Source organism: Mus caroli, unplaced genomic scaffold (assembly GCF_978045245.1).
Source record: "Mus caroli unplaced genomic scaffold, Mus_caroli_1 scaffold_16, whole genome shotgun sequence".
In the NCBI taxonomy this organism is placed as follows: domain Eukaryota; kingdom Metazoa; phylum Chordata; class Mammalia; order Rodentia; family Muridae; genus Mus; species Mus caroli.
In genome coordinates, this window is record NW_028227271.1 from 4377065 (window position 1) to 4506892 (window position 129828).

The following is a 129828-nucleotide window of genomic DNA, read 5'->3' on the forward strand; positions in this document are numbered from 1 at the left end:
TGTCATCAGGGTGGAGGCAAACACTTTCACCCACTGAGCCATCTCGCTGACACTTGACATCTTCTCTACATTTATGTCATGTTACATAGTCTTTACATTTTCATTACATCCTTTATAGAAACATGGACATGTATGTTTTTTTCAAAAGAGATACTGAAAGCCTATATCTTTTATTTTTTGAGATGGCCATCCTGATAATGGCCAACTGGTGTTAGAACCATGAATACTACTTCCTGCTGCTTCTAGTAGACAGCTCTACTTGCTCTACTTTTTTTTTTTTTCCTTTGAAACAGGGTTGTACTGTAAAGTCAGGCTGGCCTAGAACTCTCAGAGGTACCATCATACCTGGCAAGTGTCACTATTTAGACAAGCTATACCTTGGTCCAAGATATCCTAATATAGTTACACTCTTAACTGGTTTTGCCTGCTTCTCTCTGATGGGTTGCGCACTGCAACGTATAGACCCATGAGCCAGACATCTTCTTTTAAAACGAAGAAAAAGTTGGGCTGGAGAGATGGCTCCTTGGTTAAGAGCACTGGCTGCTCTTCCAGAGGTCCTGAGTTCAATTCCCAGCAACTACATGGTGGCTCACAGCCTTCTATAATGGGATCTGATGCCCTCTGCTGGCATGTGGGTGCATATGCAGACAGAGCACTCATACATCAAATAAATCTTTTTTTAAAAGTTGTACTTTTTTTTTTTTTTATTTATACTTTTTGTTTTTAGGGACAGGGTTGCTGTGTAGCCCTGGCTGTCCTGGAACTCACTCTGTAGACCAGGCTGGCCTCGAACTCAGAAATCCACCTGCCTCTGCCTCCTGAGTACTAGGATTAAGGGTGCGTGCTACCACTGCCCAGCTAATTAAAAATTTTTTAAAGATTTATGTGTACGGGTGTTTTTCCTGCACGTGTATCTGCATCATGTGCATGCAGTGCCCATGGCAGCCACAAGAGGGAGTCAGATCTTTTAGGACTGGATTACTGATGGTTCGTTATTGCCAGTGGGTGCTGGGGAATGAAGCTGGGTCCTCTGCCAGAGCTCTCACGTCCTCCTTTGTATTCTTAGGTGTGGTTCTGTAATATAGAGACTCATAAAAATATATGGCAGGCACAAAAATGCAACTGCAATCTCCACACCTGAGGAGCAGAGGCAGAAGGGTCACTGCAAGGTGCATCTCAGTAGTAGAGGACATGTTTATTTATATATGACCTGCACAAAGCTCTGTGGTCTTTGACCGAAAAATTTAGGCAAATGCACAAATGCTGGGGCAGATTTTCTCCATGATCCTACACCCTGATACTACTGCTAAAACTGGATGTCTACATTCATGGGGTGACGAAAACTAAGGTCCAGAAACCCAAATGTGGTGGTTTGCATAAGAATGGTCCCCCTAGGATCTGGAGAGATGGCTCAGTGGGTAAGAGCACTGACTGCTCTTCCAGAGGTCCTGAGTTCAAATCCCACATGGTGGCTCACAACCATCCGTCATGAGACCTGATGCCTTGCCCTCTTCTGGGGTGTCTGAAGACAGCTACAGTGTACTTACCTGTAATAAATAACTAAATCTTTTTTTAAAAAAAAAGGAACAGCCCCCATATGGTCATAAATTTGATATTTGGTCCCCAACTGGTAGAGCTGTTTGGGAAAAAGTGGGAGTGTGACCTTGCCAGGGGAGGTGTGTCACCAGGGGGGTGGTTTTGAGGTTTTAAAAACCAGCCATTTCCAGTTAGCTCTTTGCCTTGTGCCTGTGGATCAGATGTAAGCTCTCCGCTTCTTCTCTAGGGCCATGGCTGCTGGCCTGCTGCCACGCTCCCCACCACGGTGGTGGTCATGGACCCCTCTGAGGCGATATGCCCCAAATAAACACTTCCATAAGGTAACTTTTTATGGTGTCTTCACAGCAGTAGGAAAGATACTGCCAGGCGTGATGGTGCAGGCCTTTAATCCCAACACTTGGGAGGCAGAGGCAAGAGGATCTGATCTCTCTTAGTTCAAGCTAGCCTAGTCTTTTATAGAGTCCCAGGACAGCTAGGGCTACATAGACTCTGTCTTGAACAAACAAAACAGGAAAGAAAAAGAGAGACCAAGCTTTGAGAGAGCTCAAGGCCACACCTCTACGATCCATATACTCTTTGGGTACACAGAACCACTAAAACACAAACAAAGCAAAATATTTAATCTCTGTAATAAACCTCACCCTCACATTCCCATTTACTTGATGGCCTCCATAAACTGTCAGAACGGCACAAGCTAGTAGCACTACAGAAACCGAGGCATTTTAGCCCAGCAGGTTTGAAAGGCATCGAGGCCTAGTTCTTGCCAGGGTTGACGTGCAGGAAAATCTTTTCCGTTTCGGGCCGCAGGCCTCAGGCCTCGCTGCTCTACAGGACTCCTGAGGTCTTCTGCTCTTCTGCAGCCTGGCGCCTGGCACTGCGCAGCTGGAGGTAACGGTAGGCTCGTACACTGCAGAGGTAACCCCCATACACAGTGAGGAGCAACATCGAGGCAGAGAAGGTCTTGTAGCCGATATCGGCTAGCTGCTTGGCAGATGGCATGTCTTCCCCTACAAAGACAGATTAGAGTTGGTCTGCAGGACAGGCCTCTCCTCCTTCCTTATTTTCATCTTCATGGATGCATCCTATGTTGGTGACTCCTGTGTGGCTGCTCTTAAAAGGGTTAAGCACGGCAGTTTCATAGCTCTGACTCAAAATGTCTACACCCGAGGTACAGAAGGCCGGAAACAGGTGTATATGATGCGATGCCATCAGAGGTAACACAGGCTCTCCTTATTTGTGCTTAAAAAGTGACCAGCCCACCCAGACTGTACTAGGAATCAAACCTGGGTCCTCTGGAAGAACATTAAGGCTCTTAACTGCTGAGCCACCTCTCCAGCCTCAGAACCATATTTTAATCAGGCTACTTATTGTGGTAGTCAAATTCTGCTCCCACGAGAGGACCTGACTTTTGGATGTGTGTGTCTGGGAATCCTCCCTGTAGAGTGCCAGAGTCACTTCGCCCTGGTGAAACGCTAATTTCACCTTGTTCACTGATAGAGAAGATTTGAGTATGATTTGAAGTGGGATGTAACTCAGTGTAGCAGGCACAAAGCCAGAGGTTCAGTCCCCAGAACTGCATTAAACAGAGCATGTGGTATATGCTGGAAATCCCAGCACTCTGGATGTGGAGGCAGGAGGATCCTAGATTCAAAATCATCCTTAGCTATTTAATGAATCCCAAGCCAGTATGAACTACATGAGACCCTGTTTAAAAAAAGGGGGGGGGGGCAAAAAGAAGCAAATTCGAGATAACCTCAAAAACAAACAAACAAACAACAATAAAACCCTGAAATTAGAAACCCAGATACAAGGATTAACTTTGGAAATAAAAGAAACTCTTGAGATTGGCAGAAGGTTTTCATCTGATGGGCATCCTTTACAAAACAAATAAGGATCACAGCCCTAAAACCACCCGAGCTTAGCTTCTGTCATTTAGCCCTCTTAGGAGAGGCTTGGTTCTGACTAACGGAGCCCATAAAGGTAAGCTATGAACCTCATATTCTGTAGGATCAGAGAAGGTGGCGAGGACCTCAGAGAAATAAGTGGCTTTGCGGGACCGTGAGGGGCTGTGGGGTTGAGGCGAGCAGTTTCAGAAGGGAGGACAGCCAGGCCGCAGTCACACCAGGAAGGCGGTCGGACTATGACAGCCGGGGAGCCTGCAGGAGCTAGCACAGCGCAAGGACTAGGAGCCGCGCGCTCTCAAGGGCACAGGCCGAGGACGCGCGGTGCGGGGCACAGGGGACAGCAGGGACTCGGAGCGGGGAGCAGCGGAACTGCGTGCAAAGCGGCGACCCGCGGAGCAGGGGGCGCGGTGCGCCGAGCAGGAGAGCGTGGGGGGAAGGCGAGGGCGCTTGGCCGTCCGGCCCGCGGCCTACCTGGAGGCTGCAACTCGGCCGCGTCAGAGCGATGCCTGCTCAGTCTGCCACTCGCAGAGTCGCGCGGCCGCCGCAGGGTAGAGAGAGGCAGTCACCAACGCGCAGCTCCTCAGCCACTGGTGCTCAGCCCCGCTGAGGACCCGACACCCCCTGCGAAAACTCGCCCACTGAAGCGAGAGCCAGCCTTGAACTTCCGGCTTCCACTTCTCTCTTACGCACGCTCAGTCTAGTCTTCCTCTCGGAAAGGCCCATTGAATTCTGGGGGTTGTGGTTCTGCTCCATCAAGAGCGCTCCTTGGAAAACCGGAAAAATTTTAGCTCAGCATTAGCCAATCCGCAGTCTAAGCTCAGTGACGTAAGCTGTAGCTAGGTAGATCCTCGAAATTCTCCAGCGGTGGGCCTAGCGCCCCCTAGCGCCCGGAGCGGCCCTTTACAGGGTGATCCGGAGGATCCGACCTCAGCTGGACCAGCACTACTGAGGCCACAGAAGGGGTGTAGGGGGTGAGTCGGGGGATGGGAGGGTGACTCGCTAATATTTCTGCCTTGTGCGCGACATCCTCGCAGTCAGGCGACGTGACAGACCCTCTAAGAAGCGCGGGAAGACTGGCTGACAGCTTGGGTGGAGGAGGGGATACGAAGCACAAAAGGGGACGGGGGTGGAGGTGGAGGCTTTGAGCAGAGTGGACGCCAATGCCGATTGATGCCCGAGTGTGGCTGCTATTAAACAGGGATGATTTTTTCCACTTCTTGTCTTACATTGAGTAAAACATGCACGCAGTGATACATGACCCCACACACTGCCACATAAACTCCCCCAACTCTTCCAGTTTCTGGAAAAACCACACTTTATTGGGTAGACAAGTGGCCTGACAGAAGGCCTCAGATTCACAGTTGACTGACGGAGCAAACATAGGTTAAGGTGTTGGAATCTGTCTGCATCCCGCCCCAGTCTCCCAAGGAACAGCTCTGAATTGAGTCATGCGTGGGAGGGTTCCAGCCCAGTCGGGATCGATGACAGCCCCCCCCCCCCTTCACCTTACCCGATAGCTCTGACCTTCACTGCTAAGACGAAATTCTTAAAGGCTAGGAGCAGAGAGGGGCCTGGCACCTTAGTATGTTAGTTTAATATCAAGCTGGCCAGAGCCACGGTGTGCCAGTTGCTGCCACACGCGAAATGGAGACCCCTGGTGGAGAGAGAAACCTCCAGCTCCCGGGGCTATTTTTAGCTAGCGCTCCAGGCTGCTGATCTGTGACATTCTCCTGCTGCCACCCAACTTTGGAACAGGGCCAGTGCAAAGCAGACTCCCATCCCCCTCTGATCTCCCTCACCCCAGGGCAGGCAGTTTTCAATTGTCCTTCCCTCGAGTTCCCCAGCTCCTGAGGTGTGTGGGTCCGATCTCATGAGGACCTCGTTCTGTTTCGAGGACAGCTGGCCTTGGACTAGGACCCACCAACCCTTGTGGAAACCTACTGAACCTTTGAGCTGCTCCTTGGTTCTAAGCCTACAAATGTGGTGGCCTTCCAGGCTGGGTGAGAACGACTTCGGCAAGAGGAAAGGGCAGAGTCAAGAATATGGGCTGACAGCCCTGAGGACGATAAGCTATAAATCCTACATTCTGTTAGACGTGAAGTTGGTGGTGACTGCAGAGAGAAGTGGCCTTGTGGGGAGGACCCTGAGAAGAAAGGTCAGCAGTAGGAGGGGCTGGCTGATACTTCGGAGCTCCTAACTGGGGAGGTGGACAAATAGGAAGGTCAGGGGAGCCTGAGCCATCTGAGCCTGCTGTGAAAAGAGTGTAGCTCTCTCTGTCAGCAGATTAGATTCCTGCTCCCCAAAGAGGGTGCTGGCAGCTGGGTGCGGGCAAGGGAAAGCTGGGAAAGGTCACACAGGGTGGGGAGGCCCTGACAAAGCTCCAGGAACCAGGAAGTCTCTGGGAAGAATGGAGAGCCCCAGGGCCAGAGATGCCTGTGGAGAGCAACTCTTGTGCCAGCGTAGCCTGGGGGAGGGGGAAGTAGAGGCTTCTGAGGAAGCAGGAGTTGCTAGGAGAAGTTAAAACGGGTTGTTTGAGAGCTTTGTATTTTGTTAGCAAACAGTGAGATCGTTGATGTTGCGTGGGGCCTGGCAGAGGTCGGCCAAAGGGTCTCTGGGGTCTGTGTCAGCTCAGGCATCCAGACCCTTCCCTTGGCAGCCTTTGCCCCATCTTTCCTGTGGCTGAAGTGCTTCTTCAGTCACTTAATGGGACTTGGGACTGGTTCCCAGTGTGTGTGAGGCAGCAACCGGCAGCCCTTGACTTGGCGCCTTCCCTTCCCCCAACCCCACCCCTGGAGCAGGCAGCACCGGGGCTTAGTTCTACACTTCCCAGAGGACAGCAAGGAAGTGTGGATTCTGTGGCGAGCACCTCCAGGTGTGTAGCTGAGCCCCGCAGCCTCCTGTCCTCAGGGTCCTTCAGGGAGGACTCTGCTAGATGGGGAGTCCTGGAGACAGTGCTGATGACGGGTGTCACGCGCTTCCTTCCACTTGTCTCCGTTGGGGCAAAGGGGCTGCCTGTCCTGGGCCCTGGCCCCATTCACATGTGTTCCGGGTGGTTCTGCAGACAGCGGATGAATTCGCCCACTGGCTGGCCCTCATAGCACACTTTGTACACCGCAGTGAACAAGGGGAACCTAGAGAGAAAGAGCCTAAGCTTCACTCCCTACACACAGTCCACCCTCAACATGCATGCCCACCCAGGTCCAGACTCAGTGCTAGCTCACCACTTCCCTAGCCTCCTGGAGTTCAGCCCCCAGTTGCTACCTGCCAGGAATCTGAATTCCTGGCCCTGGGATTTGGGGTCAGGTCGCCATCCACTCTGATCCTTAGCATCCTGCACTTGCTTGACTGAGTCGCATGCGGGCTTTAAATATTGTTTGGGCCGGGCGTGGTGGCGCACGCCTTTAATCCCAGCACTCGGGAGGCAGAGGCAGGCGGATTTCTGAGTTCGAGGCCAGCCTGGTCTACAAAGTGAGTGCCAGGACAGCCAGGGCTACACAGAGAAACCCTGTCTCGAAAAACCAAAAAAAAAAAAAAAAAAAAAAAAAAAAATATTGTTTGGTTTTTAACAAGTAAACCATTCAATTCTCTGGACCTCAGTGTCACCGGTTGTAAAATGGGTCCAGTATGATAAAGTAGCAAAGATGTAGTTTATGTTCTATATGCTGGTGTACTAAGCCAGTTGTTTCTTATCATCCCCGCTTGGCTATTCCCTATATCGAAAGCCATGAGCCAAGAAAGGGGAGACCACGCAGAAGGGGCCAAGCAGCTAGTGGAAAGATCATAGATAGAGGGTGGACTGGCTGAAGATACTCGGCACCCCAGACACTCCAAGCTCTCTCTGTCCATTGCACAGGTTGTGTGGGGGTTCAAGAAGATGGGGAAAGGGGCGGCAACCAACCTGTGACTCCTCCCCCAAGGGCGCTGGCAAACACTCACTTGTCCACAAGGCCCTTGTGTTGGAGAATGCTGTGCAGCTCCCGGGCTGTCTGGGGCCCCTGTAGCTTCTGCCCATTCAGCATCTCCTTCTCCAGCTGCTCAATGGACTGTGAAGAGGATGCCATGAGAAGGGAAGTGGGAGAGGGTGCTGTGTGAGCAGGAAAGTCGGGTGGAAAGTGGGATCTTGAGGGGGCGGAGGAGTAATGGCCCCTGTTCCAAACAATTTCTCCATTCCCGTGGTTGAACGCAGGGCCTCATGCGGACTCTGCATAGGTAAGTGCTCTGCCACTGAGCCACATTCCAGTCAGTCACTATCCAATCTGAGACAGGGTCTGGCTGCGGGAACACCTGCCCCGCACATCATCACCCCTCCCCGACCTTGACATCTCCCTGCCTACCTTTCCAGTGCGAGCGAAGGCCTCTGCCACCTTGCGGTTCCGCCCCCCATAGCAGGTCGTGATGAGGTCTGCGACCCCGCAGCTCTCCAGGAAGGTGGCCGAGGACACAGTGCCACTGCAGAAGAGCTTGGCGAAGGCGATCATCTCCATGAGCCCCAACCGGATCACCGCCGCCTTGGTGTTGTCACCGAAGCCAAGCCCATCACAGAAGCCAGCCCCAACGGCCACTATATTCTTTGAGGAGTAGAGACACGGGTGAGAAATTTGCCTCTCCAGAGGCTCCACTTGGAGCCTTCTGCACCTCCCCGTGCTGCCTGTATCAGCCTTGGCAAACCCATCAATGAACCACGGTGTGGCCTCCTCTTTTTTTTTTTTTTTTTTTTTTTTTTTTTGTGTGTGGCCTCCTCTTTTTTTTTTTTTTTTTTTTTTTTTTTTTTTTTTTTTGGTTTTTCGAGACAGGGTTTCTCTGTGTAGCCCTGGATGTCCTGGCACTCACTTTGTAGACCAGGCTGGCCTCGAACTCAGAAATGTGGCCTCCTCTTAAACCAAGATCTCTGCTTCCTGGTTTCCCATGTGGCGTGTGGGCGTGTGCGTTTGTGTGGATGTGTAGATATATCTGTGAGCTTATATGTGTGGAAGTGATTGTCATGGTTTACCTCTCCAGTGTTGTTAATAATAATAATTAATTTGCCAGACAGGGTTTCACCATATAACTTTAGCTGGCCTAGAAATCTCTGTGTAGACCAGGCTAGGCTCAAACTCACAGAGAACCACCTGCCTCTACCTCCTACGTGATGGGATTAAAAGCGTACCTCACGATGCCCAGAAAACCTTGGTTTTGAGATAGCATCTCTCGGTGAACCTGGAGCTCACTGGTTGAGCTTGACTGTCTGTCCAGCAGGCTGCAGGAACCTCACCCCTCTGCTTCCTCACTGTTGGAGTTACCACTGAGCCTAGCTTTTCAGCATGGGTTCTGGGGGAATCAAGTCCTCATCAGGCTTGTGTGACAAGCTCTTTACCAACAGAATCATCTCCCTAGGCCTACTCAGAGATCTGCCTACCTCTGCATTCTTTTTTTTTTTTTTTTTTTCGAGGCAGGGTTTCTCTGTGTAGCCCTGGCTGTCCTGGAACTCACTTTGTAGACCAGGCTGGCCTCAAACTCAGAAATCCACCTGCCTCTGCCTCCCAAGTGCTGGGATTAAAGGCGTGCGCCACCACGCCCGGCCTACCTCTGCATTCTAAGCGCTGGGATTAAAAGAGTGCACACCACCATCAGCTGGCACCTTTTCTTAATTTCTATCTCATATATTTATTCTTTTTTTTTTTTTTGGTTTTCGAGACAGGGTTTCTCTGTGTAGCCCTGGCTGTCCTGGAACTCACTTTGTAGACCAGGCTGGCCTCAAACTCAGAAATCCACCTGCCTCTGCCTCCCGAGTGCTGGGATTAAAGACGTGCACCACCACGCCCGGCTCATATTTATTCTTGACATTCCCTGTGAGAGTCACTCTTCCCCTGCCCCCTTTTTCTTTTCAAACAGTGCCTCACTATGTAGTCCCTGACCGGCCACTAACTCATAGAGATCTGCCTTCCCCTCCCGAGTCCCCCGAGTGCTGGGATTAAAGGCACGTGCCACCATAGTTCTGGCCATCTGTTCCCTGTTGTTGTGTGACAAGCTCTTTACCCTGAACGTCTTCTCTTTCATTAACCCTGACATCTCTTCACACTGGACCATCACACAGGCTGCGTCCATCTCAGAGGAGGTCTAAGTGGAGTGGAGGAAGAGGACCCACTGCTGACTGGTTAAGGTTAAGAGTCAGCAAGCCTGGATGCCCTGCTGTGAATGGGGCAGTGGGGATGCTGCCCAAATGCCAGAGTTGGTTCCAGCAATCTGAAAGAGCTCAGCTGGGCCCACTGGCGGGCTTCTCCTCACTCCAAAGCCATCTCCGTATCCTCTCACCTTCAAGGCCCCACAGATCTCCACTGTGTCCACCTCTTGTACCACAGTGATGCGAAAGTTGGGTGTCTGCATCAGGTCCTTCAGGAGCTGTCCCTGGGCCGGGTCCTTGCAGCCTAAAGTAGAGAAGGGGTGAAGCTTGGAGGGACAACCTCTTATTTTGATCCTTAAGATGGTCTGTTGGGCTCTTGCTGTGTTGCCTAGGCTGGCCCAGAACTCCTGGGCTTCAGTCTCCTGAGAAGCTGGGACAACAGGTGCATGGTACAAAGTAACAATTCAACTGTCCCTCACACAAACAAGACTCATAGCCCCATCCCTGATGTCCCACCCTCTGCCCCCTCCCCTCCCCTCCCCTCCCCTCTGAGACTTTCTTCTTTCCCTGCTGTGGAGGGACCAATAGCCAAGGGCTTGGGCAGCAGCTGGGGCTGCGTGGTGTGTACAGGAATCTCACCGATGGTCGTCTCACAGAACTTCTCCTCAGCCACCTCGCTGGCAATGTTGGCCCCCATCAGCACGCTCATGGGAATGCCAAGGCGCTCCCCAATCACTTCAGAAATGAGCTTCAGCCCGTTGGGGCCCTCATCTATCCCCTGGGCAGAGGGTGGAGCTCAGGTAAGCTGTCCTTCAGGCCCATCTGTGCCCCTTTCCAGAGGTTCTGCCCCAATCCTACCCAGCCCAGACTTGCTGTGAGCATAGCAGACAGCAGTGACCAATCCATCTCAGCAAACTCCCACCCACACACAGCTTATCCAGCCTACCTCTTAGAAGCATCCTACTCCTTATACCCACAAGGAACCCCCTAGACACCCCAATCCACTTCTTTTCTAAGACATCTGCCTCCAAAGCTGTCTTGTCTTTGTTAAGTAGCCCAGCAGCTGATACCCTCCCCCCTTGTCCCCTCTCCCTCTCCTTCTCTCTTTCTGTCTTTCTTTCTGCCTCCCTCCTCCCTCCCCTTTCTGGGGAGATTGCTAGGGATTGAACTCAGGACCTCATGCATGCTAGGCAAACTCTCTGCCACTAAGCTATACTTCAGCCCCAACTGCTTGCTTGCTTTTTTCTTTTTCTTTTTCTTTTTTTTTTTTTTTTTTTGGTTTTTTGAGACAGGGCTTCTCTGTGTAGCCCTGGCTGTCCTGGAACTCACTCTGTAGACCAGGCTGGCCTCAAACTCAGAAATCCGCCTGCCTCTGCCTCTCGAGTGCTAGGATTGAAGGTGTGCGCCCCACACCCGGCCCCTTTACTCTCTCCAAAGCCAATCCCTCCCATCTCTGTCCGGGTTCTTCATCTCCATCCGGGTTCTCAGTCTCGTTCTGTATATTCTTTTCTACGCTCCTCTATCTACCCCCACATCCCACAAAAGTTAGCTGCACCTCATCCCCAAACACGCAAAGCATCTCTGGTACCTTAATAAGAGATATGCCAATAGTATTGGCTTTCAAGTGGCCCTTGAGCTGGTCACAGATCTTGCCAATGAACTGATGGGGTACCACAAAAACCAGGATGTCAGCGCCTGTTGCAGCTTGGACCACGTCTGGGACGGCCACCTGTGAAGGAGAGCAGAAGCTCTCGTGTGCCTGGTAGACCTCTCCTAGTCCCCTGGGGACCCCCTTACAGAAGATCTCCAAGCCAGTGTTAGGGGAGGGATTTTTGAGACTTTAACAGGAACTATCAGAACTTCTGTGTTCCCTGTCCCCAGCTCTCCTGGGACACTGAAGCTTCCTAGAACACGCCTGCCTCCACATGCCACACGTTTAGCCCTTGGCTATGGGTCAGTGAAGACTGCCAAAGGCAGCCTAGGCCTGGCAGGGGGAAGAAACCAACTAAGATTTCATCACTGCTGCGTCTTAGGGGCCCGAACTTGGCAGTGGGAGCTCCGGTCTCCCTGTGGACTCTCTGTCCCCCCTTTCTAGGTGAGGAGAGCGCCATATGGATTTGACCAAAGACCAAAAGTCCAATGATCAGCCTTCAGATCTGCTAATAACCAGTGAATGAGTAACAGGATTAGAGTTCAGGGCAGGCAGGAGGAGTTGGACCCCGAGTCCGGGAGCCTGAGAACCAGTCTTCGGTTGCCATGGAGACCCCTCTTTTTCTACCTAGCACCTCTAAGGGGTGGTACATTCAGATTCCAGAAAGAATCCAAAAGAGTAATATAGGGGCTTAATGGGAAGTACTCCAGGCCTAGAGCACCCTGCCTGCTGCTCCACCAGGCCAGCGGGCGCCTCTGGGAAGGAGGCACCTCCTCGAAGTCACTTTTGCGTCCTTTCCTTGCCTCTCTCTCTCTTCTCACATCGAGTTGGAGCTCACCACATTGGGGGGCAGCTTGTGCCCTGGCAGGTATTTAACATTCTCGTGCTGAGTGTTGATGATCTCAGTTAGCTTTCTGCCCCCGATGTCTTCCTCAAACACCCACATGGTCACCCGTGGGTCAAAGTGTGCCAGCCGGCCTGCATTGCTACCCACGATCTTGGCAATGGCTGAGCCCCTGGCGGGAGAGGAAACACAGGAAAGTAGACTAGGGTGACAGGGAGGAGGGGGAGGAACTCAAAAAGCTTGTTGGATTTTTTTTTTTTATCTCCCGCCTCTCACGTCACTCCACCTCCCTACCCCCACCCTGGTCCCCTATGATGAATGTGTTTCCCACGACTGGCAATAGAAGATTCAGTCTATCCAGTCTTTGCTGCTGGGGAGGTGGGCTAGCCTTCCCTACACCGCGCAGGCAGCTTCTCAGGCACGGAAGGCAATAGCACTCTGCTCACCTTCCTGTGGTGAACAGGTGCAGCGCCTAGGCGGGCACAGCCGGGAGGCTGGGCACAGACTGTCCTGTGCACCGTAAGCACTGGAAATGGCAGCAGGAGTCCAGCCGGCTCCTGAGGGCATTTCCTACCCTCTGCCCGTTTCCTGCTCACCCAGCCTCCCTCCTCGGAGCCCCTCAGCCCTCAGAGAACCCTTCCCTCCCCCCATGCCCTTCACAGAACCACTCACCAGTTGCCGGAGCCGACAATGCAGACTTTCTTGCCAGCCATGGTGCTGCTTGCTGTTTCTCTGTCCCGGCGGGTGTGGGCTCTGAGTATTTAACTCCACCACACGTGGGTGCAGCCAAGCTCCGCCCCTGAGGTGGCCCAGAGGCTGGCACCCAGGGACTAGGAGTCTGGCCTGCAGAAAGGGTAGTAAAGGGGACAGACAGGTGGAGAACAGGACTGAGGCTGAGGCCAGGCCAGCTTTTCCTCTCGGGTTCCCAGCTGACAGTGCTGGCCAGCTTCTTCCCTCGTTTGGCCTCGGCTTAGTTCCCCACCTACGCATTGGTATTGAGTCTGGTCAAGAAACAGTCCCCCCTGCCCCCCCATGCCTTTCAGTCTCCAGCACTGAAATAAACTGCAACTAGCAGGGCTCGCATGTTGGTGCGTGTCTTTAATCCCAGTGCTGGGGAAGCAGAGGCAAGAGGGTCTCGATGAGTTTGAGGCTAGTCTGGTCTACACAGTGAGACTCTGTTTCAGAGAGAAAAAAAAAAAAAAACCACTAGCATCAGTGACGAGCGATGTTTTCAAAGGCAAACGCCTCATCACTCTTGCTAGCTAGCATGTGCCTCCCCCAGATCCTCAGCTGTTCCAGTGTCATTCCCATGATGGTAGCTCCACCACAGGCTCTGGGTGAGGGGCTCAAGGGATGTGAAAACCTTCTAGGGAATAATACTACAATACCACATACACAGTAAGGGGCTGCTTTGGTGTACGCCCTCCCCCCCGACCAAGGATTAAAATATCCGGGGAGAAAATGGACATGGTGGTGTACACCTTTAATCCCGGCGTTCAGGAGGCAGAGGTAGGTGGATCTCTGTGTGTTTGAGGCCAGCCTGGTCTACAGAGCGAGTTCCCAGATAGTGGATTACATAGAGAAACCCTGTCTTGGAAAACTAAAAATAACAAGGTCATCTTGGTTACTCACAGGTCAGGGACCCACAGGTTGCCCCTTCACCTCAGATAATCTCCGTTTGAAGGTCTCTAAAGGGAAGGAAGGAAGGTCAAAGGCCACTGGTGACACGTGGCCCACACTCCTTCCAGGCTTCAGGAAGGGCAGAAAGTGGGGGCCAACACATGCTCCTGGATAAGCCTGATCTCCCTTCAATTTCTTCTCTCAGGCTCTGCCTATCCCACAGGGACTCTTAAGTTAAACAGCCGGTTTACAGACTCTAGACAGGGCATGAGAAGCCAGAGTTACAGCACCAGCTTCTAAAACTCAAGGGTAGCCATGTCTCCGGAGCTCCGTGGTCTCTGATGCCGGTGTGTAGCTTTGGGAGATGGGGAGAAAGGCAGGCCCATATCCAGCAGTGTGGGCTCCATGGCACCCACAGACATCTGTTTGACTAAAAGGAGGAGCTCGGGTTTCCAAGCCACTCTGGAAAGCGCAGCGCAGGCTCCTCGCCCTCCAGTGCTGCACCTTGACCCACAGGGCAGGCGCCACTGTAAGCTCATGTGCAGACCTCCTGGCTTGGCACACCACTAATGGAGTGTTGCCACCCACCCCCCCCAGGCTACCCCTGGCCAGGGACAGTAATCAGCACTAGGTTAGAGGGGAGTGTCACCAATGCCACCAGCGGCGAGGAGAAGTGGGTAGGAGGTCAGGACTGGAAGCTTGTCTTTTTCTCAGATCGGGGATTACACAGAGGCAGCCTGTCATGGTCTCGGGGCCAGGCAGTCTCTCATGATGGGGAGAGTCACTGAAATCAATCAGTAGCTAGCTGTTTTTCTTCTATCAGATTCTGCCTGATGTAGAGCTAGCCTCCCACAGACCACTCTTTTATCACACTGGCACGGAGATGAAGGCTCCGGTGCCAGGCCGCCAGCTGGGAGCGCTGATTACGAGGGGTGGAAGAGAAAGGATGTTCCTGTCCCTGGCACATATGATAGGAACCCTAAAGAATGGGCATTTATGCCTGAAACGGATGCCTTGTTTTTGCCTAAATACTCCCGCCTCTCTTTGCCCCACATCCTATTAGGCTGTGTAGAGAGACAAAGCACGTGGCCATTCACGCAGGAAGAAAGGGAATGCTCGTTAACAGGAAGTTGTCTGTGCCACCAAAGCCTCTCCAAGAGCAGGCTGTGCCATATCTGCTTGGAATTGATGATTCATCGGCCACTCATTACACGTGCAATTAGCCTGGGTAAAAACAGATGCCAGCTCAGTCACCCGCTCTATCTAAACCCAGTGATTACACCTCTTTTTTTTTTTTTTTTTAACCCTCTCAACTCAGAGAAGCCAGGATGTTCTAGATTGGCAGCAGACAGACAACACTACTCAGCAGACACCCAGCTACTCAGTGGGTAAGATTTTATTCACTTTTTTGTGAATAGGGTCTTTGTAATCCTGGCTGGCCTGGAACTCAGAGACCCTCCCGCCTCTGCCTCCCTAGTGTGGAGATTAAAGGCGTGTGTCAACGTACCAATGAGTAAGATTTTTCAGCTGTGACTACAGGATGTGGCAGTGGCTAATCCAATGTTCCACACCTTCCTGGGCAGGAGTGCAGTAGGAGGTTGTGAGCCCCCCGGTGGAAACAGGTAGAACTGCAGGCATTGCCTGCTTTTCCCAAGGAGCATCTCAGATGTCTGAGCAGCCAGCTAGGCAGCCCTATCTATCTACTCAACACAGAACTAAAGCGGCCATCCACACTGGGTTTAAGAACAGAATTCTTAGCTGGGTGTGGTGGCGCACGCCTTTAATCCCAGCAATTGGGAGGCAGAGGCAGGCGGATTTCTGAGTTTGAGGCCAGCCTGGTCTACAGAGTGAGTTCCAGGACAGCCAGGGCTATACAGAGAAACCCTGTCTCGAAAAACCAAAAAAACAAACAAAAAAATAGACTTCTTACACTGGGCGCTGTAATGGCACACATCTGTAATCTCCACTTGGGGAGAAGGAGGCAGTGGCATAGTAAGTTTACGGTCAGCCTTGGTTACATACACAGGAATACAACACAAAGAGAACCCTGCTATCTTGGGGCCGTCTGTGGAACCTGAAAAGAATGAGGTTGATGCGTTTGGTGGTTTGTATGGGAAACAGAGATACCTGCTGTCACCGGGGCCTTGGCAACAGCTGGATGGGCACCCTAGGGAGAACAGAGCCCAGTTTCATCAAGCTCAAGGGGCCCGCGGATGCCAAGGACAGCTTGTTCCAGCCAGCAAGTGACCTGGAGATTTCAAGGACGAGGGAGACACCAGCAGTGCCACTGCCTTGTCTGATCATGATGGAGGTGGTGGAAGCGACTATCCCAAGGGCACTGCCGAGGTCACAAGCCTCTGATACGACCTAGAGTCCCCAGGGAAAAGACTCATTTCTCCAGACCCCCAGAGCCCAGTACAACTGGCAATCACCAGTGTTCAAGAAACATCTCTCAAGTAAGAGAGCACTGGGCAGCCTAACCCTGATGGCACTACAGTAGTGACTCCCTGGACAGCGGGGACCCATAGCAACCCCTCCAGACAGCAGGGACCCACAGTGGCCTCTCCAGACAGCAGGGACCCACAGTGACCCCTCCAGACAGCAGGGACCCGCTCTTCAAAAGTCTTTTATTAAAACTGGGTGACATCAGTAAGGAGACAGTACAAAAAAAATTTTGGTCCATGAAAACAAAACAAAACAAAACAAAACACAATCAGTTAATAAGAACAGTTACCACCAGGGACACTGTGGAGTGCTAAGTCTCCTCATCGCGCTTCCAGCCAGAAGCCAGGCTGGGGCTCAACTGCCCCAGGGCTGTCCAGTGTCACTGTGGGGAGAACCTTCCAAGGGGAGGGGTGGATATAGGACATGGGGAGGACAGGGAGAAGACGGCTGTCCCCAGTACAGAACAGGCTGGGAAGGGTGCAGGAGCACTGCTCGCAGGAGCCTGAGGTGGGGGTGGGGAAGCAGGGGCTTTGTCAGTTCTGTGGGTTCAGAGCCCATGCTCAACGGAATCCCCCTGTGCCCAGCTGTCTCCCACCCTGCAGTGTTGTCTGCGAGCCTGGGACATGCTAACTCTGGGTGACAAACCTGGAAGAATCGGAGGCTTCCCTGGAAGATGCAAAGCATCCGTCCCAAGGGGCCTCGATCCCACGTCCTGCTGCTCCCTGAGGGGCCTGAAGCTTTGAGGGCAGGGCAGGGGGTGGGGAGTCACAAACCCATTTCAGACCTATTCTCCAGCCCTAGGCGCTTTTACTCCTCAGTGCCCGGGAAGCCACCAGTGGGTTTCAACTGGGCAGACATGGGACAGGAAGACAGGGATGGCCTAGGGCTTTACCCGTTTGATTTCAGGCCTGTTTCTCCATTTACAGGAGGGGGCAGGGTGGAGTGAATGAACAAGCCACTCCTCTAACAGCAGGAAGGAACAGTCTCTGCTGGGAATGACAAGGAAAGGCAAGATCCCCAACCCAAAAGAGTGGGTTAGGGCAGGTGTGGGGAAGTCCTAAACTGGGCGGCTATGGGAGTGTGTGGGAGGGAGCAACAGTTCAAAACACACTCCAATACTGACATGGACCCCACTAAGGGGTCAGACAACACTGAGACAGCAGGTTAAGTCCAGAGGGCAGGGACCAACCCGGGGCTCAGTGAAGCCCGAGAGCCCAGGCTCCTTTACTGCCAGAGGGCAAGAAAGAGGTAAAGGAACCTCTGCCCCAACCTTCGGAGGGGAGGGAAGAAGTCAGGCTACCAGGAGGGCCAAGGGCAGCTAGCTTACACACTGCCGGTAGGCCTGAGGCTCAGACTGGGACAGCTCCCAAGGCCTAGGTCTCCTGGCAAGGGCAGGATCAGTGTAGTTGGTCTCCCTCAAGACCACCTTGACCTCAGGAGGGTCCCCACTCTGTGGTTCTCTAACACTATCTAGAGGTCCTATGTAGGATAGGGAGGTAGAGGCACACAGGAGCCTGATGGGGAGGAGCTGAGGCGGGGGGGGGGGGGGCCTGGGGTACATGACGGGATAACAGGTGACTGTGAGACAGAAATGTGACACCCTCTTCATTGTGACACTGTCCTGGAGCCAAGTCCCCTGGAATGCCTCAAGCAAGACCAAGACAGGTACACTGAGGCAGGCAGCACAGGGCCCAAGGAATCGGTGCAGCCAGGCTAGGGCCACAGAGGCCCTATGTGTTTCGGATTCCCAGGGCTTGCTCTAACTCTTGCCGCCTCTGCTGCACCTGCAGAGAAAATGGAGATGCAAGCTGGAGATACCAAAGGCTGGCAGTCAGCTGACACCACTGGTCCTGCCTTGTGTCACCTCCCTTGGGCGCCCCAGAGACAGCACCAACCTTGGAGTAGAAGTATCGGCACACAGCCTCCTGAGCCCAGGGCTGGAAGTAGAACTCAGCACGACGCTCCTCTTCCGGGTTACCCACCACATCAGTCATCGTCTGGGGGTGGGGGGAGTGGGAGGACAGGACAACATGGTTCCTGCTCTCACAGCTGCTCTCAGTTGGACTGTACCCCTTGCCTGCCCCCAGCCCCCACCAAAGATGCTCAAGGTCTAATTCCCCAGCACCTGTGAATGTGACCTGATATGGAAATAGGGTCTCTGCAGATAGTCAAGTTAAGGTGAGCTCATTGGGATTGGCCCCAATCCAGTATAACTGGTGTCCTTACGAAGGAGGGAAATGTAGACAAAGACAGATACACAGACACAATGTGAAGACACACGAAGACAGCAAGCTTGACCCGAGGGACACCCAGGGTCACCAGAAGCTAGCAGAGAGCATAGCAGAGACCAACCCTGTCACTTTCACTCTGGATTTCCAGTCTCCACCACTGGGAGACGATCCCCATTGCTCAAGCTACCCAGTTTGGGTCAGGTTTCTTCAAAAGACCCAGCAGGCCAAAAAAAAAAACCAAGATGACACCCAAGTCACGTGACCCAAGCACCCATTAAGTCACTGCCAGGTGCCCTTTCTGCTGTGCTGGCCACAGCAGTCACAGCACACCAAGCACCTGAGCTGTGACACCCAGGTGCGTGTTCCCGTCTAGGCTTACGACGCTCTTCTCCTGGGAAGCATCTCCAACGTTTTAGTCACACTAGCCTGTGTTTTCCCGATGGAATACATCTGGGGGAGAGCAGAGCCCAGATCCTCAGTTCTAGTCCCAACAGCTGGGAGTCCAGAGACAACACTGGGAAGCACTGACAATATTCCTCATGTCCTGCATCTACTCCCTTTATCAACTATAGCATGGACCCTGAGATGTACTAAAACAAACAAAAAACAAAAACGGTGGTCCCTCACTTGTTCCCCCAGCCTCTGCACAGGAGTAAAGTGACCACACGCTGCACTCCCTAAGTCCCTCTGGGTCTTTCTCAGGCTCTTACCTTGAGGTCCCTGCACTGGGACTGAAGCCAATCATTGATGAAACCCTGAGGGTCTCGGGCAAAGCTCAACATGAACTCTCGCTGGGTCTTCAGCTGGTTGATGGTCTCTATCGTCTCATGGATCTGAAAGGAAGAAGCGTGCTCCATGTTCAAGGCAGGGAAGCTATGAGGTAAAGGCAGATGCAGGCTGGCACTGCTGGGCTTGCTGCCCAGAGTCCCCTGGGTCTAAGAGCTCCTGCAGCCCTCTGGCCCCCTTCAGAAAGCAGCATGCTTGCTTCTATCCAGGTAAGGGAAGTTGTGCTTTCAGTGTCTTCAACACGCACCACCATCTGATCACCCGCCACCTTCCAACAGACCCACGTGCTCTCTCCACATCTCAAGACACCTGGGCTGAAATCTCCCAAACTAAAGTGGTTCCCCTTTCTCTAACATCTCCTCCCACTCCTCCTCTTCTCAATCTTACTGCAGACAACTCTCCACCCCAGGCCGACCTCCTCTCAGCCCCATCCAACAGGGGCCCCATTCCTTTACTGTGACTGTCAAAACAGAACTCTAGAACCTTGACGTATCTCACACAGATTATGAGTCTGGTCTCTGAAGTGGACTTGCTCCAGATCTCCCCCATCAGCTCTCTCCTCCTACCCTGCTAGTGCAAAGAGCATTAGAGCCTCCATGAAGAAGGCTTGCACGTGCTTTCCCCAGATCAAAGCTTACAGCCAGGCTCCTACAGCCCTAGTGGCACCCTGGCACCTTGTGTCACATTCAGCCAGAGAGCTCTATACTTCTTATGCTGGTTTTGAGGTCATCTGGCCAGGAACTCTTTATGTACACAAGACTGGCCCTGAACTTGTGGTGTGCCTGCAGCCTCTGCTGCCAAGTGCTGGGGTTACAGGAGGGAAGCACCATGCCTGCTTCCCAAGGCTGATGAAAGGGAGCTTTAGCTTTCTGCATATCTCTCTCTCTCTCTCTCTCTCTCTCTCCCTCTCTCCCTCCCTCCCTCCCTCTCTCTCTCCCTCCCCCTCCCCCCACAGCACTGCTGTGCTCCTTCCCCAGCTGTTCGTGTCATTACCCTTTGGAATTTAGGTGAGGCACCTACTCTCCCAGGACAGCTCAGACATAAGTTATCTCTGGTGGTCACAAGGCACTTTGGCTTTGCCTACAGCAACTCTGCCTATAGTGTTAACAGTACCAATGGTGGCAGCAGGAAGAGCGGGAAGAGCAGGAAATGCAGGAAGAGAGTCCACTACTGCCTTACTGGGCTAGGTACAGGCCTGGGTCTTTAAAAACATGGGTCTCATTTCATGCACAGAGCCACCATGGCTTCTCTGCTGAACACGATGTAGGAGAATCATCGTGTGTTTAAGGCCAGCCTAGTCTACAAGGGAGAGATGGACTAGAAATGCTGAAAACAAAAACAAAATGTAGCCAGGCAGTGGTGGCGCATGCCTTTAATCCCAACACTTGGGAGGCAGAGGCAGGCGGATTTCTGAGTTCGAGGTCAGCCTGGTCTACAGGATGAGTTCTAGGACAGCCAGGGCTACACCGAAAAACCCTGTCTCGAAAAACCAAATACCAAAACCAAAACCTAGAAGGTAACAGGCAGCTCTAGGTGCATGCGTGCGAGCCTATCTCCACTTATCACCCAACACTGCCAACAGCCTGGCATGTGCTGGTTCTGGATATCAATATGTTTTTAGTTAAAACCAAAAATCAAAAGGCAGCGAGGAGCTATGATGGAGGGGAGGGACAGAGACCCCTACCTTGTTGTCTAAAGTGGCGATCTCCTGCTGGCTGGCAGTGGACAACAGGAAAGAGTTCATCTGGGTCTTCAGTGTGTCATCCACCTCCACGTCAATGTCATAGCACGCGGTCTTTTTCTGGTCATTTGGGTCCACACTGGGGAGGAAAGCAACAGGGTTCAGTAAATGGCTGTCCCTGAGACCTACTTGCCAACGTCAGAAAGATGGTCCAGGGATGAGGGGGAAACGAAGCGACTGCAAAGGTCAAAGGGCACAGAGGAGACACTCTACATCTTCCTTCTGAGACCTGTATGGAGCTGTATCTCCAGATGTCTGTACTCTAAATAGATATAACGTATGATATAGCCTGTCTCTGAGTAACAAACTGTAACTCACTAAATTTGGTTTTCATTGCATTTACTTAGTGTGTGTGTGTGTGTGTGTGTGTGTGTGTGTGCGCGCGCACACACACTCTACAGGTGAGAGGACCATTTGTGGGACCAGTTCTCTCCATCTATCACATGGGTGCTGGGTTGATGTCAGGTTGTCAGGCCAGACAGCTAGAGCCTTTAACCTGCTGAACCATCTTGCTGGTCTGAGCTTGGTTTTATGAAAGTCATAAAATTCAAGTAGCACCAAAGATATTTTGTGAAAAGTTTTAAGAGCAGGAGTCCAAGCTGGCAGTGGTGGCGCACGTCTTTAATCCCAGCACTCAAGAGGCAGAGGCAGGCTGATTTCTGGAGTTTGAGGACAGCCTGGTCTGCAGAGTGAGTTCCAGGACAGCCAAGGCTACACAGAAACCCTGATGAAAAAAACCAGCAACAAAAAGGAGTCCAGCTTCTGTACAAGCTATAGAGCGACTACAGGGTGAGGGGCTTAGGGACTAAGGAAACACGGGCCTCTGGGTTGTAACATGGAACAAAGAAGGCTGGTATGTGACAGGCACACGGCTCTTTATCTTCCAAATTATGAGAAAACAAAGCATGAGTTGGAGTCTGACTGGGTCTTTCTTAAAAAGGTGGTTGCTGCCAGGCATGGTGGCGCACACCTTTAATCCCAGCAGAGGCAGGTGGATTTCTGAGTTAGAAGCCAGCCTGGTCTACAAAGTGAGTTCCAGGACAGCCAGGGCTACACAGAGAAACCCTGTCTTGAGGAAAAAAAAAAGGTGGTGGTTGCTGATCCACCACAGTGGGAGCTGTAACTAGTTTCCAAGGGGAAGTGAGGCCCTGCTATGACAGTGCTGGCCCACGTCCAGCCAGTAACACTCTAGCATGGGCCAGAGAGAAGAGCATGCCACCACACCAGTCACCTTCAGGGCACAAACCCCCGCACAGGTGAGCAGAGTTAACAGGAAGCACGAGTTGGTGTCACCATCAGTTTTAGTACAGCAAGGAGCTCATGTCATTTAAACAGACACAGACCAGGCGCATCCAACAAGACCTCTGCAGCCGCAGCCTGACAATGACAATGACAATGGGTGCAAGCTGCTCTGCAGGCAAGCAGGCGGGCGCGAGCACACACTCACTGGTCTGCAGGTGGGTGGGCTCCAGCACACACTCACTGGTCTGCGGGCGGGCGGGCTCCAGCACACACTCACCTGATGACATGATTGATGATGATGGGCTCTGGTGGCATAAGCAAGGCGTGGAGCCGCTGAGGGATCTCTGAGAACTTCATCCGCTGAGATTCAAAGATCTGAGGGGAACAAGTGGGGAGGCTACAAATCGGTACATTCAGTGTGATAAGACTCCCAAAATAGAAGGTGTCCTTCACATACCTGCTGGAGGTACTTGTCACAGAGAACAAACTCTCGCTCGTGAGGGTCCTGGAGCTTGTGTGTTTTAATATACTGCCACAGTGCTTGGATGATCACTGGACGTGTCTGGGTATGGATGCCCAAGAGCCGAGCCAGGCGAGGGTCTAATTTAAACTGGGGGGGCTGCGGGGAACCAAGAGTACAGAAGAAGCTAACGAGCTGGCTCCATGTGTCTTTTGTACAGCAACACATTCAATCTAACAAACATTGGCAAATCTGGATGGCGAAGCTAGAGGACAGAGAGACTCACTTGCTGTTGCTATAGACTTCGACCCTTCCAAGTAAGAACTCATGCACTATGGCCGTGAAAGCTGGACTGCTTCACACCTTCAAAGCATACCTGGTAGTCCAGCATCAGCAGGACAGTACACCGTACATTCACATCTCCTGGCCGCTTCACCTGGAAGCCATCGGTCTCCTGGGTAGTGGCAGTCCTGTGCCACTGCAGAGAGGAAGGTGTCAGGGTGTACTCTCCCAGAGGAAGAGCTGGGGTGGGAGGGACGCGCGTTGGTAATAACTCAACATTTAACTTTGATTACTGAGGCTACTGGGGAAGAGCAACAGCTTAAGGCATCTCTAAAAATACATATGGCTTTGGAATTATTGTCTATGTAGGCAGAACCTTCTAATCCTGTTTGAAATGGCTGCGCTTAAAAAGGCTTAAATTCCCAGTCATAGTCTCACAAAGTGACTTTTATACATGGAACAGCAACCCAAGCTTCAATGTACTGAGGGCTAGCTGTCTATGAGTCTACGACACACTACAGTCAGTATGTTACAGAGCTACAACTTGAGCTGACTCTAGGCCACAGGTCTAGCTACTCTACGCTACTGCTATCAAATCAAGCACTTTACAGATTTCTACCGACTCTGTGACTTACTTCCCATGTCTCTTAGTGGCTGGAGATAAGGGGCTGCAGCTACAGTGGTAAAGAAAGGGGCAGGTTAAGTTCCCAGGGAGCAGTAGGCCACTCTAGTTTATGTCCCCACAACACTTGCTGCTAACACAGTCTTTGAAACACTGTACAACCAGGTGTTAAGTGTTCCTGGCTATCTGAAGGATAAACCTAAAGGGTCAGGGGCCACAAGGAAGATACAGGTCAGTAACCCGACAAGCCGGAGCTCCATGAGTCTACTAGTCACCCGTTAGCTACAGAAACTGCTATCAAGAAATAAAACATGCCAGTAACCACAGCCCGCCAACACTTAAAGGAAGACGCAGAGATCGTTCACAGTGTAAGGACTCCCCACTCTACCAAGATCTCTTTGGGAGCAGCAGTCAGGACAGCAACAAGTGAGTCAAATCAGTTACCAAGAGCACAGCTAGCACCGCCTAGAGGCCAATGTGCAAACCTGGGCTAATCATCCCCTGAAAAACGTTAAGGCCTGGAAGGCAGAACTACTCACTTCTACCAGATGGTTGTCTGGGCCATACAGGTCTTTGTCCAGTTCGATCACCAAGGACTTAAAAAATGAAGAGAACTTTCTCTTTTGCTTGGTGGCGTCATATTTGGACAAGGCCGCCTAGAAAAGAGATGGGGAGTGGGTGGAGTGTGTGGTTACACAAGGCCAGAAAGGAGTCCCCAGGATGGAGTTCCTTAAGAAGCAATTTCTAACTCCACTGGGGAAATATCTTCTAGTTACGGCTAGGCAGCCACTGAGTCAGCCCTGGCCACAGCAGTGCACTAACAATGACAGGGTCTCTGACTTCCCACTGTGAAGGAAGGCAAGTTAAGCCTGACCATTAACACAACAAAGCACACTGGAACAGAGAAGAGCCTGGCAGCAGAGGGCAAATGAATCACAGGCAAAAGGCAGTGGAACAGAATCTGCCTTTATCTGGACAGAGCACATGACCAGCAAGCAGCCCGGACTGCCCACAGGAGGCTCTGGTTCTCCAGCACAGCTAACAATAATGCCAGAGCGCAGCACTGGGTGAGCATGAGCTGCTGGGAGGAGAGTTACACGGGGGTGCTCATTAGTCTGATGATCATCCCCTTGGAGCAACACAGAGCCAAGCCTTGGGGGGACTCTCACACTTAAACTGTGGGACCACCAAGGAAAGCTGGGAACACAGAAATAACCTCAAGGATTCAAGCGAGGAAACACGGCCTCAAAGGCTCAGCACAGATGGGTGGCGGGCGGGGATGCGGACCACTGAGACCATCCACTGACGCTGCTAAATCCAAAAGGGCAGCATCGCCAGGGCCAAGTCAACAGCAACCCAGACCCCAGGACAAAACCAGCAGAGGGAGCAGACACAAAGGACCATTGTCTTTGTATGCAGGGAACACAGCCCCCCAGCCCCCTCCCGGAAGCTCCCAGCAGGAGTGGTGAACTGCAGTCAGGTTTCCTGCTGAGCACACAGCACCAAGCACCCGGCACAGTGCCACCCCTGCAGCTCCCTCCCTGAGCACCAACCACAGTGGACCTTGAACTCACGTCCTCCAGGAGCCGGCCTTCTACCCGGAGCTCCCAGGAAGCCACCGTCCCTTCCCCATCCTCCGCGTCCGACTTAGCCGGATTGAACGTGTTAGAAATGAAAATTCGCAGCTTCCGTTTTTGCTGAGGAAGGCAGAAACAGGACTGACGGCGGAGCTTCGGTAGTCAAGGTTCCCTAAAACTCCCAAGTGACTCCTCACTGGCTGGCTCACTACAGGGGGACAAAGACTCCACTCGGAAGTGTACAGGCCCCGACCTGAGCCTGAGTGTAAGTGAATGCACCAGGGGACTAGGGAGACAAAATCGTGCAAAGTGGCAGGTTCCCAAGGTAGCAAGTGGTTACAGCAAAAAGCGCGGACGGGCCTATTTCTGGCTAGAGCCCTGGAAAGCTCCCCCGCCCCTTTCCCTGCCAGCTGTTAAGACTCCTGTGCTCCTAATGTAATTCCTGGCTTGTAGGCGGAAGGGAAAGATGCAATTTAAATGCCACAGAGAGCTGTGCCTTTGATTTTTCCATCCTGAGCTGGAGAAAGACCTGGGCCCCTCCCTTGACCCTCGGCCTGGTACTGTCCTGTTACCTTGATGGGACGTTTCAAGGCCTCCTGGATATCTAGCCGCTTCCTCATAATAGTCTGGTCCAGTTTCCTTTCAAAAGCCAGGAGATCCATGTAGGCCTGCGATTCTGGTACCAGTTCCCGAATCTTAGAAACAGAAAGACAGAGATAGGATGGGGCAGCCCTCGCTCTGACCACTTCTATTCTCAAAGTCACTACCCCTTCAAGGAGACCTCTGCAGCTGCACTCACCCTTTGAGGTAGGATTTTGTCAGCCATCTTCTTTTTCTTTGCACTGTTCAGAATAAATACTGTGATCAGGTTGGGATAGGAACTAGTCAGAATGTGATCAGTGTTGTGAGCACCTTCGTTTATGGTTACAGCCAAGGCCTACGAAATGACTCTCCATTTAAAGACGCTACCTCTCCCATGACCAACAAAACTCCACTGCATCATGAGGCCTTCAAGAGGGTTAGTCCCTGCAGCACCATTTGGTGCCACAGCGCTGACTTCCTGGTTCTGAATGCCCACCACCAGCATCCTCACAGGCCTCCCCACCCCCCATACCCTTCTTTCCTTCACCCCAGGGGTCATCTTACTTGTGATTTCGATTTTGGACCGCCTGCTGCTGGACCTGCTGGATCTGTTGAGGCGCAGGTCTCTTGCGGGACTGGTCCATCCCTGACTGGGCCAGACCAGGTCGGACTGAAGGGTTCCCCCCATAGCCAGGAGGTCCCATGGAAGGTCCCTGAGGTGTCATTCGGCTACCTGGCAGCATACCTGGTCTCTACAGAAGGGAGAGGACCCAGAGATGTCACACTTTTCCTTGCTAGCCCCACCAAGAAAGGAAAAATGGTGGCAGCCTGGATTTCAGGGGTGGGTTAGGGCTGGGGGGGGGGGCAACAAGACAATCCTTTGCTTCTTTGAAATACGGTCACTGGACCTTCTTCAGTGATTTCATAGAATATAGTCTAAAAACTAGATTATACTAAATTTTTCTGGTCTATGCCGGATCTGACTCACTAGACTTGTCTAGTCAGTCCTACATTTCTTTTTTACTAGCTACTGTCTCCTCTAAAGCTGACCTCCATTTGCAGCTATAACAGCCTGGGTATTCCTGGGGACACGGGGGCTGCCCACTCCCCTCTGCATTCCATGACCATCCCAGGGCCCACTTCGCCCAACCTGGTTCCACACTCACTCCTCACACGGAAACAATGCCGCCGGGAGCAGGTAAGGATGCTAACCTCCCCCCCCCCCCTCCACCCCCGGCCCGAGCCCCTCCCCAGGGAGTCCCTCCCACTTCTCCCTCACCCCTGTCAGTCCTCCGCCCTCGCTCGGCCCCGCCCCCGGCCCGCGCGCCCCTCCTCCTGTCCCACTCACCGGATAGGCCGCCCCGGGCATCGGAGAGCGGTACAGCCCTTGACCCGGCGCCGGGCCCATTCGCACGGGAGGCCCGGGAGTTCCGCCCGGGCCCAGAGCAGCCGCCACGCCCGCTCCTCCTGAGGCTCCCGCGCCGCCGCTCGGAGCCACAGACTGGAAACCCGCCCGGGCCGCCATCTTCCCGGAGCCGCCGCTGCAGCTGCACAAAGAACCGGAACCGGAACTCCCCCCGCCCCCCGCGCGCCCCCCGAGCGCCTGTGCTGTTTGTGGGCCCGGCCCGCCGGCGGGCACAGGCGGCTCGGGGCAGCGAGACTACGGGCTAGAGGGGGCGACTAGCGGGAAAGGCGTGCTGACCACTCCCTCCCGCCTTCACGGGCCAGGAGGGAGCACCATAGAGAAGCGGTGTGCGGATAAAGAAGTGCCGGGAGCGAGCGCCCCCACGCGGTTGGAGGACGGTAAAAAGCCATCAGAGAGCCCAGCCCATCCATCCCGCTGGCGGCTGGAGTGATGCTTCACCTCGGCCCAGTGCATTTACCTCTCCAAAGCATTCTGGTTGCTTGGCTTTTCGTTCTCCTACTGCTCAGACTCCGGGTACTAAAGAGGAAAACGTGCTGTTCGTTCGTTCGGGAAAAGCTGAACTCGAAGGAGATCAATGTCGTGGCAAAGACAAATCAGCAAGTTAAGAGAAAACCCATGCCGGGCGGTGGTGGCGCACGCCTTTAATCCCAGCACTTGGGAGGCAGAGGCAGGCGGATTTCTGAGTTCGAGGCCAGCCTGGTCTACAGAGTGAGTTCCAGGACAGCCAGGGCTACACAGAGAAACCCTGTCTCAAAAAACCAAAAAAAAAAAAAAAAAGCCATCCTGGATTCGGGTCTCCTGGCTTGTAGCCAGGGCCTCATTTCACAATTATTGGCTCGGTAGCTTCCCCCGGCCTGGGACCCTTCACCTCAGACTTTTAACTTAAGATTTTGATGCGTTTTTTTCCCGTGAGTTTTCTCCAAAAAGTCCTGGATATTTGTTGCCATAGATAACTGCTGGTCCCCTGCCCAGTGATCAGACGATTCCTCCTGAGCCTGTCTTTTCCCAGGAGGATCAGTGTTTACCTGATCAAGTAGGTAGGGTCTGGTGTAGCCCAAACTAGGGTTAAACTCACTGTGTAATGGAAGATAGCTGTTCTGTCTCCTACCTGCTGGAATTACAGGTATAACCACCACACCGGGCTACCATTCAAATTCCCTTACTCTAGTTGTGTGGCTCTCAAGGCAGGCTCCATTCTAAAGGTAACACCCACAGAGTTTGCAACTAAAAACAGCACTGGGCAGGCTTTTAATCCCAGCATTTGGGAGGCAGGAGGATCTCTGTGACAGTTCGAGGCCAGCCTGGACTACAGAGCCGTTCCAGGACAGCCAGGGCTACACAGAGAAACCTTGTCTCAAAACAAACCATACAACAAACAGAAAACCAACACTGAAGAGATGGTTGAAACCCAGTTTATTAGACCAGAGGCATGCGTCACCCAGAGCCCCTCCTGCTGCCCCCCCCCCAAGCCAGTGCACATTTCTCAGCTTTGCCCTGTTTCTTTCTGGGGAGTTCTGATCTCTAAACAACTCTTGAAAACCAAGAGGTCTCAAAGATGCCAAAGCCTTGCTCTCTGGCTCCAGGCCAACGCACACAGGCGATCTGCCCATAAGTCCTGTTTTGGGATTAGAGACCAAGAGACAGTGGGGACAGAGAAGGCCAGGAATGAGATTGGAGATCTGGCCTGGGAAGGGCATCTGGTGGGGGTGAGGAGGCCCTCTACCTCACCTTGTGGCCCCCTTAGGGTAGGGACACACAACAGCACGTCTTTCAACTTCTGCTCTAGGCCTATCTCTTTCCTCATGTGACCACGCCCTGACTCACCAGAAAATGCAAGCAGTGGGCCTGGGCATCTAGGTGAGGACTGCGCCCTGGGCACCCGGAGGAAAGAAAGGCCACTGAGTCAGGGCTCCGGCTTCTGGCTGTGGGTACCCACCGCCCAGCTGCAAGAGGGAGTCACCAATCCCCAGCCTCCCTCCCCACCTCCTGTCTGTAATTCTCTCCGCTTAGTGTCCTCCATTCCTGGGTAGGAGCTACCTCTCCAGCAGTCCCTTCCCTCAGGGAGGCCACAGTCAGCCAGGCAAAGGGCACTGGGATAGGTGGAGCAAGGTGGGGAGGGCAGAGAGTGCCCCGGTCGTGGGGGCAAAGGGCGAGGCCAGAAAGAGGCAGAGCTTGTAATTCACAGCTTCCTTTATGTCGCCACCGAGACAGTGCGAAGGTTACAATGCGCGTGTCATCTCCTTGTGCTTCTCAGAGGGATGTGTGTACACAGTACAGTACAGACACCAGTGGGGAATCCAACTCTTTATACAGGCAAAGGCATTCAGAGACAGGAGGATGGGGGGAGAGACAGGAGGGAGAACTAGGGGCCGGAGGACGGTTCTTGGAGACAAGAGGGAATGGAGGGGGAGACAAACAGGGCCGGAGGGGAGTATATACAAGGTTATAGTAATATAGAGTCTGTATCATATAGAAATAGAAAATGCAGATGAGGTTGCCGAGAGAAGCGGATGAAGTCGGGGAAGAGGACTTGGGATTGTTCCATAAGAAAATTTATGGAAGTGGCCTTCTGCAAAGGCCTCTGAGAGAGAAGCCAGTGAGGTCAGGCCGGCCGCGCCCCTCTCCCTGAGCCGGGCGGGCGCTAACCAGCCAGGTCTTCTGGGGGATGTCACAGAGGGCTGCCTCTTGGGATCTCTCTCCAGCAGCTTTGGGGTGGAGGCGACTTACAGATATTGGGATGTGGCCTACAGCACCAGGGCCACACGGAGTCCCAATCGCTACTTCTTCAGGAAATCCTCTGCCCCGTAAAGATTCCGTATGCGTGAGGGAGCAGGAACTGGGCACGGAGTCCTTACCTGGAGACTTGGGCTCGTGGGGAATCACCCGGCTGAGAGCATCTCTTAAGGCTAGGGAAGCCCCCTCACCAGCCCTCTCCTTTAAGGTACATTCTCTGGTTTTGGGCCAAATTTCAGACCCTAGAGATCCCCTCCACCCCTCACTAGGAGGGGGCTTTGGTGACTGGAGGCAGCAGAATGTAGGTGGACACTCAGATGACATATAGCCAGACAGACAGAATTCAGGCTTGGAGCTGGGGGCGGCAGCGTGGAGCAGAGGGGCAGCCTGAGGTCGCGGGCTGATCTCTCTCTCTCTCTCTCTCTCTCTCTCTCTCTCTATTAGTTTAATTTCGTTAAAATAAAAAGATGAGATAGAGGCTGGGAGAGGACTCTATGGTCAAGACTCCTTTCTCACCACAGACAAGAGGGAACCACTGCCCAGGAATGCAGTTTAAGTCCCCAGGGTAGCTGGGGGCAGTTAGAGACCCCTTGCTCCCCCAGCCCTCCCCACCTAGGCCTTTGGTACAGCGGCTGGCGAGGGCTTAGCAGGTAAAGTCCTCAAACGTGCCTCGAGCGGGATGGTGAGGTAGGATGTTGGCAGCGTACGTCATCCCGGCAGGATGTCCTCGGAGGCTCTCGCAGGGATTCTAAGAGAAGGACATAAGACAGGGACGAGTTACAGAAAGGGATACAGGTAAGACAGGTGGCGTGGAGATGGAGTTGGTGTGAGGCTGTGGGGGAAGGGCACGCCGGAGGTCGCCTCCCTGCCTTGCTCCCTCACGTGTCTTTTGACGTCATCCAGGCTGAGCGCCACGCCCTTATCTGCGCTGCTCCTCTTAGCCTCCTTCTGGCACTTCCCACGTCTACACAGGCGGTGCTTAATGACCTGGGAGAAGTTCAGGGCAGGGTGGGTGGGCCGGAATCCCCAATCGGGGTGGCCCCGCCCAGCCCTGCCCCCTTACCTCCTTACCTCGTAGGCATAGTCAAAGAGTTCCAGCACTGTGAGGATGCTGGCCCCGATGAACAATCCCATCTGGCCCCCGATGTCACCTGTGGGGTCATGTCAGAGAGGTTAGTGGACTCAGGACCAAGGGGCTTTGGGGCACAATAGGACTGGGGCAGGCCAGCCATGTTTGCCGAGATTGGTGCCCCCGATACAGAAGGGTCAGACCACCAGACTCTGGCAGGATTTTTATTCTCTATTCTTTTTTGTATTTTCCTTCCCCAAAATGAATGTTTCTTATTCAAGAAAAAATAAATTCTTTACAAAACACACTACTTTTTTAGTGTCTGGACCACTTTCCAAGGACATATGGAGCAGGTTCTTCTGCCTCTATCCCTCAACCCCTCCTCTGATGCCTGACTGGTCCACGTTGTCCTAAGAGAAGGCCTGGTCCATTTTCTCCACTTCATGCCATACCAGAGGGCTCAGGGAAGGGCCCCTGGGGATGGGACAGGCTGAGGGCACCTAGTTTGGGGTGGGAGGGAGCCGTATCCTATCCTAGGCATAGGAGAAGGTTGATCCCTCCCAAGCTCACCCAAAAGCCCTGCGATCTCATAGGCCTTCTTCTGCTCGATGGTCTCATAGTTGAGGACTTCAAAGAAAATGTCCAGCACCAGAATATTCTCCCTGCACAGAGGGGAGAGGGGGAAAAAAAGAAAGCTAGCTTCAAGTCCTACCTCTGCCCCTTTCTAGACCTCAGCGTGAGCCCCTCTGAGGCGGTGTTCCTTGTTCCTGCGATGCTAATGAAGAGCCCTGCCTTCTAGGGGTGCTGTGAGGATTCAATTAAATGGCATGCGTGAAGAGACACTTTGCATGCTGGCAAGTGGAGGCGATCCCAGTTACATCGATGGAGATGGAGTTAGAAGATAAAAGAAGGAGAGAGGAGGAGAGTGCCTGAATTACTTATTCCAGCTTGATTCCCACCCCACACACACACACAACCCACACGCTTCAGGTGCCTCTTGGACCTTCTGTGACTTATCTCCACTTCCCTGTGCCCCCAGAGACTCTTGTTAAAGTCCACCCATACCCTCTGCAGTCCTTGTACAAGGGCCCTGCCCTGAGCCTTACCCTATGTACTGTTCAGATTTGTTGAACTTCTTGGCCAGGTACTTGGCCGAGGCTTTGCTGGGGATCTTGACCATGGACAGCTCCTTGCCGTAGCGGGTCAGGTTGCAGGGCATCTCACACACACAGTATTCCTGGTCTTTTTCCACTAGGAAGTCTGTACCCATGTGAAAAGAACAGGTTGAGTGGTGTCCTCCTGCCAGTGCCTTCCCAATATGGACATACCGATCCTACCCCAGAGATCCCTAGGACCCTCTCTCAATCACCTCAGCCCTGCATCTATCCTCAGCTCATCCTCACCCAGCCTTCCTGCCCCTGTATTTAACCGGGATTCTAAAGGACCAACCATCTGAGGCTGAAAGAGGGTGAAGGCTCTCCCAAGAGACTCTTATTAATTCGTCACAGAGACCTTCGAAGGTGCAGTTCTCGGCTTTTAGAGGCAGATGCAGACATTGGAAGCATACAGACATTGTCCAATCAAATTTAACCTTGATCTCAGTGGCCTGTGCATGGGACAGACAGCATTTTCTTCCCTCCCCCTAACTGTCCCAGGTCAAAGATGCTCACCCAGAGCAGGGTCTGCACACTCCTTGTACTGCTCCGGAGTACAGTATGGGGCATCCCCTGCAAAGGAAAGGAGAAGGACAGGTAGAGATTAAAGGGGTCTCGTGATCCTGTGGTACTATGTAAGGAGGAAGCTGGAAGCTGGGACAGAAGCCAACCCTGGTGCCCTGGAAGGGACCTACTCTCCAGCCCACCCTTTAAAAACCCTCCCCCTACTCCCTGCAGACATAGGCAGGGACCAAGAGACAAGAGCCAGAAACAAAAGAAATGAAGTGATCAGGGACCAGGGTTAGGAAAGACAATACAGACGGAGCACGGGTGAGGGGCAGCGTAGCCTGAGATAGCCCAGGGCTGTGCTCGGAATCTTGAGCCCGACCTGGCATGTGCACCATACGGCAGTTGCAGTTTTCCACCAGGTAACGCGTTTCACAATCAATCCGGCAGGCCGTGATGCTGTAGGAGTCGAAGAAATCCGAGTCCATGGTAACAGCATTGCAGGTGCCCCAGGGTGAGGGCAGGTAGATGAGCTGCTGGGAGAGCCGGGGAGCTGGGGAAGTGTGGGGGCTTCTCCCCAACTCCCCGTAATGGACTTCTCTGCCAAGATATGGAGCTTGGGAGTCTTACCCCTGGAGCGCTAAGGTCTTAGAGTTTACAGAGTGTTCCTCCCATTCTTGATCACCCACCACTGTGAGTGTGTGTGTGCATGTGTGTGTCATGTGTGTGTATTTGTGTGTCATGTGTATGTGTCAAGTGTGTGTCAAGTGTGTGTGTGTGCATGAGTGTGTATTTGTGTATCATGTGTTTGTGTCAAGTGTGTGTGCATGTATGTGTCAAGTATGTGTGCATGTGTGTGTGTCAAGTGTGTGTATGTGTGTGTCATGTGTGTGTGTCAAGTGTATGTGTATGTATGTGTATATATGTGTCGTGTATGTGTCAAGTGTGTGTGTGCATGTGTGTGTATGTCATGTGTATGTGTCAAGTGTGTGTGTGCATGTGTGTGTATGTCATGTGTATGTGTCAAGTGTGTGTGTGCATGTGTGTGTGTTTGTGCCCCCATGCATAGTCTAGAAGTAGACGTAGATGTCGGATATGTTCCTCTATTTCTCTCTACTTATTGTTTTTGAAGGAGGAGCTCTTGTTGAATCTGGGGCAGCTCATTGGCCAGCTTCAAGGATCCACCTGTCTCTGTAGCCCCCCCAGGTAGAGCTGGGGTTACAATTGTGCACCACTCTGGTTTCCATGGGTGTTGGGGTCTCATTTGAGATCCTCTTGATTGCATAATAAACTCTTTACCCACTGAGCCATCTCCCCAGTCCCCAGAATTCCATCTCAATTCCCCAACACCTGCTGCAGCCCCTCACCCTCTGCTCCTGGCAAGACACAAATGTCTGGAAGCCTGGGGCCACGCCGAAGCCCAGCTGGTCGATGAAAGGAGGCTCGTCCTGACTGTGGATCTGCACTTTGATGCCTGCTTCGAACGATGTCTCGTCTGTGAAGATGAAGGCATGAGAACCGGGAGGATTTCTGAGTCCTTAATCATCTCCGGAACATGGGGCATCACACCTCCCTCCCTGGTAATAAGCAGCTCCCACTGGGACTTAGTAAGGAGGCAGTGGGGTCCAAGCACATCTCCATCCTCCTATGTTAGCAACTCCACCACACTCCAGTGACCTCAGGATCCTACACACCTCTCTTACCTGGCGTCGGCAATGCATCTTGCTGTTTCAGATTATTTCTCCTGGACTGTCACTGTCTCGGCCCCTCTCCATCTCTCCTCATCCCCTTCTCTTTTCTCCCCATCTCTCTGCCCCCAAGTCCCCTGAGACCAGACAGCCAGGCAGTCCAAGAAGAAAGGGAGTTATTTATAGAGTGAGTGGCGGCCACTGATGGAAGAGGATGCCTGGTTACCTTGGAGAGTAACTAAACCAGGAAGGAGGAGCCAGGGAATCAAGAGTGTGGAAGTCACATAAGGGCAAAGGCAAACATGGTGAGATCTTGGGAGAAAGGGGATGAATCTGAATTTGGTGTTAGAGCCACACAGTAGAGCCCTACTTGAGTCTAGGGCCAGAGGGACTCAGAGAAACCCAGGGAGGGTGTTCCTAAGCAGGCTAACATACCAGTCTCTCCCCACACAGGCAAGTATTCATCTTGCTGAATGTCCAGCATGATCTCCAGGCCGTTACCAGTCCCACCTTTCATGGTCTTCAGCCGTGGCCGCCCATCTTGGCCCGAGTTGAATGTGTAGCACTTCCCATACCTTGTGAAGACCTGGTGGAGGGCAGAGTAGAGAATATGAAAGTCCTGCCAGCCAGACGAGCTTCTGGTCCTGTTTAACCAGTGAGAACTACAAGGGATTGGACACAGGCAGACAGAGAGAGTGGAGTGCTGATCCCCTCTCTGCGTCTCTAAAACAGCAGTGGCTTAGCCCCTCATCATTGTAACATTGTAACTATTGCCAGGAGGACTCCAGTTGTGCTCCTTCAGCCTAGGAGTGATACAATTCCCCACTAAGGCTGACTCCATCGCCCTCCCTTACTGGTTTCCTTAATCCTGCTCAGGGCTTGCAAATAGCCCCTTTGTTAAAGTCTTTTCAACCGAACTATCAAGAGACAATCTTGCTGGGACCCTAACGTGTGCAGCTGTCACCATGATCCTATAACTGCTAAACCTCTGAGGCCTTCTGAAGCAGATCTTTAGATGTTTGCTTTGGGATTTCACCCCTGAGTTAGAAATCCTTCCAAGGCCTTCCTCCACACCTAAGCCCCTCAAAGCTAAGCCTTTCAGTCTCTTCCCTCTCTCAGCCTCTCTCGTGCCCACCATTGTCCCATTGTCAGTAGAACCCAAGAGCAGCCCCAGTTGCCACACCAAGATCCAAACTTACTCCAGCATATCACCTCTTCTCCCAGGAATCAGGACTGAATACCACAGCATGGCACACTTAGATGCTTGGGTGAGGCACACAGAGGGCCTCAAGGGAGACGTTTTGCTTTTTAGAAGATGCTGTGGCCTCTGCTCTTACTGAGGCCCAGTGGCCCAAAACACCGAGTTACAATCGCTTCAGGGACTGGAATGACACCCATGCACTCCTACATGGTAGGGCATAGAGGGATGGGTATGGAAGGGAAGGCCAGGCATCTGAAATCTACACGGGCTAGAGGGGCATCAGGTTAGACCAGACTATGAGCTAATCTAGGGAGATCGTGGGACGACAGCTGGTTCCATATCTAGAAAGTCCCTTTACCTCTGAATGTGAAGGTGCTAAGAGCAAGGGCTTTGATTTAGAGGTTTCTCAACTTCACCAACAGATGGACCACACACACACACACACACACACACACACACACACCTAGAGAGAGCGAGTGAGAGAGAGAAAGAGAGAGAGAGAGCACTGGTAGGGGCTGGACTCCCATAGGAAAGAGCACAGAAGACAAAGTAAGGATGCAATGAAGTTCCTGTTGTGAATCTGTTGACAAGGTGTTGGGGGTAAAGGGAGGCCTGCCCTCTCCATCTATGACTCCATTCTGCACTTCTAGATAAACGGTGACTCCTCCCCACAACTATCACTCCAGGGTGATAGTCAACAACTGGCCAGTCACAGGCAGCCCCCAGCAGGTCAAAGGTTGACCTCATAGCTAGAACAAGGTTTGGGGCCATGGAGAGGTCTGGAAAAGAGCAGATGAGACTAAAGGCTACTCCAGGCATCAGAACAGCAGCTAATTACTGGTGGCGACATATCTCAAGACACAACTAGGAAAAGCTATGCACCTGGGGGCCCCTTAATCTAGCTGCAGACGCTGGGATCCTAGGTGAGTTCTAGCCCAGGTTAGGTAGGGTTCAGCAGTTACCAGCCCCAGCCTCAGGAGCCGACCTGATGGCCAGAGAGAGCCATGGCATATACTCTTGGGGTGTTGTGGTAAGCATGGGTCCCACTCACCACTGAGAAGTTGTGGGGACCACAGGGGCCCCCACAGTAGGAGCAATAGAGCAGCATGTCCTCCAGGCGGTGGCAAGAGCGGTTGTAGAAACGATGGAGATTAAAGGGCTCGCCCGAGAAAGCCTCTGGCCCAGGTGGAGCGAGGGGCACCCCAGGATCGTCGCTCTCATCCAGCCCGAGCATGGGAGCCAGGTAGAGCAAGTCAGGGTAGCTGAGCTGGGACAACCGCACGGCATTGGTGTTACAGAAGGTGACAGCTGGGAAAACCAGCTCTGTGGTGGCCACTTCATCTAGCAAAGTCACGTGCGGGTAGCTGAGGTAATAAGCAACTCGGTCCCCTACCTGGCACAGGAAGGCACCCAGTGCTATGACAAAGGCCACCGCCCATAGGGCCTGCCGTGGCCCTGGGCCCCCTTCCACAAAGACATGGCTGGCACCGTGGAGGGTACAACTGTTGGCAAAGGCCACCAAGTCCCTAGGTGAGTCACCCTCATCCAGCTCCGTCCCTGACTCCTTTTCCTTCTCTTCTTCTTCTTCCGATTCTGAGCTGTCCTGCTGCTGCCGGTGGTGGTGGTGGGGACCCCAGATATCTCCCATGGATCCTGGGGCCTCCTCTCCAGAGGAGAATGACACAGAGCAAAAGATCTGGATGGGCATCTTCTCCAGGAGACAGGAAGAAGGTGCCGGAGGGGACGGAGATTGGACTTCAGGTGTGGTCCAGCAGGGCCAGCTACCTAACCCTTTGGCCAGGCCTCCGCTGGCCGGGCTGTTTGTCCTTCCTCACCAGAGCCTCTGTGGCAGTGTGGCTGAGCTGGGGCAGGGCATGAGGAGGAGGACCAGTCTGCTCTGCTAGAGAGGGCGTGGCCTGTGCCGATGATGAATAATTGATGCTGAGCTGCTGAGAAGGGGGGGCCTTGCCAGGGATGGGGAGAGCTGAAGACCTTTGTCTGACACTGGCTTCGTCTGGGTGAGGGTTTTGGGCTCTTGGTACCCTCTCCTCAGGTGAGATGAAGCCTGCTCCTCTCACTGCCAGGATGACCTCAGTTGCTGCCCTCTTCCAGGACACACACAATACTCTCGTCCTCCACGGCTCCCCCACACGCCCCTCGGCGTCCCCACCCCAGTTCTGTGGGCTCCTTTTATTCTCATTTCATCTAGCTCTGGTTCTGAGCTCTCCAAGCCTCCCGTCCTCTGCAGGCATTCTCTCTAACTCCTCTCCACCCATAGCCACTCATTGACACCCCCTCCCCATCTCCCAGCCTCTGTTCACTATTATTTCTTTGATACTTAGTTACCTTCCCATCACCCACCCGGATTTACCTTGTTACTCCCTGAATCTCCACTACCCTTGCCATTCCCGACCCAACACTAGTCTCTTAACTCCCACTCTCCCCTAACCTACAGCTCTATTTTAGGTCCGCATCCCTCCGCCAAGCCAAGCGCAGCACACTTAGGTCTCATTCCCTCCCCCCACCCCCATTTTTTGTGGCTTGTGGGGCAGCCCGGGTTCCATTAGCAGATATTTCTCACTGACCACAGACTCATTTCTGACCAGTTCCCAGCACTGGGGGAGGGACTCTTGAAGCTGAAAGCTTGCTGACAGAACACTACCATGCCCTCCACGGTCCCCAGCTTGCCCTCCCCCCTAAAAAACAAAACAAAACAAAGCAAAACAACAAAACCATTTTAGAAGGGGAATGTGAGAGGCTTTTCCTCCAGAGGGTGGAAGGAACTGTGACCAGTGTGGAGACAGAAAGTCCTGGAGCAGCTGAACAGAGCTTGGAACCAACCTGAGAGCTGCCCTCAAGCTCTGGTGCCTCTCACCTGCCTCTCAGCTCTGGTATTGAGGCTGCCTCTGCCCTCCTTGGACCAAGCCCTACCCCCATGCCCCTGGCCCTTCTGTGTGCTCTGGTCACCCAGGGCCACTGGATGAGGAACTTGGAACTTGAGCCAGCAGCCAAGTCTCTAGGGCCAAGAAGGTGACCTAAGAGAGGGAAGGGAGGGAGGGAGGAAGAGAGAGAGAGAGAGAGAGAGAGAGAGAGAGAGAGAGAGAGAGAGAGAGAGAGAGAGAGAGAGGGGAGCAAAGCAGATTAACCCTTTCTCAGCAGGGCCAGGAGTAGGTCTAGGCTGAAGAAGTCTAGCAGGGCCTTCTGTTCCTTTTGCATTGCAAGGGAGAGAGCCTGGGGTGTGTTGGGATGAGGGGCAGGTGCTGGTTCTAGAAGAGCCGACAGCAGCTTTCAGCCTCACTCAGCTCTACCTCTAGAGACAGGGAGCCTCAGAAGAGGAGAAAGCCACGAGGTCTGACCCCTCTCCAGCCCTCCACTCCCCTTAGACGCATCTCAATTTTTTTTATCCCCTCTGAATGACTCCCCAGGTCTGTGCCTTCAGTTCAGTTATGCCATCCTGCCCATTTCTCCGCTTAAAACTCCTCAGTGTATCATGGTCAAGCTCACTCTTGGCACCCTCATTGCTGACACTGCCGCACCCCCCCCCACCCCCACCCCAGCCCAGCACCCAGCCACCAGAACATTTCCAGGCTCACCAGGCTCACAGCCTAGGACTTCTTGCTCATTTTTTTCTTTATCTCATCTCTTTTATTTTATTTATCATCACCATGCATGTGAGTTGGTGGTCAGAAAACATCTTTCAGAAATTGGTTTTCTTTTCCATGATGGGCTCTCAGAACCAAATTCAAGCCTGGAGCTGGGTGGGCATAGTGGCGTGGGTCCCTGATTTTGCCTGCTGAGTCAACTTGCTGGCCCCTCTGATGCTGATGTTGTTGTTGTTGTTATCATGGTCTCATTCTATAGCCCAGGCTGGCCTGGCATTTATCATGTCAATCAGGCTAGCCTGGAGCTAACAGAGATACAGCTGTCTCTGCCTCCCACATGCTAAGATTAAAGGCACACCACCATGTCTGGTCCTTCTGATCACTTTTAAAAATTTATTATTGCTGGGCAGTGGTGGCGCACACCTTTAATCCCAGCACTTGGGAGGCAGAGGCAGGCGGATTTCTGAGTTCGAGGCCAGCTTGGTCTACAGAGTGAGTTCCAGGACGGCCAGGGCTATACAGAGAAACCCTGTTTTGAAAAAAAAAAAAAAAAAAAAAAAAAAAAAAAAGGGCTGGTGAGATGGCTCAGTGGGTAAGAGCACCCGACTGCTCTTCCGAGGGTCCAGAGTTCAAATCCCAGCAACCACATGGTGGCTCACAACCATCCGTAATGAGATCTGGCGCCCTCTTCTGGAGTGTCTGAAGACAGCTACAGTGTACTTACATATAATAAATAAATAAATCTTTAAAAAAAAAAAAACAAAAAATTTTTTATTATTTTATTTTATGCCTGTGGGTGTTTTTTTTCTGTATGTGTGACTATGTGCCACAGTGTGTGTCAAAATAAGAAGGTCAGAAGAGGGTGTCAGATCCCTTGGAACCGGAGTCCCAAATCACTGGAAGCTGGTTGAGAGCTGCTACATGGGTGCTGGGAAAGGGGCCAGGCAGTCCCTGGAAGAGCAGCAGTGCTCTTCAGTGCTGAGCCATCTCTTCGGTCCCAGCCCCTCTGACCCTTCTAAGAGACAGGGTCTTACTGTGTTGCTGTCTCTAACCCCTGGGCTCCAGTCATCTTTCTGTCTCACCTCCCAAGCAGCTGGGTCTGCAGGCGCACATCACTGTGCCCAGCTCCCTGGATCGTTTTCAATACCCTATTCATATCTTCTCTGATGATTCCACAGGGCACAGTGCCTGCCTCAGGGTCAGTCACTTACTCAAAACGTTTCAGATGTGAGGCAATCCACTCCTCTCGAGCGCAGAGCCTTTGAGAGGGAGTGGTCGAGATGGAGAGGCTACATCGAGGAAAAAGAAGTAAGATAAAACTAAATTAAAGGTGAATGGGCAAGATGGCCGCAGTAAAGGTAGGAGCTTGCCGACAAAGCCTGAGCACCAAGGTTTGACCCCCCAGAACTCACGTGGCCGGAGGAGAGGACTGACTTCCACACGTTGTCCTCTAACCTCCCAAGTGCACACCTCCTACACAAACTACATAGAGAGATGTGGTATAAAAGAAAAGCCCACAAGAGAGGCTGGGTCTGAGGAGAGATCAGCCACCTTCAACTGTTGTTATTGTACGAACGCATAGATGCCCTTTCTGTCTGCTGCCCCATGGACAGCTTTCTCCTGTCTGCCAGGCCTTAGTTCTCAGGGGGCAGGGCCTGCTGTGCTGCCCTTCCTCAGGACAGTTTCAGAGGCCTTGGCTTAAGCGGTGCTGGCTGGGGTTGACCGTAGCTGCCCATCTGCCTCTTGCCCACTAGAGGGCACTGTCTCTCTCCTTCAGACGACCTGGATTCACAAGCAGAAACTAAGGCAGAGGGAGCTTCAAGGTGGATTGAGGAGGCTGTGAAGAGGGACAGGAGCTTCCGAGGACACTGAGCTGATATAACTCCCCTCACACCTACACCAAGACAACCTTGCACTCCTATACAGCGACACACAGGCACGGACACACATACAGGCACACACATACACTGATGTGGATGTACGTGCATACAGGTACATGCATGTGCACGTACTCATATCATATGCATGCACACACAGATTGTGCACACGCTGACTGTGCACACACACACACATACACCCTGTGGGCACACACACACACACACTGTGGACACACACACACAGACTGTAGACACACACTGTGGGCACACACACACACTGTGGATACACACAGAGACTATGGACACACACAGTGGCCCCTGAGGAGATGACCAGGTGCACATGAACACAGACCCTTGCACCTTTAATCCCAACACTTGGGGGGCGGAGAGGCGGGGCTTGCAGATCTGTGAGTATGAGGCTAGCCTGGTCTACAAAACAAATTCTAGGCTCACCAGGGCTCTACAGTCGTATATATGTGCATATGTATATGCACTCTTGTCCATGTGTCCTTGTATGGACGCCAGAGGTTGGGTGACCTCGTCTATGAACATCCACCTTACATTTTTTTTTTTAAAGATTTATTTATTTGTTATATGTCAGTACACTGTAGCTGTCTTCAGACACTCCAGAAGAGGGCGCCAGATCTCGTTACGGATGGTTGTGAGCCACCATGTGGTTGCTGGGATTTGAACTCTGGACCTTCGGAAAAGCAGTCGGGTGCTCTTACCCACTGAGCCATCTCACCAGCCCCCTCCACCTTACATTAAAGTAAAAATAAGTCAGTGAATAACGAGTCAGGGCTTTCCAGCCAAGGACGACTGTCTTCCCCACGTCCTTCCCCACCAGCTGTGTGTGGCACCTGGGTGGCTCCTTTCTCTGCATCCCTTCTGAATTTCACCTCCTTCCACATCTGGGCAAGGTTTGGTGGTTTTCAACTAACTCATGGGCTCTTTACACGGCCCAGGCAAAGAGGGACCTCATCATCATTTGACAAGCAAGAACTGAACCCCGGGCTCAGGAGACGGCTCAATCAGTGACATGCTTGGAGCATGAGGATCTCAGTTCTAGTACCCACGCAGAAAGTGGATAGCTGTCTGTAATCCCAGCACTGGAGAGGTGGAGACAGGTGGATTCTTTGGAGCTCAGTGACTAGCTGGGTCCCAGCTAATTCGTGAGCTCCAGGTTCAGTGAGAGAGTCTGTTCCCAAAAAGATAAATGAAGGGACTCAGTGAGCAAGAGCCCTGGATGCTCTTCTAGAAGACCTGGGCTCAATTCCTAGCACCCATTCACAACTGCTGGGGATCTTGTATCCCCTTCCATGGTGCACAGACATACATGTAAAATACAAATACATTTAGTAAAATAGAATAATTTTTCCTTCTTCCCTCTCCCTCTTGCTCCAGGCCTCGCTCTGTCTGGCCCCAAAATAGAATAATTTATTCTAGCCCTTTCTAGAGGTAGGAGAAGACACCCAGCACTACACAGGCACACATGAGCGAGTGTGCTTACCCACATTCATGCATAACACACACACACACACACACACACACACACAGGGCTGAGCCACAAAAACCAGTTCCAGTCTCCTAATGAGCAAGTACTAAGATTAGAGTCAGATGTGATAGTACACTTTAAAAGGCAGAGGCAGGCGGATCTCTGTGAGTTCAAGGCCAGCCTGGTCTACAGAGTAAGTTCTAGGACAGCCAGAGCAAATAGTTCAAGGAATAGCTCAAAAGCAAGCCAGCAAACAAGCCAACAGATGACTGTCAATTAAAAGGAGGTCATCTGGCTCTAAACTCCTTCTTTCTACCTCACTCATTAACATGGGGGGGAGCAGAGAGTGGGCTGGATCCTGCCCTTGGGGAGCAGTCTTGTGATTTAAAACATTTACGAATCAAACTATGAGGAATGTTATGAGAATACTCCTGGGGCAGAGGACGGGGAGCCTCACTCAAACTGGGGAATCGGTAAGGTTTCCCGAGGAAGCGAGGTTTGAATTGCAGTAGAAATAATCTCTCTGCTTCTGCCTCTCTGTGTGCTGCTCCCGATTTCTCCGTCTGTCTGTCATTCCCCTGGCCCTGGCCCATGTATGTTTTAAACAGGAGACTGAGGGACTAAACAGAGTCAGATGTGGCTAGAAAGGAAGAAAGGGAAACCAAGTCACCTGGCCTTGTAAGACTCCTGGTCCAATAGTAATGTATGCTTCCTGTTGAAGGATCAGAAAAAAAAATCAAAGCTAGGTTTTGGCTGGGTGTGGTATATATACCTATAATTCAGTACTTGGGAGGGTGAGGCAGGAGGATCAGTTCAAAGCCATCCTTGGCTCCACAGTGAGTTTCAGGCTAACCTGGGCTACACGAGACCCCACCTCAAAAAAACAACAAGCAAAACAGAAAGAGAGGGAGAGATAAGGAGAAGTTGCAGATGAAGCTGCAGCTCTCACCAGGCCTTGGAAGGGTCTATCAAGGCAGGTGAGCGAGATGGGGTGTCAGAGAGGGCCTGTGTAACTGCTGGGGTGCTCCCAGAGCAGACACTCAGGAAGAGGACTTGTTTGAGAAGTAAGATGATATGAGGGTGGTTCTGCACCTGATGGCTTTTAGGAGCTTCAAGGCCACCTGAGTAAAGGCGCTAATGGAAAATTGGTCATTGGAGTTGAAGTCATGAGAAGAGAGCCAGCCTGAGACCTGGAGCAGGCAGGCAGCGTGTAGATGGTATTCAAAGTCAAGAGCGAAGGTGTGATTGCCCAAGAATAGAATACGAAGGAAAAAAAGAAAGAAAGAATGAAAAAGAGGCCTGACTTGGCGTTATCCACTGAAGCTAAATAGAATCCTACTTATGACTTAACCACCGCTTCTCCCTCCATACCCAAGAGGAATGAGTACAGGTGTCAACCAAAAAACCAGGAAGAAGAATGTTCACAGTCACTCTATTTATAACAGCCCCAAACTGGTGACAACCCAAATGTCTAGCAATAGTAGAACATCTAAATAAGTTGCATTCTATGAATATAATGAGATAGCACACAGCATTGAAAAAGAAACAAGGATGGCAACATGACTGACTCTCCCAGGTGATCACCAGCAAAAGTAGGTCACCCTGAGACGTGGGGGTGGGGTGGGGGAGCACAACTGTGGGATGTTTAAGAGAAGTGAAACTTACCCTTACTGCTAGAACTAGGGCAGACCTCCCCCTGTGGGGTGGCACTCACCTGAAGGAACCACCTAGTGCCAGAAATGTTTTGTGTCCATGAAAATATATAACAATGTAGTTCGTACTATTGCAGTGTAAGGTAGTCCAGGGCAAAATTCTTCGAGCTGTGCCTTTAAATTATATCCTTATGACTTGAAGAATAAAACGCCAGTTTGGGCCCTTGAGTGTGGACAGTACACACTAGCCAAGTAGAGAGACTGAACTGGTAAAGTAACAGAAGTGGCTGGACATCCTGGCTAAGCCGTGATGCTACAGTCAGGAAAGCTAATGGTTTAGAAAATGATGAAAACAATTTGTTGCTGTTTGTTGCAGCTCTGGGTGGATCAAAGCCAGAGCCTTCTGCTTGGAGACAAGCTCTTTAGCATGGAGCTTTGCCCCAGCCCCTTAGCCGTTGGTTTGTTTCTTTATCTTGTTTCCTTTTGTGTTTCAGTTTTTAAAGACAGCGCCTTCTGGAGCTCAGACTAGTCTCGAACTTGCCAAGTAGTTGAGGATAGCATTGATCTCCTGATTCTCTTGAGGATGTCCTTGAACTCTTGATCTTCCTGCTTCCATCTCCCAGGAGCTGGGATTATGAGAATGTGCCCGCATTCCCACCTTTCCACCCCCACCCTTTGAGTCAGGGTGTCGCTTGTATCCCAGCTGGCTCTGAACTAATTATGTAGGGAAGATGAGCTTGGACTACTGATATTGAGGCCTCCACATCCAAAACACTGGGATTATAGAACAAGCCGCCATACCCTGCTGTGCAGGGATGGTGATAGGACCCTGGTCTTCATGCAAACACAAGGCTACCTGCCCTCCTTCCCTGTGGTTTGAATTAGAAAGCTCCCCGCCCCTGCCCCCAACCCCCGCCCCCAACCCCCGCCCCACTGTAGGCTCATGTATTCAAATATTTGGTCTCCAGTTGGTGGAACTTTTGGGGAGGGATTAGGAGGTGTGCCACTTGTCACAGGCTTTGAAGTTTCAAAAGTCCCCCAATTAGCTGCCATTGCCTCCTGTTTGTGGATCAAGATGTGAGCTCTTAGCTCCTTCTCCAGTGCCGTGTCTGCTTGCCTGCTGCCATGTTCCCCATTTTGATGGTCATGAACTCTAACCCTCTGGAATCATAAGCCCTAAATTAAATGCTTTCTTCGATAAGCTGCCTGGTCAAGTTGTCTTATTTTGGTAATAAAAAAGAAACCAATCATGTCAGTTGAACACAGCAACCACTTTGGACTCATCGGTGACACATATGCACATCAGAGGGCAGGAAATAAATCCAACCAAAATTCAAGGACCTTCTACCTCCGTGAAATTCCTAGGAATCCAGTGGTATGGGGTATGTAGCGATTTTCTTTCTAAGGTGAAGGGCAAGTTACTGCGCCTGGCCTCTCCCACCACCACTAAAGAAGCTCAACGCTTAAGGGGCTGATTTGGAGTCAGGACACAGGACGTTCCTCCCTTGGGTGTGTTACTCCAATCCATACACCAAGTAACTCAGAAAGCTGCTAACTTTGAGTGGGGCCTAGAACACCAGAAGGCTCTTCATCAGGCCCAGGCTGCTGTACAGGCTGCTCTACCACTTGGACCATATGATCCAGCAGACCCAGTGGTACTTGAGGTGCCAGTAGTAGATAAGACTGGTGTTTGGAGCCTTTAGCAGGCCCCCTATAGTAAATCACAGAGGAGACACTGTTTCTGGTGCCAACTTCTGTCTCAGTTATTTTTCTAGTGCTGTGATAAGACAACATGACCAAGGCAACTTATAAAAGAAAGCGTTTAATATGGGACTCATAGTTGTAGAAGGTTAGAGTCCATGACCATCATGGCAGCAGCAGCAGCAGGCAGGCAGGCAGGCAGTCCCAGCACTGGAGAAAGAGCTGAGTGTTCATGTCTTGATCTACAAGATACAGACAGGAGGCAGAGAGAGTACACTGGGAATAGTGTGGGCTTTGAAACCTCAGAGCCTGCCCCCAGTGGCACCTCTTCTAAGAAGCCTTCCTACTCCTTCTCAAACAGTCCTAACAACTGGGGACCAAGTATTCAAATATCGAGCTTATAGAGGCCATTGTCAAACTCCCCTTTGCTTTTTTCCTTTTTTTCTTTTCTTTTTTTCTTTCTTTTTTTTTTTTTTGGTTTTTCGTTTTGTTTTTTTTTTTTTTGGTTTTTCGAGACAGGGTTTCTCTGTATCGCCCTGGCTGTCCTGGAACTCCCTCTGTAGACCAGGCTGGCCTCGAACTCAGAAATCCGCCTGCCTCTGCCTCCCAAGTGCTGGGATTAAAGGCGTGCGCCACCACGCCCGGCTCACTTTTTTCCTTTTTAAATAAATCTTTTTTCTTTTTAAAGATTAATTTCGGGCTGGTGAGATGGCTCAGTGGGTAAGAGCACCCGACTGCTCTTCCGAAGGTCCAGAGTTCAAATCCCAGCAACCACATGGTGACTCACAACCATCCACAACGAGATCTGGCGCCCTCTTCTGGAGTGTCTGAAGACAGCTACAGTGTACTTATATATAATAAATAAATCTTTAAAAAAAAAAAAGATTAATTTCATGTATGTGAGTACTTCAGACACACCAGAAGAGGGCACTGGATCCCCATTACAGATGGTTGTGAGCCACCATGTGGTTGCTGGGAATTGAACTGGTGACCTCTGGAAGAGCAGTCAGTGCTCTTAACTGCTGAGCCATCTCTGCAGCCCCCTCCCCTTGGCTTTTTAAGGCATGATCTCATTGGGTAGCCTAGGCTGGCCTGGACCTTGGGATTCTCTTGCCTCAGTTTCTTTAGTAGCTTGGTCTGAATGCCTGGGCCACCACACATGGCTTGGCTCACCAGTTTTGAAAGCTATTTGAAGATCAAGAATAAAACATGTTTACTGGATTTGACAACATGAGGGTCACCACTGGTCTTTGATTAAAGCCATTCAGATCAGGGACAAGGCAAGCTTGGGTAAGATGGAGTTGAGGAAATGCGTATTGAGAACCATACACATCGCTGTTAATAACATCGCAGAGGGAATCCCCATAATGTGGAGGGGGCTGGAGAGATGGCTCAGTGGGTAAGCAGCGCTCTTCCAGACCACATACATGGCTGTTAACCACCATCAGTAACTTCAGTTCCAGGGAATATAATGCCCTCTTCTGGCCTCCTCGGGTACTGCATGCACATGGAGGCAGCAAAACACCCATACAGATAAAATACAAATAAATCAGCCGGGCGCGGTGGCACACACCTTTAATCCCAGCACTCGGGAGGCAGAGGCAGGCGGATTTCTGAGTTCGAGGCCAGCCTGGTCTACAGAGTGAGTTCAAGGACAGCCAGGGCTATACAGAGAAACCCTGTCTCAACAAAACAACCCCCTCCAAAACAAAACCAAATAAATCCAAAAAAGAAAAAAATTTAAAATGAAAAGAAAAAACATGGGGTACTGTGGAGGTGAAAGGTGTACGTCTTGTTTTGTTTTTTATTGTAGCCCAAAGTATGATACAAAGGAAGCACTCAGTGAATGTGTTTTTATTTGACTCTGGTCACATGTTTATTTATTTGGGATCTTACTGTGATATCCAGGCTGGTTCCCAACTCCAAGGCTGAAGTACTCATCTTGGCCTCAGCCTCCTAAGTAGATGGTTACCACAGATGGACCACAGAGCCTGGCTCAGGCGAGTGTGTTTTAAGTGTGGAGCATCCTGAATGTTTCAGTGACAGCAGGACAGCTCCACTCGAGGAGTAGAGAGACAACCCCAGATTACAACTCCTAACGCAGGTAGAGGGGGTCTGAGTGCGCTGAGACTATTCTAGATAAAGTGAATGTTCCCTTCCAGGTGTTGGTACAGGGGTGGGGGGTTAGGATCTTGGGAGGAGCAAGGTCATCTGTTGGGAGGAGGGGTGAATAGAGCTAGGAAAGGCAGAGGCAGGAAGCTTGCAGGAACCACAGAGGAGGTGGATCAGTTGGCCAGGATGACGAGGGTGATTCCCACGTAGCACTGCAGGCCAACTTAAGGATGTTGATCATGAATGCAATGGGGGGGGGCAGGCTGTCGAGATGGCTCAGTGGGTAAGAATATGGATTGCTCTTCTGAAGGTCCTGAGTTCAAATCCCATAACCACATGGTGGCTCACAACCATCTGTAATGGGATCTGACACCCTCTTCTGGTATGCCTGAAGACAGCTACAGTGTCTTATTAAATAATACATAAATATACAGTGTTATTATTAAATAATAAATAAACTTTAAAAAATAAATGCAGGGTTGGATCTTGGGTTCAGTCCTCAGCTCTGGGGGGAAAAAAAAAGAATGCAATGGGGATGGACTTGATGCCACACTGCTCTGGGGTGTGACTTTCTCTGGTACAGTGAGAATGCCTGGGACTACTTCCTGCAGTGGGGGAGGGGAGTCAGGGGACCAGTTGTAGGGATTGAAAAGATGGTGAAATTTTAAAAAGCAGGGGTGAGGGCTGGTGAGATGGCTCAGTGGGTAAGAGCACCCAACTGCTCTTCCGAAGGTCAGGAGTTCAGGTCCCAGCAACCACATGGTGGTTCACAACCATCCGTAACAAGATCTGACTCCCTCTTCTGGAGTGTCTGAAGACAGCTACAGTGTACTTACATATAATAAATAAATAAATCTTTAAAAAAATAAATAAATAAAAAGCAGGGGTGAGCTGGGCAGTGGTGGTGCATGCCTTTAATCCCAGCACTTGGGAGGCAGAGGCAGGCAGGTTTCTGAGTTTGAGGCCAGCCTGGTCTACAGAGTGAGTTCTAGGACAGCCAGGGCTATACAGAGAAACCCTGTCTCCAACCCCCCCCCCCAAAAAAAAAAGCAGAGGTGTTGTTGGGTGTGAATAGCATATGCCTTTGGTCTCAATATTTGGGAGGCAGAAGCAGGTGGATCTCTGTGAGTTCTAGGCCAGTCTGGTCTACATAGTTTCCATAGAATAAAACAACAAAATAAAGCTGTGGGGTAGTGGCACACACCTTTAATCCCAACGCTTAAGTAGCACAGGCAGGTGGATCTCTGGGAATTCAAGGCCAGCCTGGTCTACAGAGCAAGTTCCAGCCAGTTAGAGCTACTCGAGAAAACCCTCTTAGCTCTTCCCATAACAACAGTAAGAAATAGAATAACTAAAAACCAGACATCTAGAGATTGAGCTCACTCCAGAGGGATGGGATTCCTGGGGTCACTTCTGTACCCTTTCCTTCCCTCCCTACCTCGCCACATCGCTTCTCCTCAGAACACATGCAGTCCTGGAGCCCAGAGCAGCTTGGTCTGCCACACACAGCCCTGTGCCCAAAGCCTGAAGAGGCTGGGTGTGGAAGATCCAAAGTCAAAGCCTTAGACCGTCATGATCTCAGGCAAACCAGGTAACATCCCGACCCTCGGTGTCCTGGTCTTCCCAGTGGTGATATCAAGCTTCCTTCAGACACATAATTGAAGCTAGAATGAGCACAGATAAGGGGGATTTTATAATCTCAAAGCAAGACTGAAATTCACTGCCATGGACTCCTTCCTCAGGCAACAACACGTGTGTCCACACAGAAGCTCCTCTCACAGCACACACACACACACACACAGCTGTGTGCACCCTGTGCACAACCACACATGTCCATTCCACACACTACATCCGAATTCTCCTCCAGACACGGGATGGAGGGGCACACATGCGGTGGGTTTACCACGAGAAGTCTGGGTTGGCTACGGCCCAGGCCACTGCAGTCAAATCTCCTTTAGGGATGTTCTTTGCCTGGCATGCTGAGGGGGCACACCAATTAGAGAGACACAACACTGAACAGCAAAGTCTAACCCCCCGGTCCCCTGAGACAGTCAGTTGATGGATGGTGGGGGTGGGAAAAATTTTCTTTCTTAGAACTCATAGGATCTTAAAAGGTCTTAACTGGGGCTGGAGGGACTGCTCAGCGGTTAAGAGCACTGACTGCTCTTCCAGAGGTCCTGAGTTCAATTCCCAGCAACCACATGGTGGCTCACAGCCATCTCTAATGGGATCTTCTCTCTCTCTCCCCTCTTCCCTTCCTCCCCCCCCCCCCCCCATCTCCCAGGGCTCTGTTAATGACAAGCAAGCACACCACTCAGTTGCATCTCCAGCCAGCAGCCCTAGTTCTTACAACTTCTTAAGGGAATTCAATAGTTTCACTATCACTTAAAAGTATCCCTCGGGGCTAGGCATGGCAGCCTAGTCCTCAAATCCCAGCACTGAGGAGAGGCAGGCAGTTACCTGAGTTTGAGGCCAGCCTGGTCTACAGCACAAGTTCCAGAACAACCAGGGCTACACAGAGAAACCCTGTGTACTGGCTAGTTTTGTGTGTCAACTTGACACAGGCTGGAGTTATCACAGAGAAAGGAGCTTCAGTTGAGGAAATGCGCCCATGAGATCCAGCTGTAAGGCATTTTCTCAATTAATGATCAAGGGAGGGGGTTCCCTTGTGGGTGGGACCATCTCTGGGCTGGTAATCTTGGGTTCTATAAGAGAGCAGGCTGAGCAAGCCAGGGGAAGCAAGCCAGTAAAGAACATCCCTCTATGGCCTCTGCATCAGCTCCTGCTTCTTGACCTGCTTGAGTTCCAGTCCTGACTTCCTTTGGTGATGGACAGCAATGTGGAAGTATAAGCCGAATATACCCTTTCCTCCCCAACTTGCTTCTTGGTCATGATGTTTGTGCAGGAATAGAAACCCTGACTAAGACACACTATCTTAAAAAAAAAAAACAAAACAAAAAAACAAAACAAAAAAACCACCAAAAACAAAACAAAGGATGTCCATGTCTCACACGCGTTAAATACAGACCTACCCTTGGCTGAAGTATCTCAGCGGCTTTTTATCCCAGGAGCAGGGGATAAAGTTGCCCCTTGACAACACTTCAGCACCACCCATCTCCTCACAGGAAACTGGGCTTAGAAACGGGGAGTCTGGTGGAAATCTGCCTCACACCTAGCCCTCCAGCCCAGCTGGGTACACCTTGCTGTGGCCTTCCCTGCCCTGCTGTGGCCTCCCCTGCCCTGCCTTTCAGATTGTCCACCCAAGAGGATATGGTCTCAACCAGAAGGTAGCAGCCTTGGCTGTCACAGCTCAGAGCAAAACCCATCGTCAGTTTGGCTGGCTAATGGCTAAAGGCTCCAGAGAACTGTCATCTGTGCCTGGGGGCAATGGGAGCAAGCATACTGTAACCCTGGGGGGTTTGAAGTAGCCAGCTGAGGAGGTGGGTGGGAGGATTCTACCCGGATCTCGCTAGGTCCCCTAAGGGTAGGAGTGAAGTCTAGATTCAGCTGCCACACCTCAGCCACAGGGCAGGAGCTGGCATTTGGAAGTGACTGTCAGAGGGGAGTGAATGGCGGAAATTGTCATCCTCTTCCTCTGATTTCTCACTCCCAATCTCCAGTTGTCCACCAGACAAGTGAGGAATCCCCTCCCCTCCATAATCACAATTGCTCTCTACAAAGTTGAAGCCACGCAGGAGTGACCTGTACCTATAGCAGAATGTCCCCAACCAGTCTGTTAGCATTCTGCCTCCAGGACACAGTGGGGTGTAGCACCCATCACCCAGCGAGCTGTCCACCGGCTGCAGCTGGGCATTAGATAGACATCCACTCCTCAGAGCCCTTACTTCCGACTCTGCCCCCAGAGGCACTTAGTTACTTACATCAATTCCCTATTACTTTAGGCAAGAGCAGAGAGATCAATTAGCTTAGAGTAGCCTCTTAGCTGATAGCAGTCTGGGAGGACTAGCCAGGGTGGGGGAGGGGTGAGAGAGGGAGAGAGCTAAGTTACCCAAAGATAGTAGTCTATGCAGGGAAAAGAGGGGGAAGGCACAGCAAGAGACCCGTCCCCAGGGTCTCTGGGTTCCTGATTGGCTCTGCCTAGCTTCTCCCCTACCCTGCATCTTGGCTCAGGTACTTGCCAGGGAAGAGAGCAGGATGGGGCGTGTCTGGATTCCTTGAGTGAGTGGAGACTCTTCTAAAGTGTGCTTGTCTGTCCTGCCCACACTCCTTTGGGTGGGGTCATCAGGACCTCTCTCTCTCTCTCTCTCTCTCTCTCCTTCTCCTCACCACTACCACCCTAGTTGAAGGGAATAAATCTACTAGGGGACTGGAGAGTTGGCTCAGCAGTACCGGTTGCTCTTACAGAAGTCCTGAGTTCAATTCCAAGCATCCACATGGTAGCCCACAACCATCTGTAATGAGATCTGGCGCCCTCTTCTGGTGTGTCTGAAGATAGCGACAGCATACTCACATGTTAGAGAGAGAGAGAGAGAGAGAGAACCGCTTGGATCATGTCCCCTAAGGACATTTCTGAGCTTCTGTGGGGTGCAGTGAGAATGAGGAGTGTCCGAGGACCAAGAATTGGCGTCCCCGGGCTCTGATTACTTGTTTTGTTTTATTTTATTTTTTAAAGATTTATTTATTATTATATCTAAGTACACTGTAGCTGTCTTCACACACACCAGAAGAGGGCGTCAGATCTCATTACAGATGGTTGTGAGCCACCATGTAGTTGCTGGGAATTGAACTCAGAACCTTCGGAAGAGCAGTCAGTGCTCTGAGCCATCTCTCCAGCCCCCTGTTTTAAAATTTTTACTTATTAAATCGTGATTTACTTATTTTTAAAATGTATGCTTTTTGTCGCTGGACCTAGTACCTCCCTCTTGCCAACCAAGTGTTCTATCATTCTGCTATGCCACCATTAGGCCTCTGGTGGCTTTGGATGACCTCTTTGTCCCCAGTCTGAGCCCTGGGATCTCACCTCCTCTTAGATTAGCACCTCCCTCCCCTCGGTGTTCCAGAATATTCTTGTCTCCCTTCAGAACCCTGAGGAGGGCCTGTCCCCTTCTAGGCCTGCCTCCTTCACTCCTCCCCTTTATTAGAGGGTTGTCCCTGCTTCAGGATCTAGAGTGATCTTGTGGGCACTCCACAGATTCCTGCCCTGTGTGTCTAGCCCTATTTAAGATTACCGCTCCTCCTGCACCCCTACCTCTGCTCCTACCTCACCCCTACCTCTAGGACACCCACTGTCTGTTTCTTCTTTCTCTCCCAAGGCCGAGACATGAATCCCTGCTTCTTTCTCCCTAGGCAAAGGCTCTGGGTCTCAGCTGGAGGGGCTGGCATTGGGCGGATTGGGCAACCATCTGCAGGCCCCCTCCCTCCTCCCGTCGGTGCCGCTCGCTCAGCATTCCAGCCACATCCTGCTCCCACTGCCAGGGATGGATAAGGTGCAGCTGGAGGCTGCCACCAGCTGTGACTGTGCTCACTCCCCAGCCCCCGCCCAGGGACTAGCAGCAGCTGAGTCCCCCAGGCCCCCACCCCCATGGAACCCCTGCCCTGCCTTGGCCTGGCTGCCCTTAAGGTGGGGAAGGAGATGGGAGCTTCAGACTTTGTTGCTCTGGCAACCGAGCACCCCACTGGGAAGGAAGGGAGCCGGCCAGGAAAGAAGATGGCCTTGTCTTGGGCCTTCCTTGCTTTCTTGGCTGCTCAGAAGGGAGCTACTGATATCTACCCAACTGGATTGCCTAGGGATAGCCCCTACTGCTTCCTGACTTTCTCAATCCCAAATGATTTTCAAAATAATTTCTCCCAACTTGGTTCAGGCCCTACTCTGCCCCTATCCTCCCAGGCCTCACATGGTAACCAGCAATCTACTCCCTGTGCTTATGGGGGAGCTGGGCTCTTTGGGCACAAGAGTAGCCTTGCGCTGTGTGCCTTCCTGAACAGTCCTCATGAACAGAGCATTTGCTGTTCATGTGAAGCCTGCCTTTGGAAAACACACAAAGAGGTCCACATATGCCCATGCATACAGTATCCACAAACACAGAGCAAAGGCTTGGCCCTCCATTAAGACTTCCTGCTCCGCAGACTGCGGAGACACACACACTTATGATCCTAGCACTGGGGGGGGGGGGCGGCGGGGGGGGGGGAGGGGGGAGGCTAAGGGAGGATTTGAGGCCAGCCTGGTCTACAAAGTAAGACAATCATCTCATAAATAAATAAATAAATAAATAAATAAATAAATAAATGCACCTTGGTATTGAGGGATACCAGGATAGTCTCCTCTTGGCCCTGACCCTGAGGGCAATTGTTTTGTGTTAGTGCTACATTGGCTCAGGGTCTAGATCCACATCCCTGACATGTACTCCAGGCACAGCAGAGAATCATAAGGCCGGGAGACAGATGTTAATTATGAGACCAAGAAGAGGAGAGGAACCGAATGTGAGCCCCCTTAGAACTGGAGAGCCAAAGGAGAACGGCAGCCAGGCCCTTCTGTCCCCACGGGCTGTCACTCTAAGACCCCTACAGGCATATATGGTGCTGCTCAGGATGAAGAAGGAGCCTGACTTCGAGGCCAACCTGCCGGCAGTGGGCAAAGGCCAAAGAATTTGGATCCAGCTGGATTCGGGGTCAGGCATTAGACATTACAAACAGAACATTTAGCCTTTCCTGACACTATAGAACCAAGAAGTGCCACCGTTGGGTCTCCAGAATGCTGGCCTGTGTGTCTGTCCTCTGAGCGAGAACTCACATTGGGGCTGGAGAAATGGCTCAGTGGTTAAGAGCATTTGCTGCTCTTTCAGAGGAGCCAACACTCACATCAGATGCCCACCACCGTCTGTCATTCCAGATCCTGAGGACCCAGCGCCCTTCCCCTAGCCTCTGAGGGTGCTCACATATTCATGTTCATGCACACATGTGAAAACACACACACACATTAAAATAACAAACACATGTGAAAACACACATGCACATTAAAATAACAAAATGCTCTTTTAAAAAGGACCCAGATGGCGCCAGACCTCTGCAAACCTAACGCATCTCCATCTGATAGCTTAGAATTCTCCCTCAAACAGTACAGGCCAATCACATTTCATTACGTGTGTGTGTGTGTGTGTGTGTGTGTGTGTGTATGTGCGTGCACAAGCACCACAGCACTCACGCAGAGGTCAGGAGACAATTGTGGGAGGCACTTCTCTTCCACCATGTGGATCTCAGGAGTTGGACTCAGGTCGTCATCGGGCTTGGCAGAAAGCACCTCTAACCACTGAGCAATCTCACCAGCACCCAACTAAACTTCCATGGGCTTCATAAATGCATATTTTATACCTTAGCACCTCCCTGTTTTGAGCCATGCTCTTCCCTGCTACATTCAACACTACAAACCAGCTATGCCAAGCCAGCAGTCTTCTCCTCGCTCGGAATTACTCCCTTCTGCTTGTATATTCAATATGCTCAGACAGGGGCAGCTTCTCTCTCTCTCTCTCCCTCTCTCTCTCTCTCTCTCTCTCTCTCTCTCTCTCTCTCTCTCTCACACACACACACACACACACACACACCCCTCACCTACAGTTCTATTCCTCTCGAAAACACAGTTTGTGAGCCAGGGAGCCCTCTGGGCTCAAGGTCTGGGGAATCCAGGACTTTCCTGCTGTGCACTGGGGTGATGGTGAGGCTCAGCAAGGAGCGTTGGTCCTGTAACCTTTGCCGAAGCATTGACAATGGCCGAAAAATGGGTGTGCGAGGCAGAGCTTAAAGAGATTGGGAATTCTCCTGTAACCTTGGCAGGAAATGTTAAACATCCCCAGGGCTCTCACCTCTCTACACAAACAAGTGGGTTCCTGCTGCCTAAGGTGAAGAAGAAGCAAGCAAGTTGAAGAGAAAGTGGTCAGGGGGGCAAGAGAGGTACTGAGAGCGGAGAGTTAGGAAGGAGGTTCTGGGGAGCAATCCCAACAATGGAAATGACATGGGGAATTCAGGGTCAGCAATACTGGTGATAAGAACACACTACATCGGTACCTAAGGAGACGTGGGTTCTAATCCCGGATCTGTCATTCATCAGCCAGCTAGCCAGTGAGCGAAGGCAGGCTATTCCGCTGCTTCCTGTCTCTGGCGGTGCGTTTGTAAAATAATGTGGTTACTTAGCCAAGGGATTGAGAGAGTCTAGACTCCAGATACTTAGGGTTTTTCTTGCCTCTGTGTGTGTGTGTGTGTGTGTGTGTGTGTGTGTTTCTTCTTTGAATTGTGAGATAGGTCCTCCCTATAGCCCAAGCTGTGTGCCTTGAACTCAAAATCCTCTTGCCTCAGTTTCACGGAGTGCTAGGATTAGAGACAGGCCTGTGCGTTTGTGTCCAGGATTTTGTTTGTTTGTTTAATTTTGGAAAGAATCTTATTTTGTTGCCTAGGCTAGTCTCAAACCCCCCAGGCTCGACTGCTCATCCTACCTCAGACTCCTAGCTGAGCCAATGTGTCAACACAATGTGTCTAGGTACAGTTTTGGTTTGTTTGAGATGGGGTCTAGCTATTTGATTCAAAAGTCCCAATCAGGCTCAGCATTCCAAGGGATGGAATTGCAGTTGTGTACCCCACAGCCAGCTATGTGTGTATCTCATACCCAGCTATATGTGTACCCCACAGCAAGCTATGTGTGTGCACCCTACAGCCAGCTATGTGTGTGTAGCTGAGAGCCAGCTATGTGTATATACCCCACATGTAGCTTTGAGTGATTTTTAGCCCTGAGGAATCTCTGATTTTTCCCAAGAACACCTAGGATATCAGTCTCCAAAGTCAGTTCCCCAGAGCCTGTGGTGTGAGCCGGAGGGCGCTATATTGATAGGGTGTTATATGAATGGCAGGGAAGGCATCTCCATCTTCAGAAGCAAAGGGAGCCTCCAGTTCAGCTGCAATTGTGTTGCATCTTGAGCCTCCGGCTCTAGATGTGGGACTACAGCAAGGCGGAACCTATCCTGCCCTGTGAGCATGAGTGTGTGTGTGCACGCGTGCATGCGTGCACACATGCATGTAAGCCTGCCTGTCTTCTGTGGTGAGGGTGGCTGTTCCTGAGGAAGCTTCCTGACTCCCTGTGCTACACAAGCTCTTAGAATGCAGCTATATTGCCCTAGAATCTTATCTGACGCAGATTCAGCTTCGATCGGGTTAGGAATGTGGGGTGGCAGTCATTTCTCCCAAGCTCCCAGATGACAGTTTGCAGGCCTACTTTTGGGTAGCAGGGCTGTAGCGTACCTACCACTGCTGACTCTGACCTCTGTGGCCCAGAATGTAAGCTTGGAGGGATTAGGGCCACCCCCGGGTAAAGTGTGTCCACGTGTATGTGAACATCTGCCTGGGTGGTTTGTATAGTCTATACCACGACCTTTCTTGCCTGCTATCACGGATGCAAAGGCCCAACCACGTGCTGAGGAAAGTCCCCGTCGGCCAGAAGCAAACAACACCGGCTTCCCCTCCCAGAAGAGCAAACATAGACCATGTTCCTCATCTCCCCCACCCCTCTAGAGACCAGGGTGATGGGGGGCTCCATACCGGGGCCTCACTCACCACTTTGAAGTCTTCGGCGCTACAGGCCTCCCCTCGGAAGTGGCACGAGAGCAGCATGTCTCGAATGTCATGCCCTGCTCTGTCGTAGAACTCACGCATGTTGAAGGGCTTGGGCTTGAAGCTACGGAAGTTGGCCTTGTCCTGCAATATCTCCAGCTGCTTTTCATCAGCCATCTGTGTGTCCGGTATCTCATACCTGGAGCCCAGGGGTGAGTGGCACATGGGTCAGCATGATCACTAGTACCCATGTCCTACTTGGGGTGGGGTGGGGGCAGCACTCAGAGCTCCTGGAGGATCAGATCTGGGCATAGATAGGCAGAGATGGAAAGCTGGGTATGCCAGGAGAGCCTGACACATGGAATACAAGAAGACAAAGGCTCTGTAGGGCAGGAGCCTTGGATGGTACAGTCCGTCCTAGCCGGGCGTGGTGGCACACGCCTTTAATCCCAGCACTCGGGAGGCAGAGGCAGGCGGATTTCTGAGTTCAAGGCCAGCCTGGTCTACAAAGTGAGTTCCAGGACAGCCAGGACTATACAGAGAAACCCTGTCTCAGAAAAAAAAAAAAAAAAAAAAAAAAAAAAAAGTGGTCCGTCCCATTCCCTGAGTCGAGGAGGATAGTACCAGGAGGTAGGTGATGCTCTCTGGGGAAAGAGCTAACATCTCCTAGCTCAGGCTGGGTGGGGACAGAGCTGTTTTGACCTAAGTTGGAATCAGAGATTGTGTGTAGGTAACTGGTACTGGCATGATCTCAGTCCCTCCGCCGTGAGCGGCAGGTTTAAGGGGATGCTAGAGGGCAGAGCTGGTTGACTTTTGGTGGGCTAAGGACCGTGTTACTCCACAAGCCATGCAGAGGGGTGGATGGGAGCTGCCCACCTGTTGTTGAGCAGGGCCAGCAGTTCCCCAGCATGGTACAGGTCATTCTTGGAGACTTGGCTAAAGCGAAACTCATTGAGGTTGCAGAGAGTGACGGCAGGGAAGGTGAGCTGGGAGGCAGCCACTTCGTCGAGCTTGGTGACGTGGTGGTAGCAGAAGTAGTACTGCACACGCTCAGTGCACACACACAGCAGGACGGCCAGCGAACCCAGGAAACACAGGGCCCATAGTGCCCGCTTCAGTGACAGCCGCTCATAGGAGAAGATGTGGGCAAGACCGTGCAGCGTGGAGCTGCTGGCAAAAGCCTGGATGCTCACCGGCTGGACACCACCCACCTCCTCCTCCTCGGTCTTCAGTTCCATGCTTGCCAAGGGGATCCTGGAGGGAGGAAAGAGGAGACAAGACTCTGTCATTGTCCTGAGATGAAGGCGCATGTAGGGGCCCTCCAATTATGTCCATCCAAAATCCTTAACCGGAGGTCACTGCTTGTCCAAGGGAAGACTTCCCTGACATGCAGGCTCCAAAGGTGGCTCGAACGAGGGACCATCCAAGATGACAGTCATTCAAACATAGAGGCTGGGGGGGGGGTCAGCTCGGGTCGAGAGCATGGTCTGCAAGCTTCCCAGACTATGGGGGACCCCAGATACAGCCACTAGAGTGAAGGAGAGAAGTCCCCGATGCACCCACAGGCAGGCATGGGAGTTCCCTCCAGATGTGAGGTCACTCTGGGACAGGAATATCTACCCCAGCCAAGATCAAACTCCCCATAATGGGCTGAACCAGGGGTCAGGGGCTCTTCTCTTGATCAAGGGTATCCCCAGGAACAGGTTGTCACCTCAGGAGCTAAACCAGGGCCACCTCTCCGGAGGTGGGCACATCTGGGGAGGGGCCCTGCCTGAATCCTCACCTTCTGTGTCTCCAGTTCTCAAACAAGCACAGGCATAGGCGCAGGCTGTGTGTGTGTGTGTGTGTGTGTGTGTGTGTGTGTGTGTGTGTGTGTGTTTGGGAGAGGATGGTAGGCTGCCTGAGGTGGATGTAGGAATGGGGGGGGGGCGCGGTTCCCTATGACAGCCAGTTGTCCCCGCCCCGAACGCACCCCCTCCAGTCCAGCTTCTCGTCGCAGTCATATTCCCGGCTCGGCCCCCCGCCCCCTCCCCATCCGCCGAGCCTCCCCAGAAGCTGGAGAAAGCTACAGGGGAGGAGAGTCTCGGCTTTGGGGCACCGGGAAACCCGGGGCCCAAGGCAGCGGGGTCGGAAACCCACCTGAGGGGGCTGGGGAAAGCCGGCCGCCGCTGCAGGTCCTGGGGCGCGAGGCCGTCCGTGGGCTCAGCGCCGCGCGGCGGAGGGGCTCATGGCCCGGAGCCCTTGCCGCCGGCTGCCGCGGCACCCGCGTAGAGCCCTGCAGGGAGCGGCCCGCTCGGCCAGCTCGGCTCAGCTCGGTCCGCCGCCCGCGCGCGCTTGCTCGCTCGGCTTGGTCCGCCCGGGGCTCGGCGCGCTGGCGCTGCGCGGTGCTCTCAGCCCCGGGATCTGCAGGGATCCATCGTCCGGCCGGGAGGCGGCGGGAGGGGAGGAGGAGGGGAAAGGGTGCGCGTGCGCGCCTACGAGTGTCTGCGAGGGTGTCTCTGGGCCGGTGTGCGCGGGGGGCCCCCGGCCCGGGAGCGGAACCGAGGGCTCCCCCCGCTGGCTCGCCTCCTCCCGCCGCTCTCAGCAGAGCTGCCTCGCTCGGATCCCGGAGCCGGCTCCGCTCCCTGCTTGCGAGGCCCTGTGGCTTGTGTGTGTGTGTGTGTGTGTGTGTGACTATGGTGTGTGTGTGCACGCGCACGTGTGCGCGCAGGAAGGAGGGTGTCTGTCCCCAACGTCCCCCTCCCCACGTTGTCTCCTTCGGATCGAAGCTCCTGCCTCTTGCTGCTGCTGCTGCTTCCTCTGATGGCACATGCACACGTGTACACACACACACACACACACTCCGAGTCACAGTCACACTTGACTGATTCAAGCATTTGCCTGTGTGGAGATACAGGCAAATTCAGACTGGAGTCTTACCTTGCCACTCAGCCATCCACACATCACATACACCTACACATCCCTGAAGCCTGACCCTCACACGAGCACTTACCTGTTTGTACACATTCACTCACCTGCTCTTATTCCTGCTTCCCACCTTCATGTGACACACACACACACACACACACACACACACACACACGCACATATATAAATACCCTTGGCCACCCAGACCCCATTTGTATACCAGTGGATTTCTTAAGCAGCCCGTGTGCAAGTGTCTCGTTGGCAGATCTATAAAGCAGACAGGAACAGAGAGAAGAAAAGAGACATGGCCAGAAGTGAGGGCAGATGGGTCAGAAGTCGGGAAAAAGAAAAAGATACAAAATGAAGGCTGCAAGGAGGAGTGTGTTCTGGGATGGACCAGAAATCTGAGTCCTGAAACCTGGGGGCTGCTCATGTAGCTGTCACCTCTCTCCTTCCCTCCCTCTTTCTTTCTCTGAGGCCTTGGGGGGGGGGGGCCCTCCCTATCCAATTAGCAGAGAAGGAGCAATCAAGGGGAAGTTGTTAATTTGCTGATGCTCATTAGGAGCTCTTAACACAGAGGCTGTTGAGGTCTGATGGTGTCAGATGATGGTGTGTGTGTGTGTGTGTGTGTGTGTGATGCAAGACCAGAATTCTATCCGTAGCCGCTCCTTTGCTCCCCTTACAGGCTGCTGAAGCTCTGAGAGAAGGTGAGAAGCAGGTCTCAGGGACATGGTTCTGGGTTTGAGTTTGAGGAACGAACCTGATGTGGAGGGAAGAAGCTGATGAGAATTTGTGAGGGGTTGGGACTAAGAGGTACCCTAGAAACCAGTGAAGATGTCTGGAGATTCCCTATCTCCAGGGATAGGGGTTTAGGTCTGGTGAGAGATTGAGGTCCATTCAGCAGGACCCAGAGCGCCAAGCTGCCAAAATAAAGATAGTATCTCGCCTTCCGGCTGGGGAGCTGTCCAACGGCACAAGCGCTGCTGGTGGGCTGCCATGCCCCTGGGCAGCCACCAGGTGACAGCACTCTCTCAGATACTTAAACTCCACTTAAAGGGCAATGGGGGAGGCGGCCTGTGAAACTAGGAATTACTCTAGGAGGGTCGCAAACGGGGTTTGAGTGATGATTCTAGCCCTGGGTCTAGTCTGGTTCCAGGCTCTCCAATGTCCTCGAGGGAGGGGAGGACCATCTTGGAACATCTGTAACATCTTTGCAACCCCCACAAGCTGAGCGACACGTGGAGCCTCTTCTAATGGCTGCAAATTGCTTCAATCACCTGGGATGTTACCGAGGGAGCAGGGAGCAGCGGGGGTGGAGGGAAGGTGATGAGGTGAGGTGGCGGCAGGCGAGGACTGATTGAGGCCAATGAACAGCCGCAGGAGTAGTCCGGGGAAAGAGAAAGGTATGAATCAGGTATCCAGGCTCAAGAACAGGACCTGACCCCACCACTCAATACCACTGGCAGGACCCTTGGCCGGTCCGAGCTTCAGTTTCCTCATCCATATGATGAAGGTTGTATTTATTTCACCTTGTTTTTCAAGGATTATGTGAATCACTGATGGAAAATGCATAGTTCATTGATCTGTGTTTGTAAATCCCCAGTAACAAATATTACTGGCATTTTGATTTAGATCTGGAAGAAAAAAAATAGCCATATCAGCCATATCAGGACAGACTTCGAGATGGTAGCTCCTAATTCAGGGAGTTGGGTAAGTTTTTCTTTTTCTTTTTTTGTTTTTGTTTTTGTTTTTTTTTTTTTTTTTTTTTTTTTTTTTTGGTTTTTCAAGACAGGGTTTCTCTGTGTAGCCCTGGCTGTCCTGGAACTCACTTTGTAGACCAGGCTGACCTCGAACTCAGAAATCCGCCTGTCTCTGTGCCTCCCAAGTGCTGGGATCAAAGGAGTGCGCCACCACCGCCCAGCTCTGGGTAAGTTTTTCAAATGGACTCAAGTGGTTTTAATTTAGATCAAGTAAACCTCAAACTCAGTGGGTGGAGTTCAGATCTCCAAACTTTTTTGTTTTGTTTTGAGATAGTCTTACTGTGGCACCCTGGCTGGTCTAGAACTTACTGGGTAGACCACGCAGGCCTCAAATTCAAAGAGATCTGCTTGCCTCTGCCTCCGGAGTGCTGGGTTAAAAGGTATAAGCCATCATGCCTGCCTGGGTGGCCAAACTTTTTTTTCTTTTTAAGTTATTATTTCTTTTATGTATATGGTTGTTTTGCTTGCGTGTATGTCTGTGTATCACATGAATGCCTGGTTCCTTGTAGAAACCAGAAGAGGGCACTAGATCTCCTGAACTGGAGTTGTGTATAGTTGTAATATGTTAATATGTGGGTGCTGAAAATTGAACCTGAATCTTCTGGCAAAGCAGCCAAGGCTTTTTAGCTATGGGGCCCTTCTACAGCTCCACCGTAAGTTCTTAAAACTCCTAAGTCTCGTCAGAACCAGTCTGTCTGGATTCATTACACCAATCCCTAGCCTCTGGAGCTTGTTTCTTACACCTAACCTAAATTCCTCGCTCTGTTGTCTGAGGGGAGATACAGCCCTGCATGGGTGCCACTCTCTCCCAGCCCTCTATGCTGTAGCAAACATCTCCTACAGCTTTCCCTGTGCCCCTGTGAGGGCAGTCCTTGCCTCAAGACCTCTCAGCATCAAAGCAGAGTTTGTTGATGAATGATTCTAGAACAAAGGTCAGTTGTGAAAGGCATGGTGGTGGTGGTGGTGGTGGGGAGTGCTGCAGAGAGGCAGTTAGTTATCCTAATAGGGTTTTGTATAGCAAGGAAGTCAGTGGTGCCAAGGCCTTGGTTAGAAGATGTTGGGGGAAGGGAGGGGGGTGGAGAGGTGGCTCAGCAGTTAAGAGCACTGACTGCTCTTCCAGAGGTCCTGAGTTCAAATCCCAGCAACCACATGATGGCTCAACCATCTGTGATGAAATCTGATGCCCTCCTCTGGAGTGTCTAAAGACAGCTACCGTGTATGTACATATAATAAATAAATCTGAAGCAGCAGCAGCGGCGGCAGCTTGAGGATTTGAGGATTCCAGGGGCTGAGATTAAGGTCCTTTGGCTTCCTTCTGCTTCCCTGGGCCTATCCACCCAGGGTTTGGATGTCTTGCTGACCTGATCCTCAGTCCTACTGCGTGGTGGTCCTGGACAGGAAATGTAGTCTACCTGGGTCCCGCTTTTCTCCATAAACTATACAGTACAACTAATGCCTAGGCTGATAAGACAGCATGTGCTTGGCAAACAGTAGGCACTCGCTCCATCAGCAATGCCGAACATCCTTGAAAGGCTGATGGGGGCAGATTCCCCATGGACACTCTCCTTGCATATGGCCCCATCTGCTGTATGTATAGAAGCACCCTCCAGCCTCTCAGAGATGGGTGGGGAAGAGGGGAGGGCACAGTGGGGGACGAGGCCCCCTCTGGGACTCTGAGGCAGCTCTTCTTGCTCCCCCGTGCATGAAATCACGCACACCCCAATCTGTCTACATCCACTTCCTTTGCCAGCTCAGCAAATGCAGAGGCGATTAAGAAGTTAATTAGCAGGCAGCAGGGAAGGGGCTGGGGGACCCATCCCTGCACTCCTTCACCCCTCTGTGCCCCACCCATGACCATCCCTTCTCCCCCTGCTGGCTCAGTCTTCTGATTCAGATGCTCCTATTCCCATTTCTGAGGCCTCCCTGCCACCTTCACCCTTTCTAACTCACCCTCTGCTCACTTCTGACCCCATTCTTCTCCTCTGCTCATTCAAGTCACCATGGCCTTCTTTGTTGTCGAGGCTCACTCTTCCTCCTCCCGTCTCCTCTCCTTCCTCTCCCACCTTACCAGTTCCTGTCCTGCTTGACTTTGGATCTGATGAGTGGGCTCCACATCTGCCTCAGGAGCCAGCAGCTTCATGGTCGCCTGTCAGGTCCCAGTGTCTGCCCCTGCAGTCCTGGAGCATCCTCCTCTGGCCTTCGTTTCTAACTCCTGGTTCTCTGGTCTGCTCAAGGGCTCTTATTTGTGCCAGGTTATGGAGCGGGAGGGCGTAGATATGGGGCAGGAGGTGGTGGCAATCCCCCCCCCCCTGCTGTTGCCCCTGTCCTGTGCAGCCACAGCTAAGCTTGAACCTGTCCTTTTCCCTTCCTCCGTCCAAACTGGGGTAGGGGCTGAAAGATGGCCACCTCTTCCCTGCCTCACATTCTGACTTACATATCAACATGTCATTTTCCGACATCCCAGTTTTTCAAGGGAGAGATCATTAAGGAGAAGGGGGCAAGGTAGAGATTAAAAGATGCATGGAGAGAAACTGGTAAGGAGAGCTGGAGACATTGAGACGGGGCAGCAATCCCTGTGTCCTTTCCCTGACTGGAAAGTCTGGGTCTTTGAGCAATGAGAGCCAGAGGGAAACAGAAGGTCCTTGGTGCCAGGGGCTTTTCTTACCCACAGAAACTTCCCTGATATATTTTTCACCTGAGTCCCGGGGTCCTCCCTGTACTCCTGTCTGGCACTTCTCTCCATCCTTTTGAACCTGTTTCACAAGGCGTGTTGCAGAATAAGCAGGGGTTGCCTTGATTTCCAGAGGAGAGTACTCTGGATAAGGTGAGCCTAGGCATGCATGCCCAAGTCTTTCACTTGCTGGCCTGCAGTGGGGGCATATATCCAGGGCATCCCCTGGGGGAGGGGCTGCGTTTCTGACTGTGGGATGCAGAGACCTGGAGTGAACCTGGTCGCTGCAGCTGGAGAAATAGCATTTAAGGAATTGCATAAATGAAGAGCATTCTCCAGGAGTCCTGGCTGGGTTAGGCAGGGTGTGTGTGTATGCGTGTGTGCTCACGCGCGTGCGTGTGTGTATGTGTACGCGCGCGCGCGTGTGCGTGTCGTGTGCGCGTTTTCCTTTTCTTCCATCAGTTAGTCCTTAGGGCGCTGGGGTCTCGGAGCTGTTCTAGCCAAGCACAATCCTCCACCACCTAGCAGGACTTCTCCAGCTCGCTGCCCTTCCCAGCCGGCCCCCTCCCACCCTAACCGGCGCCTGTGGAAGGCGCAATCTCAGCGCCCAGGGCGGCCAGCGAGCCGGAGGAGGCAGAGGCGGTGAATAATTCATAGGACTGGGAGGCCCTTATCTCCCCGGCCGGCCCCACCCGGGGGCCCCTGTGCTGGGCTGGCGTCCCTCGGCTCTCTGCTTTATCTCAACGCCCAGCTTGTAATGCAGCCCTCCATATCACAGGCAGAAGGGGAGATTAATTTTCTGGTTTTGCATGGGCGGGGAGGGGGAGAGGGCGAGGGGAGGTGCTGGGGAGCAGAAGCTGGGATCTTTCCGATTTCAGACTCCAGCGGCTTAATCCTCTCCCAGGCCTGCAGGAACCGGAGGAAGAGGGTGTTGCAAGCCAAATTTCATCATCGGCGGCAGCCCCAACAGAGGGAGGAGGAGGCGAGGGGCAAACAGACGGCAGAGGCAGCAGCGCTGGCGCAGAAAGGGGAGCTGTTTGGAAACAGGGTGTAGGGTGGCCCTATCAGCCTCGTCACGCATAAGGCTGCCTGTGGAGAGCTGGAACTCTCTGCCCACGTGGAACACGCGTGGGCACACGTGTGTGACACCTAGAGCTTGGGGGCACACGGGCACACACTTCTTTAGAAGCTGACAGCATCCTGATCCTTGCTTAACATCGGTCTCGAAAAGAGTCCCCCCCCCAAAAAAAAAACAAAAAAAAAAAACCAAAAACCAACGTTGACTGACTGGGGAATGTTGATGGTCTAAGCAGACACAGCGCCACATGCTCTTAGAATCTGGTTCTGCCAGCTCGTTGCCATCTGCCCCGTGGGCCCTGGCACGTGCCCACTTCTGGCTCCTTTCATTTTGGGGGTTTCCATGGTCTGCATAGGACAATGAGAGTTTCTGCTACATCTGTTTATGAGACATGGTTACCCAGAGCTAGAGGAACCCACCACCTGTTAGCTGAGTACTCATTCCATGTAGGGGCGTGGGCAGGCAGCTCTGCGCTTCCCACAATCAGAAGTGAGTCCTGCCTTCACGGAGCTAACCACCTAGGAGGGAAGACTGACACCGGGGTAGCTGATTCGTTGAAAGAAAAAATGTGATGTTAAGAAAAACTACCAGGGAGGAGGGGGGAGGAAAGAAGCGGGGGGGGGGGGGGAGAATTGGTGAGAACCAGAAAAGCATTCTAGAATGTAGTGTTTGAGATGCGATTTTATTATTAATCTGAATTGGTAATAATGACGTGAGATCGAGGTAAGGCATTTTAGTCTGAAAAAGAAAAAGATGACGGGGGATGTCAGGGTGAAGACACGGTAGTTTTATCTGTTTAGTGGGTCAAGGGCTGGGGTTAAGTGGATGATCTTAGATCAGCCTTGGGGTGCAGGGTGGCCATTGAGGGGTTGTGAGCAGGAAGTGGCATAGTCAACAATGTGTGATGGGCATTTACTAAATGTTATGGAAGAGATTGTCTCATTAAACCCTAGATATTTTACACTAGACCTTAGTCAAAAGGCAAAGAGGTTATCTCACTGTAAATAGATGAGAAAGCCATGGAGGTGCTGGCGATAGAATTCGAATCAATGGAAGATACAGAGATGGAGGCATAAATTATTTAATGACTCCTGCACTTTCAGGCATTGGGGGAAAAAAGATATTTTTGTATTTTGATGTTCAATACATTTGTCGTTATCGATGATTAGCATTAGCATTAAATAGTCTCATGCTACTTACACAACCAATAAACTGAAAAGTTCTGCAATTAGCAAATTCCTTTTCTCCAAATATTTAAACATTGATTGCAAATGAAATTAAGCACTTTGTAAACCCATCAGTTTTTCTTGAAAGCCTTAAACATCATTAAAAGCAGACAAAACATCCACTGCAAAACCAGCGTCGAGCACTTAAATGTCTTAGTGTGGTATTTCTGCCACTACTCTCTTTGTTCCTACTGTTTTGTTTTGCTTTTTCCCAGACATAGGAATTTCCCACCTTGAGCTAGAGAGGGAAGTTTTGCCTTTTCCCACAGGCTGACTACTGCAGGAGATTAGGTGGGAGGGAGAGTCTGGTGTGGGCACAAACCCCAGGGGTGGGGGACCTCTGAGGAATTCTTCTGGGATTCATTATGCAACCCTTCCCTACCTCATCAGGAACTGTTCTCTTTCCAGTCAGGCCAATCACAGGCTTTCATATTTTAGTGTATGACCCTAATCTTTCTCCCCCCCCCCCAAATGCTTCTGGTCCTGAGGCCTTATCTTTACAGCGCAGCCCACCGGATAGCGCTGTTCTGAACGGGGCCTGGTCTGGTTAAGCTGAAAGTCCTTGGTCAATTGGTTAACTGGGACTTCAGCCTTTCCTTCTCATCAGCTGCTAAGACCTCCAGCATTGTCAGCCAGGGCACCGAAGCAAGTTTTAAGATGAGGTATTAAGGGCTTAAATTAGGGCAGTGGCGGTGGAAATAAAAAAGGAGAGGACAGGTTGTTTTTTTTTTTTTTTTTTTTCAGACAGTTTTTAGAAAGTCTACGAAGGCGAAATTGACTTTTGGCAACTGGAGAATAATATTTGCCTCACGGAACCAACGAAGTACACGTGAGGCCTTTTGTGCCTTACAAACACCACTAAATCCTTTTCTTTCCCCCCTCTCTCTCCTTTTTGTTATCAAGTTATAATTATGAAATGGCTGAGAACAAAACCACACAGGGTTTTTTACAAATGTGGTGAAAGAAGGCAGGTGAGGCAAGGGGGCCTGAAGGACAAGAGGCACTGGGAAAGAAAGGCTGGCTGCAGGGATGAAGAAGAGCCAGGGTCATAGAGACCAAGGGGGTGGGGACAAGAAATGGTGCTGTGTGCTATGAAGGCCAGGAGAAATGGTCCAGTCTGAACAAGGTGGGGGCAGTATGGATACATCAAGAGACAGGGAAGTAAAAGAGGTATAGGGTCCATAGGACATGCTGATGTGGACCATAGAGGAGTTGGGGACTAAAGCCATGCACTTTGGGACCCGAAAAGATGCAGGACAGGAAAGTGAGGATGGCTTTTGGTTCCTAGGATGCACAGGACTAAGGATCCTTCTGTGACCAGGTTGACTCTTCTCGGTGAACAGAAACTGTGCCATATGGTCCTAGTCTTCTGGCACAGCCTCCGCCTGCCTCCCGCTCAATCTCCAGCCTTTCCTGAGATTCTGAGAAGTGGTATTGCAGGAGCTTAGGACCAGCAGGAACTTACCCAGGCATGGTGCCGAATGCTTGCGATACCAGGATTTGGGATGTGGAAGCGGGAAGATCACATGTTTAAGGTTACCCTAGGATATGAAGCGAATTCAAAACCCGCCTGGGTTAAGCGGCAATGCGCTGTCTCAAAGAACCAAGTGCTGGAGCCATCGCTCCTCAGTGATAAGACCGCTTGCTTGCATGTCTAACATGTCAGGTTTAACCCCCCAGCACTGGAAAAACCAAGCCAAGCCAGACTTGTACTGAGGATGGAGAGCAGAAGTCACATGTTTAGAGCCACAGGCTCCTCCCCCAATCTGCCATCTCTTACCTGTCACTGGATGTGGAGATCCTAGTGCATGAGGACTCCGGTTACCCAGCTGTCTATGTGTCCTATGTGAGGAGGGGTTTTGTTTGTTTGTCAGGCTTTAAAATGCTGGGATTGGGGAGTCATGGATGGATTTAGTGGTGAAGCTTTGGCAAAGATGAGTCCACTCATGGCCTTATCCAGGAACAGGGTGGTATTGGGGAGTTTAAAGTAATAGGAGATAGAAGTAGGAAGGGATTGGAGGCCCAGCCTATGGCTCCCCTGAGCTCAGCTTTAAAGCCTGTGGGAAGATAGAGGAAGGGAATACGATGATGGGGTTGGGTACGTCTACAGGGATATGACAGCCGGAGACCAAGGGTATGAGGGTTCCGTGTAGGGTAGGGAGGTAATCATAGAACTGGAGGGAGCCACAAACAGGCCTTAAGTGCAGCATCACTCCTAGTCTGCCCTGGGACTCTGGCCATGTTACCCTCCTCCCTGTCTGCTGGTGGTAATTGCTCTCCATTTGGTCGTTACTTAGCTCATTAATTGCCCGAAGGAGACGAGAAGCCTCGAGTAGGGGCCGTTGGCAAGAGGAGTAATGGATTAGATGGGACTCTTGGGGAATGGCAGGGACTGGAGTCTGACATGGGCTAGAGGACAGTAGAGCCCACTCAGATCCAGTTTGGAGGACACATTTCTCAACTGTAATATGGACACCAGCACTTTCACTACCAGATACCCTGCCATCCTGTTACAATCAATACCATCAGCTTCATTTTCCTCTGGGTCATAGTCACCACGATTATCAATGTGGTAGGCATCCTCTAACATGGCTCCCAGTGACCACTGCAATCAAATTCCTTTGGGTATGAGTGGTGATTAACAGCTCATTTCTACTTAAAGTATTTTTACATTTGTTTGTTTGTTTGTTTATTGTGCATGTGTACGTGTGTACACGTGTATGTGTGCATGTGTAGTCAGAGAACACCTCTCAGAAATCAGTACCCCCATTCTTCTATACATTCTGGGATCCAACTCAGGTTGTCAGGCTTGCTTTCAAGCCCTTCGCCCACCTACCCAACGTTTCTATCAGACACAATCCAGTGATGTGACTTTAAGATTAAACTAGGTTGGGGCTGGAGAGATAGCCCGGCGGTTAAGAGCGCTGGCTGCTCTTCCAGAGGTCCTGAGTTCAATTCCCAGCAACCACGTGGGCTCACAACCATCTGTAATTGGATCTAATGCCCTCTTTGGGTGTGTCTGAAGATGGCGATGGTGACGGTGTACTTGTATATACATAAAATAAATAAATAAGCCGGGCGTGGTGGCGCACGCCTTTAATCCCAGCACTCGGGAGGCAGAGGCAGGCGGATTTCTGAGTTCGAGGCCAGCCTGGTCTACAGAGTGAGTTCCAGGACAGCCAGGGCTAAACAGAGAAACCCTGTCTCAAAAAAACCAATAAATAAATAAATAAAACCTTTAAAAAAAGATTAAACCATATTGAGTGTGGTAGTGAATTCTTGTAATAGCATTAATGGAAGTTCAGGAGTTCAAAGCCAGCTCTAGACAACCAACCAGTGAAGGCAATAACAGATGAAACCGGTAGCCCCTGTTGTCACCTTCAAAGCTGACTTGTGAGAGACAGGAGCCAGATTCGTCATCAACTTAGGCCATCCAAACACCTGGCCTGCAGAAACTGAGACAACAATGAATGTGTATTGTCTTTTTAAAAAATATTTATTTATTTATTTATTTATTATATGTAAGTACACTGTAGCTGTCTTCAGACACTCCAGAAGAGGGCATCAGATTTCATTTTGGATGGTTGTGAGCCACCATGTGGTTGCTGGGATTTGAACTCAGGACCTTTGGAAGGGCAGTCAGCACTGTTAACCACTGAGCCATCTCACCAGTCCGGATGTGTATTGTCTTGAGCAGCTGGGTTCTGAGTGGAATCTCTTATGTAGCTGATAGACATCCAGCACTGTTACCAATGCCACCTTCAAATTCATGTCACTTACTGTCACAAAAACCCTCACTACCAGCTGCAAAACCCTTTCTAGTACCCAGTAGGTACCAAGCCTCCTTCCGCCCCAGGACAGCAGAGGTGGGAGGTGTATTCAGCTGTCAGTTGGGGACTGTAATTGAACAGTCAGGACACCTTCCTAAAACATGGATGGTATTTATTTATTTATCAATCAAGAAAAACCATATTCATTGCCTCTAGTTTAGGGTGTGTCTTAGTTGGGGTTCTTAATCACTGTGACAAAACACCATGACCAAAAAGCAAGGGGTTTGGGGAGAGGAAAGGGTTTGTTTGGCTTATACTTCCATATCGCTGTTTAATCAAAGGAAGTCAGGACAGGAACTCAGACAGGAAAGGAACCTGGAGGCAGGAGCTGAAGCAGAGGCCACGGTGGGGTGCTGCTCACTGGCTTGCTCCTCATGGCTTGCTCAGCCTGCTTTCTTTCTTTCTTTTTTTTTTTTTTTTTTAAGATTTATTTATTTATTATATGTAAGTACACTGTAGCTGTCTTCAGACACACCAGAAGAGGGAGTCAGATCTTGTTACAGATGGTTGTGAGCCACCATGTGGTTGCTGGGATTTGAACTAAGGACCTTTGGAAGAGCAGTCGGGTACTCTTACCTGCTGAGCCATCTCACCAGCCCCTCAGGCTGCTTTCTTATAGCTCCCAGCACCAGGGTTGTATACATTCTATAGAGTGTACAGCCTCAGGATGGCACTACCCACAAGGGGCTGGGCCCTCCCCTGTCAATCACTCATTAAGGAAATGCCTTACAGGCTTGCCTGCAATCTAATCTTATGGAGGCATAGTTTTCTTAGTTGAGGTTCCCCCCTCTGAGATGACAGGACAGGGTGGTGGGTGGGGAAGGGAGGAGGAACTCCATGAAGGCTTCTTGAAGGCTTCTACTCAGTCCTTGGAGGATTAATGAGATCAGCACAGGGGAAGGGCAGGGGAAGGTGAGAGTCTCCTTGATGCTTCAGGGGAAAACTGGATGCTGGGGAAGGGCATGCAAGGAAGCCTTGAGAAAAGATCCTGGAGCACACAGCAGGTCGTGAAGACACAGCACTTTATAAACCTGTGCAAGACTCTGGGTTTTCCAGAGCCCCCTGTGCTGTTCCTGAGAGCCAGCTCTTTCACAGGAGGGGATGGGGGGAAGCTGGAGGTGTGGCTCAGTGGTGGAGCCTTGCTTAGTTTGCATGAAGTCTTGAGTTCAGTCTCCGGCATGGAATTGGGATGTGGGTGGCAATAATCAGCTCAGTTTTCCAGCTCAGCCATGGAGAACAGGCCTGTACAGAGGCCCAGTCAGTCAGTGGACAGGATCAGGCTATCCTGCCTTGGGTTCCTCCAGCCAGTAACCATGGACCTACATAGGTTTAGCCTCGGTGACAATTTAAATCTCTTCTTGGGCTGTGTTGTGCTGTCTGGATATTGTATGAGAAATTCTAAATGGAACCTGGCTCACGGTAGCCTGATAAGAAATTGGCTGGAGGGGGCACACTTTTAATCCCAGCACTTGGGAGGCAGAGGCAGGTTGATCTCTGTGAGTTTGAGGCCAGCCTGGTCTACAGAGCGAGTTCTAAGACAGCCAGGACTACACAAAGAAACTCTGTCTTGAAAACACCAACAAACAAAAATCCTGATCTTTGGGGCTGGAGAGATAGTTCAGCTCTGTGGTTAGGAGCTCTGTTACTCTTGCTCTGGTACCCTCTACCAGAGGACTTGGTTTCTGTTCCCAGGACCCACACGACAGCCTATATCCAGATTCTCAGATGTTCTCTTTTGGCTTCTTTGTGCATCGTATACATGCATAATATGCATAATCATGCATGCAAGCAAAACACTTCAATACATAACATAAAATAAGGCCGGGCGTGGTGGCGCACGCCTTTAATCCCAGCACTCGGGAGGCAGAGGCAGGCGGATTTCTGAGTTCGAGGCCAGCCTGGTCTACAGAGTGAGTTCCAGGACAGCCAGGGCTACACAGAGAAACCCTGTTTTGAAAAAAATAAAAATAATAAATAAATAAATAAAATTTAAAGATAAAATATTTTATTTTATGTTATGTTTTTTGTTTTTGAGACAGGGTTTCTCTGTGTAGCCCTGGCTGTCCTGGAACTCACTCCATAGACCAGGCTGGCCTCGAACTCAGAAATCCGCCTGCTTCCACCTCCTAAGTGCTGGGATTAAAGGTGTGTACCACCACTGCCCGGCAAATATATATATTTTAAAAGTTGAAGACTCCAGAAGGTGTTAGTCCTCTGTGGACTTGAGAGCTGGGTATACTAGGAAGCAGACATACGTGACCAGATCCCCCTTTCTCTGGGATATATTTCAGGGTCTGTGACAGGCACCCCTCTCAGCGAGGGCTGTTTGACAGAGAGAAGGCCAAGGCTCAGCATCCTTTCCGCAGAGAGACTATGTCACCGTAGGAGACTCAGGGATCCTTGGACTGGAAGGGCCCCTGGAGGCTTTGTGGTGTCCAGCCGCCTTCAGCAGGGAGCACATCTGAATCTGCACACTGTCACCCTTCACGACGCCTCTACAGACTTCTGCCCAAGCTCGCCGAGATCCTTATTCTCTTCAGTTCCATTTAACAGATGAACGAGAATAAAAGTGGAGGCAGCAAGAGGCTTCGCTGACTCCAGGTCTCTGGATGACAAATGTCATTTTTTTTCTTCTTCTACTTACATGACCCTGTGGCTTAAAGTGGCTCAGTACTGTCCCTGGCTGAGAGACAACTGGAGGTTGGAATCCCAGCCTCCCCTCCAGCCCCTAGAGCTGTGTTCTTTCTGCTTTGTCACCCTGTATCAGGTAGAAAAACTGCTTTGGGGAAACAAGTTTGGCAAAGGAGAGAAGAAAGGAGGGGCGGGCAGGCAGGAGGAGGGAGCTGGGACCCTGCGGGTAACTGCAGAGAAAGGGTCCTCAATGAGGAGATGGGAGAATTGGGACCCCAGGTCCCCAGCTGGCTGGGGCTGGGACCAGCCCTTCACACTGTCAGGCCCAGGCCTGAGGCTGCAGGCTGCCAGTGTTCTATCAAGACCCCTAGAGAGCCTGAAATCAAATATCCCTCCTCCCCTGCTCAGGCAGCCTTATTGCCATTGACAGTAAATGTATTGCTGTAATCTTTTCTCATTTTGCCAGGATGGGTTCCATTCTGACCTCCCTCCCAGCATGGAAGGCTTCACGGAGGTGGGCGGGGTGGAGAAAGGAACAGACAGGAGGAGGTGGGAGGGTGGGGAGGGCTAGGCTGTCAGTGGGGTAGCTGCAGCGATCCCAAACTTGACATGGCCATCTCTTTAGAGTGCTTAAAGTTCCTAGACATATGGGAGTGGGGGGTGGGTGGAGACCCCGCCCCAGGGCAAGCCAGTCCCTTAACCGAAGGCTCTCCCTGTGGTAGTGAAGAAGCCAAGCACGAGACTGCAGGGCCACAGACCCAGACCTCTACAGAGCACCGAATGTGTGTGTGTGTGTGTGTGAGGGATGGCTTTCCTGCCTCCCTGTCTGTGCCTCTGTCCTCCGCTGCCCAGAGAAGCCTGGCCAAATATGTGTATTGTTGCTCCTTTGGCTGTCTCTGTCAGTGCTGAGAAGCCCTTAGCTGGCAAAACACAGTGAGGTATTCTATGAGGGTCAGATGTGTGGGAGGATGGGATCGTTTTTTGAGCGAGGATAGCCTGGGTGATAAAGATGATATCTGAAGCCCTGATAAGGGGTAGAGAGAGTTAGCAGGTGGGTGAGCTGGGTGTGGTGCTGCACACCTTTAATCCTAGCACCTGGGAGGCAGAGGTAGGTGGATCTACTTAAGTTCCAGTCCAGCCAGGAGTATACGTTAAGACCCTGTCTCAAAATACAAAACAAACAACAAAATAAACAACAACGGCAAAACCATAAGGTGGGGGGGTTAGACAGAGTGGTTGTGGGAAGACATTTGTAGCTCAGAGGAAGCAGAAGTGGAGTACTGGTGATGTAGGAGACGGGAAGAGCAGGTGAGCAAGATGTGGTCATAGACAAGGTGTGGTAGGTAGCAACTCCAGAGCAGAGAGGGGCAAGCCAAGTCCTATGCTATGCCGGAGAAGCTGGAGGTGGGGTGGTTGGGAACTGGAGGTCTAGAGTTTTCATTTGTCCTGCTAAAATTAATCCTGAGCTCGTGTGTGTGTGTGTGTGTGTGTGTGTGTGTGTGTGTGCGCGCGCGCGTGCGCATCTGTTTTCTCAGGGAAGTGTAGGGTCCTGTCTATCTCTTCATGGATCTTTAGGTTGAAATGGATCGCCTTTTGCATTCTGTTAGCTCACTGGAATAGGTAGGGCCTCAGCTTCTGTGGGGAGGGATGTGTATAAATGGATACACACCAAATTCTCTCTTTAAAGTCCTCTGGCCCCTTCCAAAAGAAACCCTTGATGGATTAGCTGGGCTGGATCGGAACCTGTAGAGTTTAGCAGAGAGCAGGGAGGGTGTGGGTCCCTCTGGCTATAAACTGCTTCATCCTATCACCAGGCAAGCATGCTATCCACCTGCAGAAAGGCTTCCCTGCCTTGTTACCCAGCTTTCTAGGTCCCATCCTTCCTACTTTCTCTTCTTTCAGATCTGCCCCCTCCCACCCCCACTATGCAGTTTTGGCATTCTGGAACTGACCAGGCTTGCCTTGAACTCACAGAGATTCACCTGCCTTTGCCTTTGCTGGGATTAAAGACTGCCACATCACGCTTCTCTGTATTCTATCTGAAGATAGCTGAGATAGAATTTGAGGGACTCTGTGTCTCTGAAGTCTGGTCAGACAAAGGAAGATGATACAAAGTCATAAGTGAGAGAGGGCTGGGCCCTAACTCATTCCACACAATGCTTCTTTGCTAGAGGCCCCTGCCATCCATGCCCAGGTGTGGTAAATCATTCTTGACTTTCTGGTAAATTCAAGGGCAACCTGAACTAAGTGGAACTGTGTCAAAACAAAACACCAGTGTGTGCCTAGCTCTGTGCTGAGTTTTGTAAATAGCTTGATTTAATCCCTCCAACAGCCTTTATCATTTATTGATAGATACCATTGCACTTATTAAATAGTCAGCGTACCCCCAGGAAATACACTTAACTAGTTTGATCGGGTATTAAGGTGTCTCACATGGCTCTGTGAAAATCATTTCCAGTCTTGTCCCCTGACTTCCAGTGCACCTCAGTCACACTGCATGGATTCCCCATTTCTCTCCACATGTCTGCCTGCTTCCCTTTCTGCTTTCTGGGTTGAAGTCTGCCCATGCTTCAGACATCAATCTCAGCTCATCTGCCTTTATTTTTTATTTTTTATTTTTTTAATTTATTTATTTATTTTTATGTAAGTACACTGTAGCTGTCTTCAGATGCACCAGAAGAGGGCATCAGATCTCATTATGGGTGGTTGTGAGCCACCATGTGGTTGCTGGGATTTGAACTTTGGACCTTCGGAAGAGCAGTCGGGTGCTCTTAGCCACTGAGCCATCTCACCAGCCCCCTCATCTGCCTTTAGATCGCCGGCCCAGAACAGAGTCCTCAGCCTGGTGCTGTTTGACCCTGGGCCTCCACCCTCCGCACCCTAAGTATGCAAGGCGAACTCCTTCCCAGGGCAGAGGAGCTCACAGCAGGACTGGGGGGTGGTGCTGGGGATGCTGAGGCCCTTGAGTGGAGGAGGCTCAATTTGTGTTTCTAGAAAGAGGCTGAGAGTAGATGAGAAGGAACTGGAAGTCACAGCCGGGTGGGGCAGGCGAGGTAAGAAGACAAAAGCGCTCAGTGAGTCTGGTGACAGCGCCTCTGTCTGGATCTCAGGCTCCTGGCATGGAGGAGTTCGGGCGGGCGGGCGGGCAGGGCGGGATGGGGCTGCCCAGCAAGGGTCCTAGCGTTCGTGCTCCAACGGGAATGACTCGCCGCACGACGGCGCGTTCCCGCACACTGAAGCTCTTTTACAGACTTAGCCAGCCTCCACCAGCATCCCGGCACTCGAAACCACTGCGTCTCCAGAGGCCGGACACTCAAGAACCAGGTTAAAAGCCAGCGCCTCCCGTAAGTGGCAGAGCTAGGATCGAACCCTATGCTTCCTGGAACTGGAGCCTTTGCATTTCCCAGTTCAAGTGGAGCCCAGCTCCCTATGCTCAAAACTCAATTTGGAGGTGAAAAGATTTTAACACCTCTACCCCCACTCCATACCCGCAAACACACACACACACATACACAGAGAGAGAGAGAGCATTTTTTTTCCCTCACCAGTCTGGTGCAGCAGGCAAAAGGTGCTGAGTGAGATGATACTTGGCTCCTGGGTTCCGTGGAGGGGTTGGAGGGCAGTGTCTCCATCCCGTTCCCACCCACCCCCACCCCCACCCCAGCACGCCGGACATGGTTTGGAATATGTAGATTGGGTGGTGGGATGGAATACTGCCACCATCTGGTAGAGTTCAACTCACCTGCACTTGAATGACTGTTGGGGCTGCCTACCATGCTAAATGCAGCAGTAAATCAAAGGAGTCCTACTGCGGTTCTCTGGAAGCTGATGGACTGGCCAGCAAAGCAAGAGGGTATTTACTGAGCAGATACTTGGTACTGGGACATGTGCTTCGTTTTACAAGGATGTCTGAAAGGCCCCCGAGAGTCAGACATTGTTTCCACTTATAGGTGCCCGAGCCAAAGCACAGTTAGCATGTGGAAGGCCCTACAAAAGTAACTAAAAGAATCAGAAAACGATGAGGTAACTCACACAGAGGAGGAAGGGAGCTAGTACTTATAGCAAAAGCACACAGAGGCATAGACTCCTTTGAAGAAAGCATTAAAAAAAAAAAAAATTCAAGTTGCCCAAAGGACAGATAGGACTTAGTCAAATGAAGTTGGGGGAATGGGCAGGAAGGGTGTTTGGGGCAGACGGAACAGCAAGAGTTCTGCAAGCGCTGGATGCTAGGAGTAGCTTGGTGCACTTCGGGACCTGTAGACAGGAGGGAGTCGGGAGGGGCAGCTGGAGGGCCCGGAAGCTCAGGTTAGGGGAACCCTGTTAAGGACCCTGATCTTTTTTTAAGGAGGAGAAGTGAAACAGTTAATGGTTTTCAGCAAGGAAGAGCCATGGTTGAATGTGATTTTTTGTTTGTTTTAGGCTGGTGTGAAACTGACTAAGTAGCAGAGGCTGGTCATAATCCCTCAGCCTCCACGCCCTAAGTGCTGGGGTTACAGGCGTGTGCCACCACACCCACCCAGAACTGCCTTTGAAAATACCACGGTTGTAAAGAGTTCGAGAAAGGGCTCAGTTCCCTTGGTGGTTAGACTACTGAGGCAGGCCAGGTTGGCCTTGAATTTACAGAAATCTGCTTCTGCTGTGCTGGGGTTAAAGGCGTGTGCCTGGATCCCTGTTTCTAGTAAGCTCTAGCTAGCCAGTATTTTGTCAAGTTGCTAGTAGCCACACCTACCAGTAATTAGTAAATTCAGGAAGGAAGGGACTCCAACACAGAGAAATAACAAAAAAGGGAACAGAAACACTGGGAACACACTAATAGATTAAGATGAATAGTTTGCTGGTCTATGTAAAAGGCATTTCTGATGTTGGGTCCAGATCTTTCAAAGTTTCAAAGCCTCTGTACCAATACGACGCCAAATTTTAAGTGCCACTTATTAAATGGAATTATAACACTTCATTTTGCATTTCTATTTGTTTTCTTGAGCTGTCTTCCCCCATTCATAGCTACTGGAAAGCAGAGACCACATGATCGGTATTTTTTTCTGATTCCTAGCAGAGTGCTTGCTATGAAGTTGGCATACTTACTGTGCATCAAATAGAAGTCTGAATGAATGCGTGAATGAATGGAGGGATAATTATAGCTCAGTAAATATGGTTAAAATGATTGCTGCTCTTGAAAGGAAATAAAACTTGAGACCTGTGATTCATGTAATGTATGTCAAATAGCCCAAAGAGTTGTTTGTGAGCTTTGAAACCTGGGGCTGAGAACATAGCAGAACAGACCAGGACATGCCCGGGCAGGCCCATCGCTTCCCTATCTCCCACCCCTCTGACCTCAGGCTGCTGATGTTTAAATGGACCAATCATGTGAAACCGCGCCAATTCCTCCCCCAGCCCCACTCCTTTTCTATAAAAACCCCTAGCTTCCAAGCCTCGTGGTCGAATCCACTGTCTCCTGTGTGAGATACGTTTCGACCCGGAGCTCCGCCATTAAAATACCTCGTGTTGTTACATCAAGGTGTTGTGTTCTATTCGTGATTCTTGGGTGCACGCTGAATCGGGAGTTGGGTGGGGGTTTCCCCACTAGGTTCTTTCATTTGGAGGTCCCACCGAGATCTGCGTGACACCCAAGAACCCCGAAGGACCCCTTGGAGGTACGTTTGTTTGTGTGAGTCTTGTATGTTGTCTGTTGTCTAAGTGTGTAAGTGTGAAACCGCTGAACTTGTGTCTTGGTTTTTCAATTCTGAGATTGTGGGTTTGAGTCCCACCTGTGTTACCAGTTCTGGTTTTCTGTATTCTGGCAGCTGCCACTGAGGACCGTAAGGACCCTAGTGGCTGTGGGAAGACGACGGTCTATTTCCCCACGGGCTGCACCCTTGGAAGACGTTCCGAGGGAGACCCTGGAGTGCCCAGGGTACGGAACAGTCAGGAGGACCTGGCTGTTGCCTGGCAGAGTGAAGAAGAGTGAGTGCTCTTCCTGCCAGAGGAGTGGACGCGGAATCCCACTCCGTCAGAGGTAGCGTTTGGCTGGTTGTATAAGTCCAGACGCGGACGAGTGTGTTTGGATGTCTTAGTGTTTTCCGTCTCTGTCATTGTGTTGTGTTTATTCTTATTCTTCACTATGAGACAGACCGTGTCTACTCCTTTATCTTTGACTAAGGACCATTGGACGGACGTTAGGGCTAGAGGACGAAATTTGTCAGTAACAGTGAAAAAAAAGCCATGGATGACTTTCTGTTCCTCAGAATGGCCTGTTTTTGGAGTAGGTTGGCCAGCAGAAGGAACTTTTTACTTACCCACCATAAGGGCTGTGAAGGCCATTGTTTTTCAGGAGGGGCCAGGATCGTATCCAGAGCAGCAACCGTACATCACGGTATGGGAGGACTTGGCACGCTACCCACCCCCGTGGGTTCGCCCATTCCTCCCGCCTCTCCGCCCTGGCACCAAGATTCTAGCCATCCGAGAAAATGGTGAGAAAGAGAAACCGAAACCACCGCTCGGGGGAGATGATGACCGCAGCACACCAGTGACGAAACCCCCCAAGATCTATCCAGAGATTGAAGAACCCCCTGAATGGCCCGACACCCCTCAACCCCCACCATATGCTTCCCAGCCCCAACCTTCAGCTCCCTCCGGACCCCTGCCTCAGGCCCCGGCCGGAGGAGGGGGTCCCTCCACAGGAACAAGGAGCCGGCGAGGAGTCACCCCTGAGGGGCCTGCGGATTCAACCGTGGCGCTCCCCCTCAGGGCTATTGGGGCTCCCCCTGCCGATCCGAACAGTCTACAGCCCCTACAGTATTGGCCTTTTTCCTCTTCTGACCTCTATAACTGGAAAGCTAATCACCCCCCTTTTTCAGAGAACCCTGCAGGACTCACTGGGTTGGTTGAATCATTAATGTATTCACACCAGCCGACCTGGGATGACTGCCAGCAGCTTCTGCAGACTCTATTCACAACCGAGGAGAGGGAGAGAATTCTCCTTGAGGCTCGGAAAAACGTCCGAGACGAGGCTGGGCGCCCTGTCCAAACTCCAGCTGAAATAGATGAAGGATTCCCGCTAACCCGGCCCCGATGGGATTATAATACGGCACCAGGTAGGGAACGACTGTCCAATTATCGCCGGGTCCTAGTGGCGGGTCTCAGAGGTGCTGCCCGGCAGCCCACGAATCTGGCCAAGGTAAGAGAGGTTATGCAGGGAGCAACTGAGCCCCCCTCAGTCTTCCTCGAAAGGCTCATGGAGGCTTATAGGAGATATACCCCATTCGACCCCACGTCTGAGGGTCAAAGGGCCTCAGTAATTATGGCCTTCATTGGCCAGTCGGCTCCTGACATTAGGAAGAAGTTACAGCGAATTGAGGGCTTGCAGGATTACACCATAAGAGATGTAGTTAGAGAGGCAGAGAAAGTGTATCATAAGAGAGAAACAGAAGATGAAAAGTTAGAGAGAGAGAAAAGAAAGAAAAGAGAGGATGAGGATAGGAGAGACAGGAGGCAAGAAAAGGTTTTGACTAGGATCCTGGCCGCAGTAGGAGAAAGAGATAACGGAAGAAAAGGTAGACAGTCAGGGTACCTGGGAGACAAAAGACAGCAGGGACCAAGGAGACCCCGAGAAGGCAGGCAGCGCCTGGAGAGGAACCAATGCGCATATTGCAAGGAAATGGGCCACTGGAAGAGCGACTGTCCGAAAAAAAAACAAGAGGTAAAGGTACTTTCTCTTGGAGAAGATGAAGACTAGGGGGAACGGGGCTCGGACCCCCTCCCCGAGCCTAGGGTAACCTTAGAAGTGGAGGGGACCCCTGTGGACTTTCTAGTTGACACGGGAGCCGAATTTTCAGTACTCAAAACACCTCTAGGAAAAGTGAAAAAAAATGAAAAAACCTTGGTGATTGGGGCCACGGGACAAAAGTTGTATCCATGGACCACATCCCGAGTAGTAGACATAGGGCGAAATCGAGTAACTCATTCATTTCTAGTCATTCCAGAGTGTCCTATGCCTTTATTGGGGAGAGACTTACTAACCAAGTTAAAAGCACAAATAACTTTCACCTCTCATCGACCGGAGGTTTTCTGGGGAATAAAAGTGCCCCAGACTCTAGAGCTGTCTTTACAACTAGGAGAGGAATATCGACTTTACCAAAATAAAGTAAAGCCCCATGAGGGATTACAGGACTGGTTGAATCGATACCCTCAGGCATGGGCAGAGACGGGAGGAGTGGGGATGGCAAAACTGGTCCCCCCCGTGGTGATTGAACTTAAGTCTGGGGCCACCCCTATAGGGGTCCGACAATATCCCATGAGCAGAGAAGCTCGAGAGGGTATACGCCCCCAAATCAACAAACTGCTCCAACAAGGGATTTTGGTTCCATGCAAATCCCCTTGGAACACTCCTCTACTTCCAGTAAAAAAACCAGGGACCAGTGACTACCGTCCAGTCCAGGACCTTAGAGAAGTCAATAAGAGAGTTCAGGACATACACCCCACGGTGCCAAATCCTTATAACCTCCTCAGCACCTTGCCACCTGGTCGGACATGGTACACAGTCCTGGATCTCAAAGACGCTTTTTTCTGTTTGAGGTTACACCCCAACAGCCAGCCCTTGTTCGCTTTCGAATGGCGAGACTCCGAGAGTGGACAAGCCGGACAGCTCACATGGACGAGGCTGCCTCAGGGATTCAAGAACTCGCCCACTTTGTTTGATGAAGCCCTACACCGAGATCTTGCTCTTTTCCGAGCCAATAACCCACAGGTGACTCTTTTGCAATACGTAGATGACCTGCTCCTAGCTGCAGAAACACGCGAGGACTGTGAAATTGGGACCCATAACCTCCTGGGCGAGTTAGGTAAGCTGGGGTATCGGGCCTCTGCTAAAAAGGCTCAGTTATGCCAGATAGAAGTGACCTACCTAGGATATGTCCTGAGAGATGGACAACGGTGGCTCACAGAAGCCAGAAAACAAGCTGTTATGCAGATCCCGGCCCCTACTACTGCTCGCCAGGTAAGAGAGTTCCTGGGGACTGCCGGGTTTTGCAGACTCTGGATTCCCGGATTTGCCTCACTGGCAGCTCCCTTGTATCCACTAACCAAAGAGAAAGGGGAATTCACCTGGACCAGGGAACATCAGCTAGCCTTTGAAACTCTCAAAAAGGCACTGCTGCAGGCTCCGGCATTGGCCCTGCCAGATTTAAACAAACCTTTCACCCTATACATTGATGAAAGAAATGGAGTGGCAAGGGGAGTTCTTACCCAGGTTTTGGGACCATGGAAGCGCCCGGTAGCCTACTTATCAAAGAAACTGGACTCTGTGGCCAGTGGATGGCCCTCCTGCCTGCGAGCGATAGCAGCCACGGCTGTGCTAGTAAGAGATGCTGACAAACTGACTATGGGCCAGAATGTTACCATAGTGGCCCCACACTCTCTTGAGAGCATCGTCAGGCAACCACCGGACCGCTGGTTGACCAACGCCCGAATGACGCATTACCAGAGCCTATTGCTGACAGAGCGAGTAAGTTTCGCACCCCCAGCCATTCTCAACCCTGCCTCCTTACTACCTGAGGCTGACGAGGCCCCTGCACATAAGTGTGAAGAGATACTGGCAGAAGAGACTGGAATCCGGCCAGACCTCACAGACCAACCTTGGCCAGGGGCGATGACTTGGTTCACAGACGGAAGCAGCTTTGTGGTAGAAGGTAAGCGGAGGGCTGGGGCAGCAGTAGTAGATGGAAAGTCTGTCATATGGGCCAGCAGCCTGCCAGAGGGTACATCAGCTCAAAAAGCAGAACTAATCGCACTAATTCAAGCCTTAAGGCTGGCAGAAGAAAGGACTCTTAATGTCTATACTGACAGCCGGTACGCTTTTGCCACGGCTCATGTTCACGGAGCAATATACCGACACCGTGGACTGCTGACGTCTGCCGGCAAAGATATCAAAAATAAAGAAGAAATTCTCAGCTTATTAGAAGCTGTTCATCTGCCCCGTAGGGTGGCAATTATCCATTGCCCAGGACACCAGAAGGGAACTGGGCCCGTTGAAAAAGGAAATCAAATGGCAGACCAAGAAGCTAAAAAAGCAGCCCAAGGGCCAATGACTCTGGTGGTGAGAACCCAACAGCCCACTGCTGAAGAAATTAATAAAAGAACCCTCACAGAAGAAGAGGGGCGAGATTACTTAGCTAACATACACCATCTGACTCATTTAGGAACTAAAAAAATACTAAAATTGGTTAGTAAGTCCCCCTATTACATTCCTGGATTAAAGAGAATTGTGCAGGAGATAGTAAAAAACTGCCGTGCTTGTGCACTTACCAATGCTGGGTCTAGCAGGCTCCAGGAAGGAAAACGACTGCGAGGAGACAGGCCTGGAGCCTACTGGGAAACTGACTTCACTGAGGTGAAACCGGCTAGGTATGGAAATAAATATCTCCTAGTTTTTATAGACACCTTCTCAGGATGGGTCGAAGCGTTCCCCACCAAGAAAGAAACAGCTAATGTAGTGGTCAAGAAGATACTTGAAGAAATCCTTCCCCGCTTTGGGATACCTAAGGTAATGGGGTCAGACAACGGACCTGCCTTTGTCTCCCAGGTAAGTCAGGGATTGGCCAGGCAACTGGGGACAAATTGGAAATTACATTGTGCATACAGACCCCAGAGTTCAGGACAGGTAGAGAGGATGAACAGGACGCTAAAGGAGACTCTGACTAAAATAGCCTTAGAATCCGGTGGAAGCGATTGGACAGCCGTTCTCCCTTATGCCTTGTTCAGGGTTCGGAATACACCTGGACCCCTTGGCCTAACTCCATTTGAATTAATGTATGGGGCACCCCCACCCATTTTTATGACTGTAGGGGATAGGAATCACCCGGATGTGTCTTTCTCTCCTTCTTCTAGTCTTTTGGCTCGATTAAAAGCTCTCGAAATAGTAAGAAAAGAGGTCTGGGAACAGCTAAAAGAAACCTATGTTGCTGGTGACACACAGGTGCCGCACCAGTTTGAAGTAAGAGACGCAGTCCTGGTGAGGAGACACCGAGCGGGAAACCTAGAACCGAGGTGGAAGGGACCCTACTTGGTGCTACTGACAACGCCCACCGCGGTCAAAGTGGAAGGAATCCCCACTTGGGTCCACGCATCCCACGTCAAGAGAGCACCCCCTGGAGTCAGCCATGATGAGTGGACTTTAGAGAAGACTACTAACCCTTTTAAGTTGCGCCTGCTTCGTAAGAGCGATCCCAAAGGACTTCAACCCCCACAGTCCTGTTCAACAAACGTGAGAGGTACTCAATGAGGGGGGTAGGGCTGTGTGGACAATCGCCGAGGTACACCCTCTGTGGACTTGGTGGCCTGATCTTTTCCCTGACATCTGTAAGTTGGCTATAGGAGCCCCTCCTGGATGGGACTTGGAGGGGTACTCTGACATTCAGAGGGCACCTTTAACACCCCCTCCGTACGTAGAAAAACATTCGAGAGACCCATGGGGTGGTTGCTCTAACCAAAGGAATAAAAGTATGCTTCGAACCCATCCCTTCTATGTCTGTCCCGGGCCCCACCGAAGTCAATCCCTTAATCCAACATGTGGAGGTAAGGCTGACTTCTATTGCAAGAGCTGGGGTTGCGAGACTTCAGGTACAGCCCACTGGAAGCCCTCCTCAAGCTGGGACTATATTAGAGTAACAGCCAACTATTCCCTAGCGTCTTATGTACCTGGAGGATTCGACCTAGACGAGTGTACTGACTGGTGCCATCCGCTCCGTGTCACCTTTACTGAACCAGGGAAAAGAGCTCTGGGATGGACAAAAGGGTATACCTGGGGTCTTAGGATTTACAAGGAAAGATATGATGAGGGATTATTGTTCACCATCAGACTAAAAGTAGAGACCCCCTACAATCCTTTAGGCCCCCCAACCAAGTCCACACCCCTCACCCATACTATTCCTCAGCCTACTCCGGTGATTGCGGACCCTCTTAGTATGGCTGCTACCACCCAACCTCCCACTCCTCAGGTACCTCTAATTATTACCCCTGAGATTCCTTCAACAAGACAGAGGATGTTTAACCTAGTGAGAGGAGCCTTTTATGCCCTTAATAGAACTGATCCAAGGGCTACTGAGGACTGCTGGCTATGCCTGACCTCGGGTCCGCCTTATTATGAAGGAATTGCTTTCAATGGAGATTTCAACAGAACCAGCAGCCATACTTCCTGCTCTTGGGGAACAGGACAAAAACTGACCCTGACTGAAGTATCTGCGAGGAGTCCAGGTCTCTGTATAGGCACCCCACCTTCCACTCACAAACACCTATGCGGACAAATTCAGTCCGTGTCCAGAACGGAAGCTAATTACTATCTTGTACCTTCCCCGGTTGGATGGTGGGCTTGCAATACAGGACTTACTCCCTGTGTATCAACTAAGGTTTTTAATTCATCTCATGATTTTTGTGTCATGATCCAGCTGTTACCCCGCGTATATTATCACCCTGCATCCAGTTTAGAAGAAAGCTATGCTGGCCGGCGGTCGAAAAGAGAACCAATTACTTTAACCCTGGCTGCATTCTTGGGAATAGGTATGGCAGTAGGAGTGGGGACAGGAGTGTCAGCTTTGATAGAAGGAAGACAGGGAATTCAGTCTTTGAGGGATGCTGTCAATGAAGACCTAGCGGCAATAGAGAAGTCCATTGACGCTTTAGAAAAATCTTTGACCTCCCTGTCTGAGGTAGTTTTGCAGAACAGGAGAGGTCTTGATTTGTTGTTCCTAAAGGAAGGAGGACTGTGTGCTGCCCTTAAAGAAGAGTGCTGCTTCTATGCAGATCATACAGGAATAGTTAGAGACTCTATGCAGAAACTGAGAGAAAGATTAGAGCGAAGGAAACGGGAACGGGATGCTCAACGGGGGTGGTTTGAGTCGTGGTTTGAATCACGACCATCTTGGATAACTTCTTTGATTTCCGCTGTAGCTGGACCAATCCTTATGATATGCTTAGCTTTAGTTTTCGGCCCCTGTATAATAAATAGAGGAATGGCTTTTATCCAGAGTAGAATTGATACAGTAAAACTCATGGTTCTTCAAAGGCAATATCAACCTATAGTTCAGGTAGATAAAGAGTTAGGGGACACCAATCTCTAAAATTCTATGATTAGAATTAGTCTAAACAGAAGAAGAGGGGAATGAAAGGAAATAAAACTTGAGACCTGTGATTCATGTAATGTATGTCAAATAGCCCAAAGAGTTGTTTGTGAGCTTTGAAACCTGGGGCTGAGAACATAGCAGAACAGACCAGGACATGCCCGGGCAGGCCCATCGCTTCCCTATCTCCCACCCCTCTGACCTCAGGCTGCTGATGTTTAAATGGACCAATCATGTGAAACCGCGCCAATTCCTCCCCCAGCCCCACTCCTTTTCTATAAAAACCCCTAGCTTCCAAGCCTCGTGGTCGAATCCACTGTCTCCTGTGTGAGATACGTTTCGACCCGGAGCTCCGCCATTAAAATACCTCGTGTTGTTACATCAAGGTGTTGTGTTCTATTCGTGATTCTTGGGTGCACGCTGAATCGGGAGTTGGGTGGGGGTTTCCCCACTAGGTTCTTTCACTCTGTCTACTTCTGGAATTCTTCCTATTCTACAGTGAGACCCGAAAAGTATTCAGTTATTAGTTTCCAAGGGTCCTATTTGACTGCGTGGGGAAACAGGAGGCAAGAAATAATATGCAATTAGTCAACAGGTTATTAGGATAATTGCAAGAAAGGAAGCTGGAGCCTGGAGTGTGAGTCCTACACGGGTCACGAAACACCCACTACTCCCGCAAAAGTGGTGTGTGTGTGCCCTTAGTCAAAATGGCCGCCTTTCGGGCGTCTCGCTAACGTAATGCGCATGCCCATTCTGTTTTGCGCCCGCCCCCCCTGGTCCTGACACATGCGTCTTCGTGATTATGAGCTCCTCTGTGATTGGCTGGTGCGTGATTTTGAACCGGATCTGGCGGCGCGGTTTTACACTGCCGTTAGCGAGGCGCGCCGCTGGTAGACAGCAGCCCTCCTGGGGCGCGGCGGCAGGAGAGTGAGCGCCGCGGGCCGAACGGGGTTGCGTGTGCGCGGGGCCGGGAGCCTCGGTAAGCCGGTCGAGGTCGCGAGCGAGCGAGCGGGCGGGCGGCGGGGAGGCGGGCGAGGGGAGGGGGCGGCGGGACCGGGCTGTTCTCGCCGCGGCGCTCCGTGCAAAGTCGGGGGCGTCCTTTTGAGGCGTGGCCCGGCGAGTGCGGGTGTGGTTCCCTCCAGGTGGTCTTGGCGAGCCCCTGTGCCGGGCGTGGGAATGGCGGGGAGAGCCTCCTCATACCCTTTTCTGAGCAACAGTCTCTTGAGGGAGAAATCAGGTGTTTGGGGAACCTGGCGACCTGACGTGGAGAGCCTCTACCTTCTAGGCTGTCTCCCACAAGGCTCATTAGAACATCCCTAGTTGTGGAGAGTTAGAATGTTGCAAATTCGGAGCCTATCTCGGGTGATTTTTTTTTTTCAGCTCCACCCCCTCCTTTTAATAATTTATTGCCCAACTCTTGTCACTGACCTACCTACCGTTCTGTGATTTGCATGTGAAACCCTTCGGGGTGTATTAATTTATATCAACAGCTTCCACCAACAGAAAAGCTAAGACTGTAATCTGGCAAGCATCAGAAACCCTCTTGTAGCGCCTACCAAAGTGTTTTAAGCGTTCCTTAATTTATAACTGTTTGTTCTTAACTATAAAACGTAGTGAGAATGGTTATATTACAACATAGTATTTAGGTATTCTGGATTCATGTCCACTAGCCAGGGTCACTTATATTTGGCTCACTCATTTCCCTCGGAATGAGAGCTTTGTTTTTGTGCCTCAGAAAGAGAGGAAGAAAAAGAGGAAGAGGGGGAGAGGCTGACTGAAGTAATCCCAATAGTGTATTGGAGGGTTATTGGAGTTACTGTTTACCTTTTAAAGTTCTATCACTCCTAAATAAACTGGACTCCCTGTATGTGTGATAGTGTCTTATGTAGCCCAGGCTGGCCTCTTGTAGCCAAGGATAACCTTGGACTTCTGAGCCTCCTGTCCTTGGAGTGCTGGGATTACAGGCATTACAGGATAACTTGGAGATTACATGTGTGATCCTACATTCTCAGTATTTGCTGTGTTGAGGACAGAAACCAGGGGCTTGTCATGCTAGAGAGGCATGGTATCAGCTGAGCTACAGGCCATCACAATTGTACATGTAAGTTCACATAAGACTGTCTTCTACTAACCCTTAAAACCTCTGTTGACTGATGAGGCTGCATGTCAGGCTGTCAGGGTGCAGTAAAGATAGGGACTCTTATGCTGTGTTAGACTTCAGTGCTGTCTGCTGGTCAGCTTGGCTTTTGGGTTGATGGAAGGTAGGTGTGTGTTTGTTTCTGTTTTTATTTCTATGCTGAGACAGGGTTTTGCTGTGTATAACAGCCCTGTATGTCCTGGAACTCTGTAGACCAGGCTGGCCTGGAACTCACAGAGATCTGCCTACCTCTATGTCTCCTAAGCACTGGGATTCAAGGTGTGTGCTGCCATTCTCCGGGTGAAAGATAATTCAGGCCAGAATTTCATCTGATAGTCACAAGGAGGTGTCTGGTGTGTTAGTGGAGCTAAAGATCACTCAGATAATTTGGCTGCAGATCTGAGACATTCTATCAAGCTCTCCACAAATACAGAAGCTCCAATTTTAGCTTTATAGAATTATAACATTGACTTTTACCCCTGGGTTTCCCCCATGTAAGGTTTTTATACCATGCTGCTTTAATAAAAAACCTGTTGCACCAAGCCTTGGGCACTGTTCTAGATACCAGTGGCTCTGCAAAGTCCTTGCTTTCCAGACAGTAAACTAAGTGAGCATATCAGGTGGAAAGCAACCAGGAGTTATGGAAAATAGTGTGGCTGGAAGAGACTTCACTGAGAAGTAAACTCCCAGGGGTGGGGTGGATGGGGACTGGATGAGATGGGGGACTGTCCATGCTAGAGATGGCAGCAGAGAGTAACTGAAAAACTGAATCCAAAGAGAATGACTAGACCAGTGGTAGCCCAACTCCTCAGTGCTTGCTCAGTGGAAACAGGATGCTAACAAACACAGTGTGTGCCCTGCCTGCCGTGGAGCTCTGATGGAATATGCTGGGCCAAGGGCGGGCTGAGGGTGATGAGGTCTGTGTCGCGCTCTTTAAAGGTCATTCTTTCCCCCTCCCCCAACATACATTCACATTGTGAGATCTGTCTGTCTGAGTTGCAGTCATTAGGAAAAGGCTTCAGAGATTGCTGAGACCGACTCTGGGTGGGTGGGCCTCACAGGAAGCAGTCAGTGTGCTGAGCTTACCCATCACACCCAGTTCTCCACCCTCACCCCCACCTCTAGTCTTCACTCATGGTGAGCTGGGAACATTTTGTTGACTCTTTCTGCAATTGATTTGCTCATAGGAACGATTGGTCTCATGATGGCATTTCTTCTGTCAGTTGGATGGAGCCTCTGATACAGAGCAGAAGCCGGACACTTAGGGAAATGAATTGTTCTCAAGTGCTTTTGAATGGAAGCAACTTAGTCCGAGCTTGTCTTTAGTAGGAGCATGTCTGTGGCAGTGGGAAACCTGCACTGTTAATGTCTTGGGAATCTCCAGAACAGCAATGTGTATAATAAAGTTTTTCATTAAAATACTTTGCTGGAAAACAAAATCAAGCAATCTGCCGTTGCTTTGTCTTGTGCAATGTAACACTCGATGCAGCTAAAAAAAACCCTGATATATAGTTTTTTTAATAATGTTATTTGTAGGACGAGTATAGATGCTTTTCCCAGGATACCCTGCAGTAAGATCTGTAATAGTCTGTTGTTCTGAAGGACTGTCTGTCTCTTTCCTAGGTGATTGAAATTAAATTGGGGGCTCAAAGCAATCATAGCAAGCTGAGAGTCTTTCTCCTGGTGTTGCCAAATTGCTCCCTTAGGGATACTCACAGATTGGGAGTGTAACACAGTGACTTCTCTACCTCTGGGGCTCCCATCAATAGCAGCTGAGATTCTGGGCACCTTTTGTTTAAAGTGCTCACAGGGGCCTTTGCAGTGTTGTCAAAATGCAGCAGCCTCTGCTTTGCAAGTGACAGCTGCTCCACAGCTGAGAGCAGCGCTCTGCAGCTCGACTGCTTCTGCCTCCTCTCACATTACTGCATCTCCTAGCCATGCTGCTAAATAATAAAGGGGGGGGGGGATGAAAATGTGGCCCAGCAGGAAAATTAAAGCCATTCTCAACTGACACTGAGAAGGCTGAGTGAGTTTTACCTCTCCACATTACGATTTGAGAGTCAGTAGTGATGCAGAGGGGTGGGGTTTGTCATCTATAAATAACTCCTGAGAGTCACTTCTGTAGATGTTAGTGAGACTATATGAGCCCCAGCATATAAAAAGAAATATATTTTACTAAACCAACTTTTGATTCCCAAACCTATATTTGATGAGCAAACCTCTGTTAGAGGAGGGAAAATGAGCTCTCTTCAGAAGCAGGAGCTTCGTCAAGGACAGCTTGTCAAACAGGTCAGGAGTTTGCAGTCTTTCCGCTCTGGGTTCTAGCTGACATCTGTGTTTATACACATGGCTGTGGTTTGTGTGACTGTTAGGATTTTCAGGTATCTGAGAAAATCTGCAGCATATACTATGGTGGATGCTTTATAATATTTTAGTGTGTTAGGGTGGAAAGAAAACAGACACTTGGGTGTCACTGGGGGCTCAGCGTTTAGTCATTTCAGGTTTCTGAGCCTCTAAGTTGTCTGTGAAATGGCAGCTTAGTTAATTAGATTCAGATGAAGAAAAAATGTGAAATGTCAAGTTTAGTACTCAGTTCACAGCAAAGGCATATATTAAATATTATGTAGTACTATTTTAAAAAATAGTCTGTGCTTCTGAATTTAGTGGAGCCTCATGTGGAGACAGTCTAGACAACTTAGGGGAAATTACTAGAGTTGTGAATCACTCTTCCAGAATCTAATTAACAGCTATCAGACCCGGAACCACACAAAGACCCAGTCTTGTTTTCATTAGCTGTACTTTTGATAGGGTTCAGTTTATGTGTTATAGCATTCTCACCTGCATTTGCATTCTCTTGTGAGGCAGGTGGTGTCCTGTCCACTCTGTAGATGGTCTCAGGAGTTACCAAAAGTAAATCCATCTGCATGGGTAGTGTCCTAGGCGTCACTGGCCTGCCTCTACTCACAATGATGCTGAGGTGGCGTGACAAGTACTGTGTCTATTTCATGTCTAGACACCATGTTAAGTACTGCGTGCTTGTGTGTTTTAATACCGTAGCAGGACATGCAAGATTTCTGTCCTCAAGTTTAGTAAAGTTAAACTAGTGTGTCTGAATAGCAACTAATGAGAGTGTTGGGGTATGGGCTGGAAGACAGGGTTGGAGGCAGGAAGTCAGTCTGACTGAGCGGTGACAGTTGTGAGGGATGAGGAGGCTCTGACCCATCTGTGAGAAAAATCTGCAGAAAAGGGAAAAACCAACAATATTTCTGAAATTTGGAACTGAACATGAAAATAGGAAGATAAAAATTGGGAGTCAGAGCCAGGCCTGGTGGTGCACACCTTCAATCCTACCGCTCAGGAGGCAGAGGCAGTTGTATCTTAAGTTCAAGGCCAGCCTGGTCTATAGCGCGAGTTCCAAGCTAGCATAGGCTACATGGTGAGACCCTGTCTCAAGAATTAACAGTAACACCTGGGAGTCAGTAGGACAGCTGATGTATATGAAGGAGAGGGGAGACTGGGGTTTCAGGAAGTTCACGGAGAGTCACCTTGAGAACTACAGCACTTGAGTTGACAGACCGTAGAGAGAAGTCGGTGTGGCCAACTATCAGAGCCTGGGTGGTGGCTGGAGTAGAGTAGTTGGATGAATTCAGAGAATTTGAGGAGTTAATTGAGGTAATGTTTGGCACTAGGAAAGATACCTGCACTGCTGGTAAACCTGGAGGAACTGACAGCTAAAAATTGCCTCTCTGCTTACAATAGAGCATTAGGATTTTAAATAGTTACCTCCGAGGTACACGGACATCAAAGAGACCAGTGTGACACTCTATCTGACAGCTACTGTGGTGCAGTGCATCATGTAAGTCTGTGGTTTTGGAATCAGGTTTGTTTTTAAGAGACCCCTGCTTTCTTTAGCTTGCCAGAGTGGCTCATGCTTTATAATATCAGCAGTTGGGAGTCTGATAGTAGGAGTGCTATAGGTTCAAAGCCAGCCTGAGCTGTCTCAAAACCACAGTAAACCAACCTCCAACCCCTAATCCCTGGAATAAACACAGGGAACAGAGTAATAACGAACAAAAGAAGCTTGAGGATTCTGTTTTTATTTCTACCGCTGTAACAAAATGCTTAAACTGGGTAATTTATGAAGAATAGATACTTATTTTGTGTGTGTGCACAGGGACCAGGTCAGCCTCCAGTGGTGTTCTTCGGGGAGCTGTCCATGTGGGCTTTTGGCTTTGTTTATTTGAGATAGGGTCTTACTCACAGAGACCTTGACTGCTTCTGCCTTCCCAGTGCTGGGATTAAATGATGGAGGGAAAGGCCAGGGCCTTCTCACTAAGGATCCTTCTGTTGCTTCCCCAGGTCACCTGCTCAGCTTAGAGTCTGTTCCTCTCTTTCATTCTGTGTGGGGTAGTGTTGTGTTTGTGGCATGGCATCCCGGTGGTGCTGGCTATGTTTGGTTGTGGGATTGCGCTGCTGCGGTTGTTGAGCTTGTGCAGGAGGGTCCTTATCCCCTGAGCCCTAGTTGCCGAGGATCAGACTTGGGTCCTCATGCTGGTGCAGCAGGTTCATTATGGCGAGCTCTCGACCTCTCCCACCCCCAGACAGGCATTTATTTCTTAGCGTTTAGAAAGTCCAAGATGAAAGTGCCAGGAGATGGCTTGGTCAGGATTTCCCATTTCCACAACGACGCCTTTTTATGATCTCCTGTGGCAGAAGAGCAATAGGGCAGAGTCAGTCCTTCAGGAACCTTTCCAAGGACACCCCAGTTCCTTGACATCCTAGTACTGCTGCATAGGGAATTCAGTTTCAGCTTGCATTGTGGAGGGCCTGGCACAAGCAGAGAGGGTCAGGTCAGGGCAGGTCTTACTGTCATTTAAGACACATTTTTGATGGTTGTTTTGAGATGAGGTCTTGTCATGTACCCCCCCCCCCCCTCGGCCTGGAGCTTGTGACCATCCTGCCTTTATCTCTAGTACTGAGCTTTTAGTGCACAGTACCACGCCTGCTTGAAAATAGTTTTTGCCTGCTGTAGTGGTGCACACCTTTAATTCCAGTGACAGGCAGATCTCTGGGTTCCAGAACAGGTCTTAAAAACAAGAAAAGCCACTCCTCCCATTTTCAACATCATGGTTGCCACAGAAACTGCTTGTCTGAGTCCCTTAGCAGAAGGTTTCTTGTTCTGAATTGCAGGGCACACTTATGATGCTGAGGTAGAAGCAGGGTTCACTTAGGATTTTGAGGTAGAAGAGATCAATGTCCCGGGTTAAAGCTGCTGGCTAGTGGCCTCCGTGTTTACTGGAGCCAGAGGAGATGATCGTGTGAGTCGATGCTGAGTGTTCTGCTCTGCAGCACCTGCTTGTGGGTTTGTTAAGTCTGTGGACCTCATGCCTTCCACGTGTCTTCTGCTGGCCTCCCGGTCTGATGCGGGGTTAGTGTGGTTGCTTAGCAGCGTGCCATGGCGAGTTGCCTGGAACCGGGTCTGTCTCCAGCTGAAGAGCATGGCTCAGCCCTGTTCAGGTTACACTGCAGACAAGCTTGGAGCTGCTAGAATTTATTTCATTTTATTTACAATCATAGCAGCTGTTTCATAACTACAAATGAATATTTCTGCAGTGTTTAATACAAAATATTTTTATGCTCACACATTCCTTTGTTCTTTGTGGGGTTTGGGTTTTTTTGTTTGTTTCTTTTCCTTTGTCCATTTCTTAGTGTCATAGCTGGCAGTACAATCTTACATTTACAAATATTGCTAAAAAATCAAAATAGAGTTCTGAAACTATTTTTCAGATAGAGTGGTCACCTAGAGCATCTGGGGTAAGAAAAGCATGAGAACTCTAATGGGTTCTGAGAGTATTTTATTCTTGAGTGAAATTTGGCTATTTTCTTTACTTTATAATTTTTGTCACATTCAGTAAATGTCCTTCTTGACCACTAAATGAACTTATTTTTCTAATCCATTCCTGGCTGAAGACTGTTTGGAACAGAGCTGCCTGGAAGGCGTGAGTTTTTAATGTACTATTTAGCAGGTCTTTGGGAGGAAGCACAAAGCCTGACATTCCCTCTACAGAGCACGCTACAAATGGTTTCCCCTGCCCTTGTCACTGTGAAGGTGGTGTATTGTCTTTCTGATGCCAGTGGTATAACATAATCCTCCGCCTATACTTAGGATAAATTTATTAGACACAGTCCCTGCATGCAGTCCAATAGAGAGCCCCGCACTACAGAAATAATTCTTGTGCTGCTGAGCTGGCAGTTTCCCTACTTAATCACTGTGTGATGTCACCTGGGCCATTGGTGAGAAATGTGCTGACCACGTCCTGCCTTTTAAGAGACAGTTGTGACAGGATATTAGCCAAAAGTGAAATTAAAAATAAACATTTTAAGTTACATTATAGGTTTTCAAAGTCTGAAAGATTAAAGTAACAAAAATGTTAAGTTAGAGCCTGGAGGGCACGGTGGCGCAAGCCTTTAATCCCAGCACTCGGGAGGGAGGCAGAGGCAGGCGGATTTCTGAGTTCGAGGCCAGCCTGGTTTACAGAGTGAGTTCCAGGACAGCCAGGGCTATACAGAGAAACCCTGTCTCAAAAAACAAAACAAAACAAAACAAAAGTTAAGTTAGATTTGAAGAAGCACAATTTGTGGTGTTATTTACAATCCATTGACATGCTCATTCCTGCTGAAGGCAGACAGCACCGGCATCTCTGTGAGGAGTAAGGGCCCTGCATAGACTAGACAGGGAGGGCAAGCGTCCTAAGTGCTTCCTAGTCTGTAAGTGAGTCTTTGCTTTTGTTTTTATCTTTTTTTTTTTTTTTCCAAAACAGGGTTTCTCTGTTGTAGCCCTGGCTGTCCTAGAACTCACTCTGTAGACCAGGCTGGACCCAAACCCAAGAGATCTGCTTGCTTTTGCACCTCAAGACTAAATCTAAAGGTGTGTACCACTACAGCCTGGCTTTATAAGTGAGTCTTTTATTGCAACTTCCGATCTGACACATTTGGAAGGCTGGGGCAGGAAGATTGTGAGTTCAAGGCCAGCCTGAGCAACACAGTGAGAGATTGTCTTAAAATATAAACAAGCAGCCTGGTGGGATGATGTATGCCTTTAATCCTAGCATAGACAGATCTCTTAAATCAACGGGGGTGGGGTGGGGGGGGGGAAGGAGGGAGAAACAAAAAAAGAAACAAGATGAAAGACGTTTTACTATAACTTAAGCTCACACAGAATTGTTGGCTTGAAATTCTTATAATGGTGGTTGCAGACAGGAGAGTCCAGGTGTTGGTCACTGGTAGATTTACTAGATTGATGCGGAATCTTTTGTAAGGGGGAGAAAGCAGCTTCCTCCTAATGTATATTTGATTTCTTGGCAGAAAGATGGATACTACAATGGTGAATTTGTGGACTCTGTTTGAGCAGCTTGTGCGCCGGATGGAGATTATCAATGAAGGAAATGAAAGCAGTAAGTCATCCTGAGCCGGGCTGGGGAGGGTGGGGAGCAAGCATGGGGGACAGAGTCAGAAGGCAGCCCAGCAGACCTGCTTATCTATAACGCCTAAGTGTGTTGCAGTCTAAAAGCTGGTGTGCTTTCAGGTTCCCCCAAAAAATAAAAGATGGCTTCTTATGGCCAAAGGCAAAAGGCGGTTGCATTGTATTCTGTGTTGGGGATCCCATGGGAGCCAGAGGAGGGCAAGGGAGCCTCTGGAGCTGCAGGTACCGGATGTCGTGAGCCTCCTGGATGGGTGCAGGAAGCTAACTCAGGTCCTCCCTACCCCGGAGCCACTGCTCGTGTTTTTACGGGAACTTTATGTGGCTCGCTAACTTTCTTGCTTTCTTGCTTTCTCTCTCTCTCTCTCTCTCTCCTTCTTTCTCAAAGATTTATCTGTTTATTTTATGTATGTGAGTACACTGAGGCTGTACAGATGGTTGTGAGCCATCATGTGGTTGTTGGCAATTGAATTTTTAGGACCTCTGCTTGCTCAGGCCCGGCGATTTATTTATTATTATACCTAAGTACACTGGAGCTGTCTTCAGACACATTAGGAGATCTCAGTACGTCACGCATTCTGCCAGCCTTGTTTTTTTTACTTTCTCCTTCCTTGGGTGTCTTTTCATAGAATAGTGAGTATTAATTGCCATTTTCTTATTCCATGAAGTGGGAAAAGTCTGGATTTCTCAGCATGTTGCTTTTTTTTCCCCCTTTTTAAGAGGGTTGGTCTTGGGCTGGCGAGATGGCTCCATAGTTAAGAGCACTGACTGCTCTTCTGCACTGACTGCTCTTCTGACGGTCCTGAGTTCAAATCCCAGCAACCACATGGTGGCTCACAATCATCTGTAATGAGATCTGACTCCCTCTTCTGGTGCGTCTGAAGACTGCTACAGTGTACTTACATATAATAATATGTAATATGTTGGGCTGGAGTGAGCAGAGGACCTGAGTTCAATTCCCGGCAACCATATGATGGCTCACAACCATCTGTACAGCCACAGTGTATCATATACATAAAATAAATAAAAATAAATCTTAAAAAAAAAAAGAGGGTTGGTCTCATACTGTGGCCCATGGCAGTCCTCTTGCCTCAGCCTCCTTTCTACAAGCACAAAGCCACCTCATGCAGCTCTGTTCCTCCTGCTCCCACATAGGCAGGCCTCCAGTTCACAGAGTAGTCCAGGCTGGTCTAAAGTGTGAGGGTATTGCATCCCCTGCAGCTGGAGTTACAGACAGTTGTGAGCTGCCATGTGGGTGCGGGGAATTGAACCCAGATCTCTGGAAGAGCAGCCAGTGCTCTCATTCACTGAGCCAGCTCTCCAGCCCTAATTTTTGATGCTTGATATTTACTTTGCCTAAGATAACTTTCATACTATCCTATTTTGCTAAAATTAGTCTGCTGCTAACAGAAGTTCCCTTATGACCCACTTAATACCTTCCTTCTCTCCCTCCCTTTTTTCCCTTCCTTCTTTCCTGGTTTCTGGAGACAAGGGACTCAGAAATCCGCCTGCCTCTGCCTCCCGAGTGCTGGGATTAGAGGCGTGCGCCACCACGCCCTGCGGCTCTTGACTTTCTAATCAATATTTGTATAATTATCACTGAATAGGATTATCGGTCTTAGATATCTATCATATTTATCCACATCTACTAGAGCATATTGTAGCAATTATACCTGAATTTGCTGTTTAACTCTGGCTCAGCAATATGTGACTGTGAAGGAGGTTGTTTTTGTTTTATGTGACTGTCCTGGTGTGTGACAGCTACCCCAAAGGTATCCCTCTTTGATTGCCTTCTGTTCAGGAGCTTTCAGCATTGGTGACATCTGGAGCCAGGTGACTAATGCGTCACATACTCCATAGCAGATGCCCTGGTTAGGCCAAAAGTGCATGGCCTGTTGAATCAGGCATTGCTTTCCACTAAGCTGCTGTCCACAGTGAACAACAGGGTTTGTTCCTGGTCATTTTCAGATGTGTTTGGCCATAGTCCAGCAAGACTTCATATTTGGGATGAAGCTAACTATAGGACCTATTTATTTGAGCAGCTATATCTTTGCTATTTGGATTATTGAAGTTTTTACCTGTCCTCAGTTGAATTCATCCAGGTTGTGAAGGACTTCGAGGACTTCCGAAAGAAATATCAAAGAACCAACCAGGAGTTGGAGAAATTCAAAGACCTATTGTTGAAAGCAGAGACCGGGCGGAGCGCCCTTGATGTGAAGCTGAAGCATGCCCGTAATCAAGTGGACGTGGAGATCAAGCGGAGGCAGCGCGCTGAGGCAGAGTGTGCCAAGCTGGTGTGCATTGCTTTGCTTATCAGACTGGTGATGGGGTGGGAAGTTGTTGTTTGGTAATGTTTCTACTGAACATACAGGCCCAGTCTCTCTTCTACATAAAGAACTCACTTGACATCTTGCATGTGATTAGAGATGAAACTGAAGCCTGTGACTTCAGTTTCATAGTTTGAAACTTTTTTAGTTTGAAAATTTATTTTCTCCTTTAGGCTTGAAACAGTTTTTCACTAGACAGGTTTCAAATAAGAGTTTAAAGAATTAAAACAAAGCAGCCAGAGATGTAAAGTTGGTGAAATGTGTGCCTGGCATGCACAGAGCCTTGGACTCCAGAACAAGAAGAGAATTCTAGAATATTTATCTAATACAATTTATTTGCTATTCTTGGACTGGAGAGATGGTTCAGTGGTTAAGAGCACTGACTGCTCTTCAGAAGGTCCTGAGTTCAATTTCCAGCAAACATGGTGGTTCACAACCATCCATAATGAGATTTGACACTCTCTTCTGGTGTCTGAAGACAGCTACAGTGTACTTAGATATAATAATAAATAAATCTTTTTTTTTTTTTCGAGACAGTGTTTCTGTTTATCCCTGGCTGTCCTGGAACTCACTTTGTAGACTGGGTTGGCCTCGAACTCAGAAATCCACCTGCCTCTGCCTCCCAAGTGCTGGGATTAAAGGCATGCGCCACCACTGCCCGGCTATAAATAAGTCTTTTTTTTTATTTTTTTTTTTATTTTTTATTTTTTTTGGTTTTTCGAGACAGGGTTTCTTTGTGTAGCCCTGGCTGTCCTGGCACTCACTTTGTAGACCAGGCTGGCCTCGAACTCAGAAATTCGCCTGCCTCTGCCTCCCGAGTGCTGGGATTGAAGGCGTGCGCCACCACGCCCGGCTAAGTCTTTTTTTTTAAAGAACAAAAAGAAAGAAAAACACTGTACTCTATTTAAAAAAAACAAAAACAATTTATTTGCTATTCTGTAGGTGTGGGTGTGTGTCTTTTGAGACAGGGTGCTACTATATAATTCCTGATGGCCTTAAACTCGGGTGATCCTCCTGCCTCTGCTTCCTGAATAATGGGTTTAGTGATGCATGCCACCATGCCTGGCCTATATTGTTTATTATAAATTCAAAGAACATTGTCCTCCTTTTATGAATTGGTGGCACTGGCCCTTTGTCGTCACGGCTGTCTAGCACAGGGTAAAGGGCTGGATGCAGTCATCGTCAAGCAGTGTGGCTGGAAGACAGTGTGCTGTCTTGGTGTGTCAGGGTGGGTCATGGTGCAGTGGAGAGCTTAGTCAAAGCGACTAGTCCATCGTAGCTCAGTGTAGATGCCTCAGGACGCCCAGGCTGGCTGCATTACAGCTTTGTGTCTAAGGTATTTTGTTCCAACATGTAGAGAAATATGCGACTTCCTTCTTTGATCCATAAAAGAAGCCAGTAATTGTTCTGATGAAGACAACACTTTAAATATTTCTGCTCTGTGAGATCTATTCTGGAGCTCTCATTCTAGAGCTCTCTCCTTGGCTTAGCAGTTTAATCTAAAGGTCTCATAGCGGGGGGGGGGGGGGCTTGCTGTTCTAGATGGGGTTGTTCTTACTCATCAGAAGCCGACCATAGTCTGGGCTTGGTGTGAATTAATATTCTATTGTTGTAATGCCTTCCTGAAGGCCCATTTGCATAATGTATTTTAATGTCTTGTGCCTATCCATAAATTTGAGGTGAAGCTTTTTTCTCTGGCTGGTTGTGATGGTCCACTCTGCGTTGGTCTGTAGGAACAACAGATTCAGCTGATTCGAGACATACTCATGTGTGACACATCTGGCAGTATTCAGCTGAGCGAGGAACAAAAATCAGCTCTGGCTTTCCTCAACCGAGGCCAAGCATCCAATGGCCACGCCGGCAACAATAGGTGGGGGACTGCATCTGTTGTTATCTGATCACTGCTGCACAGCTGTCGGGAGTCCACTGCTTCTTTCCGGGATGTGTGCTGAATGAAGCAGAAGGAGACTTAGGGGAGGGCGGCTGGGGAAGGTGAGGGAGGGAGGCCAAAAACCCACCCCCCATTTGCTTTCATTGTCTTTTAAGCTTTGCTTAGGTTGTTGTCTCACTATGGGTACAGTTTTGACGTTGATGTTAAATTACACATCAATAACATCTCCTGTACAATAACTAAGGACTGAGAAGGTGAAAACGGCTGTTCAGCTGTTCAGCAATACTTTCGCGCTGTTTATTCTCTGGAGAGCTCTTGTGGCTGCTGGGAGCTAAGACCAGACAATCATTTTGGTTCCACAGTCACTAGAACAGTTGCAGCCAGGCTTTGAATGTAATACTTCCAGCACAGTAAATAGGAAGAGGCTTAGGCCTCTTGTTTTGTACGCTGGTTGGTCCGAGGGGAATCTTACTTTGTTCGGTGTGGTGAGATAGGGCCTTAGGGAGTAGCCTGCCTTTCTCTTCCTCCCGAATGCTGGGGTTAGAGCTTCGATGCTGCTGCCCACATGGAATCTGTAACTAGGAAAATATATGATTCTCGTTTCTTTTTTTTTTTTTTTTAAGATTAAGAATATGAGTATTTACGGGTGAGGGTAAGCCATATGTGTAGGGAGCCCGTGAAAACCAGAAGAAGGTACTGAGTCTCTGGAACGAGAGCTATAGAAGATCAAAGCTGCCAGGAATTGAACTCCATCCAATCCTGGAAGAATAGAATGTGCTCTCAATCACTGAGCATCTCATAGCCCCACCCCCAACCCAGCCTGTATTTTGAGGCGGGGTCTTTCATATCTCAGGCTGGCTTTGAACTTCTGATCTTCTGCCTGTATATCGAAAATGCTACAATTACCTGCATGAACCCCTATCTCCAGCTTGGGCTTAATATCTTCAAAAGCCAGTGCTGGAGCTGGGGTTAGGCCCAGATAACAGAGTCCCAGAACCTTGAAAACTGGGCCTGGAGTTACACATTTGTGATTCCAGCGCTAGGGAAGCTGAAAATCATCTCCTGGGATAAAAGAAGTTCATGGGCGGCCTGGGCTAGAGGCCTTGTCAGAAGCCCAGTGCTGGGTAGTACTCACTTGTAGGCAGCAGCAGCCATGCTTGGAATCAGATTGAACCTCAGCCTGCATCCTTGTAGTATACACTCAGCAAGAAATACCCCATGCGCCTGGCTACAGTACTCTGAGCTGGTCTGCACTCATGCTGCCTCGTGGAGCCCATGGAGAGAGGCTTCCTGCAGCTCAGGCTTCAGCTGTGCCCTCTGGGAGCTCGCTTGCTCTTGTTACCTGAACAGTGGGACTTTCAGGTGCTGGTTGGTGGCTTTTATGTTTTAAGGTGTTCTGTATCTAACACTGTTACTGTTTTTATTCCAGACTGTCAACGATTGATGAATCTGGTTCCATTTTATCAGATATCAGCTTTGACAAGACTGATGAATCACTGGTAATAAACATTTGATTGCTAGAGTTATCTACTTTTGTTAACTTGCTCCTGCAGCAGCATCTCTGGCCCTGTCCTTGGCCATCCTTTATGACGGTTGTATTAGTTGATTTGTTACAGACTCTGAGCTAGTAATTTAAAATATAAATCCACACAAGCTATAAGATACTGACTTAAATATTTAGTTTCTGGAGTAAGAATGTGAAATTCAGGATTTGCTTTGAGGTTGAAGATCTCTGAAGGGTTTCTGGGAAGAACCTGTAGTAATTGGTTATGTCTTGACTTGTTAAAGCTCTAGAAATGAGCAAGATTGACCAGGCAAGGTTTTACTTTAAATTGTTGGGATAAGGTCTCACGTAGTAGGTGTGTCTGTCCTGGAGCTTACTATGTAGACACAGAGAAGGCGTCTGTGCTGCTGCTGCTGAGGTGAATAGATTTATCTTATGTCCAAGTTAGTCTGGTTCTTGAGGAAGGCTTAGGCATCCTTCACATTGTTAGAAGGAAACTAAAGCCCTTAGCTTCATCTAGATGGGGGTGATTTACATTACTGGGCAGCATATTAAGCAATTAAGCAATGGTTTGCTATGTTTAAACATGTTACCTTTTGTGGGCAGCAGACCTGGTGGAATTTCCATATAAAAGGTAATATTTCATATACTACTGAAATTTTAGTCTTTAATGTTGAGGAGACTGGTAGTCCACTGGTAATTTATCATTTCTGTGGAAGGCTGAAACCCTGCAAACAAAACAAAGTACAGGAAACTGTTAGTATTTGATGTTTTTGATGGAAAAGCAGATAGCAGGTACTTATTACGTGCCCAGTAGTGTTTTTACTTGTTCAACCAGAGAAGCAGATGTCCATTTTAAGGTTATAAATATTGGGCAACCACCTTCTGAAAAATGGAATGATGCAGGACAGGTCTTAGGTATATAATCAAACATCAGGTGAGTTCTGAGGGAAGCCCCTGCTGTGTTAGCTGTTAAAATTGGAGCTGATCAACCCATAGCGAGATGACTTGACTGTGAATTGGGGAAGTGTAGTCCTGTGGAGTCACTGTTTGTTGTTCTTGCTGTTTCCAGGAACTGTGTTTTTGGGGTAGCCAGGAGTAAGGGAATCATCAAGTAAGTTTAGATACTAAACTGAAGGCCAGTGAGTACAATAACGGAGGTGAAACCAGACCGTGGTAAATAGCATTAAAAGGTAAACTTGCTCTTAGGACCACGGAAGAGGGACTCCGAGGGTTATAGAAGTTAAGCTAACTTTTTAAGTGACACAGTTGACAGTAACAATCACTTGAGGAAAGAGTCACATCTCACATGGTCAGTACGATGTCTTCTATTCTCTAAGTTCTAAAACTAATTAGAGAAGTAATGAGCAGTAAAGACCCAGGCTCCTGAAGTGATCACGACGGGAGCTGACTCTCTGACCTTCCCCTGTCTCTGTGGCATTGCTTCCTGATTCTGTCACTGTTGCTTCAATATTTGAAGGAAGCCCATTAACTGCAGCTTTGGAACAAATGCCAGAGACCTTCTTCATTCCTCTCCCGGGGCTCTAAGTTAGCTAGTCTGACTTGTTTGCTGAAAATTTATTTTCGTAGGATTTATGAGTGACCTAACCAAAGGAAGAGATTAACATAGTCTAATTGCCAACAGGACTGGGATTCTTCTTTGGTGAAGAATTTCAAAATGAAGAAACGAGAGAAGAGGGTATGTATGTTCTTGTTGCCCCTGCCCCAGGGGGGCTTGAATGCAGGGCAGGTACACTCACTGTATCTCCTCACCAAGTGCCAGGTTGTCCTTAGCTCCTGTGTAACCAAGCTTTGATTGTGACCCTTCTGCCTCAGTCTTCCAGGTGGCTGGAATATCAGCCTTTGCCATCAGGCTCAGAAGTTTAGATGTTTTACATTTTATAAAATAAGAGGTTTTTGTGTTTGTTTGTTTGTTTGTTTGTTTTTTGCCTGACATCATGTCCCACACTGTGATCCTATCACTAAGAAAACTGAGTCAGAAAGATCATAATTTGAGGCCTCTTAATTAATATGGACCAGGTTGAACTACATTTCTATATTCTATTTAAAAAAAAGTCAACAGGCCTGAGAGATGGCTTGCAGTTAGAAGCACTTGATGCTCTTGTAGAGAACTTGGATGGAGTTCCTACATGGTGACTCACAAATGTCTGACACCCCAGTTTCAGAGGATCCAACGCCTTTAGTAGTAGCCTTCATGGGCTATAGCCATGCGTGTGGTATGTACACATGAATGTAGGTTAATACTAATGCACATAATATCAACATAAACATGAAGAGAAAAACCAACCAGCAAAAATCCCCATTGGTAAGTTTTTCTTTTTGGGAAATTCGGATACAAAACTGACACATCTCTAGACATTATTAAACAAAAGCACAAAATGTAGGTCAGCTGTGGTGGCACCTGCTTTTAATCCAGGCAGAGGCAGGTGGATTTAACACAGCCTCGTCTTTGTATTTATTACTAGTGTGTGTGTGTGATGTGGCCATGTGAGTGCAAGTGCATGCACACTTATCTCAGTGCGTGTGGGTGCTCCTCTCCAAGCCCCTGAGGGTTCTGGGAATTGAACGCAGGTCCTCAGGCTTGCACAGTGAGCATGAGTCCTGTAGGGGCCATAGTGATACTGCTTAAAGTGTGACGCAGGGCAAGATTCTACTTTATTTTATGGGTCTGGGCTATATCTTCATATAGTAAGAAAGAACATATTTGAGTTTGTTTTGAGTTGTCATGTGAATTTTTTATGCAAACATTTTGTGCTCTAATGTATGCTTCAGAAGCAGTGTGTGCATAATGGGATATGGAGAGCAATCTGTGCTGACGTGCTTAGCGTATTTGATGTATTTCCAAAGACTTCATGTTCTTAGATAGGATTACAGTTCTACTTTTTCTGATTCTGTATCAAAAGCTTGTCTCTTTTTTTCTATAGCTCTGAAAGCATTTTTGTGTTTGTTTAACAAATGGGCCATGAGAAAGAGCACATTGTTATTTATTGTAGCCCTGGTTCTTAGAGCTTGCATGTAGTTGTCTGATAGGATTACTGTGTTTTCTGGGTTTCAGTTCTACTTGACACTGAAGTTTGCTCTTATTCCCTCTCCAGCGCTCCAACAGTAGACAGTTCATCGACGGCCCTCCTGGACCTGTGAAGAAAACTTGTTCCATTGGCTCTACAGTAGACCAGGTAAGAGGAGTTGGGGCCAGAGAACTGGGGTCCTAAACACACCAGGAGTCAGTGGCTCTGCATAGTATGGTAGCAGTCGGAATACTACAGTGTTATTTGAGGAAGTTAGAGAGTTGTTCTGTGTAGTAAGATTGCCCATGTGAGGGGACTTTGAGTAAGATCTGTCAGCTAAGCCGGGCATGATGTGATGGCGCTCGCCTTTAATCCCAGCACTTTGGACACCGACGAAGGTAGATCTCTGCGAGTCTGAGGTCAGCTTGGTCTAACATCGTTCCAGGACAGCCAGAGCTATAAAGCAGGAATCTATCTCAAGACAAACAAGAAAAAGTTAGAACTGTCAGCTATAGGTCTGATGGTCTTTTGTTGTGTCTGTACGCCTGCAGTGTATGAGATTTCAGCCTAAGGACTTAGGGCTGGAATGTAAGTCTTAATCGGGATTTGGGAATTTTTACCTACTGGAAAATACCTGTATAGAAACAAAGTTAGTCTGTTTATCTTTCTTTCATTATGGGTTTTCTTTCAGGCAAATGAATCAATAGTTGCAAAAACTACAGTGACTGTTCCCAGTGATGGGGGACCCATTGAAGCTGTGTCTACTATTGAGACATTGCCGTCCTGGACCAGGAGTCGAGGGAAGTCAGGTCTGATGAACTTAGAGCTACATTGCCTCCTTACCGCCACAGAGCTGCCTGTGGTGGCACCTCTGTAAACTGAGACATGGAACTGGGAATTAGTGGGTAGCCTAGGCTTCATACTGACTTCAAGACCAGTCCTTGCATACATGGTGAGACCAAAACCCAGCTGCTCTTATAGACGGAAGACATAGGTTTAGTTCCTAGCACCGAGAGGGTGGCTTACAGTCATCTGTAACTCCAGACCTAAGGAATCTGATGTACCCTCCTGGTCTCCTTAGGTTCTGCACCATACTTGTGGTATACAGACTCATTCACAAGCACTCATACACTTAATAAGTCTCAAAAAAAAAGTAAAAAGAAGGGAAAAAAGAAAAGCCAGCTATGACATCTTGTACCTAAAAGTAAGTTGAGCCACCTAGGTGCTGAGACAGGCAAAACAATCATGTTTGAGGCTAGCCTTGGCTACCAAAACCAAACATAAATAAATAAAACACTGGTTAAAATTGAGAGTTGGTTTCTGAGAAGCCTCTTGAGACAGGATGTGCTGGGGTGGGTGGGAGGTTCTCACTGCCGGCCTGATGCTGCCAAGGGGTGGGGGGTTCTCACTGCCTGCCGAGAGGTTCCTTTGCTGCTCTTTACTTCTAGGGTCCAGCCAGGCTGAGTGTGCACTACTAGTGGAGTATTGTAGCTTTCCTTGGAAACTGTGTGTGTGTATTTGCTACTATCACTTATATTAAATGAAGTTAAAAAGAGAAAATGGGATTAAAATTGGTAAGGCTGAACATTTTTATAACAAAAGTTTAAATTTGGTCTTTTTCTAGGACCTTTACAACCTGTGAACAGTGACTCTGCTCTGAACAGCAGGCCGCTGGAGCCAAGAACTGACACAGACAATTTGGGCACACCTCAGAATACTGGAGGCATGCGCTTGCACGACTTCGTCTCAAAGACGGTAAGTCTGACATGGCTTCATTTCCTCTGAGGCAATTAGTGTGATTTTGGAGACAGATTCATTCTTTGTAGCCCAGGTTGGCCTCCAGCTCTGTCTTACCTTCTGCTTTGGCCTCCCGCATGCTGGGATGGTAGCACCTTCTCAACTCTCCTGTTTATCTTTTTATTTAGGGAGCTGGGGACATTGTTTCTTTTTGTTTAGCTTGTTTTGTTTTTTTCAAGACAGGGTTTCCCTGTGTAGCCCTAATGCTATTGGAATTCCATCTGTACCAGGCAGGCCTTGAATTTGAGATTTACCTGCCTCTGCCTCCAAAGTGCTGGGATTAAAAGGGTGCACATCTACACGCGACTTTATTGGGCTGATTTTATGTACACTCACATATGCTAATTTTATTCAAAGAAAATGACTTATTTTCTTTTTTTTAATATATTTTTTAATTTATTTATTTATTATACATAAGTACACTGTAGCTGTCTTCAGCCGCACCAAAAGAGGGCATCAGATCTCATTACAGGTGGTTGTGAGCCACCATGTGGTTGCTGGAATTTGAACACAGGACCTCTGGAAGAGCAGTCAGTGCTTTTAACCACTGAGCCATCTCTCCAGCCCAGAAATGACTATTTTCCATGTCCCTGCTGAGTGGGGGCGTGCACATGCCATGGCTGGTTCTCCCTCCACCATAAGCATCCTGGGGATTGAACTCAGGCCTTTCGGCTTGGTGGCAGTGCCTTTACCCACGGGACTTTTGGTAGAGCAGTTGATGCTCTTAACTCCTGAACCATCTCTTCAGCCCCCCCCCCCTTTTTAATTTCTTTAAAATTACCTTCATGATATTGCTGATCTTAGTGTAGGGTGTCAGGTCATTTGGAGTGGGAACTATAGGCAATTGTGAGCTGCCCACTATGGGTGCTGGGAATCGGATTGTGTGCTTTGCAAGAATACTAAGTTCTCTCAGTCTCTGAGTTGTCTTTGTAGCTCCATTGGCCTCTGCCATGCTGGAGTTATAGGTGTGAGCCACCGTTGCCTGGCTTTGCTCATCCATTTAAATGTACAACCTGCTGACATCCAGTGTAGTCATATAATTGGGTATCTGTCAACAGTAGCAATTTTAGAACATTTTTACCACCCAAAAGTGAAATCCTAAACCTAATAGAATTTCCCCCACCGTCCTATGCCACACCAACATCCAGTAACCATTGGCTGCCACCATAGACACCACTCGTGTCTCTATGGGCTGTCTATTGTAAGACATTTCCTATACAGGAGCATATAGTATGTGTGCCTTTGTGTCTGGCCTCTCCCAGTCAGTCACCCCTTCTGTAGCCTGTTTGTTTTGTTTCTCTTTATTTGATGGATGATGTCCCCCTGTATGGAAAGCATATGCCGCATATCCATCCATCAGTGGACAGAGCTTTAGGGTTTCCCATCTTCATCTGCTACATATGTGCACAAATGTCTCGTAGACCTGTTTGTTCCTGTTGGATATGCGTCTCTAGAAGTGGTGTTGCTGGGTCGTTTTGTGACTATGCTTATCTTTCTGAGGTTCTCCTAGACCTTCCCTCAGGTGGCTACTGTGTTTTATTTTACATTGCTGAGTAGTGTATGACTTTCAGCTTCTAGATTTTGTCAACATTTATTAAACGTATGACAAGCTCTATTCTTTGAGAATTTCAGACATGCATGTAGTGTGTGGAGACCCTGTTCTCCGGCCCTCTAAAACTTCTCAACACACTGCCGTACTCAGCATCCTGTCCTCTTTTTATTTTTTATTAATTAATTGAGACTCATTCGTGCTGCATTCGTGTATGCATAGGTTTGAGGATTCATGCACTGCAGCATGGGAAATGTCTCCGCAGCCTCCAGAGAACAGCCACTCCTACTACGTTCTGCAGCATGGGTGGAGGAAGGGCTCATAAGGATCCACCCCCACCCCTAACTGAGGAGGGGTTGGCAGTGGTCTTTTGTCTTTTTTTCTTCATCTTCCTCCTCCTCTTCTTTTTTTTTTTTTTTTTTTGAGACAGGGCTTCATTTTGTAGCCCTGGTTGGTTTTGAGCTCACAGAGATCCAGTTGCCTTTGTCTCCTAGGTACTTGAATTTAAGCATGTGTCACCATGTTCACCAGAGCACTGCTATTATTAAAATGAAGAAAACATTTTACAGTTTTTTTGTTGTTGTTGTTGTTGTTGTTATTGTTGTGGAATTATATTAGCATGTGTGATGGGCCTAAAATGTTGTTTCATACACACTGTGCACTTCATGCATGTGGTTGACAATAACTGTAATTCATATTATTCTATGCTTCTGCCCTGTTTTATCTTCAGGTTATTAAGCCTGAATCTTGTGTTCCGTGTGGAAAGCGGATCAAGTTTGGCAAGCTGTCTCTGAAGTGTCGAGACTGTCGTTTGGTCTCTCATCCAGAATGTCGGGACCGATGTCCCCTTCCCTGCATCCCCCCCCTGGTGGGGACACCGGTTAAGATTGGAGAGGTGAGTATTATGGCAGCCAACCGCCATTTGTTACGTTAGTCTGTAAAAAGCATAGTGTCAGATTTTTATTTTAAAATTATTGATCTCAAAAAAAAAAAAAAAAAAAAAAAAAAAGCCGGGCGTGGTGGCGCACGCCTTTAATCCCAGCACTTGGGAGGCAGAGGCAAGTGGATTTCTGAGTTCGAGACTGGCCTGGTCTACAAAGTGAGTTCCAGGACAGCCAGGGCTACACAGAGAAACCCTGTCTCTAAAAACAAACAAACAAACAAACAAACAAACAAAATAATAATAATATATATATATATATATATATATATATATATATATATATATATAATTATTGATCTCAAATAAAATTTCCCTCCATGAAAAATGAATAGAAATAGTAAAATGTCAGAATGTTGTTTGGACCTTTCTACAGCAGGTCCCTCCTCCCTTTTCTCTTCCTCCCCCCTCTCCTCTCCTAGGAAGATTTCACACATGCACAGTAGCCATTCTTATAGCCTACCCCTGGCTCCTAGCATTTAACTTTACAGTCCTGAACTCAAAGCTGTTCTTGTCCTCGGTCCTACCCGGTGAATTCTTTCTTATTCTCTTTCTTCTTATTATTGTTATTAATATTTTGATTTTTCAAGACAGGGTTTCTTTGTGTACCCCTGGCTGTCCTGGAACTTGCTCTGTAGACCAGGCTGGCCTTAAACTTGGAGATCCACCTGCCTCTGCCTCTTGAGTGTGGGAATCGAAGGCCTCTGCCATGATTCCTGTTTTATTTTATAAAAATTATCAGTTTATTTAGGTCTAGTCCAGAAACTCAAAAGATTGATTTAATTATTATTATGTATATATGTGTGTGTGTGTGTGCATGTGCGTACCAGAGCCTCTCTAGCTGTAGTTACAGGTGGTTGTGAGGCATGGAACATGGTCTTTAGCACTAGGAAGAAGGTGTGAAACTCTGGCAGTGTCAAAGCTGTTGTGTACTAAGGTGCAACTTGTGTATTGCCTGTGCCTTGACTGTCCTGTTATTCCAAACATAAGTCCGTCATCTTCTCAGCTGTGGAGCTTTCCCAGGCTGCTTTTCCCTGTCAGACCACATCACAGTGCAGCCCTGACGCTCCTGTACGGGGCTTTAGATGCCAGCACGCAACTGAGTAGTGGTTACTTCTTGTTGAGTGCAGAGCTAACATAGGCCTAGCCAAGACTCGAGAGGGAAAAGATTGTTTCCTTCAGTCGGCAAGGGGTATACTGGGATCATCAGCTCTCAAAGATCTCCAGCTCAGGATCCAGACTCAGAGATCTGCTTCCCTCTGGTTGTGCCACCACACCCAGCTCAGGCTGTGGCTAGCTTTCTCTTGTCCTGAGTAAAAGAAAGGGACTTTTCTTGCTCACAAAAGTGTGGTTATATAGACCACAGCATGAAGACAGAAGTGACTAAAGGCTCTATGTAGATGGCCTCAAACTCTGCTCCTCCTGCCTCTATCTCCAGTGTGCTGGGACACACGCATCACCATAGGATCAAGACCAGGATCTCATGCATGTTAGGTGTACGCTTATGTCAGGCGTAGAGCTGCACCTTACTCCTCCAAGATTCTTCAGAAATGTTATTATTTAAACTATGTATGGGTAGGGTATATGCACAGGAGTTCAGGTATCTCTGGAGGCCAGAGATGTCAGATTCCCCTGGAGCTGGAGTTACAGGTGGTTGTGAACCCCCTGATGTGGGTGCTGGGAAGTGAACCCAGGTCCTCTGGTAAACAGCACAGGCTTTCAGCTGCTGGCCACCTCTCAGTCCCCGAGTCTTGTAGAATAGAAGTTCAGAAGCTGACACACTTTGCTAGTGTTTAGTGACAGCTCTGTGCATGAGCCCTTCTCTCTCGGTCTCAGCAGTGTAAATAACAAAGCCCCTTCTTCCAGGGCATGCTGGCCGACTTCGTGTCGCAGGCTTCTCCCATGATCCCTGCCATTGTCGTCAGTTGTGTCAATGAGATCGAGCAGCGAGGCCTGACTGAGGTGAGGAGACTTGAACATGGTGACTTTGTGGTCTGCAATGGTAATTTGGAAGTTCCTAAGTAAGTGTCATCTTTATAATAGGCAGGCTTGTACAGGATCTCAGGCTGTGACCGGACAGTAAAAGAACTGAAAGAGAAATTCCTTAAGGTGAAAACTGTGCCCCTCCTCAGCAAAGTGGATGATATCCACGTCATCTGCAGCCTCCTGAAGGACTTCCTGCGCAACCTCAAAGAGCCCCTCCTGACCTTTTGGCTGAGCAAAGCCTTCATGGAGGCAGCAGGTGAGGGCAGAACTTGACTGTGGCATCAGCTGATCCAGGGCTGAGCTGTGTTTACAGTTTACTAATTTTTCCACCACCTGTACGGTGTCTGAAGTGTCCTAGGTACTCAGACTGTTGGGTGGGTGAGTGACGGTCCTCGCCTCCCATCAGGCCTTTTCTTCCCTGAACTAGAGAGGCTAAGAATGAGATGCTCTGTGGTTGAGCGCTGGCTTCTCTTCCAGAGGGTCTGGTTTTGATTGGTAGCATGGGGTGGGTCACACTATCTGGAATCCCAGACCGGAAGGATCTGTTGCTCTCTTCTGCCCCCCTCAGGCACCACATAAATGTTGGCAATGTATGTGTACACATAAAATAAAGGGAAGAATTAAACTTAGACTTCATAGGACTCACTGTGTGTGGGTCTTGGTTCTTGGTCAGGTTTTAGGTTGACCCTTTGAAAATAGAACCAGCTTTGACTCCTTTCTTTTCCACCACAGACCTTGTTAGCACCCTGTAAATACACTTTAAATTTGGTATTTGTCACGAGTCCTGGTACTCAGCTGTCCTCAGAATATGCTGAGAACCTGCTAACAGATTGTTTCTGCTTGTGCCCCTACATGACAGCATCTGTGCGGTGCTGGAGTGGTCCTTTCATACTCAGAGTTACTGGTGGCCCTTTTGTCTCTGTCCACCGGTTTTTTTGTTTTGTTTTGTTTTTTGAGATAAGGTTTCTCTGTATAGCCCTGGCTGTCCTGGAACTCACTTTGAAGCCCAGGCTGGCCTCATACTCAAAGATCTACCTGCCTCTGCCTCCAAGTGCTAGGATTAAAGTCATGCGCCACCATGGACTGGCTTGTCCATCATTTTTAGACTAACTCCAGTCTTTAACATGGTTGAAGAGACCTGTGTGACTTGGGTCCTGGTCATTGTCTGCAGCACTATTTTCTTTATGCCCCTCTTTCCTCTTTTCTAATCCTGGAGTCTTGGATTTCTTTTTATTTTATGTGTATATTTTATGTATATGTTAAGAGCCAGTGAGTGCTCTTAACTGCTGAGCCATCTCTCCAGTCCAGAGTCTTGGATTTGTAGTACACACCCACCTTAAGTCCTTCCTATTTGCTGCAGTCTTATCCCTAGCAGCTTCCCCTAGACATCTCTGTAGTGTGTTACTTCTCCCTCCCCAGTTTCTCTTCACATATTTTGTCCTTAGAAACACATTTCCTAAGCTGGGTGCATGACATGGTAGTCCAGTGCTTGGGAAGGATGGCAGGAGGACCGGATGTTTGAGACCAGCTTTGGCTACATAGTGAGTTGAGACTGGAGTAAGCTACCTGGAACCTAGTTTTAAAAACTAACCACAAAACCCGCCTTTATGACCATCTTGTGAGAAGCAGGCCCTGTTACTTTAGCATTCCACATGTTCATTTTCTTTTTTCATGAACACTGCCTGACATGTGTTTTGGTTTTTGCATTTCCTGACCAGCTCTTTGATTAGAGTATTTATTCCATTAAACAAGGCCTCTTTTTGTTTTCATTATCCTCACACTTAAAAATAGCACGTGGTACATAGTAGGCCCTCAAATGTCCTATGATTGGTGATGGTTTATCACTGCACTTGTATGTCTTCCCAGCAAATGGGTTGCCAGCTGCTTTCTCTTAACTGCAGCGGTGAGTTTTAGGAAGTTCTGACTTCTCATTGAACTGTTGGCCAGTGTCCTGCCTGTTAATGAAACTAGAGTCTGGTGCTGTCATGAACCGCATCAGAAGTTTCAGAAGCTCCGTGTATAGGTGGGCCTTTGTGGTCGATAGCCTTGAAGCTGCTGTCCAGGGGAAGAGCCTGGACCTTTGATGCTTTCTTGTCATCACAGAGATAACAGATGAAGACAACAGCATAGCCGCCATGTACCAGGCTGTCAGTGAGCTGCCCCAGGCCAACAGGGACACGCTAGCCTTCCTTATGATCCACCTACAGAGGTTAGTACAGCAGATGCTCAGTCTGAGAGCTAGGGAGTCTTCCCAGGAGAAGAGTGTGTGGACAGTGAGTTATTTTCTTTAGAATGTATATTTTGGTGCATATTTAAGAGGAATAATATGTTTCTTTCCCCCCGCCCCCCTGAATAATATGTTTCTTAATATGATCTTTTATTCAGAGTGTCTCAGAGTCCAGACACTAAGATGGATATTGCCAATCTAGCTAAAGTCTTTGGCCCTACAATAGTTGCCCATACTGTGCCCAATCCAGATCCAGTGACAATGTTCCAGGACATCAAACGTCAGCTCAAGGTAGGGTTCATGGTGTGCACACACAGATGCAGAAGGTCTGATCTTTGCAATGCACTAACGTGGCACAATGACAGAAATAAGCCTTGCGTGGGTGAGCACATGCAGTGGTCGGCTGTGCTGGGAGGATCTCCCCAGCCTGGTCTACAAGTTCTAGGCAAGCCTGGGCTGCAGAGAAACTGAGAAACACACCAACAACAGAACCTGCAGTAAGGCTGGCTCTGTGCCCTTTAGGTGGTGGAGCGCCTGCTCTCTCTGCCCCTGGAGTACTGGAATCAGTTCATGATGGTGGACCAAGAGAACATCGACAGCCAGCGAGGCAATGGAAACTCAACACCACGCACACCAGACGTTAAAGGTCAGTTCTGCCCGACCGAGTTTGCTGCTTCTTCAGGAGCTTGGCCGTGGGGCCGTTTCCCTGAGCCCCCAGCTCTTTGTGATACCTGGGCTGGGTGTGGTAATAGAGGGCCAGAGGCAAAGAGTTGGTCACCCTCACCTGCACACTGAGTCAGTGCCATTCTGGGTTACATGAGGCCTCTCTCCACTCCTAATCAGCCCCCACCAACTTGAAAAGTCCATCCGGTTTTTTCTTTTCTCTTCTTTTCTTTTCTTTTCTCTTCTTTTTTTTTCTTTTCTTTTCTTTTCTTTTCTTTTCTTTTCTTTTCTTTTTTTTTTTTTTTTTTTTTTTTTTTTTTTGATTTTCCGAGACAGGGTTTCTCTGTGTAGCCCTGGCTGTCCTGGAACTCATTCTGTAGACCAGGCTGGCCTTGAACTCAGAAATCCGCCTGCCTCTGCCTCCCAAGTGCTGGGATTAAAGGCATGCGCCACCACCGCCTGCCATCAGTTTTTCATAGTTACAGAGTCCCATCCAATGCGATGGCATTTCTTTTTTTTTTTTTTTAAGATTTATTTATTATATGTAAGTACACTGTAGCTGTCTTCAGACACTCCAGAAGAGGGCGCCAGATCTCATTACGGATGGTTGTGAGCCACCATGTGGTTGCTGGGATCTGAACTCAGGACCTTTGGAAGAGCAGTCAGTGCTCTTACCCGCTGAGCCATCTCTCCAGCACTGCGATGGTATTTCTGGGGTTAAGTCTCACTTTAGGTTTGTTAGCATGTTTTATTGATTTGGTTTCTTTTTTTTTTTTTTTTTAATTTATTACATGTAAGTACACTGTAGCTGTCTTCAGACACTCCAGAAGAGGATGCCAGATCTCATTACGGATGGTTGTGAGCCACCATGTGGTTGCTGGGATTAGAACTCTGGACCTTCGGAAAAGCAGTCGGGTGCTCTTACCCACTGAGCCATCTCACCAGCCCTTGGTTTCATTTTTGAAAATTGTTACTACATTTTATTTATTTTACGTGTGGGTGCATATGCCATGTGCATTTGTGGTGGTCAGAGGACAACTTGAGGGAATTGGTTTTCCCCTCCCACGACATGGGTCCCAGGGATCGATCGTGCCTTTGCCCTGGAGCCGTGGTCTTTCTAGCCTTCCATCTGGTTCTTTTTTTTTTTTTTTTAATATTTATTATATGTAAGTACACTGCAGCTGTCTTCAGACACTCCAGAAGAGGGCGCCAGATCTCGTTACAGATGGTTGTGAGCCACCATGTGGTTGCTGGGATTTGAACTCTGGACCTTCGGAAGAGCAGTCGGGTGCTCTTACCCACTGAGCCATCTCACCAGCCCCTCCATCTGGTTCTTATGTGACGTCGCCATTTCTGCTGCCATGAGTAGAATGCTTTTATTCCCATCACACAGACATATTAAAAGCTTCTTTTTAAGAATGATGTCTTGGGGCTGGTGAGATGGCTCAGTGGGTAAGAGCACCAGACTGCTCTTCCAAAGGTCCAGAGTTCAAATCCCAGCAACCACATGGTGGCTCACAACCATCCATAACGAGGTCTGGCGCCCTCTTCTGGAGTGTCTGAAGACAGCTGCAGTGTACTTAACATATAATAAATAAATAAATAAATAAATAAATAAATAAATAAAAAAAGAATGATGTCTTTTTTTATAGTATATGTAAAAGTCAAAAGTTCAGATGTAGCCGGGCGTGGTGGCACACGCCTTTGATCCCAGCACTCGGGAGGCAGAGGCAGGTGGATTTCTGAGTTCGAGGCCAGCCTGGTCTACAAAGTGAGTTCCAGGACAGCCAGGGCTATCAGAGAAACCCTGTCTCAAAAAACCAAAAAAAAAAACAAAAAAACAAAAAAACAAAAAAAAAAGTTCAGATGTTAGATATGTGAAGTTTGGAGTTTGGGAATTGTCTGAACCAAGAAGTGGATGTCAGCTGTTTATTGAGTAGTTGCATAGTTTAGAAGATTCAAGAGCAAGTCACAAAACAAGGGCAGAAATGACTGTTAACTGCTGCATGTCTGACCTTCAGAGGCGGGTCAGTGTAAACCATCCATCTTCAAAAGGACTTTTTTTCCCATTCACTTAAAAATATGTCTCGTTTTTATTTGAAGTGAGCTTATTGGGGCCTGTGACCACTCCTGAATTCCAGCTTGTCAAGACTCCTTTATCAAGTTCTCTGTCACAGAGGTTGTACAACCTCTCCAAGAGCACACCCAGGTATGCAGGACTGCAGGGGTGAGTGTGTGCGTGTGCCTGTGCCTCTATTTTCTCTCTTTCCCTCTTCCTGTGCATGTGCGTGTGCCTGTGAGCTTGTGATTGAGTCGAAGCAGAATGCTGAGGTCAGTGCATACCTGTAGGAATCAACTCTTTCCTACTGTGTAGTTCCTAGAATTGACTCAGGTCTTCAGGTTCGAGAACAGTAGTTTATTGAAGCTATATTGATGTATCTGCCTGTAGTCCCAACAGTTTTAGCATTTGGGAGACAAGAGAATCGCCATGAGTCCAAGGCCAGTTAGAGCCTTATCTAAAAAGTAAATGAAAAGAACTGAACAAGAAGTGGGTACTCTGTCACATGAAGGTCTCTGCAGTGACCCTGTGACCTGTCCTGCTGGGTCAGCAACACCTTACAGAACAGCTCCCTAGACAGTTCCCATGTTTGGTTCTTTATGTCAAGTAACATTATAATTGTCTATTCAGTATTTTTCATAGAATATGTTTTTTAAAGAATTCATGAGCGTGTATAATGTGTGTACCAGGGCACCCACTTGGAGAACACCTTTTTGCAGTTCTTTCCTTCCACCTCTCTGTGGGCTCTCAGGGATGGCTCTCAGGTGCATACAGTAATTGCCTTTCTTCTGGTGTCAATCACCAGCCTGTAGAACACTTTTCTGATTCATTTTCTCTAATTTATTTCTAGATTTGGGAACAAGAGCAAGTCTGCCACCAACTTAGGTCAACAGGGCAAATTTTTCCCTGCTCCGTACCTCAAGTAAAGCTGGGTCTGCCTGGTGTTTACTGCAGGAGACACAGCTGTCTGCTCTGCAGCCTCCTCTGTAATGACTACTTTTAGCATTTCCAGACTTTAAATAAAGTTGAATGTGTATGAGAGTTTGAGTGCTACATAGCTCCCTCTCACCTGGACACTTAGCACCTTTACTAGTTGTTGGGAGCTTTAAAATGGGAGATCTTTACCAGGGCCGAAGGGGAAATGGGTATAGGTTGGGGCTCTTGGGGGGAGGGGAGAGGAGACCCCTTTGGCTTAAAGCCAAATACTGCTCATGAAATGACTTTCCTGTGGTGTCACTTAGACAATGACAGAAACTGTACCTCTTAGGTAACGTCTTAGTTATCTCAGGATAAGAGGTTTCAGGACAGGATAAAGAGCTGCACGGCGGCCCCCTTCTCAGAACCCAGGTCCTCTTCCTCCTTCAGGGGCTGACATGAAGCTTGGAGCCCTCAGGGGGATAGGCCAAGCCACTGATCTGAGGGTGCTTCACTTCTGTTTGGGTTAAGCTGAGTTGTAGAAAGTGCCACAGGCTATGATCTCACACAGCGTGCTGTTTCTAGCCAGCCTCTGCCTGGATTTTGCAGTCAAAGTCAGGTTGATCTGAAGCCGAATTCATTCTGATGCCTGACCCCTTGTTCTTTGTCCATTTAAAAAGCTAGCTAGCAGTTGAGAAGACTCTGTTCATATAGCAAGAAAGCTGCTTCTGTCTTCGCACTTTGGATGGTGACCTTCTGTGAAACAGACACATATATGTGAACATTGGCTTTTTTGGTTAGCATTTTCCAGTGTTCAAAATGGCTTCCTTCCCTGGGATGTTTTCTGACCCATACTAACCCTTACCTGTAACATGTATCTGGAATATTATGTGGAAAAAATAAATAGCTTTTTCAAAATGAAAGTGATGTTGGTTTTCTTGTCCTTCAGCCTCTTCCTGGCGATCTCTTTCCAGTCAGTGTTTTCAGTCTCTTGTTTGCACCTCCCAGCTGAACCTGAAGTAAACCTGGAGAACTTTGTCTTTCTTCTCATTGTCTGTTTTTCTAAACTGAAGCCCTAGATTTGTTATCTTCTTGTTTGAAGAAAGCATTTTAGGCAAAAAAAAGAAAGAAAGAAAAAAAATATATAAACTTTTTAAACCAGTCTTTAGGGATCAGAATGGTGCAGATTTAAAGAAAAAAATTGCCGCTGGCTGGCTGCCTGGAACATCCTTCACTGCTGGAAGTGACTCTGGAGTGAGCCAGGATGATTAACTGAGGGCACCTGCACTTGGAGCTCAGAAGCTGGTGAGCAGAATGTATCTAAGATTGAACACAAACAGTTGCAGGCTTAATATGTAGCAGTGGAGAGAGGAGGCAACCTACTGGCTTTTTTCCCAGGAGGGGGCAACTCTCACAGCAGGGCCCATCTGCCTCAGCAAATTGACAGAAGATGGGTCCCATTTCCCAGACTCCCCTCACACATGCCGGCTAGGCTTTTTTTCTAACTCTGTCCTAGATGTTACCTCTTTTCTTCTGTCGTTGCAAGCTTCCCATTGGCCTGGCTCCACATTTGCTGATCTGTAGCGTCTCTCCAAGGTACACTCGAAGTCACTAATGGAGAAGAAGTAAATGAGTTGTGTAACGTTAGTGAAGGCAAGACTACCCTATGCAGGAATTGATGGCCCGTTAATGAAGAAGGAAACTGCCTCCTCATGTCACTTGCTGGCAGCCGGTTGCTCAGGTTTTGAGCTAAGCGGAGAGACCTTAGCTATGGGGGTGATTTTAAGGTTAGCAAAGGGAATGTACCGGCTTTCAGCTTCAGCAGCCCCTCACACACAGTAGCTCAACCATCAAGGAAGGACCTTTTGTTTTGTTTTGTTTTGCTTTGTTTAGTTTTTGAGACAGTGTTTCTCTGTGTAGCCCTGGCTGTCCTGGAACTCACTTTGTAGACCAGGCTGGCCTTGAACTCAGAAATCCACCTGCCTCTGCCTCTCAAGTGCTGGGATTAAAGGCATGCGCCACCACATCCGGCTATCAAGGGCCTTTTTAATGAAAGGGATCCACTGTTTTGAAGTGGCTGGACTGGTGTCTCTTGCTTATAGCACTTTCTCAAGCTGCCTCTTCATCTGTCTTGTTTTAGACTGTGTCTCTCTCTGGCCCAGGCTGTCCTAGAATTCACTTTTGATGTTCTTTATCTGAGAATTTATATTTTTATTTACTTTTGGGGCAGTGCCTCAGTATATCCCTGGAACTTGGTATATAGTCCAGGCAGCCCTTAGGGCTGTCTAGTTGCCTTAGCGTTCCAAGTTCTGGGATTGTAGACGTGAACCACCATTCCAAGGCTAATAATGAGGATCTTTAAACCTTAAATGTCAATTTATACACAACTCCATAGTGGTATTTACTTAACTGGACAGGCATTAGCTGGCTTGATTCAATAGCAACAATTTGTGTTCATTGCTGGGTATTTGACCATTTCTCCTTTTTCGGGAAGATGAATTTGTAGCTGGGCTTGGTGGTGGCTTAAATTTTAGCAGCTGTTTATTCGTGGGATTTTCCAGTTGGTATTCCTGGGTCATGGTTGACTGGGGAATTGAAACTGCACAGAGTGAGACCACAAATGGGAGCAGCAGTTATATTCATGCCTATGTGATCATAAACTCTTACATCATTCTACACATGCTGTATGCCCAGTGTGGGCTGTGATATTCATGCATATGCACATAGCCTCTTATATCATTCTGCTTATACAGCTGAGTGTGGGCTGTGGTACCCATGTATATCTGCATAGCCTCATACATTATTTTACACATACAGTGTGTGTGTTGTGGGCTCTGGTACCCATGTATATGTACATAGCCACAAACATTATTCTACGCATATAATGTACATTTGGGGATGTGCTGTTCTGCCTATTTTTTCCTAGGGCCTTTTAACATGAATGAGAAAGAGCTGTTGTGGAAGTCCAGCTTTGAGAAGTGAGTATGACCATGTGGTTCAGTGTTTAAGTCCGTAGAATCTTAACCAGTGTATGTTATTTAACATGGGCTTGGTGATGACTCAGACTCAGCTATCATTAGGACACAGAGAATATGTAAACCTGTGGAGCTGGGCCTATGGGCACTGGGCAGAGACTGTGTAAACCTGTGGAGCTGGGCCTATGGGCATTGCGCAGAGACTGTGTAAACCTGTGGAGCTGGGCCTATGGGCACTGTGCTTTTAGTGCACACAGGGTTTGGAGAATGACCACTTAACCTAAGAACTGGTCATTTATTTTTAAATATGCTTCCTGTAGCTAGTATATTTTGTAAACGTAGAAAGGCACCAGGCCAGGAGCTCCCCAGCTTATGTAATTCGTCGTTAGACTGTAATTCTCAGAACTATATTTGTTGATGGTTGCTATTCAAGAAGTCAGGTGGAAGATGGCCAATGCCACCAGGAATAACCTTGTAGTGAGAGTTTTGTCCTCTGTCATCACGTAGGATGGGAAAGAAGACCCCCTTGAGGACTCATGCTTGGAAGTGGGGGTTTGTTTTGTATGGGTTCGGTTTATTTTTATTTGTGAAGTAGGGGCTCATGTAGCCCATGCTAGTCTGGAAACTGACAAAGTATCGGAGGATGACATTGTACTTGTTCTGCTTCCCTCTGTAGAATGCTAGGATGACAGCTATGTCCCACCCCAGCGGTGCATGGTGGTAGGGATCAAACCCAGGGTTTCATGTGCATGCACGCTAGGCAGCCACCTACCAGTTGAAACAAGTCTCTAGCCCTCCCGTTTTTATCATACCCCACACAACTGGCCAGCATCTCTGTGGCTGGCTCAGACACAAATAAATATGGAATCTTCTGATGAAGCCTTTGCCAGTTAGTTATTCCTGCTCATCACCGAAATTAAGGATACATTCTCCGGAAACTCTCCAGGACGTAGAAAGTGCTTCTTTAGATTGATTTACTCTGCGTCTTCAGTGTCTTTCCTGCATGGGTGTGCATGCATTAATGATTTCAGTACCCATGAAGAAGATGCCGGGTCCCCTGCAACTGTGATCGCAGATGCCTGTTGTCTCTAGGTGTATGCTAGGAGTGGAACCCTGGTCCTCTGCACCAGCAGCCAGTGCTCTCAACTGCTGAGCCACCCCTCCAAGCCTCTAGGACACTTACATAGTGATTTAGTCTATTCAAGTGCTATTACTTGACCTCACCGTGCCCTCAGAGGCCAGAAGGACGGGTGGGTGTGTCCCAGTTGGTAAATTCAATGAGATGATTTGACCCAAATGTCCACAAACTATAGTTTACCTGGGATTAGAACTTGGGAATTCCAACTCTTAGTCAGCAATGGTGGATGCTATTGCAGAATCCTTGCAATGGTCTTTAATACCTAATAGTTGAAGTTGCTCTTACCCTTATTTAGTCTCAGTATTATTTGCATCCCCAAATGGTCAGATAGTAAATGAGCAAAGCTAGCTTGGAAGCACAAGCCTAGGACTCTAGCATCTTAGGAAGTTGGGCCATTTCAAGGCCTACCTGAGATAGTGAGTTCTGGGCAACTTAGTGAGACCGTGTGTTCAATTCTCAAGTTCTCAGAAACAGCTGGGGATACAACTCAGTGGGAGAGTGCTTGAGTAGCATGTGAGAGAACTGCAGACAAAACCAAAGCAAAGTTGACTGCAAAGTAAAGGACTGACTGGAAAGATGGCTCAGTAATTAACAAAACTGGCTGCTCTTCCAGAGGACCCAGGTTCGATTCCCAGCATCTACACAGCAGCTTGCAACTGTCTGCACCTCCTGTTCCAGGGGATCCACTTGGTTTCCATTTGGTGCTCAGACACACTTGCCAACAAACCCATATATGTTAAACGGGCAAACACGAAGCTATAAATGGTTAGCAATCATTTGTATTCCGGAGTTTTATGTTCTCATCATTATAAGAACTTATTTGAAGGGCTGGCGAGATGGCTCAGTGGTTAAGAGCACTGACCGCCCTTCGGAAGTCCTGAGTTCAAATCCCAGCAACCATATGATGGCTCACAACCATGCGTAATGAGATCTGACGCCCTCTTCTGGTGTGTCTGAAGACTGCTACAGTGTACTTATGTATAATAATAAATCTTTGGGCCAGAGCAAGCAGGGACTGAGCGAGCAGTGTTGACCAGAGCAAACAGAGGTCCTAGAAATTCAATCCCCAACAACCACATAAAGGCTCACAACTATCTGTACAGCTACAGTGTACTCATACACATAAAATAAATCTTTATTTTTTGTTTTGTTTTTTCGAGACAGGGTTTCTCTGTGTAGCCCTAGCCGTCCTGGAACTCACTCTGTAGACCAGGCTGGCCTTGAACTCAGAAATCCACCTGCCTCTGTCTCCCAAGTGCTGGGATTAAAGGCGTGCGCCACCACCGCTCAACAAAATAAATCTTAAAAAAAAAGAACTTAGTTGGGGCTAGATCTCACTGTCAAAGGGATGCCACCACGCCCAGCTTTGTAAGTGAAGACTCCACTGAGATCTCTGTGTGAATACAGTTCAGCATTGGAGAGCAGAAAGAGTGTGTGTGTGTGTGTGTGGGGGGGGGGATGACAGCCACACTGCAGGCAGGGAACTGGGGCAGACTTCCTGCTGGGTGGGATGTTGCTCAACAGTGTGGAGGACTTGGTGGTCCTGGGAAGTTTTCTGTATGGAAGGAGGAGAACAGGTATGAGCGTGCGAGGTTGTTCCTCTTTCTGTGAGGCCACCCGTGCGGAGCCTCTGTGCCATGAAGCTCCAAGCCAAAGACAGACAAGCCTGAGCCAAGCTATCAGCCAGCTTTGAGGAACATGTCAAGGGATTAGCTCTCTGGCTTTCCCTCTGAGTGGCATTAGCTCTCACTCCGACTCATGTTTACCATCTGGCTCTGAGTAAGAAGTCTTGGAGTGATCTCTCCAGCAGCCTGAGCTGTGCCAGGCCTTTCTGAGGCTCTTCAGCCTTCCCCCTCATCAACCCCGGGGCCCAGTGCTCTCCATGGAGTTGTGTCCACATGTCTGCATGCCTGGGATCAGAAGAATTTGTTGTTAGACCTTCGAGAGGGGGAAAATGAACTTCCAGCCCATGGAGTCCATGTGGTTAATGGTCCAAAGTCTTTCTGTTGTCAAAACTAACAAGTGGCCTTGTCCTTAGGTCCTACAGAGGACATTCTGCCTGCGAGATGATACGCTCAGAATGCAGTAGCTAGAGAGATACAAAGGGGCTGGGATTTTTCTTCTTTGGAAAGTGAGGCGTAGGGGATGGGGGGGGTGCTTGAATAAAGTACCGCCTTTCCTCCCAGGGAGCTGGCTGCTCTCCCCTCCTGGGCTAATGTGCACTGACGAGGGCTAAACGGGCGGATGCTTCTGGATAGCATCCAGCCCCTCAGCAGAGCAGCCACATTGGAGATACAGCTGCTGGCATTAAAGGGCTAAGCCCTTTCCAGCTGCTTTGCTTTAACGGGGAACCTCCCGCGGCCGGCGGCTTAAGGGAGCCGTCTTAACCGGGTTAGAGGAAATGACTAATCTGTGCATCTTCTCACGAGGCTGCTCGGAGGCTCCAGGAAAGATAACCTGGTGGGGTGGGAAGTGGCTGGATAATGGTGTTAGAGAGCTAGGCTATTATTGTCTCAGAACTGCGGTCCTGGGAGTGCCAGAGCTGAGCCGTGCCATGAAGTAGATTTAGACGCCCGAGTTCTCTAGCCCACAGCAGTTGCCGTCCCCTTACCGGCTCCACTCCCCAGTTCCTGGGAAAACTCAGAGTCTGACACAGGTACAAACAGATACGTGAAGGTAAAGACTAGTAACGCTTCTCCAAGGGTGAAGGAGGCAGGAGGAGGCCCCAGCGCGATGCCAAAGGGTGAAGACGAGGGAGGTCAGACGTGTGATGAAAGCTGGGCAGGGACAACCAAGACAGTTGTCTGCTATGCTTCAGGCAGCACACTGGCTCCGGAGAGGTCCAGCGTGTTCCAGCACTGACTTGATGGAGACTTGACAGACATGTGACAGGGGCAGAGTGGCTCCAGTGCATAAGCCCACGTCATGTGTGCGAGAAGGCCTGGGCATGCGTCCAAACCAGAGGTGCTGAGTGTGGAAGGGTCTACCACTCTCTTGACACTTTAGACAAGGAGCAGTCATGTTGACGAGAACGCACTGGATGTCTTGAGAAGGAGCACCCGACAGCTCCCCAGCCACAGAAGAGCAGCATAGCCTTGGCTGAGGTGCTGAGGGCCCAGGAGACGACGGCTCTGTAACCCCCTCCCCAGTGCCTGCCATCGTAAAAATGGGGGAAGGGCGGGGACTACTTTCCCACCTCCCTCAAACCTTGCTCCTCTGTCCTCAGGCTTCTTCCCAGACTTAGAAACCAAGATCTCCCTTCCCTCTCCTCTGTACAGCCACCTGCAGGGCAAGACAGGAGTTAGCAGCGTGGCTGGCTGAACTTGCTCCAACCCAACCCTGAGTAGGTCTACAGCTCTGCTGCTGTGGGCCATGCGTGGAAAGGAGGATGGGGAGGACACTGGAGCTTCCTTGGTTCTCCTGGTTCTCCGCACGGCTTGGGCTTCTCCCGCAGCAGAGGATTCCCTTCTTTTGCTGTCCCCTGGGCTATTCCACCCCAGTGTCACACTCTGTCCACCACAGTGGCAATGGTCTGGCTGTCTGCTTGGAGTTCCAAAGGTGGAGGGTGCTCCCCTTCTTCTTGTCTGTTTACAGTGCTCCTTCTGTCTCTTTGGGTGTTCCGGCTCTGTGCTCACCAGAGAAAAGTTTACAGACAATAAAGGGGAAATATTCTGCTATGAAAAAAAGGATACGGCTCCAACTTGGCACGGCTTGTGTTTTGTCTGGCCCTGGTGATCCCAAGGCATAGTCTGGATAACCTAAAAGCTGGCGTTGTAACAGACGGGGAGTGGGAAAGGATAGGAGCTGACTGCCATTGCTCTGCGAGGAAGACTTGAGGCCTTCCTGATTTAAGCCCCTATTTAAAGACCTAAGATTTGAAGGAGAAACATTTTATTGATTGTAAGATGTGCTTTAAAAACACCTGACTAACATCTAGGATACTCAGGGCACCTTATAATCCACAGAATTTTACAATGTACCCTTTGTTTTGTTTTGTTTTGTTTTGTTTTCTGGTTGGCTCATATATTCCTACATTTCACGTTATTTTGGTTGGAAGTGTAACCTGTTCTGTTCATTGGTAACCTACCACCTTGCCATGATCAAAGACATGTTAAAACAGGCCCAGTGGCCGGGCATTGGTGGCGCACACCTTTAATCCCAACACTCGGGAGGCAGAGGCAGGTGGGTTTCTGAATTCGAAACCAGCCTGGTCTACAGAGTGAGTTCCAGGACAGCCAGGGCTACACAGAGAGACCCTGTCTTGGAAAAAAAAAAAAACAACAACAAAAAACAAAACAAACAACAACAACAACAAAAAAAAAAGAGTCCTGGTATATGGTAGTTCAAAACAGAATGGCCCACGTCAGGTTGTATGTTGGAACCCTTGGTCCCCAGTGGGTGGAACTGTTTGGGAAGATTCGGAGTCGTGGCCTTGCTGGAGGGGGCGTGTCACTGGGGGTGGGATCTAGGCTTCAGAAGCCTGTCAAGCTCTCTACCTCTGCCTCCTGGCTGTCACCTCCTTTTGTCTGCTCTGTTCATAGCTTCCACTATAGCACAGCAGCTTCCTGTCTGCTGCCATGCTTCCTACCATGGTGGTCGCTAGACAGCGACCCCCTGAGACTGTGAACCCACAAACTAAAAGCTCTCTTGTGTGAGTTGTTTGGGTCTTGGTTGGCGGTCTCTTCACAGCAATAGAAATGTAACTAAGACACAGCGAGTTAGTGCGAGCTAAGGATGGAGACCGGGGATTTAATCCAGGGGTTGTTTCAGTCCCTGGTACCAACTAACAAGCAAAACCCCAGGGCATCCCTTGTCTGAGCATAACCAGTGCAGGGGAAGCCAAGACACCAAGAATCTACAAAATATCCTAGCACAAAGGAGCAGACACGCCCAGCTTGTAACACAGGATCGAAATGTATCCCAGTCACCATCCCCAGAGCAAAGAACCAAGAAGGGGAGAAACACAGTTGACGGGAGATCAGTCTTGGAGGTAAGGCACTGGCGCAGAACAGTCTATAGGCGGCAAGGCACTGCGCCTGAGCAGACTGTTGGGAGTGTTCTTATGATCTTTGTGCAGTCTGCTCGTCAAGTCCAGAATACCCCAGGAAGGTCTTTCCCACAGACGTACATCTGGACGGCTCCATGGTGACCAAGGCAGGAGGACTATCACAAGTCTGAGACCTGCCTGGGCTACATGTTGCCACAAAGTGAGACCGAGAGAGGGGAAGGGAAAAAGCTGTGACTTGGAAAACTGATGGGAAGGAAAGGAATCCTCTAGCACGGGACAGACACTGAAGTCAGGGGAACGCGTCCCGCCATGAGTAGACTAAAAATATCATTCTGTTTTAAAAGGCCTTTCTGTGACAGGTGCTCACATAATCTAGCAAAAAGGTGTTCAGTGACAGGGCAGAACTGGGGTAGAGTGTGTGGGAGCCGGGGGGAGGGAGAGCTGGAAGCTGACAGTCTCCACAGTCGTGATGTAAGGCTGGAATCCAGGAGGAAAAGAATTCAGCCGCTGAGGGCCTGGAAGATGTTCCCAGACGGAGAACTTTCAGCACAGGGCTCGTGACTCTGACATCACAGATCTCTGCCCTGGGCGGGGCTCTGGCCTGCCCGGGCCCTGTCTTATTGTCTAGGGTTAGGATGGGAGTCTCATCTTTGCCCATCTCTGGCCTTCTCCCTAAGAGCCTTTACTTCTTCATCGGCCCTAATCAGAGCTCTGAAATACCATGTTTTATTTCTCTCCTTTTTTTTTTCTTCTGCCCACTAGCTGCAGTCTATTAATTAATGCCATCAGAATCCTGTAACCCCCTCACTGACAGTGCCTGGCCTCCGCAGCTCTGCCCTGTGAGGATCTCTCCCTGAGAAGTGATTGCAGATCTTGCCTATGCTAACCCCCTACCATGCCTGCCCAGAGTGGCCACAGCTTGGCTTAGATGCTTTGTCCTGATTAGCTCTTAGCTTCCTCCCTGCCTTTCTCGCTGACACTGACACTGCTGCAGCTGGCCATAAGCTGTAGGTTAAAAAAAAAAAAAAAAAATCCCTCAAGCTTCGTTTTCCCTTTCCCTGCACTCCCTAGCGTCGCTCTGAGCTATGGAGGGGAGCAGGTGAGGGCAGTATTGTGGGTAATTCTTTCTCATCACCCAGTGGAGTCTCCCATCAGGAGTTCAAGGTCACTAGCGAGCACCCTGATCAACGTGTTATCATTTATTTGACTTTGTCAGAGATGGCAAGGATATGGCTCTGTGACTTTGTTAAAGATGGCAAAGATGTCGTTCTATGCTATTCCTCAAACCAGGATCAAATATTGGTGCTCTGTCTCTCTCTGTATGTCTGTCTCTGTCTTGCCCTCCATCTGCTTCTGTCTGTCTGTCTGTCTGTCTGTCTCATCACTGGTACTTGCTTCATTAACCACCCAACTCTGTGCAGTTTGATGTATTTCATTTTATAAAAACCACTATCAGGGTAATGAGAAGACAAAGAACTGTCTACATATTGTGAACAAAAGATTGCATTCCCAAATGGAAAAGGTCCCCAGAAATTACTGTAAATGTAACAACCAATAAGAAGTGAAGTGAGGGGGCTGGTGAAATGGCTCAGCGGTTAAGAGCACCGACTGCTCTTCCAAAGGTCCTGAGTTCAAATCCCAGCAACCACATGGTGGCTCACAACCATCCTTAACGAAATCTGATCCTCTCTTCTGGAGTGTCTGAAGACAGCTACAGTGTACCTACATATAATAAATAAATAAGTATTAAAAAAAAAAGTGAAGTTAGGGGCAGTGTTCCTGGATGAAGAAATACAACTAACTCTCAGCAGGAAGAGGCTGGACTTCACTGCTGGAGCCAAAGGCAAGTTTCTGAAACCTGTAATCCCCCTGAAAATATAGTCAGGCTGCATGGTAGGACAATGGAAGAGATTAGACCCCACTAGAGGCACGTGCAGCTCAGGCTCAAGGGATCCTCCTGCTTCGGCCTCCAGAGTGGCTGGGATTCATGTGGGCTGACTGTGCCCTGCCAGCTGTGTGTGTGCTTATGGCTGGTGTTACACTGTAACAGACCTTCCTGCCAGGGTTTGTCAGTGTTTCACCAGCTAGAACACCTACATCTGAGCTCATCTGAGCCAGTTGTTCGCTAACACGAACAGCCTTGTCCTTGGCTTCTGGGAGAGGGTCCTATCAGAATCTCAGACTAGAAGTGGTGTCTTGGAAGTGGCTCCCTGGGCTGGAGAGAAGGCTCAGTGGTTAAGAGCACTGACTGTTTTTCCAGAGGTCCTGAGTTCAATTCCCAGCAACCACATGGTGGCTCACAACCATCTGTAATGGAATCTGGTGCCCTCTTCTGGTGTGTCTGAAGAGAGCAATGGTGAATACAAAAAAAAAAAAAAAGTGGACCAAGGCCACTTTAAGGAATAGGAATTAGCTGCTGAGGGAGTGGCTATCTGTGAAGGAAGAAGTCACCCCTTGCTTCCCCCACCCCAAGGACGCAGGGTAGAAGCCCAGGATTGAGTGGCTTGAGTTTCTTCTGAGGCCCCCCCCAAGCTGACTTTAACCCTAGTTGATGTGAATCAGAGGTTGGGTGTAGCTATCCTGGAAACTGGCTCAGGCCTACCACAGACTGAGCAGCTAGGATTGCAAGCCAGCTCAGGGAATCCTGTGGGGTACAAAAGGCTAGGCTCTGGGGTCTTGGTGGGGCTCCTCTGTTCTCAGAGCACCCATTAGGCCTCCCCTCCCCTGGAGTCTAGATGTCTGTCCTGGGTTTTGCCAGTACACATGCAGGCCTGGGGTTCCATATGGTGGGCACATGTGGGGGCTGTGCTGACGGCATCCATCCTGTGGCCAGCTCTCCTCCCATCTCCGGTTCCTCCAGGCCGCCAAGTAGTCCAGGGGCAGCGTGTCCAGCGCAGTGCCACCCCCATGGCTCTCTTTGTAAATGAGTGTGTGTGTGTGTGTGTGTGTGTGTGGTTGAGACATGATTGTAAGAGCTCAGGCTGGCCTGGGGCTCATGAATACCCTCTGGAGTACTGGGACCATAGGTATACACCACCACATTTGATTCCTGTTGTTTTCATTCGTATGAAGTTCCAACCCTCAACACCCTCCTTTTCACTTAGCTACTATTGTTCCCAGCCCCCTTCAGTCCTGGCGCTCCTCCAAGCCAGCTCTCCTAGCGACCATCTCACAGATGATCTGCTTCTCTGGAAAGGTCACTTATTTATTTTTCTTTTTGTGTGTGACATGTCACTTTTCCTTTGGAGTCCACTTCACTTCCAGGAACACACACACACACACACACACACACTGCTATCTTCTTTAGTAACAGCCCTGGCTTTGCCAGGAACCACACAGGACGCAGCCGTGCTCACGTGGATGACATGGAGTCTCCCACGGTGGTCATAGGAGCCGTAGGATCCGACTCTGTGTCACATGTGGTAGCAACAGGTGTCACAAAGCTGTCCTGGTTGTCCGGTCACTGCTGAGTTTTCCAGAGGAGTAAATGACCCAGAAAACTTGAGAGCCTATGGTCCTTTGGGAGACTGAGGCAGGAGGACATTTTTTTCTTCAAGTTCAAGGCCAACTCAGGCTGC

General features: G+C 49.6%; 5 protein-coding genes and 1 long non-coding RNA gene across 11 annotated transcripts; 2 read left to right on the top strand and 4 right to left on the bottom strand.

Moving 5' to 3' along the window:
- Positions 1–2160: 2160 nt before the first annotated feature.
- Positions 2161–2563, bottom strand: Cox14 (cytochrome c oxidase assembly factor COX14). The gene has a single exon (XM_021183962.3). It carries the CDS (start codon positions 2554–2556, stop codon positions 2383–2385), a length of 174 nt encoding a protein of 57 aa, XP_021039621.1. The 5' UTR covers positions 2557–2563; the 3' UTR covers positions 2161–2382.
- A 2195-nt stretch (positions 2564–4758) lies between these two features.
- Positions 4759–12847, bottom strand: Gpd1 (glycerol-3-phosphate dehydrogenase 1). Its single transcript, XM_021183366.3, has 8 exons — positions 12729–12847; positions 12051–12228; positions 11150–11290; positions 10201–10339; positions 9753–9865; positions 7796–8029; positions 7398–7504; positions 4759–6592 (listed from the first exon to the last, which is right to left on the bottom strand). Exons 1-8 carry the CDS (start codon positions 12767–12769, stop codon positions 6496–6498), a joined length of 1050 nt encoding a protein of 349 aa, XP_021039025.1. The 5' UTR covers positions 12770–12847; the 3' UTR covers positions 4759–6495.
- A 3443-nt stretch (positions 12848–16290) lies between these two features.
- Smarcd1 (SWI/SNF related BAF chromatin remodeling complex subunit D1) lies at positions 16291–27369 on the bottom strand. Its single transcript, XM_021183697.3, has 13 exons — positions 26993–27369; positions 26209–26396; positions 25862–25904; positions 25635–25757; positions 25060–25182; positions 24025–24141; positions 22958–23059; positions 22579–22740; positions 22399–22496; positions 20823–20958; positions 19063–19185; positions 18017–18118; positions 16291–17905 (listed from the first exon to the last, which is right to left on the bottom strand). Exons 1-13 carry the CDS (start codon positions 27167–27169, stop codon positions 17852–17854), a joined length of 1548 nt encoding a protein of 515 aa, XP_021039356.1. The 5' UTR covers positions 27170–27369; the 3' UTR covers positions 16291–17851.
- On the top strand, positions 25178–26861 carry LOC115029419 (uncharacterized). The gene is made up of 5 exons (XR_003834988.2): positions 25178–25327; positions 25839–25869; positions 25993–26080; positions 26197–26485; positions 26707–26861. It is a non-coding gene; the product is annotated as an uncharacterized LOC115029419 (long non-coding RNA).
- Positions 27370–28330: 961 nt separating the features above from the next.
- Positions 28331–60008, bottom strand: Asic1 (acid sensing ion channel subunit 1). 3 transcript variants are annotated; one of them, XM_021183599.3, is made up of 12 exons: positions 59553–60008; positions 58290–58667; positions 57417–57612; positions 34657–34807; positions 33901–34028; positions 32916–33066; positions 32543–32599; positions 31979–32132; positions 31443–31534; positions 30875–30954; positions 30686–30790; positions 28331–30551 (listed from the first exon to the last, which is right to left on the bottom strand). In XM_021183599.3, exons 2-12 carry the CDS (start codon positions 58649–58651, stop codon positions 30447–30449), a joined length of 1581 nt encoding a protein of 526 aa, XP_021039258.1. In that variant the 5' UTR covers positions 58652–58667; positions 59553–60008; the 3' UTR covers positions 28331–30446. The 3 variants fall into 3 exon arrangements, with proteins under 3 accessions (XP_021039258.1, XP_021039257.1, XP_085688055.1); XM_021183598.3 differs by lacking the exons at positions 57417–57612; positions 58290–58667; positions 59553–60008 and adding an exon at positions 36474–37243; XM_085831929.1 differs by lacking the exons at positions 57417–57612; positions 58290–58667; positions 59553–60008 and adding an exon at positions 36474–37243 and having other exon boundaries at positions 32916–33069.
- A 27474-nt stretch (positions 60009–87482) lies between these two features.
- Racgap1 (Rac GTPase activating protein 1) lies at positions 87483–118042 on the top strand. Of its 4 annotated transcripts, none has more exons than XM_085831580.1 (18): positions 87490–87604; positions 95584–95690; positions 96132–96216; positions 98331–98536; positions 100303–100439; positions 101890–101959; positions 103610–103663; positions 105081–105161; positions 105685–105802; positions 106618–106748; positions 109070–109234; positions 111146–111241; positions 111323–111521; positions 113369–113474; positions 113651–113783; positions 114015–114138; positions 116259–116364; positions 117065–118042. In XM_085831580.1, the coding sequence occupies exons 3-18, from the start codon at positions 96132–96134 to the stop codon at positions 117138–117140; spliced, it is 1887 nt and encodes a 628-aa protein (XP_085687706.1). In that variant the 5' UTR covers positions 87490–87604; positions 95584–95690; the 3' UTR covers positions 117141–118042. The 4 variants fall into 4 exon arrangements, with proteins under 4 accessions (XP_021038694.1, XP_021038695.1, XP_085687706.1 ...); XM_085831579.1 differs by having other exon boundaries at positions 87491–87604; positions 96128–96216; XM_021183035.2 differs by lacking the exon at positions 95584–95690 and having other exon boundaries at positions 87483–87604; positions 96128–96216.
- The last annotated feature ends 11786 nt before the right edge of the window (positions 118043–129828 follow it).

Bases quoted from the DNA above. Each gene is read 5' to 3' on its own strand.
- Smarcd1 (XM_021183697.3), bottom strand. From the start codon at position 27,169: ATGGCGGCCCGGGCGGGTTTCCAGTCTGTGGCTCCGAGCGGCGGCGCG. The intron at 25,183-25,634 runs GTAACAGGACAG...TGCCTTCCTCAG, and splicing joins CCTTGAAACGTCCCATCAAG to CAAAAACGGAAGCTGCGAAT. The intron at 19,186-20,822 runs GTAGGGGTCTCT...TCTTCCTTTCAG, and splicing joins TCGCCACTTTAGACAACAAG to ATCCATGAGACGATAGAGAC.
- Asic1 (XM_085831929.1), bottom strand. From the start codon at position 37,130: ATGCCCATCCAGATCTTTTGCTCTGTGTCATTCTCCTCTGGAGAGGAG. The intron at 33,070-33,900 runs GTGAGGGGCTGC...CGGCTCTCCCAG, and splicing joins TGTCTTGCCAGGAGCAGAGG to CAGCTCATCTACCTGCCCTC. The intron at 31,535-31,978 runs GTAAGGCTCAGG...CCCTCTGTGCAG, and splicing joins AAATCTGAACAGTACATAGG to GGAGAATATTCTGGTGCTGG.
- Cox14 (XM_021183962.3), bottom strand. From the start codon at position 2,556: ATGCCATCTGCCAAGCAGCTAGCCGATATCGGCTACAAGACCTTCTCT.
- Racgap1 (XM_021183035.2), top strand. From the start codon at position 96,132: ATGGATACTACAATGGTGAATTTGTGGACTCTGTTTGAGCAGCTTGTG. The intron at 109,235-111,145 runs GTGAGTATTATG...CCCTTCTTCCAG, and splicing joins CACCGGTTAAGATTGGAGAG to GGCATGCTGGCCGACTTCGT. The intron at 116,365-117,064 runs GTATGCAGGACT...ATTTATTTCTAG, and splicing joins CTCTCCAAGAGCACACCCAG to ATTTGGGAACAAGAGCAAGT.
- Gpd1 (XM_021183366.3), bottom strand. From the start codon at position 12,769: ATGGCTGGCAAGAAAGTCTGCATTGTCGGCTCCGGCAACTG. The intron at 10,340-11,149 runs GTACCAGAGATG...CCCTCTGCCCAG, and splicing joins TTGGCATATCTCTTATTAAG to GGGATAGATGAGGGCCCCAA. The intron at 7,505-7,795 runs GTAGGCAGGGAG...TCCTCTTCACAG, and splicing joins CCTTCGCTCGCACTGGAAAG to TCCATTGAGCAGCTGGAGAA.